General features: G+C 44.3%; 1 protein-coding gene across 1 annotated transcript; it reads left to right on the forward strand.

The window, feature by feature from the left end:
• The first annotated feature begins 67,668 nt into the window (after positions 1–67,668).
• On the forward strand, positions 67,669–119,253 carry LOC139535636 (leucine-rich repeats and immunoglobulin-like domains protein 1). The gene is made up of 18 exons (XM_071335244.1): positions 67,669–68,900; positions 83,706–83,777; positions 84,778–84,852; positions 95,992–96,129; positions 96,276–96,419; positions 97,625–97,768; positions 98,055–98,198; positions 99,496–99,639; positions 101,568–101,648; positions 103,991–104,062; positions 104,646–104,717; positions 104,855–105,018; positions 105,374–105,712; positions 107,933–108,214; positions 112,946–113,380; positions 113,503–113,634; positions 113,821–114,084; positions 114,982–119,253. The coding sequence occupies exons 1-18, from the start codon at positions 68,698–68,700 to the stop codon at positions 115,194–115,196; spliced, it is 3,120 nt and encodes a 1,039-aa protein (XP_071191345.1). The 5' UTR covers positions 67,669–68,697; the 3' UTR covers positions 115,197–119,253.
• Positions 119,254–144,179: the final 24,926 nt, after the last annotated feature.

The following is a 144,179-nucleotide window of genomic DNA, read 5'->3' on the forward strand; positions in this document are numbered from 1 at the left end:
AGCTTCCCCTTCAAGCCTTGGTAGACTCTGGAGCTGCAGGTAACTTCATGGATGGTGTCTGGGCGAAGGAGAATGGCATTCCCTCTGAACCTCTAAGTGACCCCATGAGGTTTACTACGTTGGATGGAAGCCCTTTGGGATCTGGACTTGTCACTCGTGTCACTACCCCGTTGCGACTTTCAGTTTCCCAACACCAGGAAGTGATGAACTTTCATCTGATCTCCTGTTCCGAGTTCCCTCTCATCCTTGGATACCCCTGGCTTCACAGCCATAACCCTCACATCGACTGGTCTGTGGGCACTATCAAGCAGTGGGGTCCTACATGCCAAGCCACTTGTATCTTCCCGAGTTCCCCGAGTTCTCCTCCCGAGTCTCTAGAATCCATCGACCTGTCCCGAGTTCCCGAGTGTTACCATGACCTCAAACCGGTATTTAGCAAACAGAGGGCCACCATGCTACCACCCCATAGACCTTACGATTGCCCCATCGACCTGTTTCCGGGCACCTGCCCCCCCAGGGGTCGGATCTTTTCCCTATCTCCTCCCGAACGAGCTGCTATGGATACCTACATCAAGGACGCTTTGGCAGCAGGCCTCATGCGTCCATCCACCTCGCCGGCGGGAGCAGGGTTTTTCTTTGTGGCCAAAAAAGACGGTGGATTACGTCCTTGCATCGACTACCGGGGACTCAATGCCATAACCGTCCGTAACCGCTACCCGCTACCCCTTATGGCCACAGCCTTTGAGCTGCTCCAGGAAGCAGTTGTCTTCACTAAGCTTGACCTGCGGAAACCATACCATCTTGTGCGGATCAGACCCGGTGACGAGTGGAAGACCGCTTTCACTCGCCTACTGGTCACTACGAATACTTGGTGATGCCCTTCGGCCTGACCAACGCCCCGGCTGTGTTCCAAGAGCTCATAAACGATGTGCTTAGGGATATGCTTAACATCTTCGTGTTTGTGTACTTGGATGACATCCTCATCTTTTCGAGCTCCCTTCAAGAACACACTAAGCATGTCAGACAAGTACTCAAACGCCTCCTAGACAGCCATTTGTACGTTAAGCCGGAAAAATGTGAATTCCATTCCTCCCGAGTACAATTCCTGGGATTTGTAGTGGAACCCGGTCGAGTCCAGATGGACCCCAGGAAGGTAGGGGCGGTAGCGGATTGGCCCACCCCCAAGTCCGTTAAGCAAGTTCAGCGTTTCCTGGGCTTCACTAACTTTTACCGCAAGTTCATCAAGAACTTCAGCTTGGTGGCAGCCCCTCTCTCAGCTTTAACCAAGGGTGGCAACGCAAGGTTTCTGTGGGGAAAAGAAGCTGAGACGGCCTTCCAAGGACTCAAGCAGCGCATCCTCTCTGCTCCTATCCTGACACTACCGACTGCGGATGAACCTTTTGTGGTGGAGGTAGACGCATCAGAGGTTGGAATGGGTGTCACGAGAGTACTTCCGGGTTGGAGCGAGTAGTCGCATTTCGCTTCGCTCCACAGGTAGTATTACATTTCATTTCATTTCATTACAGTACAACGGTTTGATTTGTTTGATCTTAGCAATTTTTTCTTAGCTAGCTACATAGCCGTCTTTGTATCAAAGATAATTGTGTAGTTTAGAGTAATTATCGAGGTTAGCTAGCCAGCTATTTTCGTCCTTCTAACGTAGTCAACACTGCTAGCTAGCCAGCTAGCCAACTCCTACCGAATAGCAGCACTGTAGAAACTATTACATTACAACGGAACGACTTGATTAGTGTAGTGTTAGCTAGCTACATAGTTGTCTTTGCTGTCTTTGTATCTAAGATAATTGTGTAGTTTAGAGTAATTATCGAGGTTAGCTAGCCAGCTATTTTCGTCCGCCGCGAGAGTACTTCCGGGTTGGAGCCAGTAGTCGCATTTCGCTTCGCTCCACAGGTAGTATTACATTTCATTTCATTTCATTACAGTACAACGGTTTGATTTGTTTGATCTTAGCAATTTTTTCTTAGCTAGCTACATAGCCGTCTTTGTATCAAAGATAATTGTGTAGTTTAGAGTAATTATCGAGGTTAGCTAGCCAGCTATTTTCGTCCTTCTAACGTAGTCAACACTGCTAGCTAGCCTACTACACCAGCCAGCAGTACTGTATCATTTTAGTCAATAAGATTTTTTGCAACGTAAGCTTAACTTGCTAAACATTCGAGACGTGTAGTCCTCTTGTCATTCCAATCTCCTTTGCATTAGCGTAGCCTCTTCTGTAGCCTGTCAACTATGTGTCTGTCTATCCCTCTTCTCTCCTCTCTGCACAGACCATACAAACGCTTCACACCGCGTGGCCGCTGCCACTCAAAACTGGTGGTCCCAGCGCGCACGACCCACGTGGAGTTCCAGGTCTCCGGCAGCCTCTGGAACTGCCGATCTGCGGCCAACAAGGCAGAGTTCATCTCAGCCTATGCTTCCCTCCAGTCCCTCGACTTCTTGGCACTGACGGAAACATGGATTACCACAGATAACACTGCTACTCCTACTGCTCTCTCCTCGTCTGCCCACGTGTTCTCGCACACCCCGAGAGCTTCTGGTCAGCGGGGTGGTGGCACTGGGATCCTCATCTCTCCCAAGTGGACATTCTCTCTTTCTCCCCTGACCCATCTGTCTATCGCCTCCTTTGAATTCCATGCTGTCACAGTTACCAGCCCTTTCAAGCTTAACATCCTTATCATTTATCGCCCTCCAGGTTCCCTTGGAGAGTTCATCAATGAGCTTGACGCCTTGATAAGTTCCTTTCCTGAGGATGGCTCACCTCTCACAGTTCTGGGTGACTTTAACCTCCCCACGTCTACCTTTGACTCATTCCTCTCTGCCTCCTTCTTTCCACTCCTCTCCTCTTTTGACCTCACCCTCTCACCTTCCCCCCCTACTCACAAGGCAGGCAATACGCTTGACCTCATCTTTACTAGATGCTGTTCTTCCACTAATCTCATTGCAACTCCCCTCCAAGTCTCCGACCACTACCTTGTATCCTTTTCCCTCTCGCTCTCATCCAACACTTCCCACACTGCCCCTACTCGGATGGTATCGCGCCGTCCCAACCTTCGCTCTCTCTCCCCCGCTACTCTCTCCTCTTCCATCCTATCATCTCTTCCCTCTGCTCAAACCTTCTCCAACCTATCTCCTGATTCTGCCTCCTCAACCCTCCTCTCCTCCCTTTCTGCATCCTTTGACTCTCTATGTCCCCTATCCTCCAGGCCGGCTCGGTCCTCCCCTCCTGCTCCGTGGCTCGACGACTCATTGCGAGCTCACAGAACAGGGCTCCGGGCAGCCGAGCGGAAATGGAGGAAAACTCGCCTCCCTGCGGACCTGGCATCCTTTCACTCCCTCCTCTCTACATTCTCCTCTTCTGTCTCTGCTGCTAAAGCCACTTTCTACCACTCTAAATTCCAAGCATCTGCCTCTAACCCTAGGAAGCTCTTTGCCACCTTCTCCTCCCTCCTGAATCCTCCTCCCCCTCCTCCCCCCTCCTCCCTCTCTGCGGATGACTTCGTCAACCATTTTGGAAAGAAGGTCGACGACATCCGATCCTCGTTTGCTAAGTCAAACGACACCGCTGGTTCTGCTCACACTGCCCTACCCTGTGCTTTACCCTCTTTCTCCCCTCTCTCTCCAGATGAAATCTCGCGTCTTGTGACGGCCGGCCGCCCAACAACCTGCCCGCTTGACCCTATCCCCTCCTCTCTTCTCCAGACCATTTCCGGAGACCTTCTCCCTTACCTCACCTCGCTCATCAACTCATCCTTGACCACTGGCTACGTCCCTTCCATCTTCAAGAGAGCGAGAGTTGCACCCCTTCTGAAAAAACCTACACTCGATCCCTCCGATGTCAACAACTACAGACCAGTATCCCTTCTTTCTTTTCTCTCCAAAACTCTTGAACGTGCCGTCCTTGGCCAGCTCTCCTGCTATCTCTCTCAGAATGACCTTCTTGATCCAAATCAGTCAGGTTTCAAGACTAGTCATTCAACTGAGACTGCTCTTCTCTGTGTCACGGAGGCGCTCCGCACTGCTAAAGCTAACTCTCTCTCCTCTGCTCTCATCCTTCTAGACCTATCGGCTGCCTTTGATACTGTGAACCATCAGATCCTCCTCTCCACCCTCTCCGAGTTGGGCATCTCCGGCGCGGCCCACGCTTGGATTGCGTCCTACCTGACAGGTCGCTCCTACCAGGTGGCGTGGCGAGAATCTGTCTCCGCACCACGTGCTCTCACCACTGGTGTCCCCCAGGGCTCTGTTCTAGGCCCTCTCCTATTCTCGCTATACACCAAGTCACTTGGCTCTGTCATATCCTCACATGGTCTCTCCTATCATTGCTATGTAGACGACACACAATTAATCTTCTCCTTTCCCCCTTCTGATAACCAGGTGGCGAATCGCATCTCTGCATGTCTGGCAGACATATCAGTGTGGATGACGGATCACCACCTCAAGCTGAACCTCGGCAAGACGGAGCTGCTCTTCCTCCCGGGGAAGGACTGCCCGTTCCATGATCTCGCCATCACGGTTGACAACTCCATTGTGTCCTCCTCCCAGAGTGCTAAGAACCTTGGCGTGATCCTGGACAACACCCTGTCGTCTACAACATTCGCAGAGTACGACCCTGCCTCACACAGGAAGCGGCGCAGGTCCTAATCCAGGCACTTGTCATCTCCCGTCTGGATTACTGCAACTCGCTGTTGGCTGGGCTCCCTGCCTGTGCCATTAAACCCCTACAACTCATCCAGAACGCCGCAGCGCGTCTGGTGTTCAACTTTCCCAAGTTCTCTCACGTCACCCCGCTCCTCCGCTCTCTCCACTGGCTTCCAGTTGAAGCTCGCATCCGCTACAAGACCATGGTGCTTGCCTACGGAGCTGTGAGGGGAACGGCACCTCCGTACCTTCAGGCTCTGATCAGGCCCTACACCCAAACAAGGGCACTGCGTTCATCCACCTCTGGCCTGCTCGCCTCCCTACCTCTGAGGAAGTACAGTTCCCGCTCAGCCCAGTCAAAACTGTTCGCTGCTCTGGCACCCCAATGGTGGAACAAACTCCCTCACGACGCCAGGTCAGCGGAGTCAATCACCACCTTCCGGAGACACCTGAAACCCCACCTCTTTAAGGAATACCTAGGATAGGATAAAGTAATCCTTCTAACCCCCACCCCCTTAAAAGAGTTAGATGCACTATTGTAAAGTGGTTGTTCCACTGGATATCATAAGGTGAATGCACCAATTTGTAAGTCGCTCTGGATAAGAGCGTCTGCTAAATGACTTAAATGTAAATGTAAATGTTGGTGTTGGAGCTGTCCTGTCTCAGAGGGGTGAAGACAAGAAGCTTCACCCTTGCGCCTTCTTCTCTCACCGGCTTACCCCGGCCGAGAGGAACTACGATGTGGGGGATCGTGAACTCCTAGCGGTTAAGATGGCATTGGAGGAATGGAGACACTGGCTCGAGGGGGCTTCTCAACCGTTTCAAGTGCTTACGGACCACAAAAATCTGGAGTATATCCAGCAGGCGAAGCGGTTGAACTCCAGACAAGCTCGATGGTCTCTTTTCTTCAATCGATTCCAGTTTATCCTCACCTATAGACCCGGGTCGAAGAATCTCAAACCGGACGCCTTGTCACGAGTCTACGCTCCTGCCATTCGAGAAAATACTGACATGCCTGTCCTTCCTGCCGCTAAGATCGTGGCTCCGATCTCGTGGCAAGTTGAGGATACCGTGAAACGAGCTCAAGCCATCGAACCGGGTCCTAAAGGAGGTCCTGCCAATCGGTTGTTTGTTCACAAGGCAGCGAGGACCCAGGTCCTTCTGTAGGGGCACTCCTCTCGTCTCACCTGTCACCCGAGCGTAGGTCGCACCTTGGAGTTCATCCAGCGAAAGTTCTGGTGGCCCACCATAAAAGAAGACGTTGCCACTTTCGTCAAGGCCTGTCCCGTGTGCTGCCAGGGCAAGTCTTCTCACCTCCGCCTTCAAGGACTCCTTCACCCTTTATCTATTCCCCACCGACCCTGGTCTCATATCTCGTTGGACTTTATTACTGGCCTTCCTCCGTCCCATGGTAATACTACTATCCTAGTCATCATCGACAGGTTTTCTAAGGCGGCCAGGTTCGTCCCCTTGACTAAGTTACCTTCTGCCAAGGAAACGGCTGAGTTGGTGATTAACCATGTGTTCCAAGTCTTCGGCATTCCTCAAGATATGGTTTCCGACAGAGGTCCCCAGTTCGCCTCAAGGTTTTGGAAGGCCTTCTGCCAACTCATAGGGGCCACTGCCAGTCTATCTTCAGGGTACCACCCGGAGTCCAACGGCCAAACCGAGAAGATGAATCAAGAGCTGGAAACCACCCTCAGATGTATGGTCTCCAACAACCCATCCACATGGTCGTCCTTCATTGTCTGGGCCGAGTACGCGCACAACACCTTGCGCTCCTCCTCCACTGGTATGTCCCCGCACGAGTGTCAGTTTGGCTATGCCCCTCCATTGTTCCCGGACCAGGAGGCAGAAGTCAGAGTGCCTTCAGCCTTGAGGTTCATCAGACGCTGTCGGCTTACGTGGAAGAAGACCCGTCTTAATCTTCTGCGTTCCTCACAGCGGTACCAACGACAAGCCAACAGACGTCGCCGTCCCGGGCCTACCCTGCGCCTTGGCCAGAGAGTCTGGCTCTCAACTAAGAACTTACCGCTACGGGTGGAGTCTCGCAAGCTGTCCCAGAAATACATCGGTCCCTTTAAGGTTGACAGGAGAGTGAATCACGTTACTTATTGCCTGCACTTACCCAGATCCCTTAAGATTAATCCCACGTTTCACATTTCTTTATTAAAACCTGTTGTTTTTTCTCCCCTTATCCCGGCAGGCAGACCTCCCCCTCTGCCCCATGTCATCGGAGGCCAGTCTGCTTATACCGTCCATCGGATACTGGATTCCCGCCGGGTGCAGCGGTCCTGGCAGTATCTGGTGGACTGGGAAGGCTACGGTCCCGAGGAGCGCTCCTGGGTTCCTGCCAAAGACATACTGGACCCTGACCTCATTCGTCAGTTCATGGTCCTCCACCCTGAGAAGGATGGTAGGAACGTTAGGAGCAGTTCCTAGGGGGGGGGATTCTGTCAGGATTTGGCCAGGATTGTTCAGGTTTTGGTCACTAGATGCCCCCATTGTGCTTTTTTGACCCTTTTGTTTTTTCCCTTGTTCCAGTTATTATTTGCACCTGTGCCTCATTTCCCTTGAAAGTATTTAAACCCTTAGTGTTCCTCAGTTCTTTGCTCTGTGTTTGTATGTTAGCACCCAGCCCCAGCTATGCTGTGAACATTTGTTTCTCTAGTTGGATTTTCTTGAGGTACTCTGGTTTTGTTCTTGTTTATTTTTGATTATTCTTTTGAGGTTTGTTTTTTCCCTGCTGTTCTTACCACTTTGTGGATTTTCCTTGTGTCTTGGAGGATATACATTTTTCTCTTGGAATTACTTTTGACGTTGTGGATCTTTTGACGTTGGAAAATCTTTTCCTTTTTTACTTTATTAAACCACCGTCTCTAGTACTGCTGTGTCTGCCTCATCTTCTGGGATCTGCCGACTATTAGTGGCTCAGTTTACTAAGTGACTGTTTCTCACACCGGGTCCTGACAACAGCATCCCATTCAGGCCACCAACAATACACTGGAGGCCCCGCATCAAACGTCTTTACCTCCTCTGGTCAAATGAAGGAGCCTCTTCAACAGACCACCTGACTTTATCACACTGCTTTGTGCGTTCACCAGATTATGTTTTTTTTTTTTTTTTACAATTGTTCATTAATTTGGAAATATTCTGCAGTGATAATGTTGTGTCATTATGAATAGTAAACCATCAATAAATAGTGTATTAATGTGTTTGTTGCAGCTACTGAATCAAAGGTCCAAAATCCTAGTTTGGATGTAATGTGTTGAAGGCCCTCTAGTCTTCACCAGGGACTTCAACTGGACCAGAATACAGTGGAACATTTCAAACTGTCTGAAGACCCCCTATCTCCTGTTCACCCTTCTTCCCCCTCACCGCCCTCACACTGACTCTTAGCACCACACCTCCCCTCTGGTTCTGTGGACAGAGAAAAATGTGCTCCCCACTTGTGGGGGCCATGTATAATAAAAAATCACACACCTGTTTCTTCCCTGACGGGCAAGGACAGCAATATTGTCACCCATTTAGGGGGTGGTGGGGACACGTGGCTCGCCCTTTAGCACACTGGCAGAGGCATGGGCCAGGAGGGAGGCACGGGGTGCTGGCAGCTGTGGCAGGTGGCGTGACGGATGTGCTCCCCACTGCCAAAGCAAACAAAGAGAGGCGAGGTGGGGCTGGGTGGGGCAGCCAGGGAAGGGTAGAGTGTGCACTGGGATATTAGTGGGCCACATCCCTGCCCTTTACAGAGAGGAGACAGAAGCCTCTACAGCACAGGGTCACTTCACTGGCTACTGAATCATGCCTTTTTCTGTGAACCAGGTGAATTACTGAATGAAATCTGCAGCAGAATAAACTTGATTTGCAAGAATTGCAAAGAATCATGCGGGAAACTGTGCCAAACACTGGCTATAATTTGTTTCCGTTATTAATCACAAAAAGATTCCTAAAAGTATAGAAACAAACAGATGAAAAATGGAATCGCAATCTAACAGGTCCTCTAATGGCCAAGCCGAGTCAGACATGAACACTACCCAGAACATGTGCACAGGAAGTCTGAGGTATTCTGGTTACACACAGAAACTGGATATGACTTGTTCGCTAACCTTGGGTCCCAGTCAGGACCTCAGCCCCGGACCATTTTGATGGCGATAGAAGATCACATACAATGTGTGAGCCTCAACCTATTCTGGAGCTCAGTCTGTTGGTGGATGTGTCCACAGGCGATAATAACCCAAACATTGTTTGTGGATGCAGGCAGGGTTGCAGGGAGAGTGCAGAACTATAGTCACAAGTCCCAGACACATCTGGAAAAACCTTTAAGGCTGTCCTAGCAACAGCACGTAGGGGGAATGGGAGTGGGGTTAGGGGTGGGTGGGGGGGAACGATTGGCAGGGAGGGATTGGGGTTAAAGGTCAGTTGTTAGTCTGTGGTTTTGATTAAGCAGGTCCTGGTGCCCAAACTGCTAGTGGTTGGTTGGTTGGTTGGTTGGCTGTCTGTTATTCAGCTGGGCTCAGTCAGTAACCAGGGTCAGAAATGAATCATATGAGAGCTTTAACATGAGCTCCATGGGGGAACGTTGTACTGTAGCTAGCACTGCTGTACTGCTGCTCTAGCATTGCTGCAGGGCTGTTGTCGTCTGTATGAATGAGAATCGCAGGTGCCTCCAACACTTCCTGTTCCCCAGACCTGGCCTCCTGGGAGCTCCCTGCAGCCCTCAGCCTTCAGCCCAGCCAAAGCTACAAAGCTATGTTTTTCTCTTTCTGTCTGTGTCTGGCTCTATCTCTCCCTTGCTTTCTCTTTCTCCTTGCTTTTCTTTTTCTCTCTTTGCCTCCACCCCTCACTCTTTACTTTGTCTCTTTTCATCTCCCCGTGCTCCTCTCTTTTCCTTACATTCTATTTTTCTGTCTGTCCCTCCCTCTGTCCTGTATTAATCTAAACAGTACTGTTTCTAAGTTAGCCCAGTGAGTGAGGTCGGCAGTACTTTAACAGTAAACATGATCCATTGCTCCTTCACTGATTCTCTGCTTCTGAATATCTGATAGGTCGGAGGTCGTCGGAAGTATGCCTTGGCAGGGACAGAGGGACATAGCCACCTGGTCATCTGTGTTAATTATAAATGGCTGTGAGGGGAGGATGAGCTGGACAGCTGTCTCCAGACCCCCGCTACTCCACCACCAACCCACCACCACCCCCGTCCCCATCACAGCTCATAAGCACCGGTGGCTCCGCTGACCGCTGGATCCCATGGACCCATCGTGGCTAAAAAGCCCTCAGATGCAGCCAGGTGAAACTGGGGAAAAGTTCACCAGGCACCGCAGCCAAACTCACTCTCCCTCCTTCCCTCACTCACGAAGCGTCCCACTAAAATAAATTATTGAACATGTTCCTTGGATTCCTGTCATGTTCTGGCGTTCTCTTCATAATTCTGACAGGAAATGGAAAGTGCTTCAAGATTGCAAAAGTCACAGGAACACAATGACTCATCAGTACTCAGAAAGATGTTCAATGTGTGATTAAATGGATATGGCAAGCAACACACTTGAGATAAAACTCAATCTCTCATCAAAAGGGAGAAATGTGAGCCACCACCACTTACTTTCTGTAAAACGAGATTGAATAGCCAATGAGAAGACGGCTGTATATTTCAGTGCTAGAATAGAGTGATTGGTAAACAATCCCTTCAAGGTGTTCATAACAAGGCTAGCCTTCCATACAAATGGCAATTTGTCACCACCTCCCTTGAGCTGTCCCCAAGGGGCCCTGAGCTAATAAGAGTCGCTCAGTTTAATTGTGAAATAAGTGTTCTCCCGGAGCTCACAGGAATCTGAAACCCCATAGGTGGGGCAGCCGACAGGCAGACAGGCAGGCAGGCAGGCAGACAGGCAGGCAGACAGGCAGGCAGGCAGGCAGGCAGGCTGATGAGCAGCTCTCAGAGGTGGATCCTGGCAGCAAGAGGGAGATACAAATGTAGACAGCTCATCTCTCCAGGCACTCAGACAGAAACATCAGCAAAACGCAGAGAGAGCAAAGTGACAGGTAGGAATGAAAGTTGACCCGTTCATACAGGCCATACATTCACCAGGATGGGATTCTAGCAGGGAAGCAGAAATGACACAGAATTATTAATGTATCATCTGCTGTAGTTTACTTCACACATATATTTTCAGCTTATATTTACGAGGGGAGCTGACACATTGTTTTGCATTTCTTAGCACGTACACATTGCTTTTTTTATGGTCATGGTCAAATGAAATTATCTATGAGCTCTTGAATCTGAAAATGGTTCTTGGGAAGCTGAATCGAGTCTGGTTCGAGACAAAACAATGTCCCTCTTTTCTGGCAAATGTGAAGGCTAAAGTAGAAAGAAATCTTCAGAGTTTGGCCTGTTCTCAGGTACTGTCCATGTTTTGCTGACAGTAGAGGAACAGAACAGTATGAAATGAATGGACTGTATATGAGTGGGGTGTCCAGGAAAAGCTCTCTTCTAACTGGGGGAGTATCCCAAGCAGAGGACGAGGCTGTCTTTTCACTTAGGAAACACATAAGAACCGAAGCCCCAAACAGAATGTGTCCCTTGGCACCAATAGATGAGATAGCAGAGACAGCAGAAGAGCCATGTTTGACAGTGACTTTGATCCCAAGCCAGTCACTCTCCAAGCATCATGAAAGTGTGTGTGTGTGTGTGTGTGTGTGTGTGTGTGTGTGTGTGTGTGTGTGTGTGTGTGTGTGTGTGTGTGTGTGTGTGTGTGTGTGTGTGTGTGTGTGTGTGTGTGTGTGTGTGTGTGTGTGTGTGTGTGTGTGTGTGTGTGTGTGTGTGTCAGTCGTGCATTTAAGAGAAAGGGGAGAGTCTTGTTAAAGGGCAAAGGCATGCTTGTTTTAGTCCTTTCCATGTAAAGTCAATAGTTTCATTACATAGTGACTAGATCACACCTTGTCTTATTCGATTACCAGGTGGTAAGGGTAGTCAACAACACATCTGCCGCGCTGATCGTCAACACGGGGGACCCTCAGGTGTGCATGCTTAGTCCCTGTTACGCACGCCTCTGTGAAGAGGGAACGCAACACCCTGCTGCAACTCAACTCCTGTATTCCCTGTTCACCCACGACTGCATGGCCACGCACAACTACAACACCATCATCAAGTTTGCTGACGACACAACAGTGGTAGGCCTGATCACCGACAACGACGAGACAGCCTACAGGGAGGAGGTCAGAGACCTGGCAGTGTGGTGCAAGGACAACAACCTCTCCCTCAACGTGAGCAAGACAAAGGAGCTGATCGTGGACTACAGGAAAAGGGGTGCCAAACACACCCCCATTCAAATAGACGGGGCAGTAGCCGAACGGGTCGAGAGCTTCAAGTGCCTTGGCGTCCACATAACTAACAAACTATCATGGTCCAAACACACCAAGACAGTAGTGAAGAGGGCATAACAACTCCTATTACCCCTCAGGAGACTGAAAAGATTTGGCATGGGTCCTCAGATCCTCAAAAAGTTCTACAGCTGCACCATTGAGAGTATCCTTACTGGTTGCATCACCGCTTGATATGGCAACTGCTTGACATCCGACCGCAATTCGCTACAAAGAGTAGTGTGTACGTCCAAGTACATCACTGGGGCCAAGCTTCTTGCCATCCAGGACCTCTATACCAGGCGGTTACTGCAGCCACCCAAGTCAAATGCTTTTCTCTTTGCTACCACACGGCAAGTGGTACCGGAGAGTCAAGTCTAGGTCCAAAAGGCTTCTTAACAGCTTCTTCCCCCAAGACATTAGACTGCTAAACAGTTTATCAAAAGGCTCCTTAGCAGCTTCTTCCCCCAAGACATTAGACTGCTGAACAGTTCATAAAAAGGCTCCTTAATAGCTTCTTCACCCAAGACATTAGACTGCTGAACAGTTTATCAAAAGGCTCCTTAACAGCTTCTGCCCCCAAGACATTAGACTGCTGAACAGTTCATAAAAAGGCTCCTTAACAGCTTCTGCCCCCAAGACATTAGACTGCTGAACAGTTCATAAAAAGGCTCCTTAACAGCTTCTGCCCCCAAGACATTAGACTGCTGAACAGTTCATAAAAAGGCTCCTTAACAGCTTCTGCCCCCAAGACATTAGACTGCTGAACAGTTCATAAAAAGGCTCCTTAACAGCTTCTGCCCCCAAGACATTAGACTGCTGAACAGTTCATAAAATAGCTCCTTAACAGCTTCTGCCCCCAAGACATTAGACTGCTGAACAGTTCATAAAAAGGCTACCCGAAGTATTTGCATTGATCGCCTTTTATCCGCTGCTGCTCATCTGTTTATTATCTATGCACTTTAACACTACCTATATGTACATATTATTTCAATTACCTCAACTAACCTGTACCCCCCCACATTGACTCGGTACCGGTACCCCCTGTATATAGCCTCATTATTGTTATTTTATTGTGTCACTTTTTTTCTTACTTAATTTATTTTTTATTTTCTTTAAAAAATATATATTATCTTACTTCTTTTTTTGTATTATTCTGCATTGTTGGTTAAGGCTTGTAAGTAAGCAATTCACGGTAAGGTCTACACCTGTTGTATTCGGCGCATGTGATTTGATTTGATGGGACTGTTAACACAGTACAACTCTGTCAGTAATTTCTTTGTTTTTAGGTTCAATCAACCGAGATTAGTACACTTCATTCTAATTCAGTTTATCAGGAGTATTAAGGAAATACTGACATCCATATCTTTAAGACCTGAACCACTCAGTGACAGAGCAATCTGGTGTGTGTCAACAACACTGACATCTCTCTTCTCACTTTTGACTTTGACAAACAGCAATGTCACCTGTCACTCAAAAAGAGACTTAACCAAAGCTGCCCTCTGGGAAATCTGATTAGGTCAGTCTGAGAGCGTTTAGCTAAATCACTAAATGAAATGTCCTGTTGTTGCTCATGCCCTCTGTTTGTTAAATCCTGTCAACAGCCCTCTGAGTTTGGCCAGACCCAGAAAAAATATATAGAATTCACTGCCCCAATTCACCAATGCACTCTCAAATATTGATACAAATAGAGTAACTTTCTCCACATTGCAAAAACAAGAAAGAATTAATGAAATATTAACACCTTTTTTATCTTGTACCAAACTATAACGTAGAAACCATTTACATGTACTTATTGTAAGTGCAGACAATTATGTGGTATTTAGCTGTTTATAACCTGGTTAAAAACACTGTAAATTGATACGTAGCTAGGACTTTCATTGAGTCATTGACCTCTGTGAGACCTTTATTCAACTTTCACCCAAAGCCAAACTAAACAAAAGTGTCCATCAGCTGGATGTTGAATGAGTCTTTGCTCGGAGGGATGGATGGTAAGGGATGGAGAGAGATCGGGGTCAAACGTCCAGAGCAGGGAGAGGAGGAGGGATGGATTAGGTGTGAAGTTATATCAGGGATTGAACGGTGTTTGGCTTGGGCTTGAGGAAGTATTGTATGCGACACCTTCATACGAGAAGGTTACTCCGGCCTGCATCAGTCACTGTTCCTGGAAACGCTGATGGGCACACACACGCGCACGTACGTAAGCACGCGCACACACGCACACACGCACACATGTATTAATCCTTACAGGCTAATATAAACAGCATATTTGAACAGCTGAGTGCTAAATTGGAGGGGTCCACCAAAACAAAGCTCAGCAGTCCACCATCAGTTAATCTCTCAGGGGCATGAGAATAAAGTAACTCTGTACCACTCAGACCTCATGCCCAAGTCCCAGACCTGCATTCATTCACAACAGCAATTAAATTTACTGTAATGGTTTATTAATAGGGAGGGATGGATACATTGACATTCAAGGTTGGTGAGTAATGGGTTATATGTAATCCGTTCCATGCAATTGGTTACAACAAAACTGTAACTGTAATCCGTTACGCTACCAGCAAAAAAATAATCAGATCACAGATAAAATAAAAATAAAAAGTTGATTACTTCGAGGATTACTTTTAAATTCAGAAAGGATGCTTGCGAAACAGTTGCTTTCAATTGTTTTCTCAATGACAATCAAATCAGCATTGAAAAAAGGCTCAAGTTTAAATTTGTTCCGCTTGAGCAAGTCTGACCACAAGTCAGAGACCACTATGATGACACACCAAATGTGTTTTGATGGATTCCGGGAAAAGAGCAGGAGAAGGCTTTTGTAGGCCACAGTCCAAGCTATGTCTTCCAATGGTGTGACTGGTCAGCAAAGATTACATCCAACTTGAATAAACACTTGGAAGTACAGTAAGGATGACAGCAGTGTTGTAGCCTACTGGCAATACGGATATCACTTATTATTGATATCTACATAACGCAATGATGTGAATCACACTACTTCTCCCTTATTTAGCTATTTGCACCTGACGGATTCTGGGTTTTATGGATGACTGTTCACAAATGTACACTACCGCTCAAAAGTTTGGGGTCACTTAGAAATGTCCTTGTTTTTGAAAGAAAAAGTGACTTCGGGTTGCAAAGAAAAAGACAACACAGACATCGGACAGAGGAACTGTGCCTAGAAGGCCAGCATCCCGGAGTCGCCTCTTAATTGTTGACGTTGAGACTGGTGTTTTGCGGGTACTATTTAATGAAGCTGCAAGTTGAGGACTAGACACTCTAATGTACTTGTCCTCTTGCTCAGTTGTCCACCGGCGCCTCCCACTCCTCCTTCTATTCTGATTAGAGCCAGTTTGCGCTGTTCTGTGAAGGGAGTAGTACACAGCGTTGTACGAGATCTTCAGTTTCTTGGCAATTTCTCACATAGAATAGCCTTCATTTCTCAAAACAAGAATAGACTGACGAGTTTCAGAAGAAAGTGTTCTTTGTTTCTGACCATTTTGAGCCTATAATCGAACCCACAAATGCCGATGCTCCAGATACTCAACTAGTCGAAAGAAAGACAGTTTTATTGCTTCTTTAATCAGAACAACAGTTTTCAGCTGTGCTAACATAATTGCAAACAGGTTTTCTAATGATCAATTAGCCTTTTAAAATGATAAACTTGGATTAGCTAACACAACGTGCCATTGGAACACAGGAGTGATGGTTGCTGATAATGGGCCTCTGTACGCCTATGTAGATATTCCATAAAAAAATCTGCCGTTTCCAGCTACAATAGTCATTTACAACATTAACAATGTCGACACTGTATTTCTGATCAATTTGATGTTATTTTAATGGACAATTCTTTTTGCTTTTCTTTCAAAACCAGGACATTTCTAAGTGATCCCAAACTTTTGAACGGTACAGTATATTTGTATTCTAACCCAATAATGGTTGAATTGAGGAAGTTTAAGCTGCCTATCAATCATTGTTTTTGCGACCAGCGGATAGCCAGTGAAAAATGCGGTCTTGCAACAGCTGCATGGTGCGGATCCCAGCCTAAGGAATAAAAAATTGATGGACTTACTCCATGGTATTGTGCTCCACCAGGGCCAGCTCCAGGCATAAGCGGTTGCTTAGGGACCAAGGCCGCTAGGGGGCCCCGAACCCATTTTTGTTCCTAGGGACTCAGTCGGGGTCTCAACGTACAGTTGATAGTTAGAATAGTAGAATACACAATCTCACTCAGATATTGTTAACATGGCATAAGTCATGGCAAAATGTGTAGAATTGAAGGAAATTAGCTTTAAAACTGAAAGAATCTCTCCACCCCATGGCAAAATCAGTAGAATTGCAGGAAATTAGCAATCTTATAACAAATGTCATGCAATTCTACTCATTTTGCCATGGGACAGAGAAAAGAAAATCTGCATTACAACTCATTTGCTTTTTAAACTGCAAAAAAAATATCAGAAAAACAATTCAGTCCAGGTCCTCAACATACTTTTGCAGTAGAATACACAATGTGCAATTTCGAAATGTGGTTGTACATCAGCAATTCTTCTCTTGTTATGTCAGTCACCGGCAGTCACTCAATTAGGAATGTCAGCTAACAATTTTTTTAGATCGGTAAGTTAGTCTAGTCAATAATCATGGCCAAATACCAACCAGGCACATGCCCAGGAGCCCTGACCTCCAGGGGGCCCCCATTGATTTTGTTAGTCACTCTCACTCAGATATCATGGTACACAGTAGTCATGGCAAAATGTGTAGGATTGCAGGTAATTAGCTTTAACATTTCGAAAATGTTTCTCCACCCCATGGAAAAATGTGTAGAATTGCAGGGAATTCACTTTAAAACGTTATTTGTTCTTTGTCGTCAAGAGGGGGGACCACTCTTTTTACCCGTGAGGTGGGGGCAACCAGATCTAGCTTAGGGCCCCCAAAAGACTATAGCTGGCCTGGCCCTGTGCTCCGCGTACTGTCAAAAACTAGTTCAATTCAAGAATACCACAAGTGGTGCTTTATTGCTCAATCGAATTCTTGCTGATAAAATTAAATGTCAGTAGCCTAATGGACAAATGCTCACTTTTGATAGACTTAAACATCTGCAAATTATTGACATATCAAAGTGTCACTAAAAAAAACGTAAACAATAGACCTATTGCAAATGCAGCACATGCCATTATTATTTTTTATTTTTTTACATGAAAATAGCACTTTTTCACTCACAGCATGCCATTCCATGAGAGTAGCATTTATTTTTCAACTCTAAGCTGTAACGAAAGTCGTCGGGAGAAGGAGAGGAGGACCAAAGTGCAGCGTGGTACGTATCCATAATACTTTTAATCAAAATGAATACACGAACAAAAACAACAAAACGAGCAACGAATAGTTCTGACAGGTGCAACAAACACTAACCAGAAAATAACCACCCACAAACACAAGTGGGAAAACAGGCTACCTAAGTATGGCTCTCAATCAGAGACAACGATAGACAGCTGCCTCTGATTGAGAACCATACCAGGCCAAACACATAGAAACAGAAAACCTAGACCTACAACATAGAATACCCACCCACATCACACCCTGACCAAAAAATAGAAACATACAAAGCAATCTACGGTCAGGGCGTGACAGGCGAATAGGCAAATAAGTCCTTGTTTTTGGGTAATGCTCAGGTAAAACTATTTTGCTAATCTAAATTTCTAAGTTATATTCTTGAAGATCAAGGAATATTACATTAATTGGAATGACTAGACTTCTGACTTTTTAATGTAAAGATATAGCCTAATTGTATTATCATCTGTATTGAATTAGAAAGCAATGTGTTTGAAGAAGCCTACCTGCATAAGACAAAATGTAACATCCATTTATGGCCAGTTATGTAACCTCTAACATTGATTTATCCTGTAAGTAATATACATTTTTGTCTTCTTCTAATGCCTCTTAAAGGGAAAGTAATCTAAAACAAAAAGTAGTCAGATTACGTTACTGAGTTTGGGTAATCCAAAAGTTACGTTACAGATTACAATTTTAGACAGGTAACTAGTAACTGTAATGGATTACATTTAGATAGTAACCGACCCAACCTTGTGACATTGAAAGGAAAACAGTCAGATGCAATGTACTTTGCATTCCATCCCACATTAATTTACAATGCAACTAAAATCAGAGCAACAACTAAATTCAGACTTTCCACACAAACCATGAGACAGCTCATCTTCTTGTTTTATACACTCAGTGGCCAGTTTATGAGGTGCTGCACCCTCGACAACTACTGTGATTATTATTATTTGACCATGCTGGTAATTTATTAACATTTGAACATCTTGGCCATGTTCTGTTATAATCTCCACCCGGCACAGCCAGAAGAGGACTGGCCACCCCTCATAGCCTGGTTCCTCTCTAGGTTTCTTCCTAGGTTTTGGCCTTTCTAGGGAGTTTTTCCTAGCCACCGTGCTTCTACACCTGCATTTCTTGCTGTTTGGGGTTTTAGGCTGGGTTTCTGTACAGCACTTTGAGATATCAGCTGATGTACGAAGGGCTATATAAATAAATTTGATTATTAGATACACCAACCCATTCACAGTTTTCTTCTACAGACAGTGAGTCATGTGGCCGTGGCTTGCTATATAAAGCAGGCAGACAGGCATCGAAGCATTCAGTTAATTTTCAAATGAATGTTAAAATGGGCAAAATGAGTGACCTAAGCCTCTCAGAAATGGCTGGCTGGCTTTTTCCCTGGCTTTTCAGTGTCTAGGGTTTACCGAGAATGTTCCGACAAACAAAAAACAGCCAGTCAGCGGCGGTCCTGGGCGGGGTGAAAACAGCTTGTTGATGAGAGGTCGAAGGAGAATGACAAGAATCGTGCAATTTAACAGGCGGGCCACGAACAGGCAAATAATGGTGCAGTACAAAGTGGTGTGCAGAATGGTATCTCAGAATGCACAACTCATTGTTCCTTCTCATGGATGGGCTATTGGAGCACTCCTATCGACTAAAAACAAGAAGAAGAGGCTCTAGTAGGCACCTGATTACCATCACTAGACAATTGAGGTGTGGAAAAACATTGCCTGGCCTGACTAACCCGGTTCCTGTTGCATCATGCTGATGGCAGAGTCAGGATTTGGCGTAAGCAGCATAAATCCATGGCCCCATCCTGCCTGGTGTCAACAGTACAGGTTGGTTGTGATGGTGTAATGGTGTGGGGAATGTTTTCCTAGCACATGTTAGATCCCTTGATACCAATTGAGTAACTCTTGAAAGCCACACCTTGTAGAATCATTTCCCCAAATAATTCAGGCTGTTCTGGAGGCAAAGGGGCGGTCTGACCCAATAGTAGCTGGGTGTACCTAATAAACTGTCAATTGAGTGCATATCCCACTGACATATTATATGCATGTATGGCAGCAGTTATAATCATTGAAAATATTACGTTTGCAGTGCTTGCAAAAATCTTCCAGTAGGAGTGTCAAATCAGCACGTGTGTTGTTGATTGACGCCTGGGTGAGATGCGATCACAGATATCCCTCCCTGGCACCGTGGTGCATCTCATCTCTATTCCACATGGACCAACAGGATGATTGACAACACTGTGATGAATTATTAATCTGTTCCTGGGTGTCTGAAGGTCACAAGATGATCTGCTTGGGCCGCCCACGTTGCAGGAGAGGTGACACTGTCATCAAATATTAATTTACTCTCTGTACTCCGAAAAACACTCTCAAAATACCCCCGCTAAACACATCACACAGCTCCTCACTCAACCACGCAATGGAGTAGAAGAGGCCAAGAGTTTGGCTTGGGGCTGATTTATGTTGCTGTGTGTATGTGTGTGTGTTTGTGTGTGTGTGTGTGCGTGCGTGCGTGCGTGCGTAAACGAGTGAGTGTCAGTATGGTTGTTTGTTTGGTTGTCTCTGTTTTCGAGTTCAGATGTTTTCCATGATTGTCAAAGGTGCTATAAACTACTCACAACGGTATTACCAGATGGTAAACTGCAGCACTGGATGCCGTCCATGACTGAGACCTGTCATAGTGTGATATACCACATAAAACACTCCTGCAGAGGGTGTGAGACAAAATCTATAACATCCTCTGTTATCAGTTAATAGTGTGAGACAAAGACACAAACAACCAAACAAAGAGTATACCACATCCATCATTGTAGTGCTATGAGACAATGTGATGTTGTGTTGGGCAGGGATATCCATACTCCCTGTTAGCATGTATACACAGCAGAGAACAGCTGATGATGCACCAACCTCATGACCTAATCCCATCCTGCTTCATCACGTTCCTCCTGGCTCCTGTAGGAGTGGTACACACACACACACACACACACACACACACACACACACACACACACACACACACACACACACACACACACACACACACACACACACACACACACACACACACACACACACACACACAATCCCATCCTGCTATATCACGTTCCTCCTGGCTCCTGTAGGAGTGGTATACACACACACACACACACACACACACACACACACACACACACACACACACACACACACACACACACACACACACACACACACACACACACACACACACACACACACACACACACACACACACACACACACAGTTCCAGGTGTTGGTGTTGTTTGTTTTGGTGTTTGGCAGAAGACTGATCAACGGGTCTGGCTCTGTACGAGGCTGCTTGCCTGGTTCTGTATGTGTGTTTGTATCTGCTCGATGAGATGTGTTATGTCCTCGTAGAGCTATGCTACAGATCAACCTTCAAAGGCCTACCTACTGCATCAGTTTTAGCATTTAGTGACTGTGGTCTGTATACTTTCACTGTCACATTGTGTAACAATGACATAGTTATTATCCGATGAAGCTGTCTGTCATAGGAAACTGCTTACCGTACTGTTTGGGGGTCTAGCTGGGGTAATTTTACAGTGGAAGGGAAAATAGCCAGGTTTTGAATTGGGGATATGTTTACAGTGCACGTGTGTGTGTGTGTGCATGTGTGCGTGTGTGAGTGCGTGTGCGTGTGCGCTCCTGCACTTTTCCAGAGAATGAATAAAAAATAAAACACAGGCCGGCTTGATGTGTCTCGTGTATATTTACTTAGCACCGGGATCTGGGAGTTTATAACTGCATATTGCATTTTAACAACCATGTTTGAGCTAAGAGTGGGGAGAGTGTTGAGTCAGAGAGCGTGTGGCATCTTATATGCACATTTTTCAGTGCCTGAACTTGAATTCAGTTTGTGTCAATGTGTTCGTGTTCATGTGTATAGTGCATGCATGTGGATACCTGCATTAGTATGTGTGTGCTTGTGCACGCTTGTGTGTCAGAGGTTCTTTCCCCCCTTCCTTTCTGAGCTGGAGGACTGATGAGCAGCACATGTTTAGATTGTACCATGCACCTTGACGGCGGATGTGTTTATAATTACATAGTTAGTTGGGAGCCAGGGCACGGAAGTGGGCTGTGGGTCGCAAAGGAGAGTCAGGCTTTCTCCAGATTGCTCCCATTCCCCAACACTGGCCGTGCTGCACCTCATGCTTCCCTTCATGCCTCTTTTGAATATATTTTCACTTTCATCTTCTTTTTTTCCATCACAATATTTTCAGATTGAGCATTGGCACTATCTTGCACCAAACTGTGGTTCAGTTAGTTAAAGGTTCTGCATAGTTTAGAATATCATATCGATAACACAGTAGATATACAGAAAATAGCCAATAACTCCCTTTAGTCAAATTGTCTTCAATAATGTTTTTTCTATTCATTCATTAAACTACAATCTCATGTTATGTCAGTTATTTACATTTAGTTCCCCTTTGCAAAATTTTTTTCAGGCTAATCAGATGGAAATTAACTTGGCTTGTGGTTCCATTTACTTTGGCTGTCACGACTTCCGCCGAAGTTGGTCCCTCTCCTTGTTCGGGCGGCGTTCGGCGGTCGACGTCACCGGACTTCTAGCCATCGCCGCTCCACCTTTCATTTTTCCATTTGTTTTGTCTTGTTTTCCACACACCTGGTTTACATCTCCTCATGATTACTATGTGTATTTAGCCCTCTGTTCCCTCCATGTCTGTGTGGGGTATTGTTAATTGTCTAGGTTGGCACGCTTCCGGCTGGTTTGCGCCGGGTTTTATTTGTACCCGTGATTTGTGGCAGCCAGTACTTTGTACTTGGTTGTTGTACTTTGTGCTGTCTCACTTGTTCTTTGGGCATTTGTTTTTGTGACGCGGTTGCGTTCTGTTCTTACTATTGCCTCAGTAAAGTGCTTCTTTGTTCACTCATCTCTGCTCTCCTGCGCCTGACTTCCATGCACCAGCTACACCCACCGCATGACATTGGCTGACTACAGGCTACAGTTAGTGTCCACACACACATGTGTGCCGGATGTGCATGCTTAACATTTAAGAAAGAGAACCAAGAAAGAGCTATAAATCATAAAATATTTGACAACCAAATATGTTTTTACTAACATAGTTGCTAAAGTTGCTATGAAAGACATCTTCGCATGTCATAAAAACTGTATCAGTCAGTGCTTTGTATCAGGAGACAATTTCCAGTTAAATATGAGTTGCAGAGATGGCCTCACAGGTGTTAAACAGCTAAGCGCTTTGGCTGCTTGGGAAAATATGTTATTGAACCGGAGAGACTTGACAAACACCCTGGTTCCGCATGGCAACTAAAGACAGGGTCGGAGGTCACCCACAGCCGCAATGGAAGAGGTTTTTCGTTGTTGTCAGAGCTCAACAGGTGAGCCCGAGGCAGGGAGAGACTTCTCAAAACATATCACCCAAAAGAAGAGCAGGGCTCAATGTCAGGAATTTCTGCCACACACCAGCACTCACTCACCACACATGTCACAACAACCCATATTTACCTTTTACCTCAACATACATGGAATCCTATTCTCTCTGTAGCTTTGTGTGGGGAAACTACCCCAAAAACTGAAACCGGTCAAAAAACAACAACTAAAGAACAACGTTGGCCACCAATATATGGGCCAGTGTTTGTTTTTGTTTGAGTGTCATGGGGTTGCTGTGGGGGGAGAAAATGTCAGAGCTGCACCTGTGCTGTGGGAGCCAGGGGCTAGCTGAGCTGAGCTTCTGTCTGTAGGAATAACCCTCTGGGAAGGGCTATAGTCAGTCGTCAGTAGAAAGATCATTCTCCTGCACACATTCCTTCCTCTGTGTATCTATTATGCAGCCCTTTAATATAGAACACACAGCTCATTTGTGTGGGATTTTTATGCACACCTTCACTTGACAATCAATATTGATTGCTTAAAACATCCATCTCCTTTGTGGTTAATTAGATATTATGCAAGGCAGCTATGGTTCATTAGTGTTACACAGTCAGTAGGTGCAGAGTGTAGAACCGGTGGGAAATGTATTTTGTCAGATACGTTTTTGTATTTCTGTTATTCTGCTAAGTGGAAACATAAAGTCTTCTCTACAGTAACACCATTCCAACCATCAGTGATGGTTCAAATGTTTTAGATAACCAGTTAATCTAGTCAACATGAGATTATGGTCTAAACCAAACACCACAACACACAGCTCTGTGACTAAATCAAAGTTGAGAATAAAAATTGGTAGAAGTAGAAGTATTATAGCATTTGTCTATGTATGAGCGTGTGTGGTGTGTGAACTGCTGTGGGTTTTAGATGAAGAGGCCGATCTCTGTTCGTCCCCCCCTCCCACTCCATGGTCCATGCAGATGTCCTGCAGTATTGTCTAGATTTGCTCAGAAATAGAGATAATTATGTTTAAATGCAAGCAGTTTAACGATAAATTAGCAATAGGAAGTAATGATGGCTTATTTCCCATCTGTCTGCGTAGCGCGCTGCAGCTGAAGCTAGTGAATGGGCCACGGTGTTCTATCCACTCACCAATGGTTCAGAGGCACTTTTCAGTTAAACATAATGGAATATCAAGAATTAACGGGTTATCCAACTGTTTCATGGTCATTATTCATTTGGTAGTAGCGAACATTAGGTGTTTCTTTTTTATTGTAACATTTACTTTATCTTGTAACGTCTACTCAAGAAAAGTAACATAGAAACTTCTGCACTACAAGACTCTTTGTAGTATTTTCAGAAGTCGGTAAAGAAGACCAACTGTACGTGGTCAAGTCCCAATGAGGAGTTAATGCTTTGCAGGTCGGAACCATGCTAAAACATGCAGTAGAACTGCTGTTCAGTGATTGAAATACCAACCTGATAGGAGAGAAGGTCCTGGACCAACCACGACCATGAGAAACATCTTGCACTCAAACTGTCTTTGCAACTTTACAGCTTTCCTGAAGGACAGAGATCTTCATGAGATGTTTTCTCTCTGCTTACTCTGTCTGGAACAGTCTAGATAAACAGATAAACTCATCCAACTCTTGAATAAGGTTTAAATGTCAACTGTCCCTTAGAACCAACTTCCCTGACTTTAAACAGCCTATGTGGTGGAAAAAGTACCCAATTGTCATACTTGAGTGAAAGTAAAGATACCTTAACAGAAAAGGACTCAAGTAAAAGTGAAAGTCAACCAGTAGAATACTACCTGTGTAAAAGTCTAAAAGTATTTGGGTTTAAATATACTTAAGTATCAAAAGTAAATGTCATTGCTAAAATATACTTAAGTATCAAATTCCCATTTTCTTGTTTTTTAAATTATGGATAGCCAGGAGCATACTCCAACACTCAGGCATAACTTACATAACATTTGTGTTTAATGAGTCCATCAGATCAGAGGCATTAGATAAGTGCGTGAATTGGACCATTTTCCTCTCCTGCTAAGCATTCAAAAAATAACTAATACTTTTGGGTGTCAGGGAAAATGTATGGAGTAAAAAGTACATTATTTTCTTTAGGAATGTAGTGAAGTATAAAATATAAATATAAAGTAAAGTACAGATACCCCAAAAAACTACTTAAGTAGTACTTTAAAGTATTTTTACCTAAGTACTTTACACCACTGTGTGGAATCGATATGAGTCAGAAACATTCATTTGAGTGTCAAAATTGACTACGAAGTGTAAATAGGATAATTTTGGTAATCAAGTCAGTCTTGTCCAAAACAGAGTTTTGTAAGTGAGTTTGTCACACCTTACTGGAGGGTTGGGTATGAATTACTTAAACGCCCACTTTTGCCAATGATGCCCAATTGCTCAGAGGCAACACGTTGTGGTCCGCTCCCAGCCGCCATATGGACATATGTTGTCAAGTCTGCATATGGGTGCAACGCATGCACATTTTGCTTGGCAAATAGGAGTGGAAATGGGCTTCCATAAAGTTGGTGCAAACTTCCAATGCATTTCAACAATACTGCCGGATGGCCAGTCCCTGACACAGTCCCTTCTGCTGCCTGTCAACTGTCAAACCACTGATGTTGGTGAGCACGTTAGCTAAGTAGATAGCTGGTAGTAGCTAGCTAGTCGCTAATTTTGGTTATACAACATTATTTTATAATGCTAGCGAGCCAGGTTAGCTATGATACCACAGATGAAAGGGGAATGGTACTGTAACTTGCTAGAAACATCAAGCTAGCGTGTAATGTGATGTAGCATGTCAGAGGAAGATATGCATAGGTTGACAAAATCATTCACTCAGAGTCCACTGGTCCAAATCACACAGAATTAACCTATGCCTTGACCTCTTTCTCTCCTCTCTCTCCAAATGAAATACTGTGAATAGTGAGGTCTGGTCACCTGATAACCTGCCCGCTTGACCCCATCCCCTCCTCCTTTCTCCAGACCATCTCTGGAGACCTTCTCCCATTCCTCACCTCCCTCATCTACTCATCCCTGACCACTGGCTGCATCCCCTCTGACTTCAAAATAGCCACCCTCCTCAAGAAACCAACACTTGACCCCTCCGATGTCAAAAACTACAGACCGGTATCCCTTCTTTCTTTTCTATCCAAAACACTTGAGTGTGCTGTCTCTGACCAACTCTTTCGCTATCTCTCTCTCGATTCTAGGCCCTCTCCTCATCTCTCTATACAGTTAGTCACTCAGCTCCCTCATATGGTCTCTCCTATTATTGCCATGCATATGACACTCACCTACTTTTACCCCCCCCTTCTGACACCCATGTGGCAACACGTGTCTCTGCGTGCCTGGCAGATATCTCAGCTTGGATATGGGCCCACCACCTCAAACTCAACCCCGGAGAAGGCCTGCCTGCCCACTCCAAGATCTCTCCATCACGGTTGACAACTCCACGGTGTCCCCCTCCCAGAGTGCAAAAAACCTTGGCGTGACCTTGAACACCTTGTCGTTCACTGCAAACATCAAAGCAGTGACTCGCTCCTGTAGGTTCATGCTCTACAACATCCATAGAGTACAACCCTACCTCACACAGGAAGCGGAACAGGTCCTAATCCAGGTCATTTACCAACTGGACTACTGCAACTCGTTGTTGGCTGGGCTCCCCACTTGTGCCATCAAAGCCTTAAAACGTATTCAGAACGCTGCAGCAAGCCTGCTGTTCAACCTTCCCAAGTTCTCCGATGTCACCCCGCTCCTCCGCACACCCCACTGGCTCCCAGTCGAAGCTCGCATGCACTACAAGACCATGGTACTTGCCTCCGGATCCTCCTCTGTTCCTCTGGTGATGTAGAGGTTAACCCAGGTCCTGTAGCCCCCAGTTCCACTCCTAATCCCCAGGCGCTATCTTTTGTTGACTTCTGTAACCGTAAAAGCCTTGGTTTCACGCATGTTAACATCAGAAGCCTCCTCCCTAAGTTTGTTTTATTCACTGCTTTAGCACACTCTGCCAACCCTGATGTCCTAGCCGTGTCTGCATCCTGGCTTAGGAAGGCCACCAAAAATCCTGAAATTTCCATCCCTAACTACAACATTTTCCGCCAAGATAGAACTGCCAAAAGGGGCGGAGTTGTAATCTACTGCAGAGATAACCAGCAGAGTTCTGCCATGCTATCCAGGTCTGTGCCCAAACAGTTCGAGCTTCTATTTTTAAAAATCCACCTTTCCAGAAATAAGTCTCTCACTGTTGCCGCTTGTCATAGACCCCCCTTAGCTCCCAGCTGTGCCCTGGACACCATATGTGAATTAATTTCCCCCCATTTATCTTCAGAGTTTGTACTGTTAGGTGACCTAAACTGGGATATGCTTAACACCCCGGCCATCCTACAATCTAAGCTAGATGCCCTCAATCTCAAAGAAATGATCAAGGAACCTACCAGGTACAACACTAAATCCGTAAACACGGGCACCCTCATAGATATCATCCTGACCAACCTGCACTCTAAATACACCTCTGCTGTCTTCAACCAGGATCTCAGCGATCAATGCCTCATTGCCTGCGTCCGTACTGGGTCCGCGGTCAAATGACCACCCCTCATCACTGTCAAACGCTCCCTAAAAAACTTCAGCGAGCAGGCCTTTCTAATCGACCTGGCCCGGGTATCCTGGAAGGATATTGACCTCATTCCATCAGTAGAGGTTACCTTGTTATTCTTTAAAAGTGCTTTCCTCACCATCTTAAATACGCATGCCCCATTCAAATAAATGTTGGACTAAGACCAGATATAGCCCTTGGTTCACTCCAGACTTGACTGCCCTTGACCAGCACAAAAACATCCTGTGGCTTACTGCATTCGCATCGAATAGCCCCCGTGAGATGCAACTTTTCAGGGAGTTAGGAAAGCAAAGGCTAGCTTTTTAAAAACAGAAATTTGCATCCTGTAGCACAAACTCCCAAAAGTTCTGGGACACTGTAAAGTCCATGGAGAATAAGAGCACCTCCTCCCAGCTGCCCACTGCACTGAGGATAGGAAACACCGTCACCGCCAATAAATCTATGATAATCGAGAATTCCAATAAGCATTTATCTACGGCTGGCCATGCTTTCCTCCTGGCTACTCCTACCCCGGTCAACAGCTCTGCACCCCCCACAGCAACTTGCCAAAGCCTCCCCAATTTCTACGTCACCCAAATTCAGATAGCAGATGTTCTAAAAGAGCTGCAAAATCTGGACCCCTACAAATCAGCTGGGCTAGACAATCTGGACCTTCTCTTTCTAAAATGATCTGCCACAATTGTTGCAACCCCTATTACTAGCCTATTCAACCTCTCTTTTGTATTGTCTGAGATCCCCAAAGATTGGAAAGCTGCCATGGTCATCCCCCTCTTCAAAGGGGGAGACACCCTAGACCCAAACTGTTACAGACCTATATCTATCCTAACCTGCCTTTCTAAAGTCTTCGAAAGCCAAGTTAACAAACAGATCACCGACCATTTCGAATCCCACCGTACCTTCTCGCTATGCAATCTGGTTTCCGAACGGGCCATGGGTGCACCTCAGCCACGCCCAAGGTCCTAAACGATATCATAACCGCCATCGATAAAAGAAAATAATGTACAGCCGTCTTCATCGACCTGGCCAAGGCTTTCGACTCTGTCAATCACCGCATTCTTATCGGCAGACTCAACAGCCTTGGCTTCTCAAATGACTGCCTCGCCTGGTTCACCAACTACTTCTCAGATAGAGTTCAGTGTGTCAAATCGGAGGGCCTGTTGTCCGGACCTCTGGCAGTCTCTATGGGGGTGCCACAGGGTTAAATTCTCAGGCCCACTCTTTTCTCTGTATACAGCAATGATGTCGCTCTTGCTGCTGGTGATTCTCTGATCCACCTCTACGCAGACAACAACATTCTGTATACTTCTGGCCCTTCTTTGGACACTGTGCTAACAAACCTCCAGACGAGCTTCAATGCCATACAACACTCCTTCCGTGGCCTCCAACTGCTCTTAAATGCAAGTAAAACTAAATGCATGCTCTTCAACCGATCGCTGCCCGCACCTGCCCGCTTGTCTAGCATCACTACTCTGGATGGTTCTGACTTAGAATATGTGGACAACTACAAATACCTAGGTGTCTTGTTAGACTGTAAACTCTCCTTCCAGACTCACATTAAGCATCTCCAATCCAAAATTAAATTTAGAATCGGCTTCCTATTTCGCAACAAAGCCTCCTTCAATCATGCTGCCAAACATACCCTCTCAAAACTGACTATCCTACCAATCCCTAACTTCGGCGATGTCATTTACAAAATAGCCTCCAACATTCTCTACTCAGCAAATTGAAAGTAGTCCATCACAGTGCCATCCATTTTGTCACCAAAGCCCCATATACTATCCACCACTTCGACCTGTATGCTCTTGTTGGCTGGCCCTCGTTTCATATTCATTGCCAAACCTACTGGCTCCAGGTCATCTATAAGTCTTTGCTAGGTAAAGCCCCGCCTTATCTCAGCTCACTGGTCACCATAGCAGCACCCACCCGTAGCACGCGCTCCAGCAGGTATATTTCACTGGTCATCCCCAAAGCCAACTCCTCCTTTGGCCGCCTTTCTTTCCAGTTCTCTGCTGCAAATGACTGGAACGAATTGCAAAAAGCACTGAAGCTGGAGTCTTATATCTCCCTCACTAACTTTAAGCATCAGCTGTCAGAGCAGCTTACCGATCACTGCACCTGTACACAGCCAATCTGTAAATAGCCCACCCAACTACCTCATCTCCATATTGTTATTTATTTTTTGCTCCTTTGCACCCCAGTATCTCTACTTGCACATTCATCTTCTGCACATCTATCACTCCAGTGTTTAATGGCGAAATTGTAACTATTTCGCCACTGTGGCCTATTTATTGCCTTACCTCCCTAATCTTACTACATTTGCACGCACTGTATATAGATTTTTCTATTGTGTTATTGACTGTACGTTTGTTTATCCCGTGTGTAACTCTGTGTTGTTTGTGTCGCACTGCTTTGCTTTACCTTGGCCAGGTCACAGTTGTAAATGAGAACTTGGTCTCAACTGGCCTACCTGGTTAAATAAATGTGAAATAAAAAATTATTAAAAAAGAGGAACTGCCCCTCCCTACCTTCAGGCTATATTTAAACGCTTTACCCCAAACCAAGCAGTCCGTTCTGCCAACTCTGGTCTTTTGGCCCTCCTACCCCTATGGCAGGGCAGCTCCCGCTCTGCCCAGTCCAAGCTCTTCTCTGCCCTGGCACCCCAATGGTGGAACCAACTGTCTTCTGAAGCTGGGACAGCAGAGTCCCTGCTAGGGCTGTGGCGGTCATTACATTTTGTCAGTCGGTGATTGTCAAGCAAATAACTGCTGGTCTCATGGTAATTTACCTTTAATTAACATAAACATATTTAGCATCTCCTGTCTTGCACGCATAGCCTCCAGCCACTAATGCAGACCTTTGGAACATCTACATTTTAAAAAGTCTAATAAATAAATGTAATATAGCCTACACCATCACAATAAATAGATTATTTATTTTAGACAGGTCTAAAGAAACATGATATGAAGAAAATGTAGTCTATTTCAGAAGAACAGAATAGCATACTCTGAGTTGTCCTTGTGTTAGTCCCTGATCTGGCTATGGGCTACACTAGTTCAACTAGCAGACAAGATTTGCTTAGAATTCCGTGGCATTATTTTATATTATTTTATAATATGACGAATACAATTGAACATAGCTGAATAAAATAGAAAGGATATTTTCTCCAAACGATTTGAGGGAGTGCGCACATGCGGCTATTCTGTGTTGAGCGGTTAACAAAGAAACAGATCCTCCTATATGCTTAATTAAGAGTTATTTACACAACTTTAGTTGTGATACAAACGTTGGGCTATATGCTTTGATTTGTAATACATTCTAAGACTGTATGATGCAACTCTAATGATGATTGCAAAAAAGTTGCATAAAAGGCATGAGCTTTGCTTTTGCGCAGGCTCCACACACTTCATCAGTCTCTCATTAACAACTTGACAAGCACTTCATAATGCCTCGAATTTCCTGGTGGCATCCCCTTTGTGTGGCCATAATGCCTCCCCAAACAATCCATACCTTTTGTGGCCAGTGGCCGTTGTGCCATTGGGATGAACATAATAATTATAATTCCCTTCTCCCGGCTGCGTGCTCTGAAGCACCTCTCACTAACATGGCTCTCTCAGATAGCTCAATTCTTATTAGCCAATGCCTTTCACATGATCGCGGCTTTCTCACAGGCTACAAGTGAAGACAGACACATCAGGAACACAACTGAGCGCATCCTTATCCAATTCCGAGGAACATATTGAAGATATTGGAAGAACTGTACACATTTACTTTTCGTCAGCCAACAATCAATCAATCAAATGTATTTATTCTTACATCAGCTGATGTCACAAAGTGCTGTACAGAAACCCAGCCTAAAACCCCAAACAGCAAGCAATGCAGGTGAAGAAGCACGGTGGCTAGGAAAAAATCCCTAGAAAGGCCAGAACCTAGGAAAAAACATAGAGAGGAACCAGGCTATGAGGGGTTGCCAGTCCTCTTCTGGCTGTGCCGGGTAGAGATTATAACAGAACATGGCCGAGATGTTCAAATGTTCATAGATGACCAGCAGGGTCAAATAATAATAATCACAGTGGTTGTCGAGGGTGCAACAGGTCAGCACCTCAGGAGTAAATGTTATTTGGCTTTTCATAGCCGATCATTCAGAGTACCTCTACCGCTCCTGCTGTCTCTAGAGAGTTGAAAACAGCAGGTCTGGGGCAGGTAGCATGTCCGGTGAACAGGTCAGGGTTCCATAGCCGCAGGCAGAACAGTTCAAACTGGAGAAGCAGCACGGCCAGGTGGACTGGGGACAGCAAGGAGTCATCAGGCCAGGTAGTCCTGAGGCATGGTCCTAGGGCTCAGGTCCTCCAAGAGAAAGAAAGAGCATACTTAAATTCACACAGAACACCGAAAAAACAGGAGAAATACTTGAGATATAACAGACTGACCCTAGCCCCCCGACACATAAACTACTGCAGATGAAGATGAATAGGCCTAACGAACAGCAAAAGCACTAGCCTCTGTCAATCTTCTATTCCACATAGTATAAAAGTTGACCTATTCTATTCTGTGCGGGAAAAAAATATTCCAAACATAGTCCGGGACCATTAGCATAAAAAAACATTTTTAAGCGACAGATCAGAATGTTAAGTTTAAAATGTTGATAAACTACTAGGCTATTTCTTCACATTATAAGCGCAGCAATGCGCACATGGCAGTAGGCTATAAGCACAAATGTTCCCAAATGCAATCAATTAGCGGGAAAACACCATTCTCAAAACTGCCAACAAATGTGATTATGCATGTAATGCTTTTATTACAAAGGTGCATTTTTATGGTGAAAATGATCTTCCCCAACCTTGAAACTCATGCGCTGCATACGTATGCCAGTTAGGCTCTACACCCCTTGTAAAGTGGATTAATGTGCTTAATTTTAAGAAGTTATTTGGCCACTTTAGTTGTGATACAAACATTATTAAAACATATAGGCCTGGGACTCCCGAGTGGCGCAGCGGTCTAAGGCACTGCATCTCAGCACTAGAGCCATCACTACAGACCCGGGTTCAATCCCAGGTTGTATTGCAGCCAGCCAGCCGTGACCGGGAGACCCATGACGCGACGCACTATTTGCCCATCGTCATCCTGGTTAGGGGAGGGTTTAGCCGGCTGGGATGTCCTCGTCCCATCGCGCTCGAGCGACTCCTTGTGGCGGGCCGGGCGCATGCACGCTGACTTCGATGCCAGTTGTACGATGTTTCCTCCGACACATTGGTGCTTCTGGCTTACGGATTAAGTGAGCAGTGTGCCAAGAAGCAGTGCGGCTTGGCAGGGTCATGTTTCGGAGGACGTAAAAAAGGATCACATCAACTGGTATTTTTTTAAATAATAATAAAAATATAATAAAATAAATGGAAAAACATACAGGCCTATGGGCTAGGCTACATGAGGTGTATGACTATGATTTGAAAAAGTCGCAAAAAAAGGCATACGCTGTTTCTTGCCTTCCTTACTGCACAAGCTGGGCATCATTCACAAGTGATTGGCTAATATTGTCACCCATCAGACTATTCTTGATTTAATCTTGTCTTTACATATACTAAATAATATATGTGTGAAATTTGTTTGATTTAGAATGGACCATTTTCATGCGCCTGTCTCGAAACAGGGGCAAAAATACATGTAATCTATGCACTTAAATAACAAATGGATGATGCGTTTCCCATGGTTCATTTTCATGCCAGCCAGGTAGGCTATAGTCCTGTTATAAAGAGAAGCAATGTGCTTAATAATAGTAAAGTTGAGAAATTAATATAGCAGGCCTAGACTATAGAAAGTTGATGGGATCCTTCTCTTTGTAATAGAGGCCATCACTCTGTTTTCTTACGCAATTGCATAGCCTATAGAAATGTTGCACAACAGAAGTGTTTGTTCAGAATCCCGTTTACATTTGCGTTGATATCAGAGTGATTAGAGGGTCAATAGTATTCTGAGTACCGGAGCAGTTAGCAAGTTTGGTAGGATACTAATGAAAATCAGTAGCATCAGAGCTTGGAGAAGCCTAATTAAACATCTAAAACCCTGCTTCTTTAAAGAGTGTCTTAAATAATCCCACATCCCTTGCACCCCCCTCCCCACCCCAAATTACTTGCACTTGACTTTTTTCCCCCCCTTACTAGCTCTGACTTTGCTGATAGCTACTTTATTGAGGAAACATGTACTTATTATGACTGTGATATGTACAGTTGAAGTCGGAAGTTTACATACACTTATGTTGGAGACATTAAAACTTGTTTTTCAACCACTCCACAAATATCTTGTTAACAAACTATAGTTTTGGCAAGTCGGTCAGGACATCTACTTTGTGCATGACACAAGTAATTTTTCCAACAATTGTTAACAGACAGATTATTTCACTTATATTTCACTGTATCACAATTCCAGTGGGTCATAAGCTTGGAAAATTCCAGAAAATGATGTCATGGCTTTAGATGCTTCTGATAGGCTAACAGACATAATTTGTGTCAACTGGAGGTGTACCTGTGGATGTATTTCAAGGCTTACCTTCAAACTCAGTGCCTTTACTTGACATCATGGGAAAATCAAAAGAAATCAGCCAAGACCTCAGAAAAAAAAATTGTAGACCTCCACAAGTCTGGTTCATCCTTGGGAGCAATTTCCAAAACCTGAAAGTACCACGTTCATCTGTACAAACAATAGTACGCAAGTATAAACACCATGGGACCACGCAGCCATCATTCATCCCTAGAGATGAACAAAATTTGATGCGAAAAGTGCAGAATCCAAGAACAACAGCAAAGGACCTTGTGAAGATCCTTTGGAAACAGGTATAAAGATATCTTTATCCACAGTAAAACGAGTCCTATATCAACATAACCTGAAAGGCCGCTCAGCAAGGAAAAAGCCACTGCTCCAAAACCGTCATAAAAAAGCCAGACTACGGTTTGCAACTGCACATGGGGACAAAGATTGTACTTTTTGGAGAAATGTCCTCTGGTCTGATGAAACAAAAATAGAACTGTTTGGCCATAATGACCATCATTATGTTTTGAGGAAAAAGGGGGAGGCTTGCAAGCCGAAGAACACCATCCCAACCGTGAAGCACGGGGGTTGCAGCATCATGTTGTGGGGGTTCTTTGCTGCAGGAAGGCCTGGTGCACTTCACAAAATAGATGGCATCATGAGGAAGGACAATTATGTGGATATATTGAAGCAACATCTTAAGACATCAGTCAGGAAGTTAAAGCTTGGTCGCAAATGGGTCTTCCAAATGGACAATGACCCCAAGCAAACTTCCAAAGCTGGGGCAAAATGGCTTAAGGACCGCAAAGTCAAATTATTGGAGTGGCCATCACAAAGCCCTGACCTCAATCCTATAGAAAATGTGTGGGCAGAACAGAAAAACCTTGCGCGAGCAAGGAGGCCTACAAACCTGACTCAGTTACACCAGCATTGTCAGAAGAAATGGGCCTAAATTCACCCAACTTATTGTGGGAAGCTTGTGGAAGGCTACCCGAAACGTTTGACCCAAGTTGAACAATTTAAAGGCAATGCTACCAAATACTAATTGAGTGTATGTAAACTTCTGACCCACTGGGAATGTGATGAAAGAAATAAAAGCTGAAATAAATCATTCTCTCTACTATTATTCTGACATTTCACATTCTTAAAATAAAGTGGTGATCCTAACTGAACTAAGACAGGGAATTTTTACTAGGATTAAATGTCAGGAATTGTGAAAAACTGAGTTTAAATGTGTTTGGCTAAGGTGTATGTAAACTTCCGACTTCAACTGTATATTTGCACCTAGCTATGTTAAGATGAATGCACTAACTGTAAGTCACTCTGGATAAGAGCGTCTGCTAAATTACTAAATGTAAATGCAAAGCTCACGTTAACTAGCTACCTTGCTAACAACAACTACCTGAACAAAGATAGCTACCTGGACAACTCGGCACAAAGATATAACCTGCACCTGCAAGTTAGGTAGCTAGCTAGCATTTGGGGGCTTTGTTTGCTAACCCAAAACAACATGCTTAACGTGTATTTTCTAGGGCAAAAATAAATGAAGGACTGTACTGGTCTACTACAAATATAGCCATGGCTCTGGCAGAAAATAGCAAAACGTATCAGCAATCATTCAGCAACGTACACAGCTGGTTGCATAGTAATGGTGCCAGAGTTATCGGCCTGAATCTATTCTGTTGATACAGTCCCTCGAATAGCATATACAGTACATTACTTCCAAACTATTTTTATCACTGTATGTTTATTGATTGATGATATTTTATTCCATTCACAGGCTACAGTGTACGTACAAAACCTGGAGGATTTGATGTTCAGCAACAGCGTGGGAACCCCCCTACCATATCAGGAGCTGTTACAGAAGGGCAGTGGCCAGACACCAAATCCCACTTCAGAGTAATAGAAGACACTTGAATCAGGTTGGTCACAATGGTCAAAATACTATTTGTCCTGGAATTCACCTAACCACCATTGATAATGTAAATACTGCTGTGTGTATATGTGTGTCTTGTACGTTGTAAGGAGGTGCCCACTTCCACTGTGCCAATGGACTACTCCTGGGTGAGTAATACCAACCAGTCCGTGCCAGCCACTTGTGAATTAGCTGTGAATCAGGATCTCTGATTCGGTTTGTTCAACCGTGTATTTACTGTTGGCTTCCATGACTGTATGGTGCTAGTCTTTCTCTCTCTCCCACCCTCTGTGATATAGGAGCTGGGTCAGATATAGGAGCCGAATTCGGACTCCTTCATGACCAGTATCTGTGACGAGAGGTGCCTGGAGCTGTCCTCAGATGGGACAAAAGGTGATTACTAATAAGACAGTACATCACAAGCGTTTAGTAATATCACATTTTCAATACGTATCACTCATCAACTCCTCCTCATTTTTCTACAGATGGGCAGTCCTTTGACTGAAAGACAGGTTAATACGGGGATGTCTGAACTGGGAGACCTTGCACTCAACATAACAATTAAACAAAACACATCTATTATCTTTTATCCTCTTTTGTTATTATTGAATTGAATGGTACCATCAACAGGGGGAACTCCTGTCTTATATGAGACACCATACATGAAGGAATAATATTTGCACATTGTTACATTATCCGAACACTGCTTCTACAGTATTATGTGAAGTATGCTTTATTCTACCTGCAACTGTTACACTTGAAGTTATCAAAACACTTTGTTTAGAATATCTACATAAGTTCAGTAATGGCACTTTTCTCATATTACTCTGCAGGCTACTAACCGATGCAAAGCTTCCTCCTGGAGTAAGCTTTGAATTGGTCAGTAGCCTACAGAGTGGTCTCCTCCTGCATCTCACATCTGCCTGTAGTTATTGAACTCTGCCTGCTTGACCCATGGGTTGAGGCAAGCTCTGTCATATCCAAGATGGAAGTCATGCACTCCACCCCTACTGCCACCTGAATGCACCTGTCCATAACCTGTAATACATTACATAGATTGAAGGCACTTCATCACACACTGTACACTTGAAGACAGAACCTCACCTCAAGAGACTGAAAAGATTTTGCATGGGTCCTCAGATCCTCAAAACGTTCTACAGCTGCACCATCGAGAGCATCCTGACTGGTTGCATCACCGCCTGGTATGGCAACTGCTCGGCCTCCGACCGCAAGGCGCTACAGAGGGTAGTGAGTACAGCCCAGTACATCACAGAGGCCAGGCTTCCTGCCATCCAGGACCTCTATAGTCAGAGGAAGGCCCTAAAAATTGCCAAAGACTCCAGCCACCCTAGACATAGACTGTTCTCTCTGCTACAGCACAGCAGGTGGTACCGGAGTGCCAAGTCTAGGTCTAAAACGCTTCTTAACAGCTTCTACCCCCAAGTCATAAGACTGCTGAATAGCTAATCAAATGCCTACCAGGACTATTTACATTGACCCCCCCCCCCCTTTTTTTACGCTGCTGCTACTCGCTGTTCATGATCTATTATCTATGCATAGTCACTTTACCCCTACCTACATGTAAATATTACCCCAATTACCTTGACTAACCTGTACCCCCGCACATTGACTGGGTACCGGTACCCCCTGTATATAGCCTTGTTATTGTAATTGTATTGTTGCTCTTTTATTTTATTTAGGAAATATTTTTCTTAAAACGACATTGTTGGTTAAGGGCTTGTAAGTAAGCATTTCACGGTTGTAATCTGCGCATGTGACAAATAACATTTGCTTTTGATTTGTGCTTGTCAGTGTGTTTGTCACGTTCTGACCATAGTTCTTTTGTATTTTCTTTGTTTTAGTGTGGTCAGGGCGTGAGTTGGGTGGGTTATCTATGTTTTGTGTTTCTGTGTTGGTTTTCTCGTTTGGCCTGATATGGTTCTCAATCAGAGGCAGGTGTTAGTCATTGTCTCTGATTGGGAACCATATTTAGGTAGCCTGTTTTCTGTTGGGTTTTGGGGGGTGGTTATTTTCAGTCTTTGTGTGTCTGCACCAGACAGAACTGTTTCGGTTGTTTCTTTGTTATTCACTGTTCTGTTTTGATGATTATTAAACATCATGAACACTTACCACGCTGCACCTTGGTCCTCACCTTCTTCCACAGACGAAAGTCGTTACAGTGTTAGACAGCCAAATCCTTAGATTTGGTCAAATAGACAAATAGAATGCCATTATAGTTTGGGTTAGACAGCTGAAGTTGTACTCTACACATATTTTTGTCTTATTTCTGTCACACTGTCTATATAAGCACATCAATTTGATATTTACAGCATCAAATGTCTTGTCTTTGTAACACGAACACACTCATCACTCATAGATTTTTAGTTGATAAATGTATCTACACTCATGCTGGGTGATGTTTATGCAATGTCCACATGTAGCCTACACCTGTTGTAGGGATATTAGTTCTGGCATTTGTACCCCGGGAAAGATTTAACAGAGGACATAAGAGAGACGAGACAAGACAAAACTAGCCAGTTATAGAATATTGTGCTGTAGGACAGCTGAGCTGACTCAAGAACAGGCATTCAACTCGCAGTTGATCCCGTTTCCAAGGTAACATGTATTTACATGACGTGATGAAACATTGAAACTAAGTTGCAAGCTACTTTTGTAACAAGGTGTTGTAGAACAAGTGTCTTATGAAACACATTCCTGACATTGGCTCTTGCTATCTTGCCATAATGGATTTGACAGAAATATCAGCTAGATAGCATAGCCAGTTGCAGCTATCACCAAGCTATGCTAGCTAGCTGTTGTCAGCTTGGCTAAACACAAGGTCAGCGCAAGCTTTAGCCTAAACATTGAACTGAATTAGCTGACCATCTTGAGATGGCGAGTCAGTCAGAAGGGGAGAAGTCCTCAACTTCAAAATTTGTTCTCTCCATAGAAAAGCTAGCTTATTTTACCTCACTGTACCACTGGCCTTGTTTGTTGTGATTTAATGGCAAAGACACACCCAAGAAACACACCCAAGAAACACCCAAACATCAAGACACACTCCAAGACAATTAACTCTCGTTTGCCTTCAGCCATGGCCACTGGCATTTGTTAATGAGCATTGACTAAACATAAGACCAAATCAGGAAATGCAGTCACCCTTTAAACCTATAGGACTGGCAAAGTTAGAATGTGCTCAACATGCAACAGGGCCTGAAAGAACAGTATTTCTGGGTAAAAACAGCAGGTCTGTTTCCATCATGGAGGTCACAGGAGCATAAGTACAGACCAAAGTGTGTTTGTTAGGTCAAATATAAGCCATGGTATCCTACCTAGCCGTACTCAGCCACTGCAGGCAGGGTGGAAACAGAACAGTAGCATGGGGGTGGACATGTAGACACTTATTTGCTCCTATTTGACATGGACCCTTATGTGAACTCATATAATGTGTCACAACCACGAGCAGTGTCTTCACATAACTTCTGAATACCAGGAAGTTATGGACAACCATATGTTAACTATTGCCATTGTCATTAGAGCAAAGTGGTTTCTATTTTAAAATTACAAGGTTAGTGTAATTTTATGGTAACATATAATGGATCCTATATGTATCCCAATACAGTATATCCCACTTCCCTCTTGCCCTCTGTAATCCAGAGTGTGATCATGACATGTGAAGAGTTAAAAGGAAACAAGCGCAGCAGGAGTGTGTCTCCTCACCTTCCTAACTCACACAGCCTCTCTCCTTCAACAGCTGGCAAAGGCTTCACTTATCTTCCCAATTAGGAAGGCATTTCCTGTCCATTCTGCTTCTAGAGACAGAGAGAGAGAGACAGAGAAAGAGAGATAAAAAGGCATTGCTTTGTGCATGGTACCCACACACATGGGCATGTATTGCACAACACATATGTGTGTGTCCTGTGGATGTGAGCATATGTACACATGCAAGCACACAAGCATACTGAAATATCTATAAACACTTAACAAACACAGCAAGAAATACACGACACATGAAACCTGCTGAGCAACATTAACACCTACTGTACAAACAGGCTGCCCTCAGACTCACAAATGAGCCTTAGACACACCCAACAAGTCCAACAAGTGTCAGACAGTGACTCAATATATGAATAGATGTTCTCAACAATTGATCAAAAGCAATAGACTTTCTCCACATAACGGTAGAAACATGAGATGAGATCTGTCCAGTATGACTGCAACCAGACTTAATCCTTCAACTTCTCACCTCCAGCGCATTTGATTCCCACTGCAAATTTCCTGTTCTGGTCATGTACCTCAGGGTTCAATTCTCGGGCCGACTCTTTTCTCTGTATATATCAATGATGTTGCTCTTGCTGCGGGCGATTCCCTGATCCACCTCTACGCAGACGACACCATTCTGTATACTTCTGGCCCTTCCTTGGACATTGTGCTATCTAACCTCCAAACGAGCTTCAATGCCATACAACACTCCCTCCGTGGCCTCCAACTGCTCTTAAAAGCTAGTAAAACCAAATGCATGCTTTTCAACCGTTCGCTGCCTGCACCCGCACGCCTGACTAGCATCACCACCCTGGACGGTGCCGACCTAGAATATGTGGACATCTATAAGTACCTAGGTGTCTGGCTAGACTGCAAACTCTCCTTCCAGACTCATATCAAACATCTCCAATCCAAAATCAAATCTAGAGTCGGCTTTCTATTTCGCAACAAAGCCTCCTTCACTTACGCCGCCAAACTTACCCTAGTAAAACTGACTATCCTACCGATCCTCGACTTCGGCGATGTCATCTACAAAATAGCTTCCAATACTCTACTCAGCAAACTGGATGCAGTTTATCACAGTGCCATCCGTTTTGTTACTAAAGCACCTTATACGACCCACCACTGCGACCTGTATGCCCTAGTCGGCTGGCCCTCGCTACATGTTCGTCGTCAGACCCACTGGCTCCAGGTCATCTACAAGGCTATGCTAGGTAAAGTGCCGCCTTATCTCAGTTCACTGGTCACGATGGCTACACCCACCCGTAGCACGCGCTCCAGCAGGTGTATCTCACTGATCATCCCTAAAGCCAAAACCTCATTTGGACGCCTTTCCTTCCAGTTCTCTGCTGCCTGCGATTGGAACGAATTGCAAAAATCTCTGAAGTCGGAGACTTTTATCTCCCTCAATAACTTTAAACATCTGCTATCCGAGCAGCTAACCGATCGCTGCAGCTGTACATAGTCCATCGGTATATAGCCCACCCAATTTACCTACCTCACCCCCCATACTGCTTTTATTTATTTACTTTTCTGCTCTTTTGCACACCATTATCTCTACTTGAACATGATCATCTGATGATTTATCACTCCAGTGTTAATCTGCTAAATTGTAATTATTCGATTTATTGCCTACCTCCTCATGCCTTTTGCACACATTGTATATAGATTCTCTTTTTTTTCTACCATGTTATTGACTTGTTTATTGTTTACTCCATGTGTAACTCTGTGTTGTTGTCTGTTCACACTGCTATGCTTTATCTTGGCCAGGTCGCAGTTGCAAATGAGAACTTGTTCTCAACTAGCCTACCTGGTTAAATAAAGGTGAAATAAAAAATAAAAAAATGTTTTAATCAGTCTCTTTGTTTGAGTTGAGATGTCAGCAGGTTAGAAGTAGCAGGTTGTGTAATTTACTCCCTCACATTCTCAACCAAGACACAGTTGAAATGCGGTTGGTATTTTCCTGATATTCAAACAATATGACGGCCAAGTCATCCAGGAGTCATCGACCGGGTATTGACCTAGGTTGTCCACACACCTCAAGATAGAGTTAGCTCACTAAGCTAAAGCCTATGCATTAGTTCTAAGTGGGAGCTTACTTGAGATTCTAAACCACGTTTAGCTGAACTCTAAACATCCAGGCTCTGGTGTTCATGGGCTCTTCTACTGTGAGGCCCAGGGGGCAGGTGCTAGACAGGCTGGCCTGCAGGCCTCTCTGGATCTGGCCTAAACCTGTAGGGAGATATGATACATCTGGCTGGAGTTAGACATGCGGAACTGTGGTGCATCTGCCATGTCACTCTCATGCCGTCAAACAGGCCGCGGAACCAACGCTAAACAAGCACAACGAATCCAGAGCAGGCGGATGCTATGTTTGTGTGTGTGTTTGTGTAAGCTGAGTGAATGGGAACGCCATGCAGGTTTGACACGTAGCAGTGTGTTATGGTAAATATTACAAATATAAGTAGATCGTAGATGATTTACTTGGTTCTAATCCATTTTCTTCCAGTATTTTGATAATGTAACACACTGTAATACTTCCTAACAATGTCTGATAAAGAATCTTTCCTTAATCTACCAAAATACTTCTAAACTGGTAGGTATTTTGTGCCTTTTTTCTGGTGCCAAATGCTACCAACCGAAATAACAAAGGTAAATGGTACAACATAAAGAATTCAAATCAGCGCATATGGAAGCCATTGTCCAGATCTTGTGTAATACTAAATGTTAAATTATTACATTTGATAGCATGGCAAAATTGATTTTAAAAAACAATTTTGCTCAGAATTTCAAATTTGCTTAATAATGTTAATTTGAACAGTGTGTTTGGCATTCAAGTTTGCTTGAAAGGTTCATAATTCATCCTAATTTGGTATTTCTGCCCTTGAACTCTCTGTTCCAAGGTGTACAAACTGTAATGTTGGGCCTCAAATGTGACTAATCAAACCATGCAGCACGGAGTGAGGATGTGTGTGTGTGTGTGTATTTTGACAAATTATGCATAATTGAGCATGTCAGATTAGATTTCTTGATCTCCAGAGTTCCTTCAAGTCCATCTCCAAGAACAAAGCTGAAGTGCATGCTAAAATGTTATGAGCGTCCATCGAGAACATTTCCAACAGGATCCAAGAAACTGACAGAAACTCTGGTTCTGCTTTCTTTCCAGTTTATCTCCACGGTTTGCTCTTTAATGGTGGAGAAACAATTGACATTAGCTAGGGGAGATCTGTCTCTCTTCCCTCTCTGGTTCACTTTCATGATGTGTATGTATGTGTGTGTGTGTGAGAGAGAGAGAGAACACAAAGTGAGTTTGCAGGCTTCAAAGCTAAGATTCTTAGAGACATTGCCTTCAACTCTGAAATGTGATTCAATACACATCAGAAGGAGCAAAACATCTGCTATGCAGTTTATACTTTTAAATCTGGCTGAATGTCAAACAGGCCTGAAATGTACTTTTGTTATTACAGTAGTATTACTAATTGTTAACCCTGCTGTTGTGTTAGTTTTATGTTCATTTATTCTGTGTTCCCGGTCCAAAATGACCACCCCATTATAGCTGATTATAAGTCCATAATATATATATTATCACCTAATGTTGTGTTAGATCTTTTTAGCAACTTATGTTCTTGTGAACTTTACAAGTTATGAACTTCTGTTTGCTATTTATGGCCTTTAGGCCTCATTGCCCTGAGCTCATACAAATAATTTTTTAGTAAAAAAAGCAAACATGTATTTTGACTTTAACAAATACTCAGATAAAACATATTGTGATATTTATCACAGACCACTTTGTGTCAAAGTTTAACAAGGACTCTATCCTCCTCACCAGTGTCATTTTCAAAGATACAGTGGGGCAAAAAAGTATTTAGTCAGCCACCAATTGTGCAAGTTCTCCCACTTAAAAAGATGAGAGAGGCCTGTAATTTTCATCATAGGTACACTTCAACTATGACAGACAAAATGAGAAAAATAATCCTGAAAATCACATTGTAGGATTTTTAATGAATTTATTTGCAAATTATGGTGGAAAATAAGTATTTGGTCAATAACAAAAGTTTATCTCAATACTTTGTTATATACCCTTTGTTGGCAATGACAGAGGTCAAATGTTTTCTGTAAGTCTTCACAAGGTTTTCACACACTGTTGCTGGTATTTTGGCCCATTCCTCCATGCAGATCTCCTCTTGAGCAGTGATGTTTTGGGGCTGTTGCTGGGCAACACGGACTTTCAACTCCCTCCAAAGATTTTCTATGGGGTTGAGATCTGGAGACTGGCTAGGCCACTCCAGGACCTTGAAATGCTTCTTACGGAACCACTCCTTCGTTGCCCGGGCGGTGTGTTTGGGATCATTGTCATGCTGAAAGACCCAGCCACGTTTCATCTTCAATGCCCTTGCTGATGGAAGGAGGTTTTCACTCAAAATCTCACGATACATGGCCCCATTCATTCTTTCCTTTACACGGATCAGTCGTCCTGGTCCCTTTGCAGAAAAACAGCCCAAAAGCATGATGTTTCCACCCCCATGCTTCACAGTAGGTATGGTGTTCTTTGGATGCAACTCAGCATTCTTTGTCCTCCAAACACAACGAGTTTAGTTTTTACCAAAAGGTTATATTTTGGTTTCATCTGACCATATGACATTTTCCCAATCTTCTTCTGGATCATCCAAATGCTCTCTAGCAAACTTCAGACGGGCCTGGACATGTACTGGCTTAAGCAGGGGGACATGTCTGGCACTGCAGGATTTGAGTCCCTGGCGGCGTAGTGTGTTACTGATGGTAGGCTTTGTTACTTTGGTCCCAGCTCTCTGCAGGTCATTCACTAGGTCCCCCCGTGTGGTTCTGGGATTTTTGCTCACCGTTCTTGTGATCATTTTGACCCCACGGGGTGAGATCTTGCGTGGAGCCCCAGATCGAGGGAGATTATCAGTGGTCTTGTATGTCTTCCATTTCCTAATAATTGCTCCCACAGTTGATTTCTTCAAACCAAGCTGCTTACCTATTGCAGATTCAGTCTTCCCAGCCTGGTGCAGGTCTACAATTTTGTTTCTGGTGTCCTTTGACAGCTCTTTGGTCTTGGCCATAGTGGAGTTTGGAGTGTGACTGTTTGAGGTTGTGGACAGGTGTCTTTTATACTGATAACAAGTTGAAACAGGCGCCATTAATACAGGTAACGAGTGGAGGACAGAGGAACCTATTAAAGAAGAAGTTACAGGTCTGTGAGAGCCAGAAATCTTGTCTGTTTGTAGGTGACCAAATACTTATTTTCCACCATTATTTGCAAATAAATTCATTAAAAATCCTACAATGTGATTTTCTGGATTTATTTTCTCATTTTGTCTGTCATAGTTGAAGTGTACCTATGATGAAAATTACAGGCCTCTCTCATCTTTTTAAGTGGGAGAACTTGCACAATTGGTGGCTGACTAAATACTTTTTTGCCCCACTGTACCTCTTTCTAAAATGATCTGCCGAAATTGTTGCAACCCCTATTACTAGCCTATTCAACCTCTCTTTCATGTCGTCTGAGTTCCACAAAGATTGGAAAGCTGCCGCGGTCATCCCCCTCTTCAAAGAGGGAGACACTCTAGACCCAAACTGTTATAGACCTATATCCATCCTCCTCTGCCTTTCTAAAATCTTCAAACGTCAGGTTAACAAACAAATCACCGACCATTTCGAATCCCACCGTACCTTCTCCACTATGCAATCTGGTTTCCGAGCTGGTCATGGGTGCACCTCAGCCACGCTCAAGGTCCTAAAAGATATTATAACCGCCATCGATAAAAGACAGTACTGTGCGGCCATCTTCATCAACCTGGCCAAGGCATTGGACTCTGTCAGTCACCGCATTCTTATCGGCAGACTCAATAGCCTTGGCTTCTCAAATGACTGCCTCGCCTGGTTCACCAACTACTTCCCAGATAGAGTTCAGTGTGTCAAATCGGAGGGCCTGTTGTCCGGACCTCTGGCAGTCTCTATGGGGGTGCCACAGGGTTAAATTCTCAGGCCCACTCTTTTCTCTGTATACAGCAATGATGTCGCTCTTGCTGCTGGTGATTCTCTGATCCACCTCTACACAGACGACACCATTCTGTATACATCTGGCACTTTGGACACTGTGCTAACAAACTTCCAAACGAGCTTCAATGCCATACAACACTCCTTCCGAGGCCTCCAACTGCTTTTAAATGCAAGTAAAACTAAGTGCTCTTCAACCGATTGCTGCCCCGCACCCTCCCGCCTGACTAGCATCACTACTCTGGACGGTTCTGACTTAGAATATGTGGACAACTACAAATACTTAGGTGTCTGCTTAGACTGTAAACTCTTCTTCCAGACTCACATTAAGCATCTCCAATCCAAAATTAAATCTAGAATTTGCTTCCTATTTCGCAACAAAGCCTCCTTCACTCATGCTGCCAAACATACCCTCGTAAAACTGACTATCCTACAGATCCTTGACTTCGGCGATGTCATTTACAAAATAGCCTCCAACACCCTACTCAGCAAACTGGATGTAGTTATCACAGTGCCATCCGTTTTGTCACCAAAGCCCCATATACCCCCCACCACTGCGACCTGTATGCTGTCGTTTGCTGGCCCTCACTATATATTCGTCGCCAAACCCACTGGCTCCAGGTCATCTATAAGTCTTTGCTAGGTAAAGTCCTGCCTTATCTCAGCTCACTGGTCATCATAGCAACACCTACCCGTAGCATGCGCTCCAGCAGGTAGATTTCACTGGTCACCCCCAAAGCCAACACTTCCTTTGGCCGCCTTTCCTTCCAGTTCTCTGCTGCCAATGACTGGAACGAATTGCAAAAAGCACTGAAGCTGGAGTCTTATATCGCTCTCTCTAACTTTAAGCATCAGCTGTCAGAGCAGCTTACCGATCACTGTACCTGTACACAGCCAATCTGTAAATAGCCCACCCAACTACCTCATCCCCATATTGTTACTTATCGTCTTGCTCCTTTGCATCCCAGTATCTCTACTTGCACATCATCTGCACATCTATCACTCCAGTGTTAATGCTATATTGTAATTATTTCGCCTCCATGGCCTATTTATTGCCTTACCTCCCTACTCTTCTACATTTGCACAGACTGTACATAGCTTTTTCTATTGTGTTATTGACTGTACGTTTGTTTATGTGTAACTCTGTGTTGTTGTTTTTGTCGCACTGCTTTGCTTTATCTTGGCCAGGTCACAGTTGTAAATGAGAACTTGTTCTCAACTGGCCTACCTGGTTAAATAAAGGTGAAATAAAATAAAAAATATGATCAAGAGCCTCACATAAAGTATATTGTTGGTCATTGTGTTGCCACAGAATAAATTGTGAGCAAGGCCTCAAAAAAGCTGAAACAATTATGTAAATGTTTGTGAGAATGCCAACAGAGGTGGTTCCCGTGGGGGAAAGATTATATTGGGGGAAATGTTCCCGTGGGGGTTGCCATGGAAGCCAAGAAGGGGAGTGAGGTGTGTGTGTGCTCAAACACACATGCATGTGGGGGTCTGGGAGAGGAAGTGTGTCCATCTGATGAATGGGCATGTGCCTGAACTCGATTTTATACACTAATTGTAGTCTCACCCATTCATTTCTAATGACCGGTCATTTTTGACCGGGAACACCACAGGTGTACAAAAGTTAAATAAAACACCCAAAATGTTATGAAAATCATCAAAATGTATTTTGTGTGTTCAGATGCCCTGTGTGGACAAGGTAATGGAACCTTATGACAATCAGATTAAATTAACTACATTTTTCAGAGAGAGAACTTGTAAATCGGTCCAATTCGACCGGAACACAGCAGGAGGGTTAAATATTATACCAAGCTCAATATATCCAGCAGAATATACGTTAAACTCACTTTTAACCTTTTCCTCATTCGCAAAACAGAGAAACACCCTATTTAGGCTCAGGACTTGAGGAATGAAGCAGTCATTGAGCTCAGTGAATGGTGAAGCTGTCGTCTGTCTGCTGTGTTGTGTTGAACAAGATGGACGTCTCTGTGAGAGCCTCATTCAGTCTCCTGCATTCACAACAGCACCAAATACCAAATGGCCCTGGCCTGGTCTGTCTCAAGTGGCCCCAAATGGGACCTTGGTTAACTCTATAAACAGTGTATGGGGCCGCTGTCATTCTCTATCTCTCTGTGTTGAAATGGTCTGTTGGGCTACCACTTTCTCTTATTGAGTCGTGAAATGCGATGGAAGTATAATGGAAGGGTTTATTATGCTATGGAAAAGTAAATGCTTCAAAGAGATAGTAAAGTTATCATTAATGTATCAGTATTTAGAAACGTGTTGGGTTAAACATCATGAAACTCTAATCAGTGGCTTCTCACTATATTCTCCAAAGCACAACTGCATACCCCTCAGTGTTTCATCTTGAGGAGAGGATTCAGTAGAGTAGAGCCCTCATGTATTTCCCACAGTCCATTGCACACCCAGGCACACAGCACAGCACACAGCCCCCAGCTCTGCACTGTGGGTCCTAAGTGTGCATAACGTGGCAGCCATTATACCATTAGCTGCAGCAAAGGCCTGGGGGCAGCCAGGCAGCCATACACTCAGCAGCTGCATCCAACGTACGGTTGGCGACTGGAGAAGTCTCTGACATTACACCACAAGGGGGGTTATACAGAGGACGACAGTTGTCAGGTTAGCTCGGGATGAGACTGTGCCTCGGTTGGGATTAGGAGGTGGTGTAGGCTTGGCCCTAATGTGCTCTCTGACAACTTGAGTTGGAAGACAGAGGACAATGCCAAAGGACTAGTCAGCCTTTCCAGCCGTTCCAAAATGTTTCTCTCTTACTGTATTCAGAGGACTGACTACTGAATGTGATAGAATACAACTATAGTATCCATGTCTGGTATCTATCTGAAACTTGTTCACTGAGGATAACTCTGATGCTATCTATATGGATGTATGATCTCTGTGGTAACTTGTATCTCTACAGGGTGAACTCTGAATTACTATATTCAAAAATGCTTTATGGTCCTCTCAGGAATCCTGTCTTATTTACACTGGCCTCATCCCTGCACAAGCATTAAATGCTGTGACACCCAGTGGAGATTGGGCCTTGGTGGTCAGGTTACACTGTAAACTTGGTATCATTTGATTGCTCAAGGTGGTTGGTTTTGGGTTGAAAGGTGACACCTTCAGATGTTACAAATGGAATGAAATGCCGTTGCTGTCTCTCTTATCCTGTATCCAGTCCATGGAGGAAGGTTGTATGATAAATACACATTTCCTAGGCTTCGAGGCATCTTGCCTAGTAAGCATCTCTTTGTTCATGCTTTGTCCTGTAACTTAACCCTATAATCTATATGCTTGTAACTAGGGCTGTGGCGGTCACAAAATTTCGTCAGCCGGTGATTGTGAAGCAAATAACTGTCGGTCTCATGGTAATTGACCGTTAATTAACATAAACACATCTCCTGGCTTCCACACATGCCACTGATGCAGACCTTTGGAATATCTTAATTTTAAAAAGTCTAATAAATCCATGTAATATAGCCTAAACCTTCACAATAAATCCATGATTTATTTTAGACTGTTCTAAAGAAGCATGATATGAAGAAAATGTAGTCTATTTCAGAAGAAGAGAATAGCATACTCTGAGTTGTCCTTATGTTAGGTTCTGATCTGGCTATGCCAAATGGCTGTGGGCTACACTAGTTCATAGGGATGCAGGATATATCGGTGAACATATCGGAATTGGCCGATATTAGCTAAAAATGCCAAATCGGTATTGGCCGATGTCTACTTTAACACCTATGTGCAAAACCGATGTCAAAGCTGACTTGCATACCTATATAACCTAGGTACATGACGTAATGACGCCACGTAAGATTTTATGCTACACGTGCAACACAGCATTCCTAACCTAGCCCACAATGTCTGCTGTGTGGATTGAGCAGTCAATAAGTCGAGCAGTCATTTGAAAGAGTAAGAACATTTCAGCGAGACAACTCAAAGGCGAAATCCATTAAAGCCAAGATAATGGAATTCAATGCCCTTGACAATCAACCATTCTGTGTCATGGATGATGTTGGCTTTTGCCACTGATCGAGTACCGGTAAACACTACCAAGTGCTCTATTTTTCAGATGCTGCCCAACCGGAGTTACACAATAATAGCGTCACTGCTATTAGCCTCACAACATACATACTATGGAAAGCTGTTTGGATCTTTGCGTGTCAAAAAAGATACAGTAGCACTGTCAAAGCTGTACAAAAAAGTCTGCAAACAAGCAAACACTGGCCACGAACGATGTGTTTACAGTACTGCTTTGGTAATAAAGCATAATTTGTTCGAAAGCAACTTCTTTTGGCTTTAAGTTTGCAAGTTTGCAGACGACACTACAGTGGTAGGCTTGATTGCCAACAACGACGAGATGGCCTACAGGGAGGAGGTGAGGGCCCTCGGAGTGTGGTGTCAGGAAAATAACCTCACACTCAACGTCAACAAAACAAAGGAGATGATTGTGGACTTCAGGAAACAGCAGAGGGAGCACCCCTCTATCCACATCGATGGGACAGTAGTGGAGAGGGTAGAAAGTTTTAAGTTCCTCGGCGTACACATCACGGACAAACTGAAATGGTCCACCCACACAGACAGCGTGGTGAAGAAGGCGCAGCAGCGCCTCTTCAACCTCAGGAGGCTGAAGAAATTCGGCTTGTCACCAAAAGCACTCACAAACTTTTACAGATGCATAATCGAGAGCATCCTGTCGGGCTGTATCACCGCCTGATACGGCAACTGCTCCGCCCACAACCGTAAGGCTCTCCAGAGGGTAGTGAGGTCTGCACAATGCAGCACCGGGGGCAAACTACCTGCCCTCCAGGACACCTACACCACCCGATGTCACAGGAAGGCCATAAAGATCATCAAGGACAACAACCACCCGAGCCACTGCCTGTTCACCCCGCTATCATCCAGAAGGCGAGGTCAGTATAGGTGCATCAAAGCAGGGACCGAGAGACTGAAAAACAGCTTCTATCTCAAGGCCATCAGACTGTTAAACAGCCACCACTAACATTGAGTGGCTGCTGCCATACATGTAAAACATGTATCACTAGCCACTTTAAACAATGCCACTTAATATAATGTTTACATACCCTACATTACGCATCTCATGTGTATATACTGTACTCTATACCACCTACTGCATCTTGGCATCTACTGTATATGTAATACATGTATCACTAGCCACTTTAAACAATGCCACTTAATATAATGTTTACATACCCTACATTACTCATCTCATATGTATATATTGTACTCGATACCATCTACTGCATCTTGCCTATGCCGTTCTGTACCATCACTCATTCATATATCTTTATGTACATATTCTTCATCCCTTTACACTTGTGTGTATAAGGTAGCTGTTGTGAAATTGTTAGGTTAGATTACTCGTTGGTTATTACTGCATTGTCGGAACTAGAAGCACAAGCATTTCGCTACACTCACATTACATCTGCTAACCATGTGTATGTAACAAATAAAATTTGATTTGACCTAGCACCAGTACAACCAGCAAAACAATGACCAGTAGAAACTGCAGTCATTTTCATTATTCTTAGCAATGATTTAGGAATCCTTGTGATTAACTATTAGCTAGGTTGCCACTTGTTGTTCGCCTAATGAAATTGAACTTCAGTTCATGAAAATAAATAGCTAGCCAGCTACTTAACCCTGTTGCCCAAAGCTAACGTTATAAGAAGCCAGCGAGCTTCATCTGGCTAGTGAGGCTCGAGCGGACCAGGTTATGTGTTGTAAAGCTAGCCACAATAAGGATTAGGCACAATAGTGGAATTTGCAGTTTGCATTCAAAATAAAAAATATGTCATTGACAGTGATGCAAATGAATACAAATAGTAGAATTATGCCATACTTTTATTTTGAAGGCTAACCGCAAAGTCCACTATTGTGGCTAATCCTTATTGTGGCAAGCTTCACATAGATGCATCTGACCACCATTAATCGAATAAGAACTGTCTTATAAATGAAGGTTATTTTAGATAATGACACCTAGCTATATAGTTAGATAGCTACTGAAACAGAATATGTCGTTTTGCTATGTTTTTGGGGAAGAACATTGTTTGCATCCATGAGCTAGCTGGCTTTTTTTATGAAGAGCACTGTAGGTGCGCGATACAACTTCACCAGCATTATAGCATACGTATCGATGAATCGTTGTGACATATGAAATACGAGTGATAGTGTAATCAATAATCAATGTGTAATAACTACGTAAAAAATTTATGAACTCGTTAAATTATTATGTGACGTGCAGTCATATTCAGGTCCTGATTGGTCAACAAGCTTATTTGACACGTCAAATAGTGTTATTTGAAGTGAATCTTTTTTGCAAAGACCCAAACGGCGTTCCATAGAAATCCTGGTTGAGAATGAAATGACTGAAAAAATGAACAACGAAACAGCACAGCAAGAAAGTGAAAGAAATAGGTTTTGATTATGTTTTACAGGTAATGGGGACATACGTAAATGCCAACAAAATAACTTTTTGGTCAGTGTGGTGTGTGTGTGTGTGTGTGTGTGTGTGTGTGTGTGTGTGTGTGTGTGTGTGTGTGTGTGTGTGTGTGTGTGTGTGTGTGTGTGTGTGTAAACTTTATTTAACTAGGCAAGTCAGTTAAGAACAAATACTCATTTACAATGACGGCCTACCCCGGCCAAACCCGGACGACGCTGGGCCAATTGTGCTCCGCCCTATGGGACTCCCAATCACGGCCGGATGTGATACAGCCTGGATTCAAACCAGGGACTGTAGTGATGCCTCTTGCACTGAGATGCAGCGCATTATACCGCTGCGTCCATGTGTGTGTTAACTATTTAACTGTACTAGAATGCTTAAAAGGCTGCTAAAATGTTTAATAATCGGGTATCGGTATTGGCTTTTTTTTGCATGGAAAATATTGGATATCGGTATCAGCCAAAAATGTCATATCGGTCATCACTACTAGTTCATTTAGCAGAAAATATTTGCTTAGAATTCTGTGGCATTATTTTAAAGTATGAAGAATACAACTGAATAAAATAGAAAGGATATTTTCTCCAAACAATTTGAGGGAGTGCGCACATGCAGCTATTCTGTGTTGAGCAGTTAACAAAGAAATAGGTACTCCTATATGCTTAATTTATAGTTATTAATGTAACTTTAGTTGTTCTACAAACATTGGGGTAAATGTTTTGATTTTTAATACATTGTAAGGCTGCATGATGCGACTCTAATGATGATTTGAAAAAAGTTGCTTGAAAGGCATGAGCTCTGCTTTGTTTTTTTGCACAGGCTGTAGACACTACATCAGTCACTGATTCACAATTTGACAAGCACTTGTTAATGCCAAGAATTTCACATAGGCATTTGTGCGGTCGTAATGCACCCTAAAAGAATCCATGCCATTTGCGGCCAGTGGCCGTTGTGCAATTCTCCCTGAGTGCTGCGCGCTCCATCACGTGATCGGGTCTTTCTCGCAGGCTACAAGTGAAGACAGACACATCGGAGACACAACTGTGCACGTCCTTATCCAATTCCGAGGTGCATATTTATCTGTCCACATTTACTTTTCGTCAGCCAACAAGATGAGTAGGCCTAATGAACAGCAAAAGCACTAGCCTATGTCAATCTACTATCCCCCATAGTACAAAGGTCGACCTATTTTATTGTGTGCAATAAATAAATATTCCAAACATAGTCTGGGACAGTTGTGGGATGCGATAGATCCCAAATTAATACAACCACTAGCATAAAAAATAAACGTTTTTATGCAATGTGGCTGACACAACAGATCAGAATGTTTAGCTTAAAATGTTGATAAACTATTAGGCTATTTCTTCACATTATTAGCGCAGCAATGCGCACATGGTAGTAAGATAAGCGCAAATGTTCCACTAGCAGAAAACACCATTATCAAGTGACCGCAAATGCAATTATGGATGTAATGCTTTTATTATAAAAGGTGCATTTTTATGGTGAAAGTTAATTCCCCAAACTTGAAACTCACGTGCTGCTTATGTAGGCGAGTTAGGCTCTACACCCCTTGTAAAGCGGATTAATGTCAGAAAAATGAACATAGAATGCCCACCCAAATCACACCCTGACCAAACCAAAATAGAGACATAAAAAGCTCTCTAAGGTCAGGGCGTGATTTGGGTGGGCATTCTATGTTCATTTTTCTATGTGTTGTATTTCTTTGCTTTGGCCGGGTATGGTTCTCAATCAGGGACAGCTGTCTATCGTTGTCTCTGATTGGGAACCATACTTAGGTAGCAGTTTTGTGGGTAGTTGTTTTCTGTTTAGTGTTTTGCACCTGACAGGACTGTTTCGGTTTCGGTTATTCACTTTGTTATTTTTGTTTAGTGTTCAGTTTAAATAAAAAGTCATGAACACTTACACACGCTGCGCTTTGGTCCGATTCCTCTTCATCCGACGACGACACCCGTTACAATTAATGTGTTTAATTTTAAGAAGTTATTTGGCCACTTTAGTTGTGATACAAACCTTATTAAAACATATAGGCCTATGGGCTAGGCTACATGAGGTGGGCGACTATGCTTAGAAAAAGTTGCAAAAAAAGGCATTGTATCTTATGCTGGGCATCATTCACAAGTGATAATATATAATTCACAAGTGATAAGCTAATATTGTCAATATAGACTATTCTTGATTTAATCTTGTCTTTACATATACTAAATAATATGTGTGAAATTTGTTTGGATTTAGAATGGACCATTATCATGCACCTGTATCGAAACAAGGGCAGCAGAAAAAAAATACATGTCTTCTATGCACTTCAATAGCGAATGGAGAATGCTTTTCCATGTGGTTTATTTTCATGACAGCCAGGTAGGCTATACTCCTGTTGTAAATTTAAGCAATATGCTTAATATTAGGAAAGTTAAGAAATAAATATAGCGGGCCTAGCCTATAGAAAGCTGATGCTCCTCTTTTTAGTAGAGGCCATCACTCTGTTTTGCATTGATGTCAGAGTGACTAGAGGGACAATAGAGTGCTGAGTACCAGGCAGTTAGCATGTTTGGTAGGCTACTAATGATCATCAGCAGCATCAGAGCTTGGAGAAGCCTAATTAACGTGACTAAACGTTCACTGTACAATGTTAATTAAATAATCTGCCGTTGATATAGACCCTTCCAAGACCAATTCTTGTTAGTCTATGTCAACTCATAGCCTAATGCTTGTGTGTATATTTTACTTATCTTTATGGAGTCCGATAAACATTTTAATAGGCTAAATGCTTAGTCTTATTATGAGTCACATGTGAGGTATTTATAATATCATACAGTATTCTTAAATACAAAAAAATTACAGCCTTATTCTAAAATGTATATTTTTCCCTCATCAAGCTATACACAATACCCCATAATGACAACACAATTACAGTTTTTTCGAAATGTATGCAAATGTATTAAACATTTTATTTAATTTTAAATTCTTTTTCTCCCTAATTTCGTGGTATCCAATTGTTAGTAGTTACTGTCTTATCTCATCGCTACAACTCCCGTATGTATGGTTCTCCTGGTCGCGGCCGGCTGCGACAGAGCCTGGGCTCGAACCCAGAGTCTCTGGTGGCACAGCTAGCAGAGACTCTGGGTTCAAAGGGCCATAAGGGCCTCTCGGGTGGCGCAGTGGTCCCGGGAGGCCCTTATGTATTAAACATTTTAAACAGAAATACCTTATTTACATAAAACTAGAAACTGAGCTCAGGTGCATGCTGTTTCCATTGATCATCCTTGAGCTGTTTCTACAACTTGGAGTTCACCTGTGGTAAATTCAAATGACTGGACATGATTTGGAAAGGCACACCCCTGTCTATATAAGGTCACATAGTTCACAGTGCATGTCAGAGCAAAAAGCAACCTATGAGGATGAAGGATTTGTCCGTAGAGCTCCGAGACAGGATTGTGTCGAGGCAGAGATCTGGGGAAGGGTACCTAAACATTTCGGCAGCATTGAAGGTCCCCAAGAACACAGTGGCCTCCCTCATTCTTAAATGGAAGAAGTTTGGAACCAACAAGACTCTTCCTAGAGCTGTCCGCTCGGCCAAAATGAGCAATCGGGGGAGAAGGGCCTTGGTCAGGGAGGTGACCAAGAACCTGATGGTCACTCTGACATAGCTCCAGAGTTCCTCTGTGGAGATGGGAGAACCTTCCAGAAGGACAACCATCTCTGCAGCACTCTACCAATGAGGCCTTTATGGTAGTGGCCAGACTGAAGCCACTCCTCAGTTATTGGCACAACAGCCCACCTAAAGGACTCTCAGACCATGATAAACAAGATTTTCTGGTCTGATGAAACCAAGACTGAACTATTTGGCCTGAATGCCAAGCGTCACATCTGGAGGAAACCTGGCATCATCCCTAAGGTGAAGCATGGTGTTGGCAGCATCATGCTGTGGGGATATTTTTCAGTGACTGGGAGTCTAGACAGGATCACGGGAAAGATGAACGGAGCAAAGTACAGAGAGATCCTTGATAAAAACCTGCTCCAGAGCACTCAGGACCTCAGACTGGGGCGAAGGTTCAACTTCCAACACGACAACAACATTAAGCACACAGCCAAGACAACACAGGAGTGGCTTCGGGACAAGTCTCTGAATGTCCTTGAGTGGCCCAGCCAGAGCCTGTACTTGAACCCAATCGAACATCTCTGCACAGTCAAGACCAGCCTTACTGTTAGAGCTAACACATGCACTTATTGCAACTTCTTCACAGTTAATGATACACTTAAAACAATGTCATGATATCAGATGAATTGCTTGGAAACATATGACACACAGAGAGAGGCCATGTTATCCTTTGTGGAGGTAAACAGAGATCATGTTACTTCAAATAAATTGAATTTTCCACCTCTGGCCTGCACTTTCATTGAGCACATTTGAAGGCATAATTGAATTTAAAACCAGGGGTCATTCTGATTTAGCTGGTTTTTAAACTACTCAGTGGATTTGTAAATGTTCTATCCATGTGCAGTCAATGGTGACGCACAATCAGAATATACACTGAGTGTACAAGACATTCGAGACACCTTCTCTTTCCATGACATAGACTGACAAGGTGAATCCAGGTGAAAGCTATGATCCATTATTGATGTCACTTGTAGATGAAGGGGAGGAGACAGATTAAAGAAGGATTTTTAATTAAGCCTTGAGACATGGATTGTGTATGTGTGCCATTCAGAGGTTGAATGGGCAAGACAAACGATTTAAGTGCCTTTGAGCAGGAGGTATGTCAAGAACTGCGACGCTGCTGGGTTTTTCATGTTCAACAGTTTCCCTTGTGTATAAAGAATGGTTCACCACCCAAAGGACATCCAGCCAACTTGACACAACTGTGGGAAGCATTGGAGTCAACATGGGCCAGCATCCTTGTGGAGAGCTTTTGACACCTTGTAGAGTCCACGCCCAACGAATTGAGGCTGTTTTGAGGGAAAAGGGGGTGCAACTCAATATTAGGAAAGTGTTCTTAATGTTTTGTACGCTCAGTGTACACTTATTCTTATGTGTTTACTGTATAAATGTATTACTTTCTCTACTTATAGAAGGCTAGTGCAGAGGTACCTGCACTCTATCGAACCTAGCTTTAACATAAAACACCTGTAGATGTTGAGGTAAAAATATATTGCCCTAGTGAACAACATGTTTTACACAAAATAATGGCTAAATCCTTTCTTGGGGCCAATGAAGTGGAAAAGGAGAGGGACAGGAAAAGAGAAGGAGAGTCTTGGCATCAATTCATTCACACTAAAAACACAGAACAAAGAATGCTGCCAGACAAAAGCTTGTTCACCAATGCGGCCACGAAACACATAAGTCACCTTTCAAAGCTCTAACACGTTGCATTCCTATCCTGAGGCAGAACGAAAACTTTTCCATGCCATTGCTTCTTTTATGAAATATTCTATAGTCAAGGCGTATTAAAACAATCACAGCCAAATAAACAAAGAAGTCACCGTTCTCATCCCAACTGAAGGCTTGCCTCAACCAGCGCAGTGTTCAACTTTGTCTTAGAGGGTGAGGACATGAGGGATGTAAGACATAGGTAAACACCTGTTGAAAAGAAATGGAAACAAACTGTAGACACGGCCCTGTTTTCAACAATGCATGACTTCACTGTAGTTGACATTGACTGAGGTACATGCGTAAAAAACAATGTTGGAATTGAATGCCACGCCCACCCTTCAGCAGAGCAGTTCGGGAGGAGGATGCATCTCTCATCACCCTGCGTTGGGCCACTGAGCAGCAACCCCTGGCCAATGACAGCAACCCTTGGCCAATGACAGAAACTTGGCAGAACTGGGCGAGATTCACTCACTTCATTAAACAAACAATGGTGAGAAATGTAAATGTTAGTACACACTTTCAATAATATATAAAAAATAAAATCCAGGCCATCTTGTTTGGACACCTGGGTGGGTAGGGGTTGGTTGTGTGGAACTCAACAGGCACATTGCACCACACTAAAGCCTTCTTTATTCAGCACACTCTTTGTTTTCACCATCCTCCAGCAACAGGTGTTAAGTTCATGACCTGTGTGGAATAATTGTTCCTAGTTTTCTACAAACAGGTTTTCATGGCCCACAAATCTCAATCTTTCTCAGAAATGGTGACAGTGCAGAGTTCTCAATACACTGACCCAAATTGGACAAGTTTAGAGTGTATACAAGAGATTAAAAGGGATAAGTGAAAGATATAATAGTCCCCTCAGCAGTGACCTCAGAAGAGTGTACAAGTGGAACTTGGACTCCTTCCCAAGAGGGCTTTATTCTACCAGAGCACCGTCTACCTACATCAGTGTGCCTTTCCCCCATGTTGTCGCTCAGACCACGCATAACACCACTTAGCAAACAGCCTTATATCTCAGGAGATGTCCAACTGTCTCTGCTTCCCATTAGCAAGGCATTTCCACGCTCGCGCACACCCGTTAACCATCCAGTGAGAGTATGACGGGTTGGCCTTGTTTCACGCCTCTCCGTTTTATTGTTGATGAATGGCTCAAGCAGATGGCTCGTTATCTTTGAAGATTCCAAGTAAGACAACCATGATAAATTGTTCTGGGCCTCACAATCCCCTCTTCCAGCCTCAATCCCTCAATAAACCGACAATGTGAAAAATAGTTATTTAACACACCAACACAATTCACCTCAGCACCATCCCCTCCTTACCAAATCCAAATGTCTTTATGCATTGCACCTTCCTTTTAACTGTCTGCACTTCCCGCTTTCATCCTGTTCCAGCTGTACAAACGCATGGTATGGTTGGTGTTAAAAACATCCATGCCCAGAGAGAGGGGGAGCTTCACTCATCTGGTGCACTCATTACCCCCTTTACATGACACTCTCATGACAAACTCACGTCCACTCTCCCATCAGTCAAACTTCACACAGCCCAGAGTCAGACATGGATGGGGGCCACAGGGTAATCAGAGGTCCAGTTGTGGTAGCCATAGCTGTTAATGCCTTCCTCACACTGTGGATCCTCTCTCCCTCAGACTGTGCAGCCACACTCATAAATCAACCGTCCATGCAGGAGAAAAAACCCTTCAAAGCTGTTGAAATATGTCTAACGTCTGCATGTGTCTTCAGTGCCATCCAGGAATCAGGCTACATACCCATAATGCACACATGTGGTGCAGGATGGTGCAATTGACTTGTGATGTGATGGAGTGACTTTCACATTCCTTTCTTCACAGCATTTAGTAGTCATTCAGCACACCCTTATCCAGTGGTGGAAAAAGGAACCAATATTCATACTTGAGTAAAAAAGTAAAAATACCTTAATAGACTCAAGTAAAAGTCACCCAGTAAAATATTACTTGAGTAAAAGTCTAAAAGTATTTGCTTTAAATATACTTTAAATTAAGTATCAAAAGTAAATGTAATCGCTAAAGTATACTTAAGTATCAAAAGTAAAAGTATAAATAATTTCAAATTCCTTACATTAAATTAAGCAAACCAGACAGCACAATTTTCTTGTTTTAAAAATGTATGGATAGCCAGGGGAACTCTCCAACACTCAGCCATAATTTACAAACGAAACATTCATGTTTAGTGAATCCGCCAGACCAAAGGCAGTAGGAATGACCAGGGGTGTTCTCTTGATAAGTGCGTGAATTGGACCATTTTCCTGTCCTGCTAAGCATTCAAAATATAACAAATACTTTTGGGTGTCAGGGAAATGTATGGAGTAAAAAGTATACTATTTTCTTTAGGAATATAGTGAAGTAAAAGTTGTCAAAAATATAAATAGTAAAGTACAGATAAGTAGTACTTTATATAATTTTTACCTAAGTAGTTTTTTAGGGTATGTACTTTACATCACTGCCCTTATCCAGAGAAGCTTCCAGTATTGATATTCAACAAAGTGTAAAACTTTGTATTATAGGTAAGAAAGACCCTTTGCATGTAATTTTGGTGAGCTATCTTTCTCTATCCTAAGTAAGAGTTTAACGACATGGTCCAGAACTTTGGTGACTAATAAATATATTTTTTAAACCTCCCGCTTTTGGGCTGGATGTGTCAATTTGAAGTTCATACATGCATAATCTATGAGCAGAATTACTGTCTTAACTCAATTAGCCACGAAATCCCTAGTTTGCATCAACTGTTTTCTAAAAGCTGTGCTGTGCCATTTTCCCTACATTTTCCCCCATGTAGGCCAGCCCTCTAGCAATTTGAGTTGTAGACAATGAGCTTCAGCCCCTCGCCATTTGAGTGACAGTTAGCAACATGCACACACAGAAAACCCTGCTGCTACCTGGTCTGTCATTCTGTCTGACTAAAGAGGACAGCCAGCTGGATGTGTAACAACCACACTCTATCCTTGATTGATTTTAGAGCTGTAATTTAATGTCTTTGTGACGTAGTACAAAGGGGACCACCTTTGGCTCGTGAGAGCTACTTTCAGAACTACTGTCTAAAACGTATACAAAAGTACTGGAGAATCTCTTTAACATTAACTTCTTATGGCTGCAGGGGCAGTATTGAGTAGCTTGGATGAAAGGTGCCCAGAGTAAACGGCCTGCTCCTCAGTCCCAGTTACTAATATATGCATATTATTACTAGTATTGGATAGAAAACACTCTGAAGTTTCTAAAACTGTTTGAATTATGTCTGTGAGTATAACAGAACTCATATGACGGGCAAAAACCTGAGAAAAAATCCAGGAAGAGGAAGTGAGAATTCTGAGGCTGGTTGATGTTAAACTCATCGCCTATTCAATTCCCTGTAATATATGGATCTGTTTGCACTTCATACGCCTTCCACTAGATGTCAACAGTCGGTAGAACGTTGAATGAAGTGTATACTGTGTTGTGGGGCCGGATGAGAGGGGAATGAGTCAGTGGTCTGGCAGATTGCCAGTTCCTGGTCACGCGCATTCCTCATGATATCGCCTTGCGTTCCATAACTTCTACAGACAGAAGGAATGCTCCGGTTGGAACGTTATTGGATATATATGATAACAACATCCTGAAGATTGATTCTCTACTTAGTTTGACCAGTTTATTGGACTTGTAATATAACTTTTTGAAGTTTTTGTCCGACGTTTGCCTGCATCTGCGCGAGCGTTTGGACACGTGTACTACACATGCTAGCAAAAGTAGCTACTTGGACATAAGTAATGGACATTATCGAACAAAACAACGATTTATTGTGGAACTAGGATTCCTGGGAGTGCATTCTGATGAAGATGATCAAAGGTAAGGGAATATTTATGATGTAATTTCGTATTTCTGTTGACTCCAACATGGCGGAGAAATGTTGTTAAATTTGAGCGCCGTCTCAGATTATTGCATGGTGTGCTTTTTACGTAAGGTTTTTTTGAAATCTGACACAGCGGTTGCATTAAGAACAAGTGTATCTTTAATTCTATGTAAAACATGTATCTTTCATCAAAGTTTATGATGAGTGTTTCTGTTATTTGACGTGGCTCTCTGCAATTTCTCTGGATATTTTGGAGGCATTTCTGAACATGGCGCCAATGTAAACCGAGATTTGTGGATATAAATATGCACATTATCGAACAAAACATAAATGTATTGTGGAACATGATGTCCTATGAGTGTCATCTGATGAAGATCATCAAAGGTTAGTGATTAATTTTATCTCTATTTCTGCTTTTTGTGACTACTATCTTTCGCTGGAAAAATGGCTGTGCTTATTGTGGTTTGGTGTGACCTAACATAATCGTTTGTAGTGCTTTCGCTGAAAAGCATATTTGAAATTGGACACTTTGGTGGGATTAACAACAAGATTACCTTTAAAATTGTATAAGACACATGTATGTCTGAGGAATTTTAATTATGATATTTCTGTTGTTTTGAATTTGGCGCCCTGCACTTTCACTGGCTGTTGTCATATCATCCCGTTACCGGGATTGCAGCCATAAGAAGTTTTAAGGTCGTGGGCAAAAATATTGGCACCCTTACACTTTTTTCAAGTAACTCACAATTTTCCCAATTTTTTTTTTCTTCCTTTCACTGTTAATGTTACAGAATCTTTATTTTTGATTCAGAACTTAATAGATCAATTTAAATCAGAAAATGAACAATTGGCATTGACTAAATTATTGACACCCTAGACTTAATATTTGGTTGCACAGCTTTTGGTCAAAATAATTGCAATCAAGCGCTTCCTATAGCCATCAATGCCAATCCTGCACCTCTGTACTGGCAATTTGGCCCACTCCCCCAGTTCTCCCAGATTTTAAAAGGTGCCTTCTACTAACTGCTGCTTTCAGATCTCTCCACAAGTTTTCAATGGGAATTAGATCTGGACTCATTGCAGGCCACTCCAGAACAGTCCAGCGTTTTGTCTTAAACCATTCCTGGGTGTTTGGGGTCATTGTCCTGCTGAAAGACCCATCAACTTCGACGGAGACCCAGCTTTCTGGACACTGGGTCCAACACCGCGCTCCAAAATGCCTTGGTATTTTCCTGATTTCATGATAGCATGCACACATTTAAGGCACCCAGTGCCAGAGGCCGCGAAGTGACCCCAAAACATCACTGAACCTTCTCAATGTTAGACTGTAGGGAAGGTGTTCTTTTCTTTGTAGGCTTCATTTTGTTGTTTTCTGTAAACATAGAGATGGTGTACTTTACCAAGAAGCTCCAATTTGGTCTCATGTGTCCACAGGACATTCTCCCAGAAGGATTTTGGCATGTTCAGTTGTGTTTTTCGCAAATTACAGTCAAGCTTTCTTATCTCTCTCTCAGCAGTGGGTTCCTCCGGGGTCTTTCATTGAGTTGGCTACAGATGGTGTGAGTTGAAACTGTCGTACCTTGTGTCTGAAGGTCTGCTTGAATCTGTGTGGCAGTTGAATGAGGTGCTTTCTTCACCATTCAAACAATCCTTCACTGAAATCTTCCATCAAGTTTTCTCCCGCGGACACGTCCAGGGAGGTTGGCTACAGTGGCATGGGCCTTAAACTTCTAGATAACATTACGTATGGTGGAAACAGGAATATCAAGGTCTCTGGAGATGGACTTGTAGCCATTTTCCATGTTGCTACAATCTTGTGTCTGACCTCCTCAGATAATTCTCTGGTTTACTTTCTTTTCTCCATGCTCATTGCGGTACACACAGTGACATAAACAACAGATTTTTACCTTGTCAGCTCAGGGATTTGATCTTGCAGCCTTCCAGTTACTATTCCAACGCTTTAACCACTAGGCTACCCTGCCACCCCATTTCTTTGTGGAATAAGCTAACATTTAGTAAATTATTCCGATTTTTTCGTTTTGTTCAACTGCAAACTAAAGAAATACATACAGTACCAGTCAAAAGTTTGGACACACCTACTCATTCAAGAGCTTCTCTTAATTTTTTACTATTTTCTACATTGTAGAATAATAGTGAAGACATAAAAACTTTGAAATAACACATATGGAATCAAGTAGTAACCAAAAAAGTGTTAAACGAATCAAAATATATTTTAGATTCTTCAAAGTAGCCACCCTTTGCCTTGATGACAGCTTTGCACACTCTTTGCATTCTCTCAACCAGCTTCATGGGGAACGCTTTTCCAACAGTCTTGAAGAGGTTCCCACATATGCTGAGCACTTGTTAAGCTTCCGGGTTGGAGTCCCACAGCTTGAAAGCGGCAGCTCTACCCTTTAGCTCAGTGTGAATGTTGCCTGTAATCCATGGCTTTTGGTTGGAGTATGTACGTACAGTCACTGTGGGGACAATGTCCTCGATGCACTTATTGATAAAGCCAGTGACTGATGTGGTGTACTCCTCAATGCCATCGGAAGAATCCCGGAACATATTCCAGTCTATGATAACAAAACAGTCCTGTAGTTTAGCATCTGCTTCATCTGACCACTTTTTTATAGACCGATTCACTGGTGCTTCCTGCTTTAATTTTTGCTTGTAAGCAGGAATCAGGAACATAGAATTGTGGTCTGATTTATCAAATGGAGGGCGAGGGAGAGCTTTGTACGTGTCTCTGTGTGTGGAGTACAGGTGGTCTAGAGTTTTTTTTCCTTCTGGTTGCACATTTAACATGTTGATAGAAATTAGGTAGAACTGATCTAAGTTTCCCTGCATTAAAGTCTCTGGCCACTAGAAGTGCCGCCTCTGTGTGAACGGTTTCCTGTTTGCTTATTTCCTTATACACCTGACTGAGTGCGGTCTTAGTGCCAGCATCCGTCTGTGGTGGTAAATAAACAGCCACGAAAAGTATAGCTGAAAACTCTCTAGGCAAATAGTGTGGTCTGCATTTTATCACAAGATACTCTACTTCAGGCGAGCAAAATCTAGAGACTTCCTTAGATTTCGTGCACCAGCTGTTGTTTACAAATATGCACAGACCCCCCCCCCCCCCCCCCCCCCCCCCCCTCGTATTACCCGAGCGTGCTGTTCTATCTTGCCGGTGCAGCGTATATCCTGCTAGCTGAATATCCATGTCATCATTCAGCCACGATTCCGTGAAACATAAGATATTACAGGTTTTGATGTCCCGTTGGTAGGATATTCGTGATCGCACCTCGTCTAATTTATTGTCCAATGATTGCACGTTGGCGAGTAATATTGATGATAATGGCAGCTTTCCCACTCGCCTTCTGCGGATCCTTACGAGGCACCCTGCTCTGTGTCCTCTGTACCTGCGTCTCTTCCTCTTGCAAATAACTGGGATGTTGGCATTGTCGGGTGTTCGGAGAATGTCCTGTTACTTGAACTCTGTGAAGCATTTATTTGGGCTGCAATCTGAGGTGCAGTTAACTCTAATGAACGTATCCTGCAGCAGAGGTAACTCTGGGTCTTCCTTTCCTGTGGCGGTCCTCATGAGAGCCAGTTTCATCATAGCGCTTGATGGTTTTTGCGACTGCATTTGAAGAAACTTTAAAAGTTCTTGAAATGTTCCGTATTGACTGACTTTTATGTCTTAAAGGAACGATGGACTGTGGTTTCTCTTTGCTTATTTGAGCTGTTCTTGCCATAATATGGAGTTGGTCTTTTACCAAATAGGGCTATCTTTTGTATACCACCCCTACCTTGTCACAACACAACTGATTGGCTCAAACACATTAAGAAGGAAAGAAATTCCACAAATTAACAAGGCACACCTGTTAATTGAAATACATTCCAGGTGACTACCTCATGAAGCTGGTTGAGATAATGCCAAGAGTGAGCAAAGCTGTCATTAGGCAAAGGGTGGCTACTTTGAAGAATCTCAAATATAAAATAAATGTTGATTTGTTTAAACTTTTTTTGGTTACTACATGATTCCATATTAAGTTATTTTATAGTTTTGATATCTTTCCCATTACTCTACAATGTAGAAAATAGTAAAAATAAAGAAAGACTTGAATGAGTAGGTGAGTCCAAACTTTTGACTGGTACTGTATGTAGATACCAAAATGATTAAGAGGGGTTGGGTTAAATGCAGAAGACACATTTCAGTTGAATGTATTCAGTTGTACAACTGACTAGGTATCCCCCTTTCCCTTTCCCTTATTAAAAAAAGTGCAAGGGTGCCAATATTTTTGGCCACGGCTATCTATTGAGTGTTACATTCTTTGTAATATAAATAATATTTAATTTTGATGACATGTTGACCTTCATTGGACAAAGGTAAATTATAATTCTGTGAATGAATTCACCTTATACTTGTTATCAACTTGATTAATTTGAACATTTCTTTTGACAGATCCCCATGCCCATTCACAGCTGGTACAGCAGCATCTGACTCCACAAGTCACACAAAAGTAATTTGCGCAACAAATCATTGAAAGAAGCCGCAGCACTAGATAAATCATATTAGAAAACATGTCTACAATATTCTCAAAATAGACCCCCAAAATACCTAATATCTGTTTAAAAGAACATGAAAATGCAGAGCCACATATTTCAGATGGCTATGATTGTATGCCCTCAACCGCCCATAGTTGCAGTCAAGGAAACATCAGGGACTTGTAGTGTCTAATCATGCATAAATGTGATCATACCTCTGCAGCCCCAACTCTAAAATTGTTGCATTATCAACTGAATTAAAGACCACCTGCGGTAAGTATGTGATGCTGTACAGTTAAATTAGTCATATTTTGAGTTCCATGGTGTTAATAAATGTCTAAAATACAACAATAAAACCGCTAACGTTTTATTGAGTTGCAGTTGATAGGCTGTTTAATAGAGCATAGACTGTCCACAAGGGACTATCCATATACAGTGTGGCCTAACACTGCCCAACAAACCTTTTCAACTTTTAAAAATCAAATGTATTAATGTCTCACCCCACCTGTGGGCTACTGTCTATGCTTAGGCCAACACTTCTGATGCAATGCAAAGCAATGTGAAACCTATAACTATTCATTCCAAAAGGAAGGAGGAACTCACAGGACCGCCTGCGGTGCTGCAGGTGTGAATATCCATGTCCCCAGTGTAGTGATTAATTGCATGAAAATGCAGGACTTATCCTAACACGAAGAGATTACAATAGCTCATACAGAGTCAATCAATATGACCTGTCATAGCCACACAAAAATGTGAAGGGAAAAAACTGTTCACAGGGCCAAAAGGCTCCACCAATTTATTGCAGATGTGCATTTTGTGACAAGGGGTGGACATGACTTCACCATTTGGGAAGAATTATGTGCTATCATGACACCCATTATAGGGAACCCCTAATTTGCGTAAAGATCATTCTGAATGCACAGTCACAACTCAACTTCAACTAAGATACTTTTTTTGTGTTTAAACTAGTAAAATAGCAACATCTTTGCATCTAATGGATACAAATTTGACTTATATCTGTATAATAACAAGTAATTACTATAGAACAATCCCTATGCCACTTGTTAATAACAAACAAAGCTCAAATCAAATTGTATTTGTCACATGCGCCGTATACAACAGGTGTAGTAGACCTTACAGTCAAATGCTTACTTACAAGCCCTTATGCAGTTTTAAGAAAAATAAGTGAAGTAAAAAAACAGAGAAGTAAAAAATGTAAATAACAATTAAGTAAAGAGCAGCAATAAAATAACAGTAGCGAGGCTATATACAAAGAGGAAGTTAATTAACCCCCAACAACCACTCCTCCCCACTCCTCCCTCTGATTCAGAGGGGTTGGGTTAAATGTGGAAGACACATCTTGGTTTGAAGCATTTAGTTGTATCCCCTTTCCCAGAGTGAAATTTCTGTAAATATATCATTCGGACGCTATGAATAATGTAGTTTTCAACCCTAAAAAAAGTTAAAGTAAATCTGACGTTTTCGTACCCAAGTAACCTGGGTTGTTGCATTCAGTAATGCAAACTTACATAGTAGACTAACCTGTGCCCCCGCACATTGGCTCTGTACTGGTACCCAAGGGCAGGCAGATTTTTCTACCTTGTTCGCTCTGGGATCCGACCTGTGTCCTTTCGGTTACTGACCCAACACTCTTAACCGCTAGGCTACCAGCTATCTTTTCTGGATGGCTATCATTAACCGATTATAGAGCTTTAACCTGGTCATTGTCCCTTTAAAACGCGGTGAGAGTGAAGGGAGGTGGTGCGGTTTCACACCCAGGGTGGGAAACATGGGTGGGGTCAACGACTGGTTGACTGGCAGTCAGAGTTTGCGACGCCTGTAGAATCCACAACAACCAGTGAGATTAGGAGTTTACCCTTTCTTCAAATTTGAGCCAATTGCAAGGGAAAATGGGAGGTTCCCAAGTGCTGTTGTGCATCCAACGTGGGACTATGGAACGAAGACTGAAAAAGATGAAGTAACAAAAAATAAAAATAATAACTCATGGTGGATAGGGTCTGAAGTTGGGACTGAACCAGGCTCCGAACGCCGAGGTTTTCTGACCATAGACTGCATCTGATAAGCATTTACTAGGAACTACACTAACCCGTCGAGTGTGCGGCGAAATTGGGATCAATCGGCACAAAGTGTATACTTTTTGGGGTGTTTTGTAGCGCCATAAACGAGAAGTCAACGATAACTCGTTTTCGGCACCGATCTCGAGTGCTTCATTTGCGTAGCAGAGTAACGCCGTCAAAGTTTTAGCCAACATTCCAAGCGTGCGATGAAGAGAAGATACATTTTAAAGTTTGTTTTGAGTGCCACTGCCGATGCAAACCGCATAGGCTAGTATTTGGAAAATGTGTCACGTGTATATTTGACATGAACGTAATCTTAAATTAAGAGTCCCTGTTGATGTTTGCCATTTTTTTTTCTTCTCTGGCATTGTTTTTAGGCTATTGATGTTTCCCCAAAACGAATCGCTTTGCCAAGAAAGGATCCTTATTTCAACCTTTTATGGACAAGTTCAATTTACTTTATGTTATTGAATTTTGGCTGCTTGACAAGTTTATTGTAGCCTTCTTGCTTCGTAAACAGTGATTCACCTTTGATTTCAGCCCACATTGGACAAAAGTTGGACTGGGAATTTGCGTCTAAACGACTCGGTTATTTGGAAGAGTAGACCAGTTGTACACGCCACAAGTGTTAGTTTTTTCTTCATTTTACCACAACACAATTTGTGATATAATAGACCGCACTATCTCTAAAACGGTACCAGATTTCCAATTTGTGGATACGACGAGAGATCAGTGGCCAGCGCGCGATTAAACTTGATACAAAATGGCGGCGTCCCTGGGACGAATTGGATCGGTTTCTCACTATGGTTTTTATTTAGTTTTGTCGCTGGAACTGTTAATCAATTACGGCTTGAGTTCAGATTTACCATGTGCTCAGAACTGTACCTGCACTGGAGATTCTGTGGACTGTAGTCATTTGGATTTGACAGATACACCGCTGGACCTGCCCATTCAGACAGTTGCCCTGTAAGTAGCCTCGAGCCGCCTTATTAATTGACCACCCCATATGAGGATGAGATTCAACCCATAGCAGGATAAGAGACAATGTTTCGGTAGTAGCCCACACCAATTCGCGGACCCTTTGTTGCAAGGTCATAAGCGAATTTATCAATTTGCTTTTATGTTGTTGTAATTTTCTTGATTGCATGGTTGTCTTATTATTGTGTAGCCTATGCCTCACATGTAAAGCATTGCAGAACACCAGAACCTAATAGGCTATTTATTCGTGGACTACAGGGGCGGACTGGGACCACACCTGCCCAATTTCTTCCTTGAGGCCCCAACACCGGCCCAATATTTTTCTTGGGGCCCACATTTTGTGCTGGATAATGATAATTTTGCTGCAAAAAAGCCCACGGTAGACAACTGGGCTAAAAATGGACTAGTCCATCTGGCAATTGGCCAAAATGCCAGACGTCCAGTCCATCCTGAGGGACAACTATGGATAATGTCCAAACAATAATTACTGTTTGACCATTATCACACTATGGTATAGGGTTACAGCCTACTAAATGTCTCTATAGATTTTTGTAATTTGCAAGGAATCTGAAACTGCTTAACAAGTTGCTTTAATTTGTTAAAACTCTTTCAATAATAGACTTACTGTTACTCCCAACCTGTGTACACAACTTCAAAGGTGACCAGAAATATATTCATTTGAGAGGAAATAGCCTAAATCAACTTCATAACCTAAACTATAACAAGGCCTACATGATGCCAATTAGACATATATGATTAAAGAGTAGATACAAATTCAGACAGGAACTTTTTCAACTACCAAAACATTCAATTAAAACTTTCTCCTTAGTTATATGGGCAAAACATTTTCAGAGAAATTGACTGACTAAATCTCATTGGATTTAAACTCTTCATTGTGTCTAAAGATCACTTCATTCAATTAGATCTATGACACATATTAGCCCTTAATCTTCTATTTGGTTCTGTGGCCGTGGCCCACAAATTGGATTTCTTCTAAATTAGGCATGGATTATCAAGAGAATGTTAGCCACAATGGGGACACTGTCTGCACGTTCGTTTAGGAAGTGAGCCAGTTTAGTTTTTTTTTTTTTTACTGAGAACATTTCAGTCCTCATCCCATTGAATGACCATGTTTTTTTTTATAGACAAGACAGCTTTCTTTTTCTCAATCATCATTTTGGCTCAACCAGCAGTGTGACCATAGTTTCAATGGCAATTGTTTTATTTAACCTTTATTTAACCAGGTTAGACTCTTGAGATGAACATCTATTTTTCAAGAGAGACCTGGACAAATGTGAATCCTCAAGGACAATTCAACTGTTTAATTAACAGGAATGTTTTACCGAAATCACCAAATGGTCCATTTTAGAGCAAGGGGAAGGGGGGACTTTTTGTACAACAGGCTTTTTTTCTGCTGGGGGGTCAAAGAGCGAAGGCCTTTGGACTTCTCAGGTTCCTGTGTGCGGCAGTTTGACTTCCCCTGGGAAGTGACGAATGCCACTTTTTTTTTTTAAGTCCTTAACTTTAATAATGATGCCTGTGTCCAGGGTGCCTTATTGCCCTTAAACACCCCTTTGCCATGTGCAAGTGCTGTTTATGGCAAAACGTAACACTCATATGTAGGTAATGGTATTCAGTGCTTAAACAGCAACACAAAAAACAACACACAGCTGGGCAGCGGGGACAAGTTTCTCATCTGAAATGTCTAAATGCAAACATTGTTGTGTGATATCTGGTGCCTGTTTACTGCACACATGGTGTCGGGAGAGGGGTGGCGATCGCTTGTTGGCTGGAGCTACCTGTGTATTTTAGGATCAAACGACTATATGCCCCATGGTTTGGTCTGCAGGAGGGTACGCAGAGACTCATTGAATGAATCACATAAGGATGAAGAGGATTAAATGTTAACATTTGATCAACAAATACTTTAATCTTCAATCTTAATCCTTTTGCAATGGCGTGAGCCATAAGACATAATGATTGTTTAAAAAAAGTTAGGCCTACATTTTTTGGTTTGTTCATTTGAGACAGTGGACTATATATATGTATTATTAGGACATGATTTTTAAAATAAAAGCTTACTAAGATTACTTGAGATCCTTGTTCTGCAGCTCTGTGTGAGTGTCCTGTCCAGTCAGGCGATGCTGGGTTTCACACCAAATGTGTTTGTCTCTCTGAACCTCCGGGACCCTGCGCCAAGTGAATTAATGGGGGGAATAAAGTGTCCCTGTTGTGTTTAGCCCCTGCTTGTGTGGAAGCAGCAGCGGTCGGTCATCAGGCAATGTGGAGGCTGAGCGGACATTACTGTTGGATGTCTATAAAAACAGGCTTGGTCCACCCCCACCGTGAGCTGCTGTAGCTCTGAACTGGCTCTTCTGTAGAAGAACGCTAAAATCCCCTCAGTGTTGGTTAGGACACGATGGACAAGTGTCTGCTTGTCATGGTGGCTTGAGTTTTCAAAATTGCTGAGACCCCAGATAGCAGTATCAGTAAGAAATCTATTGGCTATAATTGAAAATATCTTGAAATGTATAAAATAACTAAGATAATTGTTTTTCTCACATTCTCTTCATGTACGGCTAATGGAAAAAATGGTGACCTCGTGTTGCTGTGGTCATTATCTTTATATGTGCCTATATATTGTGAGTATAGTGCTGACAACTCCTACAGTAGCTTGGTTTTGTAAGGGGGAGACAGGGCAGAGACTGGGTGCTTGTCTGCAGTATATCCGTCAGTAAGAGGGAGTTTTCTGAGGAAACTCTGGACACGGCCTGTGTGAAAAATCAAGCCTTAATGCATTCCAGTTGTCAAAATAGTTTCCATGTTCTGCCCTGTTTTTACAGCTCCCCTGTGACATTCAACCTTGATGGGGATAGTAGGAAACAAGCGGGTGTTGGCATATTCAGCTAGAGCAGGGATGGACAATTGGCGGCCCCCCTTTTGTAGGCTTGCGGATCGATTTACAAAAATGAAAAAAAAAGAACGCAGGCCCCACTTACCTCAGAGTTCGAAAAGTAGAATACACAAGGTACAATTTAGAAATTTGGTTGTGCATCAGCTATTTTTTTATGACTGTCAGTGACTCATTTTGTCAGTCACTGACAGTCAGTCAATTAGCCCATGCCAGCTAACAATTTTGTTAGATTGGTAAATTAGTCAAGCCATGTATCTAAACTTGTAGTAATCATGGTTGAATTACCGACCAGGGGGGGGCATTGATTTTGTTATTCACCTTCACTCAGATATATTAAAACTGCAAACATTTCTCTCCACCTCAAGGCAAAATTGCAGAAAACTTATTTTAAAAGGTCAACATTCTCTCTACGCCTCAAAGAAAATGTGTGCAATATGTGTAGAATTGCAGGAAACTAACTCTAAAATGTATTTTTTTCCTTTCCGCTGTCAAGAGGGTGGCCGCTAAAATATTTTGCTAGCAAGGTTGGGGGCCAACAAATTTTCACTTTGGGCCCCAAAAAGGCTAGTGCAGGCTCTGAACTGCATGTGTGGGTATGGATGTGGGTATGCAGACCGGGAAGCCATTGCGGCCCCTCATGATGAGTTGAGATATTTTGAGGAGGTTGAGGGATTGAGAGAATTAGATGGGGAAAATTGGAGTATGTGACCATCCAGGATATTTAGATATGTTAAATGGCAATATGGGGCAGGTAGCGTTCTCCTGGCATCCTCCAAACCCAGATTCGTCCGTCGGACTGCAAGATGGTGAAGCTTGGGGGTTTCCCCTGCTCTAGAGTCCAATGGCGTCGAGCTTTACATCACCAGCCGATGCGCATCAAGCATTACTAAGAGCTGCTGGCAAACGCAGGAAAGTGCTGTTTGAATGAATGCTTACGAGCCTGCTGCTGCCTACCACCGCTCAGACTGCTCTATCAAATATCAAATCATAGACTTAATTATAATAAACACAGAAATACGAGCCTTTGGTCATTAATATGGTCAAATCCGGAAACTATCATTTTGAAAACAAAACGTTTATTCTTTCAGTGAAATATGGAACCATTCTGTATTTTATAGAATGGGTGGCAACCCAAAGTTTAAATATTACTGTTACATTGCACAACCTTCAATGTTATGTCATAATTATGTAAAATTCTGGCACATTAATTACGGTCACACAGTTCGCAACAAGCCAGGCGGCCCAAACTGTTGCATATACCCTGACTCTGCTTGCACTGAACGCAAGAGCAGTGACACAATTTCCCTAGTTAATATTGCCTGCTAACATGAATTTTTATAACTAAATATGCAGCTTTAAAAATATATACTTCTGTGCATTGTTATGGTTAGGTACATTTGTACAACGATTGTGCATTTTTCGCAAATGCACTTTTGTTAAATCATCACCCATTTGCCGAAGTTGAAGTAGGCTGTGATTCAATGATAAATGAACAGGCACCGCAGGGATTATATGCAATGCAGGACAAGCTAGTTAACTACACATGGTTGATAATATTACTAGGTTAACTAGTGAGTATTGATTGTTTGTTTTTTATAAGATAAGTTTAATGCTAGCTAGCAACTTACCTTGGCTCCGTTGAAGTTGAAGTCTGAAGTTTATATACACTTAGGTTGGAGTCATTAAAACTCGTTTTCCAAACACTCCACAAAATTATTATTAATAAACTATAGTTTTGGCAAGTCGTTTAGGACATCTACTTTGTGCATGACACAAGTAATTTGTCGAACAAATGTTTACAGACAGATTATTTCACTTATAATTCACTGTATCACAATTCTAGTGGGCCAGAAGTTTACATACACTAAGTTGACTGCCTTTAAAACAGCGTTGAAAATTTCTGAAAATTATGTCTTGGCTTTAGATGCTTCAGATAGGCTAATTGACATCATTTGAGTCAATTGGAGGTGTACCTGTGGATGGATTTCATGGCCCACCTTCAAACTCAGTGCCTCATTGCTTGACATCATGGGAAACAAAAGAAATCAGCTAAGACCTCCTCAGAAAAATAATTGTAGACCTGGTTCATCCTTAGGAGCAATTTCCAAATGCCTGAAGGTACCACATTCATCTGTACAAACAATAGTACGCAAGTATAAACACCATGGGACCACGCGTTCTGTCTCCTGGAGATGAACGTACTTTGGTGCGAAAAGTGCAAATCAATCCCAGAACAACAGCAAAGGACCTTGTGAAGATGCAGGAGGAAACAGGTACAAAAGTATCTATATCCAAGATGAAGAACACTATCCCAACCGTGAAGCACGAGGGTGGCAGCATCATGTTGTGGGGGTTCTTTGCTGCAGGAGGGACTGGTGCACTTCACAAAATAGATGGCTTCATGAGGAAGGACAATTATGTGGATATATTGAAGCAAAATCTCAAGACATCAGTCAGGAAGTTAAAGCTTGGTCGCAAATGGGTCTTCCAAATGTACTATGACCCCAAGCATACTTTCAAAGGTGTGGCAAAATGGATTAAGGACAACAAAGTCAAGGTATTGGAGTGTCCATCACAAAGCCCTGACCTCAATCCTATAGAAAATTTGTGGGCAGAACTTAAAAAGCGTGTGCGAACAAGGAGGCCTACAAACCTGACTCAGTTACACCAGCTTTGTCAGGAGGAATGGGCCACAATTTACCCAACTTATTGTGGGAATCTTGTGGAAGGCTACCTGAAACGTTTGACAAAGTTAAACAATTTAAAGGCAATGCTACCAAATACTAATTGAGTGTATGTAAACTTCTGACCCACTGTGAATGTGATGAAAGAAATAAAAGCTCAAATAAATCATTCTCTCTACTATTATTCTGACATTTCACATTCTTAAAATAAAGTTGTGATCCTAACTGACCTAAGACAGGGAATTTTTACTAGGATTACATGTCAGGAATGGAGAAAAACTGAGTTTAAATGTATTTGACTGAGGTGTATGTAAACTTCTGACTTCAACTGGATATATAGATAGCTATAATGGAGTGATTCTAAACAAATTGAGATTTTCAAAGGTATTCTGTATTTTTGCTGTTGCCTTTTTATTAAACATTGGTGATTTTTCATGCTCATAAGGCTGTTAACGAATCACCTAGATGGGTCCCTACGTTAGTACTTTCGTAGTCTTCTGATTTGAAGAATGGCCTAATGATATCCAGTGCAGGCTATCTCTCACTCAGTCAGATAATCTCTCTCAGTGGTGGTTTATCTTGTTTGTGGTCACCGTAATGTGTGTAAAGAGTGTCTTTGCCTGCAGTGCCATCCATGTAATCGGTTTTACAAGTAAATAAAAGCATAAACATTATTAACGTTGGCTTTGATCGATGTGGTTGGATATAGAGAGAAAGCAGTGTCTGAAATAAATCTTTTCTGCTTCGTCCGTCATTTCCCTGCTGTGCTCTACAGTGTCACATAGCTAGATTCACTCTAACAGGAATCCAGTCTCTGGATTGATCCCTTTACAAGAAAGCTTTTCCTGAGTGCTTTCCTATATGGGAAAGAAATGTCAAGCCCGACCAACAACCAACCATGCACTGCCTCTTCGATTTTGACAAACGTTCTGTTACTGCATTATACACCACCTCACTCAATCACGTAATCCAGTGGTATTGGTAAACACCCCCCAGAGGTTGGTTTTGTTTTTTGCCCACAGGAAATGGGTTTGTTTTGGTGGTTTCATGACAGGCTCTGGTCTGGTGGTTCCTCTGGTCCTGGGTGCAGATCACCTGGCCTGAGGGGGTGTACTGCGGGGGTGTTGGGGTGGCAATGTTTTGTCACGGTCTGGTTCGTGTCGGGTTCCATTGGGTAAAAGTTCAGTGGCTGACCGAAACAAACCACAACTAACATGCAAATAAACACCAATAAAACGTTGAGGAGAGAGCTGTTTTCTGGTAATCAACATTGTTGCCATTGTGTGTCTATCCATGGTTACCATGCATTATCAGCCATGTGGTATGAATGAAGGAATGACTGATGGCGGATGAAACTGCCCTAATGAAATAAAAGTAAAAACCATACTGGTTTCCTCCATTTCCTTCACCCAATGTAGACATATCCACAGTGTACACTGACCGTAGGACTGAGGCCCTTGTGGTTTCAATGGCAATTCTTACTAAGCAGTCTTGTAATCTTGTGGTATTGAGAATGGTTTTGCTGAATTGGTTTATTGTCATGGATTCTTGAGCCTTGTGACTGTAATGTCCCTAGGCTGAGTTTTATAAAACAACAGCATTGTCATTATTTCCTGGGTTTAAGATTATATCGATAGTGCTCTGATTTTATCGTTGCCCCCAAAAATAATGATTTCCCCCTTAGTGCGAATGTTTGATAGTTATGGTAGATAAACAATAAATAATCAGTGCTTGCTTGGGAAAGTATCTCATTCATTTATTGTCAACCTTTAGACTACGGTTTACATTTTAGCAAACACTGTTATCCAGAGCGATTTACAGGAGTAATTACGGTTAAGTGTCTTGCTCAAGTGCACATCGACAGATTTTTTTACCTAGTCGGCTCGGGGATTCAAACCAGACACTTTTCAGTTAATGGCCCAACGCTCTCAACTGCTAGGCTACCTGCCTCCGGTATGCATGTATACATAGCTTTAGACAGAAAATAATTAGCAGCAATAAGCGAGTAAAGAATTCCTTTCATAACTATAGATAAAAGTTAACATTTACATTAAGTTATGAAGTGAGCTCATCGCGGTGTTCACTGTAATGACAATTGAACGGCTGCTGCCAGAAGTCATTCCACACAAATCCAGTCAACAGAATAGATGGCCTTTTTGTTAAGACACACTGGGGCGCCAAGTTTTTTTTTCTTTTTGTTTAAGCCGCTGTCTACCAAGTGGGTTTGATAGATGAATCATCTGTGAATTCTGTACATCTGGTAAGAGTTAGGACATTTGGAGAAGACATTAGAAAAAAAAATTGTTACTTGGAGAGGTACTGCGAAGTGGAGAACCCCCAAAACTGGCTGTCTGGCAACCAAGAGCATTCTTACCTTTCAAAAAACCTGCAATGGCCTGTGTCCACTGATTTAGTAGGAAACAGAGGGGTTCAGTACCTGCACATACATCCACACACACAGGCCTACATAACCTTATTTCTAAAGTTTGGCCCCATTCTCTCTCCATGGATCATGGTGTAATTATTGCAGATAGTTTCTGTTTGCAAGAATAATAAACATTAGGCAGGGGAAGTCCGTATTCTAATGATCAGTCATTTTCTTCACTTTGAAGTACAGTACATACGATCAGCGGCCTGTGGAAAGGGAACTGAAACAATACCCCCTCAAAATGTGACTTATGTTCTTTCAGATTCATTGGTAAAGCTAATTTCCTTTTTGGAGTCTGGCGACCATATAACACATTAGGATTTTCTATCAAACTCCAGTCCGTGTGTGTGCATGAGACTGTATGTGTGTGTGCTGTGTGCTTCCCCCCTCATGCGTCTTGGCTGGCGTCTTCGGGCCTGAGTTCATGCTAGTGTGGACCGTGCTGCAGCCCCATGCCCCCCCCTCTGTTTGTTTGGACTGCCTGCTCCGTACCGAACCAAGAGCACCCTGGGAAAGGACCTGCATGGCTCCAAGATGTGTGCCTACCTCAGAGACTTCAGAAAACAGAGACATTCTCCCTCTGACTTAACTTTGCTCACAGGCTGTAGCCTAGCTAGCAGACCTTGTTTGTTGCCTGGAATTGCTGCCGGAAAATCTGCAATGCAAGCCGTGCTGTTGAAATATGCTGATCCCATCAGCCCACATATCTGCTGCTCTCAAATGTGCTCTGTAGAGATGTGCCGACTACAGCACATTTAGCACATCTAGTAGGTGTTTGCACCAGGCTGAATTGTGATCATAGATACTACGCAGGCATTTTGTGCCACTTTTTAAATGTTTGTTTGTGGCTGCTTTCACTGTCTTGTCCCTCTCTCTCTTGCCTATGTTTTGCTGAAGTCTAAAATGGTGGGGTGGTGTTGGTATTACTCCTGTGTACACGGGGGGAGGCTCTCTACGCCTCCGTCTGGCTTGCCCTCTGTTTGGCCTATGGGAGCTCTCTTCTCCTAGCTCCTCCACAAACAGAAGGTTATTCTTTAACTATTTTATGGCTGTTTGAAAACGGACCACATTAAAGCTCCGCTGTTTCCCAGCTGCACAACAAAGGCCCTATCGCTGACATCACTTCACACTTCCAAAGAGCGAAGTTCACACTCATCTTATCAGCAATAGAGATGGGTAGATAAAGACGATTCCAGTCTACAAACCCAACCCCCCTTCACTTCCGCATTCTGCCTTGGATTATGAGGGCATTGTCATAAGAAATGATATCATCCCCCTGCTTTTTATTTAATTTAACCTTTATTTCTTCTTTGACAGAATACAAAATAAGGAGATTTTTCTCTCTTTTCTTTTAGGTAGTAATGATGGGTTTCTGTTGCTCCAACAGTGTAGTAGTGTAACGGTTTAAGTCTAGTGCGGTTGAACTCTTAAAGTATTTTCAGAGGTTTTCGAGGCAGGTCAGTGTACTTCGTCACACAGGTTTTATAGTTTTATTGCTGCTTTTAATGGTGTCTCAGAGTGGCTAAGCTAATGTTGCTATAGCTGACATCTACCCTTCCGATCTCTGCCAAACTGTGTTGCTATTGATTGATCTGAGCTCTCTAGAGTAGACTGTGTTTCAGGGCAACAGGTGGACTGAAGTGGCTGTGGCTAAATTGGCCAGGCCCAGTATGTACAATACATTCAAAAAGTATTCAGACCCCTTGACTTTTTCCACATTGTTACATTACAGCCTTATTCTAAAAATGGATTTAATTTTAAAAAATCGCATCAATCTACACACAATACCCCATAATGACAAAGGGAAAACAGTTTTTTTGAATTTTTTTGCAAATGTGTATATAAAACAAAAAAACATACCTTATTTAAATAAGTATTCAGACCCTTTGCTATGAGACTCTAAATTGAGCTTAGGGACATCCTGTTTCTATTGATCATTCTTCATGTTTCTACAACTTGATTGGAGTCCACCTGAGGTAAATTGAACTAATCGGACATGATTTGGAAAGGCACACACCTGTCTATATAAGGTCCCACAGTTGACAGTGCATATCAGAGCAAAAACCAAGCCATGAGGTCGAAGGAATTGTCCGTAGAGCTCCGAGACAGGATTGTGTAGAAGCACAGATATGAGGAAGGGTACCAAACAATGTCTGCAGCATTGAAGGTCCCCAAGAACACAGTAGCTTCCATCATTCTCTCTCCTTCCAGTTCTCTGCTGCCAATGACTGGAACGAACTACAAAAATCTCTGAAACTGGAAACACTTATCTCCCTCACTAGCTTTAAGCACCAGCTGTCAGAGCAGCTCACAGATTACTGCACCTGTACATATCCCATCTATAATTTAGCCCAAACAACTACCTCTCCCCCTACTGTATTTATTTATTTATTTATTTTGCTCCTTTGCACCCCATTATTTATATCTCTACTTTGCACATTCTTCCACTGCAAATCTACCATTCCAGTGTTTTACTTGCTATATTGTATTTACTTCACCACCATGGCCTTTTTTTGTTGCCTTTACCTCCCTTCTCACCTCATTTGCTCACATTGTATATATACTTATTTTTCTACTGTATTATTGACTGTATGTTTGTTTTACTCCATGTGTAACTCTGTTGTTGTATGTGTCGAACTGCTTTGCTTTATCTTGGCCAGGTCGCAATTGTAAATGAGAACTTGTTCTCAACTTGCTTACCTGGTTAAATAAAGGTGAAATAAAATAAATAAATACAAATTCTTAAATGGAAGAAGTTTGGAACCACCAAGATTTCCTAGAGCTGGCTGCCCGGCCAAACAGCAATCAGGGGAGAAGGGCCTTGGTCAGGGAGTTGAACAAGAACCTGATGGTCACTCTGACATTCCTCTGTGGAGATGTGAGAACCTTCCAGAAGGACAACCATCTCTACAGCAGTCCACCAATCGGGCCATTATGGTAGAGTGGCAAGACGGAAGCCACTCCTCAGTAAAAGGCACATAACAGGCCACTTAGAGTTTGCCAAAAGGCACCTAAAGGACTCTCAGACCATGATAAACAAGATTATCTGGTCTGATGAAGCCAAGATTGAACTATTTGGCCTGAATGCCAAGCGTCAAGTCTGGGGGAAACCTGGCAACATCTCTACGGTGAAGCATGGGGGTGGCAGCATCATGCTGTGGGGATGTTTTTCAGCGTCAGGGACTGGGAGACTAGTCAGGATCGAGGTAAAGATGAACGGAGTAAAGTACAGAGAGGTCCAGAGTGCTCAGGTACATCTACAAACCTGTTTTTACTTTGTCATTATGGGGTATTGTGTGTAGATTGATGGGGAAAAAACGATTTAATACTTTTCAGAATAAGGCTGTAACGTAACAATATGTGGAAAAAGTCAATGGAGCTGAGGGATTTCCAAATTCACTGTATTTTTTTTAATACGTTTTTATTTTCTTTAACTAGGCAAGTCAGTTAAGAAAACATTCTTATTTACAACGACGGCCAAACATGGACGACGCTGGGCCAATTGTGCACCGCCCTATGGGACTCACAATCACGGCCGGATGTCATACAGCCTGGATTCGATCCAGGGACTGTAGTGACACCGCTTGCACTGAGATGCAGTGCCTTAGACCGCTGCACCACTCGGGAGCCCCACTGTAATTCTTAGACAAGTCCGTTTTAAAACGTCAGGGCCTGGCCATCCTCCACTCCCACCTTCACCTCAGTTGATCCTGGTTGTACAAGTCGTTAAATGCTTTAGGTGGATAGGAGCTGGGTCTGGTTTAACGCAGGGGTCGTTGGCTGACTTGTGGCGATGAGGGTGAGAACCTCGGAGAGTCCTAAGGCCAGGACTTGGCTACACTAGACTAGAGCAGGCCAAGTCTTTCAGTATTTTGTTGAAAGCTAGGCATGAATTACCTTGCTAAGTACGTTGGGCTGTGGTCTTGATCATGCTGACTAATGTTAAACAAGCCTGCTCATTTAGATAAACAGTGCCATGCAGTGGAATGCGCCATTCCTGAGTTTCAGCAGAATAATATATTTATAGCGTTCGCCACACTCAGATTTATCCTACCTTTCAGAATGTGTTTTTGGACTGTTAAATTGACCACGTAGATAATTGAGGATATATATATATATTTTTTTAAATGTCTAAAAGAAAATCAGCCCTTACACACGCTTACTTTTTAATCTCTAGATCTGTTTGCTGAGTTGCTTTAGGACTTTTTTCTGCCCCCTAGCCTTCCACTCTGTTTTGCTGCTATGGCATGGCAGGCTCTGGAGAGCATTAGCTCCTGTCATTGGGGCGTAACCCCACCCCCTCTACTCGTGACTGTAGAGGAGAAGGAAACGGTGGCGTTATCACCGGCTGCTCATACAGTAGGTGTTAAAACACAGTGAAAGTTATCTGATCAGATAACAAGAAAATGAAGCACAATAAAGAGAACACAATTCTGAAGTTGCGTAAACACTCCCTTCCCCTTGGCCTATCGGTATACTGGGAATACACACAGTTTGTTTGTTATTGTGGCCCTCCGGCACCAGTACGGCAGGTTTTGTTCTCAAATGTGACCTTTCTTCACTCTACTCTAAATGGACAACAGCAAACAATGACATGTTTTACATTTCTGTAGTATCCTCTACCCCCATAGCACAAGCATTTTCTTACACCTGAAACCTGTTTTAGGGGGCATGACAGCAGCCTTCCTCTCTGAGTTGTTGTTTTATTGGTTGTTTTTCAATGAGGAGCACTCCAGTTAGGCATAAGCTTCATTATCCTCCGTTTGTACCAACCAGGGCCTTGTTAAAGGCTGGCGCTGATTTTCTGTGGAAGAATACTGCGGTCGGTGTTACTCGCTGCCCTGCGGCGGTGTTCTCAGCTGTATTCGTAGCCCCGGCCGGCCCAGCCTGGCGGAGAAAACCCAGGGATTTTTCACTTTGCTTCAGTATAATGAGGTAATTGCCTCCTGTAGCAGGGACAGCAATTTTGCAATCTGGCATAATGGTGGCAGGAGGGCCCAGCCAATGATCAGCCCACCGCCCTGTCAGAGCTCTGCCTGCGGGGCACAAGCTACCATTTATCTCCTCACACACACCTACTGTAGAGAGAGAAACTTATCTCCACAGACACTGGGAGAGGGAGCTAGAGAGCAGGATATGTGTTGGAATAGAGAGAGAGGTAAAAGGGGAGGCAGATGTGCAACATGTGGGACCTGTGACTATTTGAAGAATGCCTTTTTTATTATCATTCCAATTTTCTCGCAAATCTGATGGGTTCGTTTAACCTTGTACTCTGTGGCAACCTGTAGTGAAAGTGTGTTGGAAAGAGCAGTTCTCCCAGACCCTGTTTAGAGCAAAGCGGCCTGCTGAGGCTGTGCAGGCTGCCTGCCACCAGAGGAAGCAGCAGGAATGTGGTGCGTCAGGTGAATCTGTCCCCAGACTCTGGGAACAAGCAGCCATCTCTCCACAGGCTTGTGAAACATTCCTAGCCCATCTCTCATGTCTGGAGGCAACCTGGGCTGTGGGCTCCTTTTGTCTCAGAGCAGACCTCACTAAAACACTGCTTTCCCTAGTAGACTGCAGCCCCCACTGTCTGCTGACAAGAAGTAGGAGATTAAACGTGTGTGTATATGTGTGTGTGTATGCCCATTTGTTTGTGAGAGACATTTTGTTTATGAGTGTATTTGGCTCACAGGATTTTCTACAGTTTGATGAACTCTGTCTGGTTATTAGTAATCTCTCGTGGACAGATCTATGTAAACATAACTGATAGGCTACCATAGAATCTGTCACCATCCTTTGCGAGGGTGAAGACTTCGCAAACCAGAAATCTCCATTTCTAACACGCTTATCACCAGAACCCTAATCAAGCATCTGACCAAATTACACACAATTTGATTTCTGGGTTAACTGAGAATAGGCTACTAGTAACACTATCTCTGAACAAATCACTATTTCATGTTAATCACAGTGCCAGTGAGGTGGTGGTTATTTAATGCATGGTTACTCTAAACTGAAAATGGACTTGTACACAGATTGATGGCTGTGGGCTACATTGTGTAAACCAGGGATGGGCAACTTTGAAGGGGGTGGGGGCCACAAAAAAAAGTCATCATGAGAGGCTGCAGTTGCTTGCGGGTCTGCATACCCGCAGTTGCTTGCGGGTCTGCATACCCGCATGTGCAAAGTTAATTGTGTGCAATTCTACACATTTTGCCAAAGGGTATAGAGATAATGTTGCCGTTTTAAAGCAGGTTTGCTGCAATTGTACACATTTTGCCATAGGGTGGAAAGAAATGTTTGCCGTTTTAAATATATCTGAGTGAGACTGACTAACAAAATCAATGGGGCCCCCCCGGCCGGTAATTCGACAGCTGCCCGCTAGACTAATTCACCAATGTAAAATATGTTAGCTGACATGGTCTAATTGAGTGACTATCAGACACTTAGATAACAAACTGCTGATGCACAACCACATCTTGAAATTGCACCTTGTATTCTATTTGAACTTGCAACAGTGAGTTGAGACCCCGACTGAGTTTCAAATATTATTATTTCGATTATTTTATTTAGTATTTAGTATTTATTTATCTGAGAGCCGCCAGTTGTGTGTCCCTGGTGTAAACCAAGCCAGACACAATATTGATTGGGAACCCCTGAAACAGAACTAAAATGGGAATACAGGGTTGTCACAATGTTATAGGGAGGTGGCACAGTTGAAAGAACACATGAAATGGAGGTTCTGGTGGTGAGTGTGTCAAGACTAATCAGCTTGTTTTGTTCCTCAGAAATCTTGGCCACAACAAGTTGACAGCCATTGATGTCGAAGTCTTCTCAAACCTCCCAAACCTACGAGAGCTGTAAGTACCTCAGACCTCTCTGTCTCTCTCTCTGTCACTGTCTGTGTGTGTGCGTTCATCTTCTCTCAACCAGGAGTTCCCCTTGGCTGTGTGTGTGGGGACTGGGCTCAGCCTTTTCAATGGCTGTCATTCAGAACAGAATAGGATCGATTGGCAAGCAGACAACTAATCTATGAATGCATTGGGGCGGCAGGTAGCCTAGTGGTTAGAGCGTTGGGCCAGTAACCGAAAGGTTTCTGGATCGAATTTCCGAGCTGACAAGGTAAAAATCTGTTGTTCTGCCCCTGAACAAGGCAGTTAACCCACTGTTCCCCGGTAGGCCGTCATTGTAAATAAGAATTTGTTCTTACCTGACTTGCCTAGTTAGCGATAGGCCTAGCAGGCTTCCCAATGCTAGCGTTAGAGGGGGCATCAATGATGTTCTTACTGGACAGTACCCTGAACAAACACCGCAGTAGATCGGCATCTCACACAATCACTTACACTCACCATAATAGTCAGGCCCCTTACTGATATGGTACATTTATTCTCAGTCACATACACTATACATTATCTTATCCTTGGATGTATCGTCTTGAAATTAGTCCAATTGAGGATATTAAGCTTTCTCCATCACCTGATACCACGCAGGCCGAAACTTGGCTTGTGAATATCTGATACGCTCAAGAGGGTCTATCTCAACCCAGGCAGGGAGGGCACAGACACTGACACCTGTCAGAGCCCAAGCGCACACACTAGCCTGACACCGCTTCATCCATCCATGTTTTTACACGCAAGCAATTCTGTTGTACATGAATGATTCAGATGCACTCTGGCACCATGTTGATCCACTTCCTTATTAGACTACGACACTGTGAGGAAACCTCATGTCTGCAAGTTCACTTCCAAATACAACTTGGTCAGTCAATTCACAGCAGTGTTATCTCAATACAGTGTTCTGTTACTTTCTCCTTTCCATCCATTCTGTCCTCTAACATCACTGCTTCTATGTTTCCCTCAGGCGCCTGGACCATAATGAGCTGACGTCCATCCCTGATCTAGGACCGGCTGTGTCTAAGATCGCTTCCCTCTACCTGTGAGTACACATTTAATTTACCACCATGGGGATGTCAAGCTGGCATCACACTGTCCCTCACCGAATTGTCAATGTTTGTTTGAGTGCCAGTTTAGTTATGACCAAGAATACTAGTGAGACACTCTTTCTAGTTGAATTGCTATGCTATGACGGTAGTATGATGTAACGTTGACCGTGCGGAGCACTAAGAAAGTGCTCCAGAGTTCTATCCTGGTTGAAGTTGTAAAACTGCCTGGAGGGACTGCCTATGCTGGCATCTCACAGGAGATTTACTGCCCTATTTGGAAAGAGCTGCTGTGTGCTGTGTGTCACAGCTGTGAGCCTAGTGGCCCCCTCGACAGACAGACACACAATTGTGACGCTGTCCCACTTGCTTGGCCTACAGAGTAAGTAAGTACTTGTTGTTTTCCCGACAGTTCACCTCTCATGGTGGCTAAGGAACATTCAATCATCTCACTCAACCTCAAACAGGAGAGAAAGCTCATAGGTTCTGTCTTAACCGTTACCATTATAGACAATTTGCAGCCTGCTTGTCTGTTGGTATAACACCCACTTCAATGCGCTCACTCGTGGTTGTAACAGTCCAGCAGGTTCCTGTAAAACTGACCATCACTATGCATCACTTTCAGTGTTTGTAATAGTCATCCCTGCCTCTCCCTGTGTATCATCCGTCAGCCCCTCAAAATAGGCTGTGTAGTGTTCTCACTGTAACTGTCTCCAAGCACTTTGTCAGATTTGTGACAAAATTCTAATTCGGCGATATGTGAAACTTCCTGTCAAACATTAGGATACAGTTAAAGTCTGAAGTTAACATACACTTAGGTTGGAGTCATTAAAACTCGTCTTTCAACCACTCCACAAATTTCTTGTTAACAAACTATAGTTTTGGCAAGTCGGTTAGGACATCTACTTTGTGCATGACACAAGTAATTTTTCCAACAATTGTTTACAGACAGATTATTTCACCTATAATTCACTGTATCACAATTCCAATGGGTCAGAAGATTACATACACTAAATTGACTGTGCTTTTAAACAGCTTGGAACATTTCAGAAAATGATGTCATGGCTTTAGAAGCTTCTGATAGGCTAATTGACATCATTTGAGTCAATTGGAGGTGTACCTGTGGATGTATTTCAAGGCCTACCTTCAAACTCAGTGCCTCTTTGCTTGACATCATGGGAAAATCAAAAGAAATCAGCCAAGACCTCAGAAAAAAATGTGTATACCTCCACAAGTCTGGTTCATCCTTGGGAGCAATTTCCAAACGCCTGAAGGTACCACATTCATCTGTACATGGGACCACGCAGCCTCATACCGCTCAGGAAGGAGATGCGTTCTGTCTCCTAGAGATGAACGTACTTTGGTGCGAAAAGTGCAACTCAATCCCAGAACAACAGCAAAGGACCTTGTGAAGATGCTGGAGGAAACAGGTACAAAAGTATCTATATCCACAGTAAAACGAGTCCTATATCAACATAACCTGAAAGGCCGCTCAGCAAGGAAGAAGCCACTGCTCCAAAACCGCCATTAAAAAGCCAGACTACGGTTTGCAACTGCACATGGGGACAAAGATTGTACTTTTTGGAGAAATGTCCTCTGGTCTGATGAAACAAAAATAGAACTGTTTGGCCATAATGACCATTGTTATGTTTGAAGGAAAAAGAGGGATGCTTGCAAGCAGAAGAACACCATCCCAACCGTGAAGCACGGGGTGGCAGCATCATGTTGTGGAGGTGCTTTGCTGCAGGAGGGACTGGGGCACTTCACAAAATAGATGGCAACATGAGGGACAATTATGTGGATATATTGAAGCAACATTTCAAGACATCAGTCAGGAAGGTAAAGCTTGCTCGCAAATGGGTCATCCAAATGGACAATGACCCCAAACATACTTCCAAAGTTGTGGCAAAATGGCTTAAGGACAGCAAAGTCAAGGTATTGGAGTGGCCATCACAAAGCCCGACCTCAATCCTATAGACAATTTGTGGGCAGAACTGAAAAAGCGTGTGCGAGCAAGGAAGCCTACAAACCTGACTCAGTTACACCAGCTCTGTCAGGAGGGATGGGCCAAAATACACCCAACTTATTGTGGGAAGCTTGTGGAAGGCTACCCAAAACGTTTGACCCAAGTTGAACAATTTAAAGGCAATGCTACCAAATACTAATTGAGTGTATGTAAACTTCTCACCCACTGGGAATGTGATGAAAGAAATTAAAGCTGAAATAAGTCATTGTCTCTACTATTATTCTGACATTTCACATTCTTAAAATAAAGTGGTGATCCTAACTGACCTAAGACAGGGAATTTTTACTAGGATTGAATGTTAGGAATTGTGAAAAATGGAGTTTAAATGTATTTATGTAAACTTCTGACTTCAAGTGTATGTTGGAGGTTCAGTTTGAAGGAAAAAAATCTGCTTTGTTTTCTGTGAGTTTTCATTGCCTCTTAAAGTATTGTGCTTGATTCTAGGTCACTGTAAAGCCTCAACAAGGTTTTCAGTTAGGCTATGTGTATGAAGTGACTGCTAGTTCAGGAGACTACGGTTCGTAGCTCTACTCTTTGCTCGGGACAAGCTTCTTTTTTTGGCCTGATTCTCAGCCTGTTGCTATGGGAAGCTCAGTGCATGATGGGAAGAGGCATATCTTTCCAAAGCTGCAGAGCTGAAAGAAGTAGAACCTGCAGCTGGAGCTGTCACTCACAGGGCTTACTGTAAAAAGGTGACAGGAAGGGTTGGGGGATGGGAAAGGGCTGGCTCAGGATGACATCACTGTTACCGCCACAAGGCGGGCGTTTGGAGGTGGGAAGTACTGGAGCTCAGGTTTTGCCCACAAGTAACCCCACCTCACCAGCTCCCCCCCCCCCCCCACACACACACACACCTTCTGGTCTGTTTGTTAGGCTGATCCTGGCTGGATGGAAGTGGGGACTAAATTCCTCTGCCCGTGGTGGAGAGCGACAGGAATGCTGTCAAACAGCAGTGCTGTGTGAGACTGCAGCCGCAGTGCGAGGGGGGGAGAGGAAGGAGAGAGAAAGGGTGCTAGAACAGAGGGTTGTCTGTCACCATACCCTGACCTGCGCTGGCTTCTCTCTGGGCTGAGAGGAGAGGAAGAGCTGATGGCCACAGTGAGACCAGCGTCTGTGTTCCACTCTATTATGTTAGCCCTTCAACCAGCTGGCCTCCTCTCCTCCAACAGGGTTTCTGAAGCAGCGTGTGGTGATTCTCTCTGAGAAGACCAGGCACTTTCTTGTTTTCTCTTTGTCTCGCTACCTCTCTCTCTCTCCCCATATCACTCATTCTCTCTCCCACACGCCCAACGGTTCTTTTGATCCTCTAACTTGTGGAGTTCATCATGCAGATCAGCCAGTCAGAGCGGCCCTAACCAGCTAATCTGTGTGGCCGCGGGGCTTTGGCTTGGATTAATCACTGCTCTCAGATCAGCCATGGCCCCACCCCGGCCCGGGGCTCCCACACTCCCACAATGCACCTGGCATCCTGCTCTCCCAGAATGCAGCAGGGCTCCCACGCTCCAACAATGCCACAGCAGGCCACCAAACCCCCATAGAATCACATGGGCCAGGGGAGAGTGAGACTTCTCCATTGTCCGGCATCCGCCCTTCCAACTTCAAAGAGAGGTGTCAAAACAACTCCATGAAAATCACATGGTTAATGGGATGAAATGATTTAAAATAACTGTTCTATTGTCTTCATTCCCAACATCAAAACGAGGTAGAATCCACAAAGATCACAGTGGAAATGGGAGAATGGCCAGTAGTGTAAACACTTTTATTATCAGCACCCTCAACATCAAAAGCAGTGTCAAAACCGACCCTAGGAAAATCAAATGGCTAAATGGATGATGAGATTTGGAATAAAGGGATCTGTTGAATGTACCCCAGACATCAAAGAGAGGGGGAAAGCCAACCCCCAAAATTGCATTGGCAATGAGATAATCAGAGTTTTATTAACAAACGTATTGTCTGCATCCCCCAGCATCAAACACAGCCCCCATCCCAGTCCCCACCTCTCCTCTTGCCCATCCTCTTGAGTGTCACACAGCTGGATTATTTTGGCTGTGGGAGAATGGGGTTGAGGAAAGTAAGAATGAGGAACTGTACTTGGAGGGAGAAGAGAGGGGAAGGGAGAGCGGGACATTGATGTCAGCATCTGAGAGACAGAGAGATCCAGGCCAGCCTCGCCCTCCTGCTTGAGCCAAGACTGCCTAGTTTTTCCCAGCAAGGGTCAGCAGCTGTTGACCCTTCCTCACCCTCCCTCCTCACCCCTCCCTCCCTGTTCAGTAGAGCCTCAGTTCTCCCCCTGTCAGTCAGTCTCCCTAAGCCCTCCTCTCTGTCTCTGGGCTTCCCAGGGGCTTCGTGTAGGTCAGGGAGGAGAGGGAGGGCCTGAGACTCATCCTAAACCCTTTTCACCACTGTTTATCCAGGTGAGCTCTGGGCTGCTGTGGGACTCCACTCCCCTCATGGCCCAGAGTAGAGGGTCTACAGAGAGTCTTACTTGACCATCTGTGTGTTTTGTGTTTTGCTGCAGTTTGACTGCCGGAACACCTGTCTGGAAACACCAGAGGACAAACGTCCAATTTTTACCAAACACTGTTTGATGCTGGGTCTGGGAGTCGACTCTAAATTGGGTTCCTTGTGTCGTTTTACTCATGGCATGGGCTTTATTTGAAGTCAAATGTCATGTTGATTTCAGTTAGTGAAGAGAGTAGGAATGGAACTGACCCTGATCCTCTTGACGAGACACGAATTCCAGGCAGGGATCAGCAGTTCCTGACGTGTGTGCGTGCTGTTGGGTTCAGGTCACATGGAGGGTTGTGTGTGGTGTGTCAGAGAAGGGGGTCAGTAACACTAGCCGTAGTGTCAGGGAGGTGCTACCGAGGCTTGGGTGTATACCGTATTTTAGTGTAGAACGGTGTTGATGCATGTACAGGTTGGGGTTTTTACGTTACCTTGTATGACAGTATATCAATGTTTGGTTTGTTAATTGTGTTACGCTACTACACCGTGTGAAATGTCCGTTTTTATAGTTTGTTCTGTTTTGCTACTTACGTCGTCTCTCACTCTCCCTCCCTCCTTCCACATACACCAAGCCCCACCCCGGTCACACATGGAAAGCAGGTTTTACTCTACCACGAGTCACTTGCAGTTCACATGCAGTGACAGTCTGCATGGTCAATGCTGCAGATGCAACAAGATGTTGGTGAAAACTATGCTGCTTTCCACTTTGCTGAATATAATTTGTTTAAAATTTAAATGTAACCTTTATTTAACTAGGCATGTCCGTTAAGAACATATTCTTATTTACAATGAAGGCCAAACCCGGACGACACTGGGCCAATTGTGTCCGCCCTATGGGACTCCCAATCTCGGCTGGATGTGATACAGCCTGGATTTGAACCAGGGACTGTAGGGACTGCACTGAGATACAGTGCCTTAGACCACTGCGCCACTCGGGAGCCCAAAATTACCCTATTAGTGTGTGTATCTTACGGTCTGCAAACAGCTAGTTTCTCTTCTTAGCAAGTTGTTAGCAAAAATAAATTGTCAGCCGTTAATGCTAATCACCAGCTAGGTAACTAGCTAAATGTACTTAGTCCGAGCAAAGAGAGGAGCGGAATCAGAGAGGAATAGGCAAAGAGCGCAAATTTTAGCCACATCAAAGCTATATCAAGTAAGAGAAGGCATTTAATGTAACAACTAATTAGGGTCCATTGGAAAACACTGACCAACACTTTGGTTCCTACCCTGTCACAATAACCCCTCCCTGGCTTTTTCATTTGCTGTCAAGTGCCCATTATATTCCAACTTTTGGTTGACGTTTTATTGAACAGTATAAAACAGAATGGACAAAGCTCCATTTCAACCCTAGGGTCATGCACTACTTTTATTATTCAAAAAAGAGAAAATACCATCAAATACAGTCGTACTGCCTAAAATACGTAAAATATTGTGATATGACATTTTGGCCATATCGCCCCTCCTTACTGTGGTATGTGTGTCATTGAGCACAGGCTTTCATCCCTTCTCGGGTAGCACTGGCCTTCACTGGCTCCGCCTGCAATGGCAGGCTGAGGAAGAGTCAACCATTTGGACAACCGAAAAGAAGTCTGTATCAGTTTCCTGTCTGTCCGTGTCCGTGTGGATTTGTCTTTGTTTTGTATCTGTCTGTTCACGTGTTTGTGTGCATAAGTCTATATACATCTGTGTGGGAGTTTTGTCTTTGTATACTGTCTGTGTGTATGTCCTTCTGTTAGTGTGTGTGGCGCGGCGGAGGTCTGTATGCACATGTGTGTGTCTTTGTTATTTCCCCCTGTGCCAGTACTGGGCATAGGTACACAGGGGGAAGTGACTGGGATTCCTGTGCAGCTCTGTCCCTGTCCATCTGTCTGTCTGCAGGCTGTAGCTCAGAGGTGGATTTTTCCCATTCCTTCTAGCCAACACCAAAATAAACCACAGATGTGGAGAGAGACTGTGACCGACCATTCCTGCAGAGCAGAGAGCAAGCCAAAATAAAAATTAGCTTTTTAAAAACTCTTTCTCAGGCCTCCTACTGCAGGATTAACTGGACTGTCAGGAGGGACAGAGTTAGACCGTGCTTAAAATGTAAGTCCTTTCGTATAGCCAAGTCTTCCTCTGTTTTATTTGGAAGTAGTCGGTTACATTTAACACCAATAAACAAGCCATGAACATCATAGTCACAAAAAATACCTTCTCTGATTAAGCTTTGCTTGGATCTATGTTTGTTGTAGCAAGACAATGTGTTGCTCAGGGTTGAGTTGGTGTCTGTTGGTTAGGGTTGGGTTGGTGTCTGTTGGTTAGGGTTGAGTTGGTGTCTGTTGGTTAGGGTTGAGTTGGTGTCTGTTGGTTAGGGTTGGGTTGGTTAGGGTTGAGTTGGTGTCTGTTGGTTAGGGTTGGGTTGGTGTCTGTTGGTTAGGGTTGGGTTGGTGTCTGTTGGTTAGGGTTGGGTTGGTTAGGGTTGGGTTGGTGTCTGTTGGTTAGGGTTGGGTTGGTTAGGGTTGAGTTGGTGTCTGTTGGTTAGGGTTGGGTTGGTGTCTGTTGGTTAGGGTTGGGTTGGTGTCTGTTGGTTAGGGTTGGGTTGGTGTCTGTTGGTTAGGGTTGGGTTGGTTAGGGTTGGGTTGGTGTCTGTTGGTTAGGGTTGGGTTGGTGTCTGTTGGTTAGGGTTGGGTCGGTGTCTGTTGGTTAGGGTTGGGTTGGTGTCTGTTGGTTAGGGTTGGGTTGGTGTCTGTTGGTTAGGGTTGGGTTGGTGTCTGTTGGTTAGGGTTGGGTTGGTTAGGGTTGGGTCGGTGTCTGTTGGTTAGGGTTGAGTTGGTGTCTGTTGGTTAGGGTTGGGTTGGTGTCTGTTGGTTAGGGTTGGGTTGGTGTCTGTTGGTTAGGGTTGGGTTGGTGTCTGTTGGTTAGGTTTGGGTTGGTGTCTGTTGGGTTGGTGTCTGTTGGTTAGGGTTGGGTTGGTGTCTGTTGGTTGGGTTGGTTAGGGTTGGGTCGGTGTCTGTTGGTTAGGGTTGAGTTGGTGTCTGTTGGTTAGGGTTGGGTTGGTGTCTGTTGGTTAGGGTTGGGTTGGTGTCTGTTGGTTAGGGTTGGGTTGGTGTCTGTTGGTTAGGGTTGGGTTGGTTAGGGTTGGGTTGGGTTGGTGTCTGTTGGTTAGGGTTGGGTTGGTGTCTGTTGGTTAGGGTTGGGTTGGTGTCTGTTGGTTAGGGTTGGGTTGGTGTCTGTTGGTTAGGGTTGGGTTGGTGTCTGTTGGTTAGGGTTGGGTTGGTGTCTGTTGGTTAGGGTTGGGTTGGTGTCTGTTGGTTAGGGTTGGGTTGGTTAGGGTTGGGTTGGTGTCTGTTGGTTAGGGTTGGGTTGGTTAGGGTTGGGTTGGTGTCTGTTGGTTAGGGTTGGGTTGGTGTCTGTTGGTTAGGGTTGGGTTGGTTAGGGTTGGGTTGGTGTCTGTTGGTTAGGGTTGAGTTGGTGTCTGTTGGTTAGGGTTGGGTTGGTGTCTGTTGGTTAGGGTTGGGTTGGTTAGGGTTGGGTTGGTGTCTGTTGGTTAGGGTTGGGTTGGTGTCTGTTGGTTAGGGTTGGGTCGGTGTCTGTTGGTTAGGGTTGGGTCGGTGTCTGTTGGTTAGGGTTGGGTTGGTGTCTGTTGGTTAGGGTTGGGTTGGTGTCTGTTGGTTAGGGTTGGGTTGGTGTCTGTTGGTTAGGGTTGGGTTGGTTAGGGTTGGGTCGGTGTCTGTTGGTTAGGGTTGAGTTGGTGTCTGTTGGTTAGGGTTGGGTTGGTGTCTGTTGGTTAGGGTTGGGTTGGTGTCTGTTGGTTAGGGTTGGGTTGGTGTCTGTTGGTTAGGTTTGGGTTGGTGTCTGTTGGGTTGGTGTCTGTTGGTTAGGGTTGGGTTGGTGTCTGTTGGTTGGGTTGGTTAGGGTTGAGTTGGTGTCTGTTGGTTAGGGTTGGGTTGGTGTCTGTTGGTTAGGGTTGGGTTGGGTTGGTGTCTGTTGGTTAGGGTTGGGTTGGTGTCTGTTGGTTAGGGTTGGGTTGGTGTCTGTTGGTTAGGGTTGGGTTGGTGTCTGTTGGTTAGGGTTGGGTTGGTGTCTGTTGGTTAGGGTTGGGTTGGTGTCTGTTGGTTAGGGTTGGGTTGGTTAGGGTTGGGTTGGTGTCTGTTGGTTAGGGTTGGGTTGGTTAGGGTTGAGTTGGTGTCTGTTGGTTAGGGTTGGGTTGGTGTCTGTTGGTTAGGGTTGGGTTGGTGTCTGTTGGTTAGGGTTGGGTTGGTTAGGGTTGGGTTGGTGTCTGTTGGTTAGGGTTGGGTTGGTGTCTGTTGGTTAGGGTTGGGTTGGTGTCTGTTGGTTAGGGTTGGGTTGGTTAGGGTTGGGTTGGTGTCTGTTGGTTAGGGTTGGGTTGGTGTCTGTTGGTTAGGGTTGGGTCGGTGTCTGTTGGTTAGGGTTGGGTTGGTGTCTGTTGGTTAGGGTTGGGTTGGTGTCTGTTGGTTAGGGTTGGGTTGGTGTCTGTTGGTTAGGGTTGGGTTGGTTAGGGTTGGGTCGGTGTCTGTTGGTTAGGGTTGAGTTGAGTTGGTGTCTGTTGGTTAGGGTTGGGTTGGTGTCTGTTGGTTAGGGTTGGGTTGGTGTCTGTTGGTTAGGGTTGGGTTGGTGTCTGTTGGTTAGGGTTGGGTTGGTGTCTGTTGGGTTGGTGTCTGTTGGTTAGGGTTGGGTTGGTGTCTGTTGGTTAGGGTTGGGTTGGTGTCTGTTGGTTAGGGTTGGGTTGGTGTCTGTTGGTTAGGGTTGGGTTGGTGTCTGTTGGTTAGGGTTGGGTTGGTGTCTGTTGGTTAGGGTTGGGTCGGTGTCTGTTGGTTAGGGTTGGGTCGGTGTCTGTTGGTTAGGGTTGGGTCGGTGTCTGTTGGTTAGGGTTGGGTCGGTGTCTGTTGGTTAGGGTTGGGTCGGTGTCTGTTGGTGTCTGTTGGTTAGGGTTGAGTCGGTGTCTGTTGGTTAGGGTTGAGTCGGTGTCTGTTGGTTGGGTCGGTGTCTGTTGGTTAGGGTTGGGTCGGTGTCTGTTGGTTAGGGTTGGGTCGGTGTCTGTTGGTTAGGGTTGGGTCGGTGTCTGTTGGTTAGGGTTGGGTCGGTGTCTGTTGGTTAGGGTTGGGTCGGTGTCTGTTGGTTAGGGTTGGGTCGGTGTCTGTTGGTTAGGGTTGGGTCGGTGTCTGTTGGTTGGGTCGGTGTCTGTTGGTTAGGGTTGGGTCGGTGTCTGTTGGTTGGGTCGGTGTCTGTTGGTTAGGGTTGGGTCGGTGTCTGTTGGTTGGGTCGGTGTCTGTTGGTTAGGGTTGGGTCGGTGTCTGTTGGTTGGGTCGGTGTCTGTTGGTTAGGGTTGGGTCGGTGTCTGTTGGTTACCTTTACTTGAGCCCAAGCATCAGTATCAGTGTATGTTAACCTCTATGGCTCATCAAACTCTCAATAAGAATGTGTTCTTAACTGTATTGCCTAGTTAAATAAAGGTTACATCATTATTAAAGTGGCTAAAACTTTGCTCAACTTGGCTTTATCCAAGTGCTCTGAGAGAATAATTGGCTCATCAATCCAGAATATTCCGTGACTTGGCTGTTGGTGTCAGTCCGCAGGGGCCCTTGGGAGAGTTTGGAGTGGACCAGGGTTTCTTTGTAGACTCTCAAAATACTCGTTTGCCCCTGAAGCAGGGATACTCTGTGTGCTCTGTTCCTGAGTGGGTTTGGAGAAGAGGAGCGTTTGTGTGCTTTACTACTGCTTCTATAACAAACATCTGAAGTTGGTTGATAAGACTAGAAGCTTTGTTGTTCTTCTCCTGGTGTTCCTCTCCTCAGGTTCTGAACACATCTTATCCCCTGAAGATATACCCAACAAAAATATAAACGCAACATGTAAAGTGTTGGTCCCATGTTTCATGAGCTGAAATGAAAGATCCCAGACATGCACAAAAGGCGTATTTATTTCAAATGTTCTGCACAAATGTGTTTACATCCCTGTTAGTGAGCATTTCTCCTTTGCCAATATAATCCATCCACCTGACAGGTGTGGCATATCAATAAGTTGATTAAACAGCATCATTATTACACAAGTGCACTTTGTTCTGGGGACAATAAAAGGCCACTAAAATGTGCAGTTTTGTCACACAATGCCACAGATGTCTGCAGTTATGAGGGAACGTGCAATTGGCGTGCTGACTGCAGGAATGTCCAACCGAGCTTTTGCCAGAGAATTGAATGTTAATTTCACTACCATATGCTGTCTCCAACGTTGTGTTAGAGAATTTGTCAGTACGTCCAACTAGCCTCACAACAGCAGACCACGTGTAACCACGCCAGCCCAGGACCTCCACATCCAGCTTTTTCACCTACAGGATCATCTGGGGGGGAGGGGGGGTCTAAGGAGTATTTTGGTTTGTAATAAAACCCTTATGTGGGGGAAAAACATTATGATTGGCTGTGCCTGGCTCCCAAGTGGGCCCCTGCCCAGTCATGTAAAATGCATAGATTAAGGCCTAATTTATTTATTTCAATTGACTGATTTCCTTTATATGAACTGTAACTCCGTAAAATCTGTGAAATTGTTGCGTTTATATTTTTGTTCAGTGTAGTTTTCTCCTAACAGTTTGTTGTTTTTCTTCCAGACACCACAATAAGATCCGCACTATCGATGGGAGGCGGATGAGAGACCTGATCTCCGTGGAAACACTGGACCTGAGCAACAATGACATCACAGAAGTCAGAGTTCAAGGTTTCCCCGCAGGTCTCCAGATCAAAGACCTGTAAGATCATCCTCTTAGCTCTCATGTCAAACCTTCTCTCCACGTTTCTCCTGTAGGAAATAAGAAATGCTGTGCCAACGTTATCAGGATAGGTCTAATTCTTGTCCATTTGAGGATCCCTGACAATGTGTTATTTTGTCTTCCAGGTACCTGAGCAACAACAAGATCCAGTTCCTGGAGGCCGGTGCTCTGGACCAGCTCTCCTCGACCCTGCAGGTTCTGAGACTGAGCCGGAACCGCATCTCCCAGGTCCCTGTCAAATGCTTCCAGCTGCCCAAGCTCACCCAACTGTGAGTACTGTGCCATACCACCCCCACAGACACCTCTCAGCTCACTGAAAAACATGTTTGTAAACTCTCCCTATTCGCCTTCTAGCCTATCCTCAACCACCATGAGATAAACAACCAAACTGACCTGGGCAGTTGTTAAAGAGATAGTGTATAGTCCCCACACAGACATTGGAGGGAAAGGAACATTGGAAAGTTGGAAAAATCTATGGAGGCTAACTCGTTTGACACAGTCACATTTGTTGAGGAGAGTGTTACCCTCTCCCCTCCAGTGTAGCAGCATTGGTAACATCAGACTGATACCATGGCTGATTTTTGTCCACTGTCCTGTGCCCATGGTAGGCTAGCTCTCTCCTCTCTCAGAGCCCTGCTCTCTGTCATTGTCTTCCCCTCCCCTGCAGCATAGGGCTAGGGTTGACCCATCCATACCTCAACACTCCCACTCTGGGGAGAAAAGACACATGTAACGGGAGTCTCCTCCATTGTAGACATGGCTCCCTTCTCTCCACAGCCCTCCCAGTTTTACCAGGTGGGTTTTGTTCCAACAGGTGTTCCCGGTGACACTGTATCTGAGAATGCTTGTGGCAACATGGAGGACACACAAAGACGCTGTGTGGATGTTTATTGTTCAACTGTGCTCCTGGGCTGTGATGTTAAAGCTCACACGCCAGGGGCACAGATCCACTGGTACAAAGCTATCGCAGAACTCTTTTGATACAGAAGGCAAAGGGCTTTTTTATCTCGCAGGGTCATTTGTATTTTTCCCTTTGCGTGTCCCAGTGAGATTACTCTAAGTACATTGAGAGGTTAACTGTTTACAGTCCATTCTCAACAGAAGTAGTCCTATTTTAGTTTGAGAAGTGAATGCAGATGCCCTGCCCTACAAGTCGGTGCTGTTTGAATGTTTTTTTAAATGACTTAGTTATAGCTCCTATAGTTAACCCTAGCATGGTTAATGAAGGTTTGGGATCATGTGTTGGGGTGCCCAGGTCAGAACGTGACCCTAGTCTGTAAACCCTCACCGCCGCTGTCAGGGGTACACATCGCTGGCCACAGGTGGAATAGATACCACCCGTGGAATGCCACTTATGTTTTTGTGGGGCCGAATGGTGTTAGTTACTTCAGGGTTTTCCATATTTCTCTCTCGTTTCTCTGCTCATCATTGCATCTCTCTCTCTAACTCCTTGCTGTGTTGTCCTGTCCTCCAGTGAGCTGAACAGGAACCGTGTGAGGCAGGTGGAGGGGCTGACCTTCCAGGGCCTGGCCAGTCTGGAGGTCCTCAAGCTGCAGAGGAACAACATCAGCAAGCTCACCGACGGAGCCTTCTGGGGCCTGGCCAAGATGAAAGTGCTGTAAGTAACATACACACATACGGCTCCTAACTCCCTGCCTAGCCTTGAGGACTAATCAGATCAGTTGCACTCAAGAACTTGTAGGACCACTTTCTCCTACTCCACTCATAGGAGTTTCCACTCTTAACAATTGTTTCACAAGCAACTCTATGCTCTATTCTTATGAGCTGAACTATAAGAATGTGATTGGACAACCTGTAATGTCCTTACTCTTGTTTGATACCAAACTACATTACCCCTAATGCCTAGTCTGAACCTGTTTATGTGACCAACTCCTCCCCTGCAGTCACCTGGACTACAACAGCCTGAGCGAAGTGAACAGTGGCTCCCTGTACGGCCTGTCCTCTTTGCTGCAGCTCTTCCTCAGCAACAATTCCATCTCCCACATCAACCCAGATGGCTGGAGGTTCTGCCAAAGGCTACGGGAACTGTGAGTATTCTGAGTGCCACATCAGAAAGCTCCAAACCCAGGTTAACCATATCACTAAAAACCTCCCAACACCTAAAACCAAAGCAGCAAAAACCTCCCAACCCTTGTAACTATAGCAACCAGCCCTACCTCACCCCCAGCCACTGAGAAACAAACTACAGTATTCATCCCCTAGCCTTCAGCTCCAGACCACAAGGTCTTACCCACAGCCTCCAACCATCAACCCCCTGTCTCATCTCATTGTTCCCCTACCGTTTACCTTCACCAGAGCTACATGAGTCACTTAGTGTTCAATACCACACGATAAGCCTGTTTATCCCATAATAAGTGGTAGGATTGACAGTACGTAAGCCCTCTCTGTATCCCGTCTCTGTCAGGTTGGTAAAGAGCGCGTAACCCTCTGTTGGTATGGATACAGGGTAATTGCAGGGGGATCTCCCTGTCTAATGAAGGAGATATTATTACTACGACAACCTGTGGTTGGTTGACATACTTTAACCACTGTACTACTGTAGAGCTCCGCTCTGATCAGGCGTCGCTAACTGTACCATAAGGCTGTCTGTCAGGCTCCTGTGTGTCTGCGCACTGTGTCACTGTGTGTGTGTGTGTGTGTGTGTGTGTGTGTGTGTGAGAGAGACAGATTGCTCTGTGTATCTGTGTTGCCGACTCACTGCACTCAGTGCGAGTCCGGGGTTATATGATTTTATTAGCGGTGCCATGATGACTGTGATATCAGAAGGATACCGGAGGATAGTGGCTCAGTTAGCCCTCTGGTGTAGCAGGGAAGCTGTCTTTATGACCTGCCTGTTATTACATTCCGGATGAGACTGCAGCCTGCCTGACGGGGCATCACAGAGACTGACCACACATGACTGACCACCCTAGCCCCCCTCGGAGAGGCGAAGCCCAGTCACTCACACAACAGAGCATTTGAACACGCTCCCTGATAAACAAGACATATTTATCACCACTGACACACCGTGTACCTACTTAGACAAGACCATAACTCTGGGAAAAGATGCCTTGAGAAGTGTCCATTTGTCCAACCGGAAATGTACATGAATTTTAAATGGTTTGTGTCCTGACTCCTTATCAAGCATGATAGGAAACTGCTGTGGATGAACAGATATTGAGCTGACGCCACAGTGGAAAAATACATCCAGAGGCACAAAGACATTGAATAAAGCTATATAAAGTAGAGAATAATGATGTCGGGTAGGTTACCGTAGTGCTGGGCCAACTTGTCCTTCTGGTCCAAGCCTTACACCGTATGTATCTCTCTCTCCTCCTCCTGCAGGAATCTGTCCTACAACAACCTGAGTCGTCTGGATGAGGGCAGCCTGGCGGTGCTGGGGGACCTCCACACCCTCCGTCTGGGGCACAACGCCATCAGCCACATTACCGAGGGGGCCTTCAGAGGCCTCAAGGCCCTGCGCCTCCTGTAAGTCCTCCTCCTGACTGCTCCCAGAGCACACACAACTATGGTTCCACACTGTAGACTCATCTTATGTGACTCATTTAAGAACAATACAATATTGCCATCTGCAAATATATTCATGTGGATTCAATATAGCTTCATTAAGCCCCTCAGGAGCCATTTAGAAAGTGAGGTTAGCTGCTGTTTGGTTTTTAGACCATTGCTTCAAAACAGATCTATTTTGTGTCCATGTAATATTAATGTGTATCTGTTTACCAGGTGTGCATGCGTCACTATTGTCACGGTTTCAGTCTGTGAGAACTTTTATTTTGGTGCGTCTGTTTTCGTCTTCCCTCTTTGTTTGGTCGTTGGTTCCCATCGATATTGGATGCACATGTGTTCCCTGTCATTTGCCTCCCTGGAGATTCTTGACTTTTTTAAACGGAGCAGTGAAAAGCAGTATGGGAGAGTGACTTCTTTCACCCCACCCTCTATACAGGCTTTGAACAGGCGGAAAGAGAGGCTTCCTGAAAGCGAAGGCCTTCTACTAACGTCTTTTTGGCCCGGGATCTTCCCAGAGAGTCAGAGAAAAGAGTCAGGCCTTTGCTTTCTCACAGTGGGGTGACAAGCCAAGGCATATACAGGCCTTTCTCTGCTGGCGCAGAGGAAGCATTGGGCTGGGGGGAGGGGGTTCAGCTGTGTGAGAGGCCCTCTGTTTGGTTCTCCTCTCTCAGCTGCTGTTTCTTTCTTCCTTTCTTTCTTGGTCTCTTTCGTTCTTGGTCTCTTTCTTTCCTTTCTTACTTGGTTGCTTTGTTTCGCCTGTTCGTACCCTTTCCACCCATCCTTTTCCCTCTTTTTTTTGCTGTCTTCTTTTTACTTCCTATTCCCTTTATGCTCACCCCATTTCTTCCTCGCTCTCCTTCCCTCTCTCTCCTCCCTTCTCTCTCTCTGAGGCAGGTCTAATCTAATCAGTGAAGCGCTGGGTAGGCGAGGGCCCTGGCTGTAAGGGAGCTGAGGCAGCTTTAATTGGGCAGCGCTGCTGGCCGTAGAGGCGTGGGGCTGGAGGTTCGCGGTGGGTGTGAATGCCCAGAAACTTCGAGCCTTTCAGCCGGGGGGTCAGTCCTCAGGGGCCCGCGGCCACTGCCTGCATTAAGAAGGCACCGGCCTTTCACGCTCAGCCAGCCAGAAAGAATAGGAAATTGGCAGCCGAGTCCGGCCATGGAGGAAAAGGAACCAAAGGGGATTAGGGAAGGGTGGAGAGGTTGGGAGGGGCTGTGGGTGACCATCAGACTCACAGGATTTTCAGAGTTTGAAAGAAAGTCGGCACAGGGAACAAAGCATGCGATAGAGCGGCGACTCATGTCTTTGTTCGGCTGTTGTTTTTTTGTTTTAAATTATTATTCAAACGGTTCCGTAGGCCCAGATGACTTCAGCCGTTCGAGGTAGCGTGTCAGGAAAGCTAATTAATTGCATTCAACATGTGTTTGGAAACTTCCCGGTGGACTCAAAGTGAAAGCTGTTGTTTTATTGAGTCTCTTTCTGGCTCAGTGTGGGCATGGCTAAGGTCTTTCTTCATACTCATTAGGCTCTGAGTCTGTGTTGGGACTGCCATACCTGCCACCACACTCAGGCGCTGACTGTCTGTATCCAAAGGCAATGTGTGCCCGCCAATCTCTCCATGCTGTCATGAATTATACATGATTTTGCCTGCGTTGGGTTTTGTGCCTTCACCTCCCTCCTCACAAAGGAAAGAATGTGCTTGGCTGGCAGAGCAGAGCAGGAGAGAGGCTAGCTCTTTAGGCCAGGTGCAGAGGGGTTGGGGGGTGGAGTGGTAACCCGTGACTTCCAGCCCCATCTCTGCCAAGGCTACACAGTGCTTCAGCTCTGGCAGCTTGTTCTGCTCTCCTCCTCCTCTATCTTTCTTATCCCGTCTTTTCTCTCTCTCTCTACAGGGAGCTGGACCATAATGACATCTCAGGCACAATAGAGGACACCAATGGGGCCTTCTCTGGACTGGACAGCCTCAACAAGCTGTGAGTATCCCCCTCCTTCTCTCATCTCCTCTTCCCCCTCTCCCCTCTCCCCAGAATCAGTCCCTTTGAGCTGGCTGACCTGCCACTGGTAGGTGATTGTATGCAGCTCTGTGGACAGCTCCTTCAGTCCAGAGTGAAGGGGTTTCCACAGCAATTCCATAGTTCCCTTCTGAGGCCTGTCCACTGCCTATGGTCTATATGGAGTTCTCCCAGAACTGGCTTCAGACAGGACCAGCTCCAGTCTATCACTACCCTCCGGGCCCCACACGTCATTTGGAAGTATAACACTGAGAGATGACTTTAAGAGCTGCTCTGAGTTTTATTAGGCTTTTTCATGACGCTTGCAGATTGACATTTTATCGGCAATTGGCTTGAAACTTGAAACAAGCCTGAATCTGGTCATCTCGGTTTACCAAACTCTAAACTGCTATTGTGTCCAAGTTCAGAGGTTGTCTGTTGGTGGGAGCTGAACTGCCTTCACTTGTTGGTTAAACTATGTCAATTTGTTGGGATCTCTCGTATAACCTTTTAATCACAGCATCTAGACTCAATGTTAAAGGATGAAGAAACTCAACCAGACCACAATAAACATAGAGTCCTAACATACTGGGGCTTAAAGAATCCTATATAAAATCTGGTGTCCAACCAAGGCCGTTCCCTGTGTGAGTGCTAGCCTATTGAAAGGGCTTTTCTATTGGCCCGCTGGGGATGATCCTCAGCAGGTCTTTCCGTCTCTAGCCCTGCTCCTCTCTCTCTGCTCCACGGCCCTGCCTGCCTATTGTTAGGGACTGAGAGAGGGTGAAATTGGGGGGCGGGCTCGGTCATCAACATCAAACACCACATTGGCCCGTCTCCCCGCCCCTTTTGTCCAGTGGTGTAGTGGAGCGGCCCTCCGCAGCCCAACGCTGGCACAATCCCTCCGGAAAACAACGCTCACCAACCCTGGGAAAAAACAGAGAGAGGGAGAGGGGGGGGGGGACATCCGTGTCCTCCACACGCAATATGTCCCTCCCAAATGGGATTGTGAGTATCCCCACATGGGAGAACTTGTGCTCTTAGCTTGTTCTAGGTTAACTTGTGCTCTCACAACAACCACTATTTTCCCATTTTTGTTTTAGGAGGTAAAATATATTCATGTATTGAATGTAGATATGTTAGAGTTGGGGTGATATCATTATAGTATTGTATTTATTCTTTCCAGAATGTGATTACTTGAAGAGAATATGATTGGAAGGAAAGGCCATGTAAATGGCTAGATGTGCAAAATGATGTTGGAAATAAGAGAAGATAAATAAGTTTGAAGGAAATGCAGTGACTTCCAGTGAGGCGTTGTTCTCCTCTGTACTGAGGCCTGTTGTTGAGCCCATCTCCCTGTGTAGGGTCTAGAACCACGGGGCTCTGGCTGACGTGGTGGTCAGTAGAGGGCTGAGCAGAGGTGTGACATCTCTGTCAGGAGTTGACAGGTCCTGTCCATGACCAGTCATCTGCCTGGAGGCCCCCAAGACCCTGGGTCCCTGGCTGTCCTAAAGAACACATGATGAATAACTCTTACCAACAGGAATCTGAGATTGTTCAGCTCGGACAATTTTGGATAGAATTTAAGAAGATGCATCTGAGTCTTAGCTCATCTACCCCAATGGCAATGGTAACCAAACAGATGCACTCCCAATGGTTTTTGAAACATGATTTGTATTTACATTGCACAGTGTAGATTGTCGGTGGGTCCATATAGAGGGGGAGAGTAGAGGAGGCGTGACTGGATTGAAGTGTTCCGATGCAGGGGTCTTAACTCTGAACCAGCCTCCTGTGTCCATCCGCTTCTCCTGGGAAGGAAGGTGGAGAGAGGAGAGGAAGGCTGGAGGGACGGAAGCGCAGGAGAGGGTGGGTAGAGGGGTGTCTTTTGAAGAGCGGCCCAGATTAGAACCCCAGAAGGGGGCATGCTGCGTGTTCCTTGCTTGAACCGGGCCTTGACAAGGCTACTTTTATTATTCTACAAGCTGTGTTGTCCCTCAGTGAGACAACCTGCTTTTCATGTGCCCCCCCCCCCTGTCATCGCTATTAAATTCAAATAAAGTTAAAAGTGGTCTTTGAAAAGCAGAGCAGGGCCGAATCCCTCACCCTTCTAATCTCCACACAGTTCGGATTTCCAATACCTCAATCCTCTGCTCTTATCAGATTCAGCCCCACTAATTGTGCCTTTCTCTCCCTCTTCTCCTTCCCTCCCCTTACCCCATTCCTCCTCTTTCTCTCTCTGTCTGTTTTTTCTCCACCCCCCCTCCCTCCCTCTCTCTCCCCCGTGTTCTCTCCCGTTTATCGGCGCCCTTCATGTTTGGAAATTGCAGAACTCTGTTTGGAAACAAGATCAAGTCGGTGGCCAAGAAAGCCTTCTCAGGCCTGGAGGCCCTGGAGCACCTGTGAGTATCCCACAATGCACTGCGCGACCCCGAGATCGGCTGCCAAAAGTAGCTGCCTGAGAGTGCTGCTAGCAATTTAATAGCATCTTTGGAAAAGGAGAAGACGGGCAGTTTGTGGGACCAGCTGCTTCCCTCTCGTTACAGAGGCAGCTTCAACTTTGGCCTTTTTTCCTGGTGCAGGGGAACAAAGTTATTAAGCATATGGTCAGTTTCGTAGAATAAATGGAATTTATATAAGTCCCTTCACAGGCTCTGGCCGTTACTTTAAACAGGCTATGGCCATTAGGAAAAAAGTGATTGAAAAGCTGAGTATCCTTGGTCTGTGATGCCTGAATCTTTGCACCTTGTTTAAAATAAGCCCTTATAAATAAAGGCACATCGATCCCTGACTGGCCGTGACACAGCTGTGTGTGTGTGTGTGTGTGTGTGTGTGTGTGTGTGTGTGTGTGTGTGTGTGTGTGTGTGTGTGTGTGTGTGTGTGTGTGTGTGTGTGTGTGTGTGTGTGTGTGTGTGTGTGTGTGTGTGTGTGTGTGTCCCTTTCTGTCAGTGCTAACGGGCAGCCCTCTGTTTAATGTCACAACAGGAACCTGGGAGAGAACGCCATCCGCTCCATCCAGCCAGAGGCCTTCAGCAAGATGAGGAGCCTCAGGAACCTGTGAGTCTGCAATGATGAATACACATACGCCTTAAAGTTGAAGTCATGTAATAAGTTAATTATGTTCAGATCAAAGCTAGTCTATAAAAGAGAGTGAATAGAAGTTGTTAGCCCTAACAGTGTCCCTCCTCTCCCAGGCTCATCCAGAGTGACAGTTTCCTGTGTGACTGTCAGCTCAACTGGTTCCCTGAGTGGCTGATGACCCGGGGGCTACAGACTGGCGTAGAGGCTACCTGTGTCCACCCCGAAATCCTGAAGGGTACTAGCGTCTTCCAGGCTCCACCAGAGAGATTTGTCTGTGGTGAGTAGTGTGTGTGTGTGGGGTGTACAGTTGCTTTCTGTCTGACACAGTACAGGCAGCAGCTAAGACCAGATTGTGTTTTAGATTCCAGCTCTGGGTGTTTACAGTATATGTGTGTATTTGTTTATGTTTGTGTGATTTTCCTCATGTCTTGATGTAGTGTGTGTCTTTGTTTGAGCTGCGATGTGCTAATCCTTGTTTGTCTTTATATTTGTGTGTTTGTGTTTAAACTAGACTTTTGTATATATATCTTCTGTCACTGAGATAAGCATTATTCTTTGTAACCAAATGTTTTATCTCATTTTCTTGTCCTCCCTCCATCTCTCCACTCCCTCCGTCTCTCTCTCTCCTGTAGATGACCTGCCTATGCCCCAGATCACGGTGCAGCCAGAGACCACAGTGACGGTTCTGGGTAGTGACGTGCGCCTCACGTGCACGGCAGCCAGCAGCAGCAGCTCACCTATGTCCTTCGACTGGCGCAAAGACCAGGAGCTGCTCCGTCATGCTGAGGTGGAGAACTTCGCCCACCTGCGCGCTAACCACGCGGCGGTGCACGAGGCCGGGGGGGTGATGGAGTACACCACCATTTTGCACCTGCGTCATGTGACCTTCGCCCACGAGGGCCGATACCAATGCATCATCACCAACCACTTTGGCTCCTCCTACTCCACCAAGGCCCGCCTTACTGTCAACGGTACGCTACCAGGCCCTGAAGGGTTAACGTTCTCCCAGTATGACTGGTTTATAAAAAAAATCTAGTTTTATTTGTCATATGCGCGGATACAACAGGTATAGATAGACCTTACCGTGAAATGCTTACTTACGAGCCCTAAACCAACAACGCAGTTTTAAGAAAACAGAGTTAAGAAAATATTTACTAAATAAAGTTACAATTATATATATTTTTATAACACAATACAACAACAATAATGAGGCTATATGCAGGGGGTACCGGCACTGAGTCAATGTGCTGGCGTATAGGTTAGTTCATTTGTACATGTACAGTAGGTAGGGATAAAGTTACTATGCATAGATAATAAACAGCAGCAGTGTAAAATCAAAGATTGCATTTGTGAATGTGTGGGTGTTTGTTTTAAGGCTGACCCCATTTAGTTGACTGGTCGATTGTTTGGTCGGTAGGCTTTCGACGAGCAGCCGCATGGTGCACAAGACACCTGTCTGATTCGCGCCTGTCTCTGTGGACTAATCCATTGCGGAGGCTATGGGGATGGCACAGTCCGTCACTCTAAGACAGGGGTGGGCAACTCCAGTCCTCCAGGGCCTGATTGGTGTCACATTTCTCTCCATCCCTAGCAAACACAGCTGATTAATCAACTTGCATTCTAAACTGAAGATCATGATTAGGTGATTATTGGAGTCAGGTGTGTTAGCTGGGACAAAACTGTGACACCAATCAGGCCCTTGAGGACTGGAATAGCCCACCCCTGCTCTAAGACGTGATGTTGAAGTTGTATATGGGCTATATTATGTAAAAATAATGGTGCAACACTAATAAATCTAATATCACTCTATAACAAATGCACTTTCTCCCACGTTGGATACGGCCGCTGTCCGCGGTTCTGAAACATATTCATCAGTCCGCCATAGAATTGGCACCTTTCCCTATGTTACTATGTGCATAATAGCAAAGTTAACCATCATATTGGGACTGAGAACAATGCGGCGGAGGCAGCAGAGAAGAGGAAACAGCCCTTGCCTCAACCTAATTGTCTAAGAAAATTGAGGAGAGAGGAAACCCCAATTTTAACCTGTTTTCGCCTCATCATATTATGGGGTACTTACTGTGTGTAGATTGATGAGAAAAAAACATGTAATCAATTTTAGAATAAGTCTGTAACGTAACAAAATGTGGAACAAGTCAAGGGGTCTGAATACTTTCTGAATGCACTGTATATGGAAAAATAAGTTTAAACATTTTGACCAATCGTTTTGTCGAAAGAACAGAACGACTCTCGGGCGACCAAGTTTTTTTTTTTTTTTCTTGTCTGGGACAGCCCTGGTTTGTTTGTTTGTTTGTTTGTGTGCGTGTGGTTGGATAATTTTCCCTCTGTAATGTGCTGATTTTGTAGATATTTTGCACAATTAAACTCCATAACAGGGCAGAATGAGATTAGTGGTAATTCTTAGCTTGAACAAAGTCTCACTCTCTCTGTCCTTCTGCATCTCTCTGTGTGAGTTTCTCAGGGTGGAATTTATAACAAATTGATTTAGGCTTGTTGTGGTGCTGACAGTGCCCATATATTACATGCCCTGTCAGTTAGGCTAACCGATGCTGACTGATTGTTTGCTGGCAGTCTGGAGTTTGGTTTCCTGGCTGACCTGCCCACCCAAATGAAACCCTCTCCCTAGCCATCTCCCCAACCCAATTTAACTTCTCTGTAATGATAGCAGAGCCGCCTCTTTCTCTACGCAGACTACTGTGCGTAGGGCCCTGAGGCTGCTAGGGCGCCCCCGACCCCCAAAAATTAAAATGTCCTCAATTTACTGTTGAGAAGTAGAATACACAAGGTGCAATTTCAAAATGTAGTAGTGCAGTTTTCCACTTGTTAGTCACTCAATTAGCGCATGTCAGCTAATATTTGTTGGGATTGCTAAGTAAGGTAGTCTAGCCAGCTATCTAAACCTTGTAGTAGACCTAATCATCACTAAATTACCAACTGGGCACACATTCAGTGCTCATTAATTTTGTTAGTCAATCTCACAGATATCAAATGAACATGGCATAAGTAATTACAAAATGTGTAGAATTGCAGGAAATTGCCTTTTTTTTTAACTGACATACTTTCTCTACACTCCATTGCAAAATGGGAGGGACTGTTATGTAGCTGTTGTGTTAACCTCAGATTTCTCTCTGTTGTGGCCAACCAAGTGTCTCATCTCCATTCCCACACAGTCATGCCTACGTTTGTGAAGACCCCTCAAGACAACACCATCCGTACGGGCACCACTGCCAAGCTGGAGTGTGCGGCCGAGGGGCACCCCACCCCTGAGATCGCCTGGCAAAAGGACGGCGGCACGGACTTCCCGGCGGCACGCGAGCGGCGGATGCATGTGATGCCTGACGATGACGTGTTCTTCATCATGGAGGTCAAGCTGGAGGACATGGGCGTGTACAGCTGCACCGCCAAGAACACAGCGGGCACCGTGTCTGCCAACGCCTCTCTCATTGTGCTGGGTAAGACTTGACTGCTGGCCATGCCCTACACCTACTGACAAAATCGCCCACACCCCTTTACAATGTTTGAGGATTCATGGTTCAGGTGACTATATAGATACTACTTCCGACTAACAATTAACACTTGTAAACAGGTGTAAAGCCAGTTGTGAACTGGTCAGTCTTGGTCAAAGAATGAATGACTTCTGGCAGCTGTGGCCTTCCTCTGAGTCAGAGGTCAGGGTAAGGGTCAGATGGGGGAGGGTGGGATAGGGGGACTTCACAGAGGAGTGTTTGTTACCCTTCTCTCAGGGTGGAGGCCTCAGTTCTCCTGGAGGGGCTTCTATTGGAAGTGTGAGGACTAAGGCTAGTTGAGATCACATTTGTCAAGTACTGTGGATGTGTAAGGGCTTGGTCTATACCACTGTATGTCGTACTGTAGTAGTGCAGAACACCTCCTCACAGGATATGAGATAGCAACAGCCCTCAGGAGTGGCTTTGTAATGTTTAGTCATGTATGAGGAAAGCTCAGAGCTGAGGCCTTGTCTGAAGAGGTGGGGAGGGGACAGAGGGGGAAGGAGGGTGGGAGACGGGGAAGTGAGATCTCTTCATCATTTTGTTTCCTGCTAAGAGGGAAAGTGTTCTGTCTAAGAGTAGGGGCGTCAAACGTTCAGCCTGCTGCACAGACCTACGCTGTAGTCTAGAGCACCTGGTTCAATTGTGCTTAGGAGCCTTTTTTTTTTAAATCTCTAAATGGTTAAACTAGTGAGGAATTTTTTATTTACTATCATCCTAAATTAAGATATCTAATTAATGTATACTGAACAAAAACATAAACCCAACATCAAATAACATTTTATTTGTCACATCACATGCAATGTTGCTTGCCTGGACGCGAGCATAAAAGGCATTTAGCTCGTCTAGTAGACTTGCATCACTGGGCAGCTCGCGGCTGGGTTTCCCTTCGTTGTCTGTAATATTTTTCAAATCCTGCCACATCCGATGAGTGTCAGAGCCAGTGTAGTAGGAGTCAATCTTAATCCTTTATTGACGCTCTGCCTGTTTTTAATGGTTCGTCTGAGGGCATAGCGGGATTTCTTAGAAGCATCCGGATTAGTCTCCCACTCCTTGAAAGCGGCAGCTCTAGCTTTTAGCTCGATGCGGATGTTGCCTGTAATCCATGGTTTCTGGTTGGGATATGTACTTGCGGTCACTGTGTGGGCGACGTCATCATGCACTTATTGACGAAGCCGATGACTGAGGTGGTATACTCCCCAATGCCATTGGATGAATCCCGGAACATATTCCAGTCTGTGCTAGCAAAACAGTCCTGTAGCGTAGCATCCGTGTCATCTGACCACTTCCGTATTGGACCAGTCACTGGTAGTTCCTGCTTTAGTTTTTGCTTGTAAGCAGGAATCAGGAGGATAGATTTATGGTCAGATTTCTTTGTCTGCGTTTTGAATGAAGCTCATCCAGTTTATTCTCCAGTTATTGCATGTTGGCCAATAGAACGGATGGTAGAGCCAGATTACCCACTCGCTGACAAATTCTCACTTGGCACCCCGATCTCCGTCCCCTGTACCTGCATCTTTTTTTCACGCGAATGACAGGGATTTGGGCCTGGTCTCGGAGAAACAGTATATGCTTCGCGTCGGACTCATTAAATAAAAATTCTTTGTCCAGTTCGAGGTAATCACTGTTCTGATATCCAGAGGCTCTTTTCGGTCATAAGAGACAGTAGCAGCAACATTATGTACAAAATAAGTTACAAACAATGCAAAGAAACACACAAAATAGCACAGGTGGTTAGGAGCCCGTAAAACGGCAGCCATCCCCTCCCACGCCATGGGTGGGGAGGGTATAGGCCCACTCACTTGGGAGCCAGGCCCACCCACTGTGGAGCCAGGCCCAGCCAATCAGAATTCGTTTTTTACAGACAGAAATACTCCTGAGTTTCATCAGCTGTCCGGGTGGCTGGTCTTGACAGATCCCGAAGGTGAAGAAGCCGGATGTGGAGGTCCTGGGCTGGCGTGGTTACACGTGGTCTGCGGTTGTAAGGCCGGTTGGACGTACTGCCAAATTCTCTAAAACGATGTTGGAGGCGGCTTATGGTAGAGAAGTGAACATTCAATTCTCTGGCAACCGCTCTGGTGGACATTCCTGCAGTCAGCATGCCAATTGCATGCTCCCTCAAACCTGAGACATCCGTGGCATTGTGTTGTGTGAAAACACTGTAAATTTTGGAGTGGCCTTTTATTGTCCCCAGCACAAGGTGCACCTATGTAATGATCATTCTGTTTAATCAGCTTCTTGATATGCCACCCCTGTCAGGTGGATGGATTATATTGTCATAAGAGAAATGCTCACTACCAGGGATGTAAACAAATTTGTGCACAAAATGAGACAAGCTGTTTGTGCATATGGAACATTTCTGGGATCTTTTATTTCAGCTCATGAAACATGGGACCAACACTACATGTTGCGTTTATATTTTTGTTCTGTGTATGTGTGTGTGTATGTATGTATGTATGTATGTATATGTACAGTTGAAGTCGGTAGTTTACATACACTTAGGTTGGAGTCATTGAAACTCGTTTTTCTACCATTCCACAAATTTCATGTTAACAAACTATAGTTTTGGCAAGTCGGTTAGTACATCTACTTTGTGCATGGCACAAGTAATTTTTCCAACAATTGTTTACAGACAGATTATTTCACTTAATATTCACTGTATTACAATTCCAGTGTGTCAGAAGTGTACATACACTAAGCTGACTGTTCCTTTAAACAGCTTGGAAAATTCCAGAAAATGATGTCATGGCTTTAGAAGCTTCTGATAGGCTTTGACATAATTTGAGTCAATTGGAGGTGTACCTGTGGATGTATTTCAAGGCCTACCTTCAAACTCAGTGCCTCTTTGCTTGACATCATGGGAAAATCAAAAGAAATCAGCCAAGACCTCAGAAAGAAATGTGTAGACCTCCACAAGTCTGGTTCATTCATGGGAGCAATTTCCAAACGCCTGAAGGTACCACGTTCATCTGTACAAACAATAGTACACAAGTATAAACACCATGGGTCCACGCAGCCTTTATACCGCTCAGGAAGGAGACACATTCTGTCTCCTGAAGATGAATGTACTTTGGTGCGAAAAGTGCAAATCAATCCCAGAACAACAGCAAAGGACCTTGTGAAGATGCAGGAGGAAACGGTTACAAAAGTATCTACATTCACAGTAAAACGAGTCCTATATCGACATAACCTGAAAGGCCACTCAGCAGGGGAGAAACCACTGCTCCAAAAACCATCATAAAAATGCCAGACTACGGTTTGCAACTGCACATGGGGACAAAGATCGTACTTTTTGAAGAAATGTCCTCTGGTCTGATGAAACAAAAATAGAACTGTTTGGCCATAATGACCATCATTATGTTTGGAGGAAAAAGGGGGAGGCTTGCAAGCCGAAGAACACCATCCCAACCGTGAAGAACGGGGTGGCAGCATCATGTTGTGGGGGTGCTTTGCTGCAGGAGGGACTGGTGCACTTCACAAAACAGATGGCATTACATTTACATTTAAGTCATTTAGCAGACGCTCTTATCCAGAGCGACTTACAAATTGGGCATCATGAGGGAGGGAAAGTATGTGGATATATTGAAGCAGCATCTCAAGACATCAGTCAGGAAGTTAAAGCTTGGTCGCAAATGGGTCTTCCAAATGGACAATGACCCCAAACATACTTCCAAAGTTGTGGCAAAATGGCTTAAGTTCAACAAAGTCAAGGTATTGGAGTGGCCATCACAAAGCCCTGACCTCAAACATATTGAAAATTTGTGGGCAGAACTGAAAAAGTGTGTGGAGCAAGGAGGCCTACAAACCTGACTAAGTTACGCCAGCTCTGTCAGGAGGGATGGGCCAAAATGCACTCAATTTATTGTGGAAAGCTTGTGGACGGGCTACCTGACACGTTTGACCCAAGTTAAACAATTTAAAGGCAATGCTACCAAATACTAATTGAGTGTTTGTAAACTTCTGACACACTGGGAATGTGATGAAAGAAATTAAAGCTGAAATAAATAATTCTCTCTACTATTATTCTGACATTTTACATTCTTAAAATAAAGTGGTGAGCTGTTTTAGGTTCTAACTGACCTAAAACAGGGAATTTTTTACTTTGATTAAATGTCAGGAATTGTGAAAAACTGAGTTTAAGCTGACGGTTTGACCTAATTGGGGGGAATTACACCTTGGGGGGAATTATTACTTATATACTCCAAAGTATATACGTTTTTAGTCAACACGCGGTTAGAATAATGAATGTAGCATTTAGGAGAATGGACTTAGCGGTTAGAATAATGAATGTAGCATTTAGGAGAATGGACGTAGCGGTTAGGATATTTTACGTAGTTAACCTACTTTGGTTAAGGTTAGGAAAAGGGTTAGGGGAAAGGTTAACTGACATGCTATGTAGTTGCAAAACGCTTGTGGTTAGCTTAAGTTCCTAATTATTTAAAATGCTATAAATCCCCTATAAGACACACTGTTCAGTGGTAACACTGAGAAGTTATCTGGGAAACACCGGGTTCAGCTCTATTACAGTAGTGTACATTAATGTATCAACTGTCTTGAACAAAACGTGATGGACTATCACCAGTTGTCAAAATGTTGTTTGAAGTAATGAGTAGAGTTGGAATGACCTGTCTGCGCTAGTGGGATTATTCGATTTTGACCTTTCCCTCCCATCTACAGCGACGCCCCACCTGGCCCAAGAGCTGGAGGACCGTAGTGTGGTGGTGGGGGAGACTGTAGCCCTGCAGTGTAAGGCCCTGGGCAGCCCCCCACCCAAAATCACCTGGCTGAGGAACGACGAGCCCCTTCGCTCCTCCGACCGACACCACTTCACCCCTGGCAACCAGCTGCTGGTGATCGGCAGCGCCGCCCTAGAGGACGCTGGGAGGTACACGTGCGTTATGTCTAACACGCTGGGCACAAAGCGCGGCCACAGCCAGCTGAGTGTCCGCCAGCGCCAGACCGGCTGCGCCACCCCGTCCGGCCCCAGCACTGTCACTATGGGCATCATCGTCATCGCTGTGGTGACCAGCATCGTGGTGACCTCGCTGGTGTGGGTGTGCATCATCTACCAGACGCGCAAGAAGAGCGAGGAGTGCAGCGTAACCAACACCGGTGAGAGGGCTCTCATATAGTTATACTTATCACAGGAAATGGCTGTTCACCATCCATTTTCTGGTGTTGACTGTAGTTTGTGCTGGTGCTAATGTTATATGTCCCCTCTCCTCCCATCCCAGATGAGACAATCGTGCCCCCGGACGTCCCTAGCTACCTGTCCTCCCAGGGGACCCTCTCGGAGTGCCAGGACGTGTGTATCCGCGTGGAGGCTAGCGTTGGACCTCAGCTCAACGGACACATAGACAACACAGGTAAAGTCTTCAGCTTGGTTCCCATATGAACCACCAATTCTCCTCCATGACTGAACTGCTGGACCGCTCAAAGTCATTTTTTATCTAACATCAGGGAATGTTTGCTTTACGTGTACTCTAAATTCATGGAATTGTGGGAAAGTGTAGGCGTCTTAATAATGATGTTTTCTTTATTTGCTGGTGTAGGTTACAATGGGGCTGTAGTGTGTACAGAGTGTATGGAGAACGGAAACAGCTACTCCAAGACAGACTTCGACTACCTCACCCAGGGGCTGGGACCTGTAGGCCTGGAGTACCAACAACACCCCCACCCCCACCACATGGACTACAGTGTACCTGTACCCCTAGGGGTGGACACGGGACCCCTCTGCAACGGGACCCCCAACGGAGTCAGAAGGGATGCCTCGCCACCTGAATTTCCATCACAGAGAAACCACCACAACAGAAAAGGTATTTTTTTTTTAACCATTATTTAACTAGGAAAGTCAGTTAAGAACAAATTCTTATTTAGAATAACGGCATACATCGGCCAAACCCAGACGACGCTGGGCCAATTCAAGTTTATTTTATATAGCCCTTCGTACATCAGCTAATATCTCGAAGTGCTGTACAGACACCCAGCCTAAAACCCCAAACAGCAAGCAATGCAGGTGTAGAAGCACGGTGGCTAGGAAAAACTCCCTAGAAAGGCCAAAACCTAGGAAGAAACCTAGAGAGGAACCAGGCTATGAGGGAACCAGGCCAATTCTGTGCTGCCTTATGGGACTCCCAATCACGGTCGGTTGTGATACATCCTGGATTCGAACCAAAGTCTCTATAGTGATGCCTCAAGCACTGAGATGTGCCTTAGACCGCTGCGCCACTCAGGATCCCAGAGCGAGCTTCCTATTCCATACTGTTGAGGACAGGATGGGGAATGCTGGAGAACCTGTGGTTGGAGCCCTTAGTTGTGTAGATGACCCTGCCATGATGAATTACCATGAAGGGAATATGATGGATAGTCTGCGGCCTATATTTGAGAGTGTATTCTACTGTAGTTGGGAGGCTGAACAGCCTGAGGATACCTCCCACCTTAAGTAAAATGAAAAACAGCCTTGAGTTCCCATCGCTGCCACACTCACAGAGGAGCAAGATGGGTCTTGTCCTGGGATCCTGTAACTTTTGGCAAGGAACCATCTGGGAGGATTTTGATGGTTGGAATGTCGATCTACGCTTCATCATGTAAACGTAGCAATATGGATGCATTCCATAGCCCATAGCCTTGAGCGCTGTACAGATAGATGTCTTGATAAGTGTATGTGCAGTGACTGGCTGACGTGGCGTTCTCTTCTCTCTGTTCTCTCCCAGGTTCCTCAGTGAACAGGATGGGACACACAACTCTAGTGTGCTCCCCATCCCAGGAGGAGGCCTTCCACAAGCCGGTGAAACTCGCCCCCGTAAGACGCCAAGACACACTGGACACGGATCGTGAGCCAGAGCTCAGACAGACTCTACTGTCCAACGGACACACTCCCAGAGCCTCCCAGAGTGACAGCACCCCCCTCAGGAGCGCCAGCGACTAGCAGGCCCTCCCCACCCTGACACTAATAGACTCACTAGCCCTGAGTGGACTTGTTCTTTGCACTGGGAACTGCTACCTCAAACAGAGAGGCCAAGATCTGATCCCCTCCCCTGTTTGGACTAACAGAGCGGGAGCTGGGAGGGGGGTGGCATCCAGAGGGTTGAAGGCAGAGCTTGTGTGGGTGGCGTCCCATTTGAGCGTATCAGCTGTACATACTTAAAACCTTCCCCTGGGAGGTGTCAACCAATCCTAGCTCCAAATGTGACTTGCATTTGAAGCATGCAAATGTAGGGAATATTTTACAGTAATGTGTGAAAGAGAGCGAAAGAGATATATACCATGGGACAATTAACTGTACATAAGAGTTTTCATATATATTATATAACTTTTACAAAGAGTATTTGAATTTATTCTGTGCATGACAAAGAACGGAGTGATGGTATTTTTTTCTCTTTTTAAAGCCTCTACTTACCAGCTTCAACTGCGGTGCCTTATTGCATGATCAAAGAAACCACAAACGGGACTCGTAGTATAGCAGAGATTTGTGAGAGCTATCGTACACTCTTTGTCATACCATGGAACACTTTATTGCACTTGAATGTTGTTTGACAAACGCAAATGCTGCCCGTCATGGCCTTAAACCATAACTCATATTTACTGGTATTTTATGAAGGAAGCTTTAATTTTTATTTATTTTGGTACGTGATATGGTAACACCTACGACAAGGAAGTGTTTGGGATATGAATCTAGGTTTTTGATGTTTAAGCACTTTTGTACTCATCATAAATGACCTCTGGAAACACAGAGTCGGTACATGTAACCCAATAGGAATGTAAGAAATCCCAGTCAGGAAATGCGACTCATTTCTGACATAGCCATGGAATGTCAAGTCTCTTCCACCTGTCAAGGTACTAACTACAGCACCTTCAGAAAGTATTCATACCCTTTGACTTATTCCACATTTTGTTGTGTAACAGCCTGAATTCAAAATGGATTAAATAGATTTTCACCCATCTACACACAATTACCCCATAATGACAGTGAAAACATGTTTTTAGAAATGTTTGCAAATTTATGGAAAATTACTTTCAAACTGTAACTCGGCCACTCGGGACCATTCACTGTCTTCTTGGTAAACAACTCCAATGTAAATTTGGCCTTTTGTTTTAAGTTATTGTCCTGCTGAATGGTAAATTCATCTCCCAGTGTTTGGTGGAAATCAGACAGAACCAGGTTTTCCTCTCAAATTTTGCCTGTGCCTAGCTCCATTCCATTTATTTTTTATCCTGAAAAACTCCCCAGTCCTTAATGATTAAAAGCATACCCATAACATGATGCAGCCACCACTATGCTTGAAAATATGGAGAGTGGTGCTCAGTAATGTGTTGTATTGGATTTGCCCCAAACATAACACTTTGTATTCAGGATAAAAAGTTAATTGGTTTGCCACATTCCTTGCAGTATTACTGAAAACAGGATGCATGTTTTGGAATATTAAATATTCTTTACAGGGTTCCTTTTCACTCTGTCAGTTAGGTTAGTATTGAGGAGTAAGTACAATGTTGTTGATCCATCCTCAGTTTTCTCCCATCACAGCCATTAAACTCTGTTTTAAAGTCGCCATTGGCCTCATGGTGAAATCCCAGCGGGGTTTCCTTCCTCTCCGTCAACTGAGTTAGGAACGATGCCTGATACACCATCCCAAGTGTAATTAATAACTTAACCGTAGGATCTTTTTACCAATCTACCAATAGGTGCCCTTCTTTGTGAGGCATTGGAAAACCTCCCTGGTCTTTGTGGTTGAACCTGTGTTGGAAATTCACTGCTCGACTGAGGGACCTTACAGATAATTGTATGTGTGGATGAGATGAGGCATGTCATTCAAAAATCATGTTAAACACACGAGTCTATGCAACTTATGTGACTTGTTACTCCTGAACTTATTTAGGCTTGACAAAACAAAGGGGTTGAATACTTATTGACTCAAGACATTTCAACTTTTTATTTTTATGAATTTGTAAAAATGTCTAAAAACATATTTCCACTTTGACATTATGGGGTATTGTGTGTAGACCAGTGACAAAACATCAACATTTAATCAATTTTAAATTCAGGCTGTAACTCAACCAAATGTGAAAAAAGTCAAAGGCTGTGAATACTTTCCGAAAGCACTGTACCAACCAGGGGTAAGAACCACATTTTTGTTCCTTTTGTTTTGTTCTGAACAGAACTTTTTTTAAATTTTTTTTACTGTTCCAACCAACAAGAAATGTAGTTCTGAACCTGGTTTGAACCCCCAAAAATACTGATTTTCTATCGTTCCTTACTGTTCCCTTTTAAACATCTGATTTATTATTTTTTATTTACTCCAATATTAAATTACTTCAACAATTAGTGCGGATAGAGCAGCTTGCTATGGAGCGGGTAAGCTATAGTTTTTTTTTTACATTCATTGGACAGACGTGTAAGGCGCGAGATGCGACTGAATTTGTTGGTGTAGTGAGAGAGATCAGAGGAGGCTTGGCTTGAAGCGCTGGGCATCTTGTTTGTTACATGCATTTATATGAATTAGGCCCACAAAATTAAACCTACGGAAGAGTGGCTTCTATGGAGGAACTTTGAATGTCTTTGAACTTCAGAGAGTTGGCTTAACGTTGGACCAGAGCTAGCTAGCTAACAAGCTGTGCAGAGTGGCACCAGAATTAAAATAAAAACATGTCTTGCCTATTTGTAGTTAATAAATCCAATGTGAAAAGTGATAACTATAGTATCCTTAACTAACATTGAAAAAGTTAATACATTCTTCTCTAGTTAAAAATCTCTCCCTAATTTCTGAATCTTGCTTGTAATTTCTGTAGGCTATTCTTCGGAGGGGGGGGGGGGGGGGTAGGTAGCCTACACGCGTGCACACACTGGTAAAGATTACCAGCTGACAGGCAGACACTGGAATAAGTTTCTGAGTGACAGAGTGAGGGCTTTGCATAGCTGCTTTGTTGCATTTTTTGCCGGAACGTAAAAGAACGTTATTAACCGATTCCCATGCTTTTAAAATAACGGTTCTGTTCAGGAACAGTGTAGATCACTTTTGTTCTGATACTGTTCCTTGAAAATGTTGTTTTCTGTTCTGTTCCCTGAACTAGTTCCAACACCTGCTACCAACAAGCTGCTGCACTTCAGTTGCCTTTTGGTTTAGGGACTAGATCCTCCACGGTGCCTCAACTCCATTTGTTTTCATTATTCTTTATTTGTCCAACTAAAGGTCCAGATCCTTTGAATACACATTTGTTATGAATGTGGTCCAATTCCTAGAATAATTTGTTATCCACCCTTCCATCCCAGTATGTTATCCTGTACCATGAACCTGCCACTCTGTAAAAGGGAATGTGGAATTCTTACCAGGAGGGCATTTTGAGACCGTTGTCATACTGTTTGATTCCTGTCATGTCTCACTGTTGTGTGTGTGTGTGTGCGCACACAGGGAATGGCCAGTATTTAGCCTTTGTCACCACATATATAATAATACTGATAATAATAATCATCATCATTATGATAATGGTACAAAAACATGTTTTATTATTGAGGAATTGTTGACTGGTACAAACTGAACACCTCTAAATTCTATCAACAGCTTACTGTTGGGAAACTTGTGAAATGTACCCCTTCCAACCTTAGGAGAAATGCCCCCTGTCTACAGGCCTGGGTAAACTGGGCTGACAAAACCAGATACTGTGAATGTCAGTTTAAACAGAATTACATGTTTGTAATGTATGCATATGTTTAGCCATTTTATAGGCTAATTGTCTGTAAGCACTTGTTTTGCTATTTCCTTTATTAAAAATGGGTCAAATTGTTTGACTTATGAGAATATTCTTCAGAGAGCAGGAATTCTAGATGGTCAGTCAGAAGTTGTCAGTAAAGTGTCGGCCCACTATGTCAACACCTGAATGGATGCAGGGGTGATGTGCAGTCATTTATTGAAATAAACTGTCTCAAACCATTGTACCAATGTCAAAGCTTAAACATTGAAGTGTCTAATAAAATCACATTTTTGCTATTATATAAATGTGAAGTATGTTTTTCCATGTCTTTGTGGTTCAATAATGTGGTCTCAAATGGGCTAGGCAAAGCAAACGCATTGGTTTAGACTACTTTGTTAAAAGTATAGAGAACTCATTCATGTGTCTTCTGCCTCAATGTAAATAAACACAGCAAAAAAAGAAACGTCCCTTTTGCAGTACCCTGTCTTTAAAAGATAATTTATAAAAATCCAAATAACTTCACAGATCTTCATTGTAAAGCGTTTAAACACTGTTTCACATGCGTGTTCAATGAACATAAACAATTAATGAATATGCACCTGTGGAACAGTCGTTAAGACACTAACAGCTTACAGACGGTAGGCAATTAAGGTCACAGTTATGAAAACTTAGGACACTAAAGAGGCCTTTCTACTGACTCTGGAAAAACTCCAAAAGAAAGATGCCCAGGGTCCCTGCTCATCTGTGTGAAAGTGCCTTAGGCATGCTGCAAGGAGGCATGAGGACTGCAGATGTGGCCGGGGCAATAAATTGCAATGTTCGTACTGTGAGACGCCTAAGACCGAACTACAGGGAGACAGGACGGACAGCTGATCGTCCTCGCAGTGGCAGACCATGTGTAACAACACCTGCACAGGATCGGTACATCCGAACGTCACACCTGCGGGACAGGTACAGGATGGCAACAACAACTGCCCGAGTTACACCAGGAACGCACAATCCCTCCATCAGTGCTCAGACTGTCCGCAATAGGCTGAGAGACGCTGGACTGAGGACTTGTAGGCCTGTTGTAAGGCAGGTCCCCACCAGACATCACCGGCAACAACGTCGCCTATGGGCACAAACCCACCGTCGCTGGACCAAGACAGGACTGGCAAAAAGTGCTCTTCACTGATGAGTCGCGGTTTTGTCTCACCAGGGGTGATGGTCGGATTCGCGTTTATCGTCGAAGGAATGAGCATTACACCGAGGCCTGTACTCTGGAGCGGGATCGATTTGGAGGTGGAGGGTCCGTCATGGTCTTGGGCGATGACTGAGCTTGTTGTCATTGCAGGCAATCTCAACGCTGTGCACTACAGGGAAGACATCCTCCTCCCTCATGTGGTACCCTCCCTGCAGGCTCACCCTGACATGACCCTCCAGCATGACAATGCCACCAGCCATACTGCTCGTTCTGTGCGTGATTTCCTGCAAGACAGGAATGTCAGTGTTCTGCCATGGCCAGCGAAGAGCCCGGATCTAAATCCCATTGAGCACGTCTGGGACCTGTTGGATCGGAGGGTTGTGGCTAGGGCCATTCCCCCCAGAAATGTCTGGGAACTTGCAGGTGCCTTAGTGGAAGAGTGGGGTAACATCTCACAGAAAGAACTGGCAAATCTGGTGCAGTCCACGAGGAGGAGATGCACTGCGGTACTTAATGCAGCTGGTGGCCACACCAGATACTGACTGTTACTTTTGATTTTGACCCCCCCCCCCCTTTGTTCAGGGACACATTATTCAATTTCTGTTAGTCACATGTCTGTGGAACTTGTTCAGTTTATGTCTCAGTTGTTGAATCTTGTTATGTTCATACAAATATTTACACATGTTAAGTTTGCTGAAAATAAACACAGTTGACAGTGAGAAGATGTTTCTTTTTTGGCTGAGTTTACATAGGAGGTCCATCTCTAAAGCCAAGGGACATTCTAGGTCTGGTGAATGAAAGTCAAGTGTGAATGAGGGTTAGTGGCTGGACAGAATGTGCATTCCAGGTGGATGTCCGTCAGTTGTTGGCCGACAGCCTCCAGGACAGGAGTTGGTCCTCTGGTGCACCAATCAAATGCATGGCATTGTTCCCCAACAGCTTAGTGACAGGCTGTGTGACAAACACTCCCACCTGTGTAACATTCATCTCCCTCTTGCCCTCCCAGGCTTTATTGGTCTTTACGTTCCCTCCAACAGACATCTGACGGACATAATCAAGATAAATAGTAATGGTGTCTTTTTGTGGACAAAGCCTATGGGGAAATTTTGGGATAAACGCCCAAAATAAGGTCTGTAGGAGATCTTATATGTTTTGTCCTATGAGAAACTCTTCATCAGCTAATATCATTTTTTGTGAAATTTTAAGCATTTATGCAATTTAAAAAAGCAATTAAAGGCTTCCTATTTCATAAAGTGTTAACTGACTGTTAAGACCGCCTGTAGGGAGTAGGCCTGGCAGTGTGGAACCAGGACAACAACCTCTTCCTCAATGTGAGCAAGACAAAGGAGATGATCGTGACTACAGGAAAATGAGGGCAGAGCACACCCCCATTCACATCGACAGGGTTGTAGTGGAGTGGGTCGAGAGCTTCATGTTTCTTGGTGTCCACATCACTAAGGACCTATCATGGTTCAAACACACCAAGACAGTCATGAAGAGGGCAAGGCAACGCCTATTACGAGGCTGAAAAGATTTGGCATGGGTCCTCAGATCCTCAAAAAGTTCTACAGCTGCACCATCGAGAGCATCCTGACTGGTTGCATCACCGCTTGGTATGGCAACTGCTCGGCATCCGACCGCCAGGCGCTGCAGAGGGTAGTGCGCACGGGCCAGTACATCAATGGGGCCGAGCCATCCAGGAACTCTATACCAGGCGGTGTCAGAGGAACGCCCTAAAAATTGTCAAAGAATCCAGCCACCCAAGTCATAGACTGTTCTCTCTGCTATCACATGGCAAGTGGTACTGGAGCACCAAGTCTGGGACTAAAAGGCTCCTTAACAGTTTCTACACCCAGACTTAAGACTGCTGAACACTTCATCAAATGGCTACCAGAACTATTTACATTGACCCCCTTATTTTATTCGTATTTTTTGCACTCTTGCACAGGCTCGATGTTCACTCACTGGATTCTAACCACACACACTCACACATACACTGACGTTCCCACACACACACACACACACACACACACACACACACACACACACACACACACACACACACACACACACACACACACACACACACACACACACACACCTCTACCTACATGTACATATTACATGAATTACCTCGACTAACTTGTACCCCTGCACATTGAGTTGGTACCAGTACTACTTGTATATGGTCCCGTGTTTGTATATGGTCCCGTGTGGCTCAGTTGGTAGAGCATGGCGCTTGCAACGCCAAGGGTTGTGAGTTTGATTCCCACTAGGGAAAATGTATACACAGATGACTGTAAATTGCTTTGGATAAAAGTATCTGCTAAATGGCATATGTTATCTAGCCTTGTTATTTTATTGTGTTACTATTTTTCCTTTAGTTTAGCAAATTTTTCTTATATTATTTTTTAAAACTCTGCATTGTTGGTTAAGGCCTCGTAAGTATGCAATTCACAGTAAGGGCTACACCTGTTGTATTCAGTGCATGTGACAAAAAAAACATTTTATTTGATATCTCATAGAACAAAACGGATACGATTTTCGGACATTATTCCAAAACCGTATTCTTTGCCCATTCATTTTCCCCATAGGGATGGCGGAACGAACCAGAGTTAACTCATTTCCGGGTTTTACAACTGCAGGCTGGTGACCTCTATGGGGTTTATTCACAAAACATGGCCCCGTTGTAAATGTACCACCTGTTTTTGGAAAAACAATTTTATTTTTATGCTTGCTCCATACTCTGGATGTTCACCAACACAATAGAGAGTTAAAGGTTGATATCTATTCAGGATGACATAGAGTATTGACCAGTTTTTAATACTGGGTAAAGCAGGTGGTCAATTTAATTGTGGTATACCTTTAATACAACCCATTTGATGAGAGCTGGCTAAAAGTCCATTATTGTAGTTTGTTCATCCATCTGCATTCATGTGATGACAGTTGTGGTGACACAAATCCTCTAGTAAATTAGTGTATAATCCACCAGAATCACAGGCCCTAGGCCTCGGGTCCCATCTAGCACCGATGACACAGCCTGCAGGCACCCTTGGTGTGGTTGAAAGAAACTTGAAGCATCCGGTTTTCAGGGGAAAAGCAGAGAAGAGGCGAAGCCTGAAAAGCTGGATGCCTCCAGTTTCTGCTGACCCCGCACAAGCAATTATTTTATGCCTGCTAATTTAGCCTGCAAGTGGATGAGCCCATTATGCTTCTCTAATAGGCTATTTCTGGGGTGAATGGCTCCCTGGTAGCTTTTCAATGCAGGTGGTTATGTTCACCGTATCTCCATACTGAATAACAGAGGACCTTGGATGGTGAGGTCTGCCATTATTCTACCATTTAAAAACATGATTTCTATATACATTTACACACTATGAGGTTGGAATAATACTGTGAAATTGTTTGAAAATACCACCTATTTCAGCCTGTTGTGGTGGGATGGAGTTTTGGACTGCCTGTGAAAACACCAGGCGGTAAATTAGTTAATAGACCTCTCGGGCCAATAACAGCTAGTTTTTCCCTCCCACCCAGACCACTCCCAGACAGTCATAGATAAATTCTTGCTTGAGAAATTGCTCTTTGCTATGAAGCTAATTTTGTTTCTTTTTGACCATTTTAATTGAAAACAATCACAGTCAGGTACTTAATTGTGAGAGAAATTATTTGATATTGAGATAAAAATGGCTGCATTTTACCTTTAATTACCCAGCTTTAGACAATGAACTTCACCATCTGGAGACCTGGAGAAAGCGGTCACAAGGAACAAAAATAATCACAATAAGGTTCGTAGTATAAAAAGATGGCTTTTAGTACCATTTCCACTCACACGTGGTCATACAGTGTAGCTACTCTGGCTCGGAGGTGTACGTTTCTTTTGAAAGCGATCCGTGTTGTTAAATAACTGGAATTCAGGCAGTTAAACTCAATCTGCAGTGCACTGATGAGCAGGAATGCAGACCTCGGGGTAATGCGATCAGGGATGACTCGCCACAGGCACCAGGTGTTCCTCCTCGGGTCCCGGGGCCTGCAAGACGAGGGCCGGTTCAGGCTGGGACAGCACAGCACAGGGCCCTCCAGGGACAACCCTCTACTCTCCCATCTGCCCTCCCCTCTCCTCTCCCCAGGCCAAAGACAGGGCCTTTATAGCAGAGTGAGTTGGACCTTCTCATAGGCTCCCAGGAAGATAAATCCTCCCAGATTGATGGACGTGACTCGAGGTATACTGCCAGAAAACAGACTGAAAAGACAGACAGTTGCATCAGGTATTATGCACAGAGTAACATGCTATTTGCTTTAACTTGCTCCATGTTTCTCTGCTAACCTCTATGTTCTGAGAGAGCAGGGGCCTACTAAGATTATCTAGAATCAGTTTTATGGAACAGAGAGGCAGTTGTAGAAGGTAGGAAACAGAAAGGATGTTTTGGAGTCAGTTTTGGAAGCTAGGGGACTGGAGAGGCTGTTGATGTTGTGGGGGTCAGGGGATGTGACAGGCCTTGAGAGAGACAGTCCATGAGAGTGCGCCAGTCTCTCAAGACCCTTTTCCACACAGCTGTTTTATGGATTACTGCTGAACCCCTGCTGGAGCTCTCTCTCTCTGCATGACTGACGGCCAGTTGACATCCACACACGTCCCTCTACTGACCATCCGTACGGCCGTCCAGCAACAGCCCCCTCAACTGGCTCAGCTCACACACCCCGGATCAGCACAGCCATTCCTCTATCTCTTTTTCTCCCTCTTTCTCTCTCCCCCACTCTCTTGTACACACACACACCAGCATTTACTCTCTCTCCACTTCTCCCTCTCTCCCTACTGTCTGGACATATATTGGGTCCTGTCCATTGGACTGTTTTGTTGTTTACTGAGGAACCCCACCCTGACAATATGCCCCCCACACTCCCATGTCTGTCTGTCTGTCTGTCTGTCTGTCTGTCTGTCTGTCTGTCTGTCTGTCTGTCTGTCTGTCTGTCTGTCTGTCTGTCTGTCTGTCTGTCTGTCTGTCTGTCTGTCTGTCTGTCTGTCTGTCTGTCTGTCTGTCTGTCTGTCTGTCTGTCTGTCTGTCTTTAGACGGAGAAGATGGCTGACGTTTTATGTGCTCCCAACCGATTGTGTTTTTAAGTAACTTTTTTTTGCGTTGTTTGTAACTTATTTTTTTACTTATTTTGTACATAATGTTGCTGCTACCATCTCTTATGACCGAAAATAACTTCTGAACATCAGAACAGCGATTATTCACCACGAACTGGCAGAAGCTTTTTTTAATTTAACGAGTCCGACGAGCCCGATGTGAACGACGTAATGCTTTCCCAGGAACAGGCCCAAATCCCTGTAATTTGCGTGAAGAGACGACAGAGGAAAAGAGGACGGAGGTCAGGCTGCCTTCTGAGAAATCATATGCGATCTAATAAACCCCCCCTGCCTTCCGTTCTACTAGCTAACGTGCAATCATTGGAAAATAAAATCGACGACCTACTATGAAGATTAAACTACCAACGGGACATTAAAAACGGTAATATTCTTATGCTTCACGGATTCGTGGCTGAATGACGACATTATCAACATACAGCTGGCTGGTTATACGCTTCATCGGCAGGATAGAACAGCGACGTTTGGTAAGACAAAGGGTGGCGGACTGCATGTATGTAAGCAACAGCTGGTCCACGATATCTAAGGAAATCTCAAGGTTTTGCAACCTAAGGTAGAGTATCTCATGATAAGCTGTAGACCACATTAACTACCTAAAGAGTTTATCTGTATTTTTCGTATCTGTCTACATGCCACCACAGACCGATGCTGACACTAAGACCGCACTCAATGAGCTCTCCCTCGCTCTCCCTCGCTCTCCGTTTGGCAAATCTGACCATAATTTTATCCTCCTGATTCCTGATTACAAGCTAAAATTAAAGCAGGAAGCAATGCAAAAGTGGTCAGATGAAGCAGATGCTAAGCTACAGGACTGTTTTGCTAGCACAGACTGGAATATGTTCCAGGATTCTTCCTATGGCACTGAGGAGTACACCACATTGGTCATTGGCTTCATCAATAAGTGCATTGATGACGTTGTCCCCACCAGAAGCCATGGATTACAGGCAACATCCGCACTGAGCTGAAGGCTAGAGCTGCCGCTTTCAAAGAGCGGGACTCTAACCCGGAAGTTAATAAGAAATCCCGCTATGCCCTCCGACGAACCATCAAGCAGGCAAAGAGTCAGTAGAGGACTAAGATCAAATCGTACTACACCGGCTCCGACACTCGTCGGATGTGGCAGGGCTTGCAAACCATTACAGACTACAAAGGGAAGCACACCCGAGAGCTGCCCAGTGACATGAGCCTACCAGTAGCACTCAGGTCTGTAGACATGAAGTGCTTTGAAAGGCTGGTCATGGCTCACATCCACATCATTATCCCAGAAACCCTAGATCCACACCAATTTGCATACCACCCTAATAGATCCACAGATTATGCAATCTCTATTACACACCACACTGCCCTTTCCCACCTGGACAAAAAGAACACCTATGTGAGAATGCTATTAATTGACTACAGCTCAGCGTTCAACACCGTAGTGCCCTCAAAGCTCATCAATAAGCTAAGGACCCTGGGACTAAACAACTCCCTCGGCAACTGGATCCTGGACCTCCTGATGGGCCGCCCCCAGGTGGTAAGGGTAGGTAACAACAAATCCGCCACGCTGATCCTCAACACGGGCACCCTCAGGGGTGCTTTCTCAGTCTCCAACACCATCATTAAGTTTGCCGATGACACAACAGTGGTAGGCCTGATCACTGACAACGATGAGACAGCGTATAGGGAGGAGGTCAGAGACCTGGCCATGTGGTGCCAGGACAGCAACCTCTCCCTCAACGTGATCAAGACAAAGGAGATGATTGTGGACTACAGGAAAAGGAGGACCGAGCACGACCTCATTCTTATCGACGGGGCTGTAGTGGAGCAGGTTGAGAGCTTCAAGTTCCTTGGTGTCCACATCACCAACAAACTAACATGGTCCAAGCACACCAAGACAGTCGTGAAGAGGACACGACAAAACCTATTCCCCCTCAGGAGACTGAAAAGATTTGGCATGGGTCCTCAGATCCTCAAAAGGTTCTACAGCTGCCCAGTCGAGAGCATCCTGGCTGGTTGCATCACTGCCTGGTATGGCAACTGCTCGGTCTCCAACCGCAAGGCACTACAGAGGGTAGTGCGTACGGCCCAGTACATCACTGGGGCCAAGATTCCTGCCATCCAGGACCTCTATACCAGGTGGTGTCAGAGGAAGGCCATAGAAATTGTCAAAGATTCCAGCCACACTAGTCATAGACTGTTCTCTCTGCTACCGCATGGCAAGCAGTACTGGAGCGCCAAGTCTAGGTCCAAGAGGCTTCAAAACAGCTTCTACCCCCAAGCCATAAGACTCCTGAACATCTAATCAAATGGCTACCTAGACTATTTGCATTACCCCCCCCCCCCCCCCCCCTCTTTTACGCCACTGCTACTCTCTGTTATTATCTATGCATAGTAACTTTAAAAACTCTACCTACATGTACATATTACCTCAATTACCTCGACTAACCGGTGCCCCCGCACATTGACTCTGTACTGGTACCCCCTGTATATAGTCTCGCTATTGTTATTTTACTGCTGCTCTTTAACTGCTTGTTACTTTTATTTCTTATTCTTATTCATATTTTTTAAACTGCATTGTTGGTTAGGTGCTTGTAAGGTAGCATTTCACTGTAACCTGTTGTATTCGGCGCATGTGACTTATTAAACATTTTGTCTCTGTCTGGCTGTCTGTCTTGGCTCTGCTCTGGCCACTAGCAGCTCTAACTGCTCAGAGTGCTCTGGCTGCTCCAGGACTGGCCTACGTAACACACCAGGCCCCAGAGACCTGGGACACCTGTGGGCGCTGGGGTGATGGTGGGCTGGGGGAGGTTTTATGGCCCTCCATTTAGAAAACGGGGTCACAAATGGTCTAACCACGAACACATCAGTTTTGTCAACTGCAAATCTGTACAAGGTGCCAAGCATGTCAGGGATCATTCAACTATCTCAGCCATTCACGGAACTCCATGTTTAAGAATGCTCCAAGTTGGATTGGATGTTTTGGAGAGACTGTGCCGCGCGCGTGTGTGCGTAAATGCTTAAGCTCGAACAAATGAGGAAGGGGACATTTCTCAAAGCATGTCATCCTGCCCTTCAGTTTGCTCTTTGCAGAGTTATCACCTTTGACTGAAATAGAAGTTAGCACCCGCTGTCTGTGAATCTCAACCTTTTCCATCACGCGTTACTCACACGCGTTACATATTAAAATATTGTACTCTTAAAAATGCGCATGTGTTAGGCTGACAGTTTTGTTCCTAGAACAAACCAAGGAAAACAATAGTCAAAAATAATGTCACATTTTCAGTATCTGCACATGTGAACGCCTGTATTAGCACAGGTTCAGAACAGTTCTTCAGCGTTCTAAGATGATAAATTATCCAGACCACCTCCATATGTTCTGGCTCAGTCAGCTAGAACAGTTTGTCACATCCTGTCTGGGAGAAGCCCCACCTGTGGAACAGAATGGCTGAACTTCTTCCATCTTCCTCTGGGGCTCTCTGACTCATTGTGACATCAGCGGCCCACCAGCCACAGAGATCAGTCATGCACTGATCACTGGCCAATAACCTCTCAGCCTCCTGACCGCGCAGGCTAAAATTACCCTGAGGCCTCAGCAGGAGAGAGAGAGCTGATGATCAGCAGGAAGGCTTTGGTGTTAATCATGCTGAGAACCAGTGGTCTTAGATAAACCTAATCTCTTTTTGATCAGGAGCATTGATCTAAGAGACACACGTTTCTTCTCATGAATTATCTGCTCAAAGGGGGTGCATTAATTTCACCTTCATCTGCACTAATGTGAAATAAATGGACAGTAGGCATTCACTAAACACATTTCACTAGACCTATGTGACAATAAAACATATATTTATTAGAGATTTCACCTTCTATGAGGTGACTATGGTGGAATCAAGGAGAACAGAAGGGTAGGCTATACTACAAAGCAGGATCAGTGAGTTAGCCAGCTAACTTAAATAAACGACCAGAAATTACTATGGATTTTCTGGTTTTTTAAAGTGAAAGTGTGAGATTTTGACAATTAAGGCCTTTGTCTACTTACCAAGAGTCAGATGAACTCATGGATACTATTTGAAGGTTGTTGAAGGTAGTTTCGTGAGCCAATGCTAACAAACGTTAGTGCTAGTTAGCAAGCAACTTCCTTGAAACTACACTCAGAGACATACAAATGCTATCCATGAGTTCAGCTGACTCTGGGTAAGTATAAAAAATTGCTTAATTCTTTAGAGTCTAAGATGTTGGGGGTGCTAAGATGACACATGGAATTGTTTTAAGATGGTCATAATATGGATCATTTAGCTATTTGATTTTGAATTGTAGGACCCCTTTAGGTATAAAAAAAGTTTTTTTAAATGATTTGTTAAAATATACATTAAGCATTTAATACTTAAGCCCATAGAAACACATTGAATAACGCATTCATAAATGGCAAAAAGGACAGTCCAAAAATATATCATAAGAAACAAGGTTTGAAGTCTCTGTCCTAAATCTAGCAGATATACAGTATAAAAAAAAATGAATATATTTCCTTTTTTTACACATACAGTGGCTTGCGAAAGTATTCACCCCCTTGGCATATTTCCTTTTTTTATCACCTTACAACCTGGAATTAAAATAGTTTTTTGGGGGGTTTGTATCATTTGATTTACACAACATGCCTACCACTTTGAAGATGCAAAATATTTTTATTGTGAAACAAACAAACAAAAAACAAAAAACTTGAGAATGCGTACTATTCACCCCCCCAAAGTCAATACTTTGTAGAGCCACCTTTTGCAGCAATTACAGCTGCAAGTCTCTTGGGGTATGTCTCTATAAGCTTGACACATCTAGCCAATGGGATTTTTGCCCATTCTTTAAGGCAAAACTTCTCCAGCTCCTTAAAGTTGGATGGGTTCCACTTGTGTACAGCAATCTTTAAGTCATACCACAGATTCTCAATTGGATTGATGTCTGGGCTTTGACTAGGCCATTCCAATACATTTAAATGTTTGCCCTTAAACCAGTCGAGTGTTGTTTTAGCAGTATGCTTAGGGTCATTGTCTTGCTGGAAGGTGAACCTCCGTCCCAGTCTCAAAACTCTGGAAGACTGAAACAGGTTTCCCTCAAGAATTTCCCTGTATTTAGTGCCATCCATCATTGGTGGATGGCACAAAATAGCCTCCAACACTCTACTCAGCAAATTAGATGTAGTATATCACAGTGCCATCCGGTTTGTCACCAAAGCCCCATATACTACCCACCACTTTGACCTGTATGCTCTCGTTGGCTGGCACTAGCTTCATATTCGTCGCCAAACCTACTGGCTCCAGGTCATCTATAATTATTTGCTAGGTAAAGCCTCGCCTTATCTCAGCTCACTGGTCACCATAGCAACACCCACCCGTAGCACACTCTCCAGTGGGTATATTTCACTGGTCATCCCCAAAGCCAACTCTTCATTTGGCCGCCTTTCCTTCCAGTTCTCTGCTGCCAATGACTGGAACGAATTGCAAAAATCGCTGAAGTTGGAGACTTATATCTCCCTCACTAACTTTAAGCATCAGCTGTCTGAGCAGCTTACCGATTGCTGCAGCTGTACACAGCCCATCTGTAAATAGCCCATCCAATCTACCTACCTCATCCCCATATTGTTTTTATTTACTTTTTTGCTCTTTTGCACACCAGTATTTCTACTTGCGCATCTGCTCATCTATCACTCCAGTGTTAATTTTCTAAATTGTAATTACTTGGCTACTATGGCCTATTTATTGCCTTACCTACTCACGCCATTTGCACACACTGCATATAGACTTTTTCTATTGTATTATTGACTATATGTTTGTTTATTCCATGTGTAACTCTATGCTGTTGTTTGTGTCACACTGCTTTGCTTTATCTTGGCCAGGTCGCAGTTGTAAATGAGAACTTGTTCTCAACTAGCCTACCTGGTTAAATAAAGGTGAAATAAAATAAAATAAAAATTGGACATGATTTTGAAAGAAACACACCTGCCTATATAATGTCCCACAGTTGACAGTGCAAGTCAGAGCAGAAACCATACCATGAAGTCCAAGGAAGTGTTCCTAGATCTCTGAGATATAATTGTGATGAGGCATATATCTGGGGAAGGGTATAAAACAGTGTTGAACGTTACCAAGAGCACAGTGGTCTCCGTCATTGGGAAATAAAACAATTATGGAACTACTCAGACTCTGCCTGGAGCTGGCTGTCCGACCAAACTGAGCAACCGGGAAAGAAGGACCTTGCGCAGGGAGGTGACGAAGAACACAATGACTTCTCTGACCAAATTACATAGTTCCTTCGCTGAGATGGAAGAACCTGCCAGAAGGACAGCAGTCTCTACAGCACTTCACTAATCTGGGCTTTATGGGAGAGTGGCCTGACGGAAGCGATTCCTGAGAAATAGGCAGATGACAGCATGCCTGGAGTTTGCAAAAAAAAAGGCACATGAAAGACTTTGAGAGCATAAGGCAAAAGATTATGTGGTCTGATGAGACAACATTTTTACTCTTTGGCCTGAATGCAAAGCGCTATGTCTAGAGAAAACCAGGCACAGCTCATCACCCATCTAACACCATCCCTACTGTGAATCATGGTGGTGGCAGCATCATCCTATGGGATGCTTTTCAGTGGAAGGGACTGGGAGACTGGTAAAAATAGATGGAACAACGAATGGAGCAAAATACAGGCAAATCCTTGATGAGAACCTGCTTCAGAGTGCAAACGACCTTAGACTGAGGTTTACATTCCAACAGGACAATGACCCAAAGCATACAGCCAAAGCAACACTGGAATGGCTTCAGAACAAGAATGTGAAAGTCCTTGAGTGGTTCAGCCAAAGCCCAGACTTGAATCGCTCATCGGTGTCAATTCTTATGTACTGTAAATGAGATATTTCTGTATTTCATTTTCAATATATTTGCTAAAATATCAAAAACCATGTTGCTTTCACATTGTCATTATGGGGTATTGTGTGTAGATGGGTCAGAGAAAAATTATATTTAATCCATTTTGAATTCAGGCAGTAACAACAAAATGTGGAATAAGTCAAGTGGTATGAATACTTTCTGAAGGCACTGTAGGTCATGAGAAGAGGAGTGGACTTGGTGAACTCAGGTTGCCATTGTTTGTCTGTGTTTTGGCTTCATTCTGGTTGTGGTGGGGAAGTCCTGGCTGTTGTTGTGTTTTGGTTAGTGTGGTGAGGTTTGTAACATTGGTCTAACCCAGTTGTAAGGTACGCAGGCAGGGCTCCACAGGGCTCTGGGGCACTGCAGACAGATGGAAGCACTTTATGGCTTCACTAGACTGCAATTGGGCCTATTACCATAATTATAGCTTTAAAGCCTCAGCAATTTGTAGCAGGCATGCTCCGGCGAAACTGCCAAGTCTTTTGCCCTATGGAATCACGGCCCTGCATTTCCCCCCTTCGGTTTTCCCAAAGAGACTGTGTATATCACTATCAGGGTAATGGATTTGTGGAATTCCTTCATGTTGTACAGATTATTGTGCTTGCTCCCTCAGCTGTACAGAAAACCTCCCACTGCAGATGGCTTATGAGTAAATTAAGATAATCAGTTGGAGGAGAAGAGAAGGAAAAAATAGCAGAAAAAGATAAACAAAATACCAAAGAGGGGAAACATCAAAGAATAGTCTTTGAATTAGGGGTGGGTTGCCGTGGCAGCCGGAAGGCTTAGGGTAGAGACTTTTCTACAGGGGATCCTTCTCGTCTACTGGAAATCTGCTCTAGAGAAATATGGCGGCTTCATGAGCATCAGAAGAGCCATGCAGTAAGCCCACCCCGTCCCTGATCTTCTCCTTCCCCAGCCGTGTGTGTTTAAGGAACCACCCGTGGGTTATTAAAAAGCCAGTTAATGTTGAATCAGAACCTCTTAACAACATAATTGCACTCTGATTAGATTCCATTACTACAGCCTATTAAAAATATATATTTGATAGTGCCTGAGAGAGGAGGGGAGAGAGAGGGAGAGAGTGTGTTTTTGGCCCCGTCCCAAACCAAATCTGCTATTAACATCAAGGCCTGTAGATCTTAACTAAATGATGGCTGCTCATATACAAACTGGCCTATTATTCACAGGGCTGTTTGGTTTAGGGCTGGCAGCCCAGCACTCCCTCCTGACCTGGCCTTTTCTTTAGGAGAAGTCATAAACACATCACACATTCAGCTCCACACAAACCTTACCATTGGCCCCACTAATGTCTTAATCAATAAGACTGTTCAGACAAGTTATGTTTCTCGGAAAGCTCTTATTTCTCCCTTTTCAAGTTTCTGCTCTGAATTTGTCCCCTCACTAGTGTTCCTACCATCAGGCAAACCTGATTATGCAAGGAACGGTAGCACTTTAAATCAGATAATGCAAAGTCAGACATTTCAAACAGGCTAAGATAAATGGTTTAAGAAATGAAAAACACATTTGTCATTCAGCAAGAGAGACACTTTTTGAAATGTGTGCATAGGAACAGAAGTCTACACCAGCCTAGTTCTCAGGTTCCCCCAGAACGGCAGCGCGTGATGGGCCATACTCAACCTGTCAAGCCCCTACTCTTCCACACATCTAGCATCACCAGTAGAATGTTTCTACTCGCTACACTAGTCCCAGCCTGAGAGAGAGAGAACAGAGGAGAAAGAGAGAGAAAGTGAGAGAGAGAATTAACAAATAGAGGCGTAATGATGGATGGATGGATTGTCTTCTCCACTTTGTGCCACTTGGACAGACACCCTGTGTAGTTTTCCTCTTCCGCCTTCCCTCGTCTCTCTCGTCCCATCTTTCCCTTCACTGACATCTGTGGCAGCACATGTGACACCCATAACAACCCACCACCCACACCCCACCTGTTGCAGTTTTATGCCAGAGGTCTTGATTGGGGGAGTTGGGTGAGGAGTGGAGAGAGGCTGAGAAGTGGTTTTAACCGTGAGGAGGGGAAGGACTAGCGACGGAAAAGAGGATGGAGGGAGTAAAGACAGGAGAAGAGTGTGTGTGTGATGTGTCCAGCAGTAATACTTTTGACCCTAATTATTTGTGAAATCACAGGGGAATCCTGTGGATTCCTACATGTGATTTGTCTCATTCTCCCCTGTTTCTATTGAAGGGGCTGAGAAGAAACCCCTCTCTCCTTTACTTGTCCCACAAGTCTTCTTTTCCCTCGGCCACAGACAGCCCACTCAGAACAGGCCTACGCTGACATGTACATTCTCCCTCTCTCTATTTGGCTCTTATTCCCTCTGTCCATTCCTCTGACCCATGTCCCCTCATTCCCTCTGTCCATTCCTCTAACCCACGTCCCCTCGTTACATTTATTACTAGATGTATTTGCTGCATCTAGGGACCTGTTGTACACTCTTAGAAAAAAGGGTTATTCGGCTGTCCCCATAGGATAACACATTTTGGTTCCAGGTAGAACTATTTTTGGTTCCAGGTAGAACTCTTTATGGTTCCAGGTAGAGCTCTTTTTGGTTCCAGGTAGAACTCTTTTTGGTTCCTTGTAGAACCCTTTTTGGTTCCATGTAGAACCATCTGTGTAAAAGGTTCTACATGGAACTCAAAAGGGTTCTACCTGGAATCAAAAAGGGTTCTTCAAAGGGTTTTCCAATGGGGACAACCAAAGATCCCTTTTAGGTTCTAGATAGAACCTTTATTTTCTAAGAGTGTACTGTAGCAGTGGGGTTCACTGCTGGATATGTACCATCTCTCTGGCTTCTGTTGTTCCTCCTTTCCCCTCCTCCAGTTCCCTTAACCCATGTCGTAGACATAGACAGGTCAGTCAGAAAGTTAGTCATGGGTGAAGGTGGGACATGTTATAGCAGTAGGCTCCAGAGGCAGGGATGTGCCAGGCTCAGACTGGGGACCTGTTGTACACAGTGGCAGTGGGTACAGGTTTCAGTGGGCAGTGCTATGTGTGCCAGGCTGTGGGCAGTGCAGCGTGGTAAGAGTCCTGTTCTGTGTTTTTACAGGTTCAGTTGGCCACTGAGGAACAGTCCGAGACTTCTCTCTGAGCCAGCATCCAGCAGGCCTACCCCTGTCCCAACCAACATTGCCCTGGCCTGGCCTTGGCTCTGCACAACACAGCTCTTTCATTCTGCCAACCAACCAGCCACGGAAATACACTTTTCATCTGCAACAGGAGGAAACTAATGTGACAAGCTCCAACACCGCCATATCCCATCAACACCACTCCTTCCCTCCTCCCCTACTTGTCTCTCCCCCCACGCCTCAGTCCTGTCTGGGCTTGTGCAAGAAGCGTGCAAGGCCAGGGTGAGGGAGAGAAGGGAAATGAACTACTTTGGGGGATCATATATGGCTTTTTATAGAGGCTCTGAACATGCTACACTGTGTGTGTGTTTTAGCACTTGTCAGAAACATGCACTGGTCTAACAACCAGTTAATATTACATCAATGAAAGCCAAAGTGACCTCACCCCTAACTTTATAACCCCTGCTAAAACACGTTTATGGCAAATGTTATGACACATTATGCAGCATCTTCACACAAGAGCCATGTCAAACCAACTGAAGTGTTACAGAGTACAAAGTAGTACGGAACAGTCTGTCTTATCCAAGGACACAGAGGGGGCGGGGGAGGCTGGGGGGTGCACCTGAACTCACAACACCCCCACTAACATAACACAGAGAGACACTAACCAGTCAGGCCAGTCAGACAAACACAGAAGCTAGCAGAGTAAACGCCTGGAGAGAAACCCAGGACAGGACAAGCCGAGCAGAGCCCAGCACACAGAGCCCAGCACACAGAGCCCAGCGCTAGGCTAATACAATGACACTAGCCTTCTGTTCCTGCTCTCTCGGAGAGAGATGAGAGGCCTGTCTGCTCTGTCTGATCCAATGGAAACTACTCTGGCCTGTCCAGATGTACTACAGCTAACATTAAATTATCCACACAAACATGTCCACGGAACACTGTCCATTCAACACTGGGCTGTGGAGAACACAGAGGGAATGTGCGTGTCACCACTGTCCCTGAGTAACCCTACTCTGTTCCGCTCTCCATGGGAGTGCATCTCTTCTGAGCTTTGACTACATTAAGGAACTGCAGTTCACTGTGAGGCTTTCCATCTGTGAGGCATCAGACAGGCAGACAGACAGACAGACAGACAGACAGACAGACAGACAGACAGACAGACAGACAGACAGACAGACAGACAGACAGACAGACAGACAGACAGACAGACAGACAGACAGACAGACAGACAGACAGACAGACAGACAGACAGACAGACATACAGCAGTGTTGAACAGTATTGTAGCTGGCCTGTGTGGTGTGTGGTGTGGGTCTTACCTTGTCCAACATGATCCTGTTCTTAGCCACGTCCAGAGGATTAGTGACGAACGCTTCTACTCCAGCGCATAACTGACACACACATACACACAAAATGAGTGCACTGCAAACATTTCTGTTCTCTAATGACAAATACATAAAAGCTCTCTTATGGCCTTCCTATGCAATATTACCAGAATTGACATCAATCTAATATTTGGCTACATTTCATGATTCAATAGGATACATTGAGACTCTCAAAATATGTGTTTCCCCAATACAGGCCCATCCCCATTCCTGGACCAGATGCACTTCTCCTCCAGCTCCACTGTCACAATGAGGCCCACGCCTCACTAAACACACACTGTCTGTCTCAGTCTGTCAGTAGCACCCCTCTCCTCCCATCCATGGCTGCTCTTCTTTATGCACAGCTAGAAGAGTTGTTACCCCACTCATCTCCCCCTCTACCCAAACCCAGGCCAAGTTGGAGGCCCTGTATGCTGAAGGTTCCAAGGATGTTCCCATTAAGAGGAGAGGAGGGGGAGAAGAGTTGCAAAACCCCCTTTACCCCCTCAGTGTGTCTCTGTCTGACTGACTATCCTCCAGTCTACGCTACATAGCAACTGGTGTCAGTAAACAGGGACATATGTGCTACTGAATAGCAGTGAGGGAGAGGAGCTGACAGACGCTTGGCCATGTAAATGGCATACATGTAAATGTTATAGGTTTCCAAAAACCCTTTCTGAATGCATGGGGACGTTCACCATTGTGTTAAGCACTGTATGGAGAATTTGTATGGATTTGACTAGCTGGGAGTGCGTAGTAGACTTCTTTGACTTCATTTTCGCCGGTGTAAGGAAGCTTTACTTGCCCAACCCTCTCCAAGGATACTGTAGACTCTGTGTTAATAAAACATACTGGATACTACTATATCCTCATGGTATCCATGCAAATCTGATACATTTGGGCTCTTGAACTGGCGTAAAATCACATGAATGCATCCACATTACGATCAAGGTTAAATGCAAATCAGTCAATGAAGTGATTTTAGCTCAACCCAACTTAGTGGTCTGGCAATGAAGCTGTCGTATCAACAGGCGGGTCATAGGTAAGAGACAGTGCCATTATGGGTCTCTTACCCTTTAACACAAGTAGTGGAATAAACAGTACCAGTCAAAAGTTTGGACACACCTACTCATTCAAGGGTTTTTCTTTATTTTCACTATTTTCTACATTGTAGAATAATAGTGAAGACATCAAAACTATGAAATAACACATATGGAATAACCATGTAGTAACAAATCAAAATATATTTTATATTTGAGATTCTTCAAAGTAGCCACCCTTGGCCTTGATAACAGATTTGCACACTCTTGGCATTCTCTCCACCCGCTTCATGAGGTAGTCACCTGAAATGCATTTCAATTAACAGATGTTCTTTGTTAAAAGTTAATTTGTGAAATTTCTTTCCTTCTTAATGCATTTGAGCCAATCCGTTGTGTTTTGACAGGGTAGGGGGGTATACAGAAGACAGCCCTTTGGTCAAAGACCAAGTCCATATTATGGTAAGAACAGCTCAAATAAGCAAAGCGAAACAACAGTCCATCATTACTTTAAGACATGAGGGTCAGTCATTCTGGAAAATTTCAAGAACTTTGAAAGTTTCTTCAAGTGTAGTCGCAAAAACCATCAAGCGCTATGATGAAACTGGCTCTCATGAGGACTGCCAAAGGAAAACAAGCCTTGCTTGGGACAAGAAACATGAACAATGGACATGAGACCGATGGAAATCTGTCCTTTGGTCTGATCAGTCCAAATGTGCGATTTTTGGTTCCAACCGCAGTGTCTTTGTGAGACGCAGAGTAGGTGTGGTTCCCACCGTGAAGCTAGGAGGAGGAGGTGTGCCGGTGTGGGGGTGCTTCACTCTCTGTGATTTATTTAGAATTCAAGGTACACTTAACCAGCATGGCTACCACAGCGTTCTGCAGCGATATGCAATCCCATCTGCTTTGCTATCATTTGTTTTTCAACAGGACAATGACCCAACACACCTCCAGGCTGTGTAACGGCTATTTGACCAAGGAGAGTAATGGAGTGCTGCATCAGATGACCTGGCCTCCACAATCACCTGACCTCAACCCAATTGAGATGGTTTGTGATGAGTTGGACCGCAGAGTAAAGGAAAAGCAGCCAACAAGTGCTCAGCATATGTGGGAACTCCTTCAAGACTGTTGGAAAAGCATTCCTCCTGAAGCTGGCTGAAAGAATGCAAAGAGTGTGCAAGCTGTCTTCAAGGCAAATGGTGGCTACTTTGAAGAATCAAAAATCTAGAATATATTTCGATTTGTTAAAGTCTAAAAGTATTAGGTTTTTAAATATACTTAGGTATCAAAGTAAATGTAATTATTTACAAAAAATGCATTTGTAATTTAGTGAGTCCACCAGGCCAGAGGCAGTAGGGATGACCACGTGTTCTCTTAATATGTACTTGAATTTGATCATTTTCCTGTACTGCTAAGAATTCAAAATGTAACTAGTACTTTTGGTTGTCATGGAAAATGTATGTAAAAAGTACAATATTTTATTTAGGAATGTGGTGAAGTTAAAGTAAAGGTTGTCAAAAATATAAATAGTAAAGTAAAGTACAGATACCCCAAAAAACAACTTAAGTAGTACTTTAAAGTATGTTTACTTAAGTACTTTACACCACTGCTCCTCTCTTATTCCCTCTTTACTTCTGGCTTGCTCCTCACCTCTCAATCAATCTCTCCCTCTACCCCCCCCCCCCTATCCCCAGTGTGTGTTAATACCAGGTGGGGTGGCTTATGTCCATGTCTCTGGTCCTCAGGGTGCAGTGTCCTCAGCCCCAACCCAACCCACAGCTCCCATCAATCTGCTTTCTGTCTGGCCTGTCACACATACCGGTACTCAAGAGTTATGGCCCAACTCTCTCTGTCTCTCTCTCTTACTCTCTGTGTCTGTCTCCCTCTTTGTGTCTGTATCGGTCTCTCTCTCTGTTACTCATGCACTCTCTCACACTCTCCACCGCTCTCTCCCTCTCTTTCTCCCTCTTTCGTTCCACCTCCCTCTCTCCGCTACAGGCCTCACTGCTCAGGGGGTCAGACAGCTGCACAGGCCCCAGTCCCAAGGGCAGGCCCTTCTCCCCCTCTCATGGTCTCTCCTCTCTCCTCCTCCTCCTCTCCTCCTGTCCTCTGGGCCCCTGATGCTCATCTGTTCTGAGACACAACACTGAAACCTAGCCCTGTAAGTGTGGAGCACTTACTGACGGTCTGAGTCAATCGACCAATAACTCTACCCCTATCTACAGCAAAAACAATCAATCAAACCAGTGCCTTATCTTTTTTCTACCGTTTCTTTTATTTTCAGACCTGTGCCGCAAGTGAAAGACTGTGCCAACTGAGGCAACCTGTGTGGAATTCTTCAGGAATGTGGCTTCGGTAAACTTTCTATATTCCTGGCCCTCTACCATCCAACCTCCCCTCCATCCCTCTCTCTCTGCCTTTCCCAAAGCAGCATATAATCCTCTGCACCTGCAAAAGCTCCGCACACTGCAGCCTGCCAAAAAAAGGGTGTGTGACCTTGCCTCCATGACCACTGAGTCTGAGAGTGAGAGCTAGGGAGAGAGAGAGAGAGAGAGAGAGAGAGAGAGAGAGCAAATGAAGGAGAAAGAGTTAAAGAGAGAGAGGGTTGGTTCTAAGAGTTATCAGGCGCATTAAAAACATCTCAAACCTCATCGGAATCGGCCTGGGGCTGGGAACCAAATGGCACAGCTATTTTTGTGTACTCTTCTCCGTCTTTGGAGTGATGTCATTCACTCTTTTCCCAAGCACATTACAGGACAAGAAAGAGAGGGGGAAGGAGAAAGGGGAAGACATAAAAAAAAGTACCAGAGACGAGGACTGCAGTAAAGGTCCCTAAAATTCCTTAGCTCAGCAGAAAAGGCCTGGCTGATAAAGTTATACTGTACTCATAATATGAGAACATAATCATTTACTTGGAGAAGAGAAGCTAAGCACTTATATTATCATATTAATGGAGGTTAAGTCTCATCCAAGTCAACAGGGAACAGAATGGAGCCAGCTGAAGAGAACTGTCTGCAGTCTATGCTATCTTGCCAGAGTTAAGAAACAACATTTGTTCAATATTCACCATGGAGCTTATGGATTTGGACCAGCTCAGGCCTCTGTGTTCCATATTTCTGTGTTGATGCTCAAATAGTGTAACATGAGGCGCTAGCTGGGCCAACGTCCTATAAAACAGGTTGAACTGGAACCTCAACTAATACCTCACCCCTAGCTAATTACACAATACCTCACCCCTAGCTAATTACACAATACCTCACCCCTAGCTAATTACACAACCTATACTTGTCTTGTTTGGGGTTGCTGTAAAACAACAATCATTCCCTCCCCAACGCTGGTGGGCATGGCAGGACTGAATGCTGTTGGATTGTGTTGGATTCTGGCGTAGAGTTCTGATTTAAGTTGGGCTGCAGGTTCTGCCCAAGGACTACAGATAATTCCTGGTCCTTCTTGAAAACACATTGTGATAGTTTGGTTGCTCTAGAATAGATGAAGCAGGGATGATTGCTGCAATTGAGGAACAGCATGGAATAATTACAAATATGAATCCCCATGCAAACTTAATCTCTAGCATACATGCCCTCTTTATAACACACACACACACACACACACACACACACACACACACACACACACACACACACACACACACACACACACACACACACACACACACACACACACACACACACACACACACACACACACAAAAAGTACACACACCACATAAACATGCACACACACATGTACACACAACTACACGCATACAGTACACACACTCAAATCAAATACACACACAAATACACAAACCCCAAAACACCCTTGCACAGTGTGGAGAGCTGGGAGAGCTGTCAAAGTACAGTACATGGTTGGGGTGTGTCATGTGTATTCCATTAGGTTGCAGATTAAAAGGGAGACTTTGTTTTCCACATCAAAGGCCTGTATGTGTGGTGGGAAGCCTCTCAACTCTCTCTCTTCTCCTTCATGAATAACGATTAGAGGTAAATCTGCCTGGTCATGGAGAATAGACCTACCTCATTCTCATTCTCCTCTATGTGTGTGTGTGTGTGTGCGCTCATGTGTGTGTGTGGTCCCTTAGACTTATGTGGTGTGTTTCAGTCTTATGGTTTTAGTAATGATTACATACTACATCAGTGATAATAAGCTGTGTTGGTTTGGTGGGCTATGGGAGGGGGACACGACATGTGTGTGTTGGTGGTGTTTTTGTGGTCAGAGGGCATGCCGTGTGGGTTTGGTGATTGCTCTGGTTAATTTGTTGAGAGAATGTGATTTACAGGGGGCTAAATCCTAATGTGTGCAAGTTTGACTGAAAATCATGCAATGATGTCAGTGAGATATTAGCATGGACGTTTGAGTTGTGTGTACATTTCTCAGTATAGATTGATCCCATAGTGTGCAAGTGGAATGAATCACGGCTCTGCTGATCTGTACTGGTTGGGTGACGTGTGAGGAGCTCTTGGAGTCTGCTGACAGCTGTTCTGTGCTGGCTGTGATGCTGGCTCCGTATGAAACAGAAATAAAAGGCTGTAACGCAGCACATTTCTACCCCCGGAGCAGATGTGGAGCTCAGGGTGAGAATGCCACACACAGACACACACATATAAACTCACATAGTCTCCTGGCTCTCCCAACAGCCAAAAAATACCTATAAATGTTAGCTAGCTATTCGTTTTATTTTTCTTGAGTTTCACTCTATTGTCCCCTCTACACGTTTGTGGTTTTTTTAGGTCAGGGATCTCAAGGAGAGACTGCAATTTACCCAGGCTGTTAGGGGAGAGGAGAGGGGTGAGAGGCAAGAGGAGATAAGAGAGGATGGGAGAGGAGAGCGAAAAGGTGGAGAAGGGCCAGATTCCAAAGCTGGCCTGTCCAGTTGAACTCTTCCCTAACGACTGTGTGCAGATAGCCTGGAGTGCAGGCCTTTGAGAGGGTGACAAAGAGGGGCTTGTGAATGATGCGTCTTATTCTGGAGCACTTCCGTCCCCTGCTCCCCCCACAGCTGTGTGGCCCATTGTCCCCCCTCCCTCCCCTCCTGATCTGTCCACGCTGTGCTGCCCGTTTGGGCCTAATGTTAATGGAATGTTCTGAAGCCCGCACCCGGAGACATGATGTCACCCTCACTAATGCTGTCTTTTCAAAGAGAAATGGCTTTTGTGTGTCCAGGGCCAGACAATGGAGAGAAGGAGGAAGAGAGACCGAGGTTGAGAGAGAGCTAGAAAGAGAGAGAGGGAGAGAGAGACGGTTGACCATGCTAGAAGTGGATGACTAATTGCAGCTCCATTTGATTGTAGCCGTGGTGACCCATTAAACGAGGGTGTAATTTCCTATTTTGTACTGTCCAGGAGATATGGCCTAGTAGGGCCGACTCAGCTGTAAATGTGTCAGAACATAAGCAGCCTATTATGACTTTACTGCACCATCATTACAGGGACAAATTACAGCACAAAGAGACAGAGAGGAGGATGCATACCGTTACATACTCCCACAGTGGAACTGGACCAGAGAGAATGTGATTGGAAAATAAAGAAAAACAGAAATGTGATAAATACAACCTGTCATTATCAATCAATATGTAATATTTATAACAACTCTTTCAAATAATCTTGAAGACAAGAAAATGTCAGACCAAAAGCCTATCAAACACCTTGGTAAGAATGACAAGACTATTCCTGGTACACAACCAAATTAACTATGTCCCTTCCTTTGGAGTTGTGACTTTTCTGTGGCTTTACATGGTCAAAGGTCACAATGATTCTCATGGTGCAATCCATAACACAAGACATTGGAAAAGTGAATGATGTCATGAGCATATCCTTATTTCACAGCAGAGCCATGCTAGTACTCCCGCTGTCCTGAGGTCAGCTGTATGACATCATGTCATCCACACGGGCGGGACGGGATTTACTGGATCTGGACCATGGAGAGATGGAGGTAGGGTGGAGAGATGGAGGTAGGGTGGAGAGGTGGAGGGCTAGAGAGATGGAGGTAGGGTGGAGAGATGGAGGTAGGGTGGAGAGATGGAGGTAGGGTGGAGAGATGGAGGTAGGGTGGAGAGACGGAGGTAGGGTGGAGAGATGGAGGTAGGGTGGAGAGATGGAGGTAGGGTAGAGAAGTATAGGTAGGGTGGAGAGACGGAGGTAGAGAGGAGATGGAGGTAGGGTGGAGAAATGGAGGTAGGGTGGAGAGGTGGAGGCAGGGTGGAGAGATGGAGGTAGAGAGGAGAGATGGAGGTAGGGTGGAGAGATGGAAGTAGGGTGGAGAGATGGAGGTAGGGTGGAGAGATGGAGGAAGGGTGGAGAGATGGAGGGGTGGAGAGGTGGAGGTAGGGTGGAGAGATGGAGGTAGGGTGAAGAGATGGAGATAGGGTGGAGAAGTATAGGTAGGGTGGAGAGACGGAGGTAGAGAGGAGATGGAGGTAGGGTGGAGAAATGGAGGTAGAGAGGAGAGCTGGAGGTAGAGTGGAGAGATGGGGGTAGGGTGGAGAGATGGAGGTAGAGAGGAAAGATGG

The sequence above is a fragment of the Salvelinus alpinus genome, chromosome 12 (assembly GCF_045679555.1).
Source record: "Salvelinus alpinus chromosome 12, SLU_Salpinus.1, whole genome shotgun sequence".
NCBI classification, from domain to species: Eukaryota; Metazoa; Chordata; class Actinopteri; order Salmoniformes; family Salmonidae; genus Salvelinus; species Salvelinus alpinus.

Coding starts and splice junctions, on each gene's coding strand:
- LOC139535636 (XM_071335244.1), top strand. CDS start 68,698: ATGGCGGCGTCCCTGGGACGAATTGGATCGGTTTCTCACTATGGTTTT. Junction 98,199..99,495: donor TGCCAAAGGCTACGGGAACT/GTGAGTATTCTG, acceptor CTCCTCCTGCAG/GAATCTGTCCTACAACAACC. Junction 105,019..105,373: donor ACCAGAGAGATTTGTCTGTG/GTGAGTAGTGTG, acceptor TCTCTCCTGTAG/ATGACCTGCCTATGCCCCAG.